The sequence below is a fragment of the Paroedura picta genome, chromosome 2 (genome assembly GCF_049243985.1).
Source record: "Paroedura picta isolate Pp20150507F chromosome 2, Ppicta_v3.0, whole genome shotgun sequence".
Classification (NCBI taxonomy): Eukaryota; Metazoa; Chordata; class Lepidosauria; order Squamata; family Gekkonidae; genus Paroedura; species Paroedura picta.
The window spans coordinates 80,529,286-80,650,409 of NC_135370.1; the positions used below are offsets into that span (position 1 = coordinate 80,529,286).

Sequence of the window (121,124 nt, forward strand, 5' to 3'; positions counted from 1 at the left end):
AGCTTTACTAAAATCAAAGTAAACGACATCAACCGAATTTCCACCATCCAGAAAACCTGTTACTTGGTCAAAAAAGGAAACCAGGTTGGTCTGACAGGACCTGTTGGAGACAAATCCATGTTGACTTCCTTGGATCACCAAATTGTCCTCCAGATGTTCGTAGATCGCTCCCTTTAATATCTGCTCCATTATCTTCCCCACAACAGAGGTCAGACTCACTGGCCTGTAGTTTCCCGGGTCATCCTTCTTCCTTTTTTAGAAGATCGGAATAACATTTGCTCTCTTTCAGTCCTCCGGGACATCTCCAGTCCTTAAAGAGATCCTGAAGATGATGGACAAGGGTTCTGCAAATTCTCCGGAAAGTTCTTTGAGCACTCTTGGGTGCATTTCATCCAGCCCAGGGGATTTGAACTCATCCAGTACAGCTAAATGCCTCTCAACAACCTTTCTATCCATGTCAACCTGCCACCCAGACACTATCCTTTGGCTACTGCCATCTCTAAATGTGTCTAAACCCTTTGACCTGTGGGAAAAAACAGATGTAAAATAGGCACTAAGCCTTTCTGCTTTCTCTGCATCTTCCTTTAGAGTTTGTCCATCCACACCCAACAGTGGGCCTATTGCCTCCTTTACTTTACATTTGCTCCTCACATAATTGAAAAATCTTTTCTTGTTACAATGGGCTTTCCTGGCCTATCTTAGCTCACTCTCAGCTTTGGCCTGATGATCAATCTACAGTGCCTAGTAACCTGTAGGTACTCTTCTTTAGAGCTCTGTCCTTCCCTCCATTTCCTGAACATTTCCCTTTTCTTTCTTAGTTCCTCTTGAAGTTCTCTGTTCATCCAAATAGGCTTTAAGAGCTCCTGCAGTGTTTTCTTCTTTCTGGGATAGTCATTGATAGAGCATGCAATAGCTCTTGTTTGAGTAGCACCCACCCTTCACATGCTCCCTTCCGTTCCAGCGTTCTTGTCCATGGTATGACACTCATCATGTCTCTGAGTTTATTAAAGTTTGCCCTACAAAATCCAACATCCGTGTCTGGCTACAAGCTTCCTTGCCTCCCCATCTCAAAAGGAATTCTATGAGGACGTGGTCACTTCCCCCTAGGGTCCTCACCTCCTTCACCTCATCCGCCAACTCTTGCCTGTTGGTCAGTATTAAGTCCAGTATGGATGAACCTCTTATGGGTTCATCTACAGTTTGAAAAATGAAATTGTCAGCCAGGCAGGTCAGAAAGTTGCATGACTGAGGACGCTTCGCAGAGTTTGTTTCCAAGCACACATCTGGGAAATTGAAGTCACCCATGATGACAAGGTCCTGCCGCTTGGATATTTTCTCAAGCTGCTGACATAGTGCAGTATCCACATCCTCTCATTGGTCAGGCGGTCAGTAGCAGACACCAACCACCACACTGCTTGTTTTCCCCTCGCTTATTTTTAACCCAGATGCTTTCCACTGTAGATATACTCTCCTTCACTAGAATTTCCTGACAGGTAAGCCCTTTCCTCACATACAGTGCCACTCCTCCACCTCTTCGATCTATTCATATCCATCCACTATTACATTCCAGTCATGAGAATCATTCCACCGTTTCTGTGATGCCTACTAGATAATACCTTTCCATCAGCATAAGAAGTTCCAGCTCTTCCTTCTTATTGCCCATGTTTCAGGTGTTAGTATAAAGGCATTTGAATCCTTTTACTTTTGGTTCCCTATGAGCTGGCCTTGGCGGTTGGGTTGCCCCCAATCGGTCTCCTTCCTTGCACACCCTATGTTGATCGTCTCCTTCCCCTTGTGGCTTCGATAAGTGCAGTCCATCAGGCGCTAGTAGGCCTTCTTCAAGAAAGCCTATCCCATGGTCCCAGAAACCAAATCCCTCCTGTTGGCACCAACTACACAGCCACTGATTCACCTCCATTATCTTCCTCTCCCGACGCATTCCTCTTCCCTTGACAGGCAAGATTGAAGAGAATACCACTTGTGCCCCCATTTGCTTGAGCTTCCTCCCCAGATCTTGATAGTCTTTTTTAATAGGAGCGATGGTATAGGTGCCTGCTCATTTAATAGGAGCGATGGTATAAGCGCCTGCTCATTTCACCCTCATTCCCTCCCCCCTCTCCCTGGGACGGGAACGTCTTTTTAAAAATGTCTGAAATCCTGGAGCAACAAATAGGCGGACAAACGGGCAGGTGATGCCAGAAATAATTTTTCCACAACATTGTAGCACAAATCTCTCTCTAAAGCCCCCCCCCCCTAAAAAAAAAATCAGGAGCAGGATCAATTTTTTAAATTATCAAGACTCTTGATTCAGTAAGGGGTAGTGTTCAAAAAGCACTATGCATCTATGATTAGATACATAGGCATAGCAACAGAGAAGTATGCATTTTTAAAAACTTAGCGGCCATTGCGGGATCCTTAAAGCATGAAGAAAGGGGATTGGCTGCCTGGCTTGATTGACCAGAAACCGTGTTGCTCTCTTCCGCCATTTCAAGCAAGTGATATGTACGGTGAAAAGCGTGAAAAGGCGGCAAAGAAGAACAGGACATCAAAAAGGTGAGGAGGGGCCAAGAGGCATGATTATATTTAGCATTACGCCATTAAGCTGGTGTAATGCTATGTTTACAGATGTGCGGAAATCCCTGAGTACAGTCAGTAATAAAGCTTATTAAGAGGAATTATGCAAGTATCTTCTGTGGAGAATTAAGAAACTTAAGCAGTCCAAATAATATTGGGTGCACAGTAATAATCTCCAGCATGAGAAAACCCATGCTAAGTGCCAAATACCATAAAACATATTTTGCACACACACACTGTGCAAAGTGCTTAACTTGAAAAGCAATGGGAGGCAAGTGTACAGCATCAACTAAGAAGGTAAAGCAGGAAATATAGCTGTTTGTACATGCAGATCTGAGAAGGGCTGGATTCTCTAGGCAGGAATGAAGCATACAGATAGCCAATAATCTACAAAAATAATCCAAAAAATACTTAGATATAATTAAGAGCTTTGTGGCTAAAAAAAAGCACCCAGACAGATTGTAGTTCCTTACAAGACAAGAGGCTAGTCATAATTTTATCTTTAAGCTTGGAAAGGAATGGATGAGGAGGCCTGGGGTTGGCATGCCACCTGCATGGCTAAAAGTGATGATGGTCTAGAGTCCTGGCAACATTTCCAAGAATAAGTCTCCAGACAGGGAGAATGTAAGTTTACAGACAGTATGAATACCTAACTACACAAGCCATTTCTGCCACTTCTAGCCTTTCTGGCCTTTAAGGAATTTCCTCGTTCAATTTCAATTACTCACCTTAGCCTATGAACAGTATCTGTATTTCTGATATGTGTACATGAAGTTGCTTTCTGGTGAAACTTTGTGCAAAAGCTTGCCATGAGACATTAACACTGAGATGTTTTAAGAACAATTTCTGATTTTGGTTTACAAAAGGTGAACTGGAGGGGAGCAGGAGACATGATGCCTTGAAAGAGATTGTTTTAATTTATCCATATTTGTTCCTTCTCCTGCTATGTTTTTTTTTAATTGCAAAAAGAATGCACTGCTTCAAGTCTACCTTTATATTCTGTTGGTGAGTTAATTTGTATATCCCTGTTTTCTGGTGGGAATGGACTGGCTTGTTTAAGGTAACTGGGCAGTCATCACTAGTTGGAAGCCCAAGCTCCTAGAACAGGCATGTTTTCCCAAAAGTGCAGACTATGATGTTTCCTCACATGGCCTCCCTGGCTCTTGTCTACCCTAATTTGTGCTGGTCATTCTGTGGTAGAAACTTGATCCCGGTGCCCAGAAGCCAAACTTGGAGTGGAACCGCTGTACAGAGAGAGAGCAGCCTTCAGTCTTCCTCTCTGTGTTGGTTTACCAACATGAAATGTCCCTGGAGAACAACAGTTTGCCCTGTTGGGAGGTGAACATGTACTGATGGGCTGACTAAAACCTGGGAATTAAGTTCCAGAATCGCAACCATGGAAATTCCCAGTACATGTCTGGAAGAGAGCACCCAGGGGAGGAGGGAAGATGAGGACAATGTATTGAATAGTTATGCCCTTAGATACCTCATGGAATTGGGATTCAATGTCCAAATTAAATTTTGGACTCTGTTTGTGAAGAATGCTTAGGTAAATATTGTTGCATCATTTAAAAAATGCCTCAAGCAGATAAATTACTTAATTAATCCAAAGAGGTTAATTAAAGAGATTAATCTAAAGAAAAGGAAACAACATGAAATGTTGATAGACAGCAAAAAGGAATGCTGATCTTGTAAAGACACTATGCTAAAAGAAGAAGAGTTGGTTCTTATATGTCGCTTTTCTCTACCCAAAGGAGTCTTAAAGCAGCTTACAGTCGCCTTCCCTTTTCTCTCCCCACAACTGACACCCTGTGAGGGGGTGAGGCTGAGAGAGCCCTGATATCACTGCTTGGTCAGAACAGCATTATCAACGCCATGACAAGCCCATAGTCACCCAGCTGGCTGCATGTGGGGGAGTGCAGGATTGAACCCGGCATGCCAGATTAGAAGTCTGCATTCCTAACCACTACACCAGACTGGCTAGTAGTTGGCAGTGATGCTTGGACACTTGTCAATTTGGCTCATGTCCTGTTCTTCTCATTTTTGTAATAGAGCAATCAGAAGCTCATCCATTTCTGATACTATCAGACTTGAATCAAATTTTTTCTAATACTCGAGATCACAACAAAACAGCAAACAAAACAGTGGAACAAATTCATTTCAACTGCAAAAATTGTCCATAAGGTAAATTTTAAATGAAATGGATGAGAAGAATTGAACTGTAAATATGAGTTTTTGTCAATTGATTTTTAAAAATTATTTAACTTCAAGGACCTATTTTCATCATTGTAGATAATAGTGTCTAAAAAAGTAATCTTTTCCAAATTTAGCTGAAAAGTGAATTTGATTTGTTCATGTATAAGAAGAAGAAGAAGAGTTGGTTCTTATATGCCTCTTTTCTCTACCCAAAGGAGGCTCAAGGCAGTTTACAGTCGCCTTGCCTTTCTTCTCCCCACAACAGACACCCTGTGAGGTGGGAGAGGATGAGAGAGCCCTGATATCACTACTCAGTCAGAACAGTTTTATCAGTGCTGTGGCGAGCCCAAGGTCACCCAGCTGGCTGCATGTGGGGGAGTGCAGAATCGGACCCAACTTGCCAGATTAGAAGTCCACACTCCTAACCACTACACCAAACTGGCTCTCCAGTTGCAAAAACTATTAACAAAACAGCAGACAAATTAAGTGACCAGGTATGCTGCCCTAGCTGACCACACCCAGTAGCAGCTGTCTCGGAGAAGCCTGGATGGCAAGCCCAGCCGGAGCAAAGTCAGAGTTCAGTCCAAGTCACCAGGAGTTAAACAGGTACAGTGCAGAGCAAGGCAAAGAATAGTTAAACAGTCCCAAGGTCAAAGTTCAGAGAATCCAGTAGTCAAACAAAGCCAGTTCACTTTATCAATGCCGTAGTTAAGAGCGAAGCCAGGGGTCAGTTGCCAGAGATCAATCAGACGTTCACAGGAGCAGAGCCGGTCTGGAGGGGTAGTCACATAGCTTGCATCCACGCTGAAGGCTGCTGCTGCTTCTCCTAAAAGCAGCCCAGCTAATTAGCTGCACTCACTCAGTCCTCCCCAGGAATGATTCCAGCTGGGCCCCATCAATTCTCGCAGCGTGCCTTCGGTGTTTTGCCAACCCCACCCTACTGCTTTGTTTGAGTCACTCCAGTCCATCTAAATCTGATTCAGACTCCTGCTGTGGCAGTGTCCGCTATCTCTCATATGCTGGGCCTGGCTGACTTGAGCAGCCCTCCCCAGCATCCCTGTCAGAATCCCGTTTCTTCATCCTCTTCAGCCAGAGCTGCCTCAGCTGCCGGCTCCAATTGCTCTGGCAACTCCTGGGAGATGGGAGGTGGCAGCGGGGGCGTGACACCAACTAATACAAAGAGGATATCCTGAATATGTCATCAGAAATGCCAAGGAGAGGACATTATCTACCACCAGGGCAGAATTATTTAGGAAGAAAACAAATAACAGGGAACCAATCAATTTACATTTTCTTTGCAATTTACACCATTGACAACTGAGATACACAAGGTCATATGTACACATTGGCATTTACTGCACAACATACCTGGTTGTGTGGATCAACCTATAATAGGTTTTCATAAAACTGCTTCCTTAAGGAACATTCTGATAAGAGCTGATTCTTTGAAACTATTGCCTACCAGTACACAGTATAGAGGTCTTTTCAAATGTGGTAGGTGCATTGCGTGTAAGTTCTGTTTGGTGATTAATGCATTTGAAAGACTAGAAATAAATTATAGACTCCAATTAGAACATTTCAGTACGTGCTCAACAAAACAAGTTTTGGATGCAATTATTTGTGGATGTAATAAAACATATGTAGGAATTAGTGAGAGGACTGTGAAGGCCAGAATCTGTGAAAGCAGGTCTAAAATCAAGCACAAATAACTAGATTCACCCTTAGACTCACATTTTCTAGATGCAGGTCATACAGAGGATTACTTCAAATTTCTGGTTCTTAAAGTATTTCAACATAACATATCTAATAATGTGGACATGAAGAGTGTTTTCTTACAAGAGGCAGCTATGATTTCCAGGCTTCAAATGCTGGGTCCCCATGATCTTAACACATCTTTTGATGTATCATGTTTTATTAAGGTTGTTTGGAGTAGGAGATGTCAGAGCCAATATGTGCATACTAAGAAAATGATTTATATTTTTTGTACATTTGAATTTCATGCCATCCTTTATGAACATAATGTAACTGATCTGGCCATGTATGATAAGAATAGATTGTTGAGTTTGCTATATGACTTTAAGATTTTTGTAATTAGGATGGTGCACTTTAAGTTTTCTTTGCCAATCTCCCTGAAAGATACTACAAAATAGCTCAGTTATATTAACACAGGTGCATGCTGGTAAATATTCCTTTTGTGGAACAACTCAGAACATTAGGTAATTGGAGGGTATTGCTTTCCTGGTTTTTGTGTCCCATCTTTTTGTATTTGTCTCTACCTATCTGTTTGTAATTGTTACATTGTATGTTTTAGACGTTGTCTGAAGAAGAATTCGAAACAGAGACCCACTCTGGAAACTCTGTCTTCCAAGGTTTATCAGAATAAACGAAAGAAGACATTTTACACAAGCTGATCACTATTTTGAGACAGGATGCTGGTACAGATTGTCTGACCCAGCAAAGCTCTTCTTATATTTTAAAATTTACACTCAATTCATGGGTTAAATATGTTGGGCTTCACTATCATTTGAACTATGGTAATAATATAGAGTAATCTTAGTTTCTGCATTTTTCCTGACATCCTTTTAATGTCAGCAGATTCCTCTGCAATCTTTTTTACTTACATAGACAAAACACACTTTAATTATCCAGGCCCAATTTACTTAATAATTGTACTTATTTAGTCCTGTGGCTGGAGACAAGACAGTACTGAAAGTGGTTATAACAGTCACCATTTCCTATTGCGTGTGTGTTTATTACACTTTCCTCTGGTACACAGTTTTGAAGTTTTGTAACTTGAAAAACCCTGTTAGACATGATAGCAGGACAAAAGAAATATTGTGTAGGACAAGAAAAACCTTGTACTGTGCAAGAACAACAATGCCTTTCTAACACACCTTCAATGCTCTCAAAAACCCAACAACTATTGTTTGTCTCTTGATTTAAATTAAGAATTTGCAAAAGGCAGTTGGTGGTTGGACCTAGGAAGCCCCTGTATTGCTAATCAGTCCAGCCCTTTTCTAGTATTTTCAGCACCCTTGGGATGTGTGTGTGTGTGTTTGTTTGTTCCACGACAGTGTTCCTTCATTATCACAGCATCATTCAATAAAGGCTTCTGCCTGATGTCTATCCCTACTCCCACAGCACCGTGTCCTAGTCCTTATTGGACGTTGTACATATGCACTGCCAAAACAAACCCCACCCCCAATAAAAAGCAATGGTAATTTTTTTTCAGGAAATGAACAAGACAGATAAGGACAAGCACAAGGTCTTGTTGAGCAATTTCCAGTAAAAGAAAATACTTAGAAGGGATGGGAAGTGGAAAGGGTCCTAAAGCAGCAGAAGATAAAATGATTGACTGAGCAGGGAGATCCCAGCCATGAAAAAAAAGATCCCTGATTCCTCTTACATATAATAACAATGACAATAATAATAATACTTTATTTTTTGAGCCTATCTTTTTCAAATTTGGCTCAGGGTGGGTAACAAAACAATAAAATATACACGATGATACATTTTCCATAATTAAAATAATTAGTATATATATTTAAGATTAAAACTATGAAAAACTACCTTCTAAAAATCATTGGGGGGCTAATTTATATTTAACAGATTAATAATTTATGAGTAGTTTTTTTGGGCAGGGAGGCCAGCATTTCTCCCATGTTAATTTGCTGTCCCTAACCATAGGCCTGGTGGAACAGCTCTATCTTACAGGCCTTCCAGAAATGCTAAAGGTCCAAAAGGGCCCTGATCTCACCAGGGAGAGCATGAGGTCAGGAATGAAAAGGCCCTGGCCAGTTTTCCTTCTTTCAGAATGGGGACCCTGAACAAGTGCTAATTGTTTTTGGGGGGTATAGTGGAAGATTGGAATGTAAAAGCAGTGCAGACAGGAATGTAAACTGTAAGCCCATAAAGCTGCGAATTAATGATTTACAAGTGTTGCAGTTCACAATCACCCATCCAGAGATGCTGCCTTCCACCATTGTGGCAAACAGTGTGAGGTAGTCTCCCAGAGGGAGAGGGAAGGGAGGGGGTTTGATCCTTCTTCCTCCTTCTTTCAAGGCTCTTCCTAACATGAGCCCCAGCTGGCAGGAAGGTGGGGTCAGGGACTTCTGCTGCTTTCCCTCTTCGTTCTGAATTGCTGGGGAATCCCCCCTCTTCCTTTCTACCAGGCTGTCCTTGGAGCTGGGAGCAGATGGCCTGGGAAGGCAGGCTTTTCCTTCCCAGGGTCTGCTCGGGTGATAATTGTGGCCAGAGAGACTTCTTGGAATACCTACAGTACCCTCATCTATGTCCTTGGTTTCTACAGCCTCTACCCACCCTGCAGCATGTGCAAGGCTGTGACTATTGATCTAGTTCCTTCATACTTTCTTGTGGGCTGCCAACATTTCCCTTCTGCTTGTCTTACCCTCAAAGTTGTGGATGAAATGAGTCATGCCTGGTGGATTCCCACAAATGTTGGTGCCTTCAACAGAATTACTGACATCTCCTCTCCATGGGTAGATAAGTGGGATTTGTCCTGGCTGAGCCTGAAAATTTGAGCTTTGTCAGGATGGGGTTTAGAGTCATTCTGAGCCCCTCTCATGACACATGGAATTACTTCCAACCCCAGACAACAAGCAATCTTATTTGAAGCAGCAGGTGCAGCAACTGCAGTTATGGAGCACAGCCTTGCTATGCAAGGAGAAATACAAGCCCTGTAATCCTCAGAAGAACAACGGATCACATGGCTTAAAACTTCAGTTTTTAACAATAACCGCAGGGTTTTTGTTTTTTTCTGAGGTGGAGGGGAGATATCCTGAAAATCTCATTGCCAGATGGCTTCCCCAGTTTATGATCCTAGAAGATCTTGCCATCAAGCATGCATACAGGTTACATTCTCCCTAGGGTTGTCAATCTCCAGATTTTGGCTGGACATCTCCCGCTAAACAACATATTTCCAAGTAACAGTGAGCAGTTCGCTTGGAGAAAACGGCCACTTTGGAAGGTGGCCATGTATGGCATTATGCCACTAAGTCCCTCCTGAACCCTTCCCTCCCCAGGCTCCACACCCAAAATCTCCAGATAGACCTGGAAACCTTAGTTCTCACCCTGAAAAACAAGAATCTTGTCCACAAGATCTGATTGCTAAACGTATGCACCACAAAATTAAAGACTTTGGCTGAAGCCCAAAAGTGGAGCTCTTATCACCTATGAGGTCTATTTAAATCACTGATGTAGTATATGTTCATGTTAGTGGTGATCTAGTACCCAAATGGCAGATGCATTCTCCTCCTGGGGCGAGAGCATCTTGCTGGGTGAGATTCCACCATCGGATCAAGGGAGGCAGGAACTTAACAGTTCTTCTTCCGGTCCCTAGGTGGCACTCACCCGGCCCCTTCAGTTCGGTTTCTGCCTCGGAGGGAGAGCAGGGAGCTGGAAGATCTACGTAGATTTTCACCTCAAATCCTACCTTTACCTTCATTCCTATTCCTTTCCTAACTTTTCCTCGTGTGTGGCTACCTCCTCGACAGTCTCCGTTTGTGTGTTTGTCTTTCCTCTTAAACCCCGCCCCACCCTGTTGGTATTTTGACTCTGGGAAAAGGCCGTTAAAGGCAAAAACTTCCCAGCGAAGCTCCATTGCCGGCTCCGCTCAAACACGATGGCAGGAGACCTCTTATCGGAAGGGGAGTTAGAGGCGGCGATGGAATCCACGGAGCAGGAGCCGAGGAAGCTGGAGGGAGCGCCGAAGGCCGTCCCTAAACCAGCCAGCGAGGAGCCAGGCCGCCAAGCGGCAAAACGCCGCAAGAAGTCCGACACGCGGGAAAGAAGCAGGGAGAGGACGCGCAGCAGCCATTTTGAAGAAGATCAGGCGGGCGGCTCCGCGGCGGCAACTCGGTCCACGCTTACTCGCGAGGAGACCGGGGTCGAGGAGGAAGGAGAGGAGAGCCGATCCAGGAGTACAGTAAGGCCCAGTGGGCAACATTTATTATCAAAAGAATTAATTGCCTGTATTTCAGAGGTAGTCCAAACCCAGTTAGTAAAAAGGGAGAGGGCCTGGAGGGCACAGATGGCGCAGGCAGGCCTCCCCTGACTCAGAGAGGGAGGAATGTGGGGACTCGGTTGAACAAAGACCCTCCTGGCCCACAAAAGCAGCACGCAAAAGACCCCATTGGTGTCCTGACAGGGAGGATTCCCATCTACAGCAGATGATTCCTCAGTAAAGGAAGAGGGGGAGTTTTTATCTGATGAAGAAGTGATTGAAATTATGGAATTACCTGAGGTATCCAAAGATTCTTCAAACCAGAAGACTATCAATATTTGTTGTCTAAATGTCTTAATGCATTGGACTTAAAATGGAAACAGGGGCCGAAGGATCCAGCGGATCAGGACCCTAGAAGGCCTTATGGCAATAAAGAATATTTTCCCCCAGAGGAAGATGTTCCCAGAAACTTTCCACTGCCCTTATTTTTTGAGAAAAAATTCAGAGCGGAATGGGAAAAGCCCATGGCAAACAGGCAGTTACCAGCGTATGCCAAAAAGCTGTATACCATGCCTGATTACGCAGAAGAAATATTAAGGACCCCTATTGTGGATGCCCCGGTAGTAGGGCTGCAATCCTATGGTCTTCTCTCGGAAGATGGTCAGGGATCTGTAAGAGATGTAATGGATAGGAAGGCGGACTTTGCCTTACGTAAAACTCATGAAACCTTAGCAATGTCTCTAAGAGCATCTTCAATAGCTTCAATTGTATCCAGAGCCACGATCATGTGGGTCAAGAAGCTGATTCAACTGTTGCCGGAACCAGATAAGAGAGTGGCAGAAGGAATGAATAGAGTACTAAAAGCAGCTTGTTTTTCAGCAGACGCCACCTTGGACGCATCCATCTTCAACGCCAGAGCCATGGCCACAGCGGCAGCAGCGAGAAGGACACTGTGGCTGAGAGCATGGCAGGCAGAAACAAAAGCGAAATCAATCGTCACTGCTTATCCATTTCATGGATCGAAACTTTTCGGAGAGTCTTTGGACAAGGTCCTGGTGGAGACACGTGATAAAAAGCGCGTAATGGCAAGGAGCTTGTGGAGAACGGATAGAAGGTACTCCCAACCCGCAGGTAACTCCTTTCGTTCCTTCGGCTCATACAACAAACAAAGACAAGACAGGAGATCTAGCTGGGCCAATGCCAGACAGAACTTCAGGGGTGGCTACTCTAACAGATTCCAGAGAGGAAACCCTCCTCCAAAGCAGGAAAGAGACGGAAAACCTCATAAGGCGTGACTCCATCATTCCGGTGGGAGGAAGACTAGCCCTGTTCTTGGATCAGTGGACAAGATACCAGGCAGACAGCTGGTCATTGGAAATAATAGATCAGGGTTACGCCATAGAATTCTTCAAGTTCTCACCAAATCACTTCATTCAGTCACCCTGCCCAAGATCAAAGCCAAAGCTGGAAAGAACTCAAGCCGCCATACAACACCTGATCGACATCAGGGCAATAGAACCCGTACCTCACGGAGAGGAAAGGACGGGAGTGTACTCGGTATTCTTCACAGTACCCAAATCCAACGGGGACTGGCGAACAGTGTTAGATCTAAAGTTCCTGAATCGCTTCATCAAGCTTCGCCACTTCAGGATGGAAACCCTCAAATCCATTTCGGAAGCGATACAAAAAGGAGAGTACCTTACATCATTAGACCTCACGGAAGCGTACCTGCATATTCCGATCCTGAACGGACACAAGAAGTTCCTCAGGTTCTGCGTGGGTCAGCACCACTATCAGTACAGAGCTTTACCGTTTGGTCTCTCAACGGCACCCAGAGTTTTCTCGAAGCTGTTAATCGCCCCGGTAGCCTATTTACGGAAGCAAGGAATTCACCTGCATCCATATTTCGACAACCTGTTACTGAGGGCTCAGTCCCTCCAACAAGCCAACAGCCACACCGCAATCGCGTTGCAAATCCTTCAAGACTTCGGGTTCATCGTGAAACTTCAGAAGAGCTCGCTAATCCCGTCTCAGTCCCTTCAGCATCTGGGGGTACTGATAGATACAGTGGCATCCAGACTCTTCATGACAGAAAAGAAAGTACAAAAAAACAGGGAATTGGCAAATCAGATAATAAAAGGAAGAACGTCGTCCCTAATGACTAGCAAGTATGATAGGCATCTTGGTGTCGAACTTGTGCACAGTGGAATGGGGAAGACTGCATTCTAGCCAGCTTCAGAGCTTGTTGCGTCCATTCCAACACCAGATTTCGATGAAACTGGACAAGAAATTAAAGGTACCACAAGCCGTAAAAACCAGCTTGGCCTGGTGGACCAAGAAGATCAACCTGTCGAAAGGAAAGCTATTCGGCCCCAGGCTGGAAAAACAACTGTTCACGGATGCCAGTCTGAGGGGTTGGAGGGCCATGCTGGAGAGCCATTCAGCCCAGGGAAGATGGTCCTCAGAGGAATCGACACTTCCAATAAATGTCCTGGAAATGAAGGTGGTCTTCAGGGCTCTACAACACTTCCAATGTCGAATAAAAAACACTCATGTGTTGGTAAGAACGGACAACATGGCAATGAAGGCCTACCTAAACAACCAAGGCGGATCCAGGTCCTCAGACCTTCACAGGGGAGCCATGAAGACCTTGTGTTGGGCGGAGGCCAACCTGTTGTCGATAAGGGCAGAATACATAAAGGGAAAAGAAAACGTCCAAGCAGACTGGCTGAGCAGAGCGATGGTATCTGCAGCGGAATGGCGTCTGAAGCCGGAAATCTTCGCCTGGATAACATCAATCTTCAGTCAGCCAAAGCTGGACCTGTTTGCAACAGCGGACAACAGCCAGATGCCCTGGTTCTTTTCCCGGTACTTCCATCCTTCAGCGGAGAAGACGGATGCACTGTTGGCCCATTGGCCAAAGGGCTTGCTTTACGCCTTCCCGCCGTTCCCGGTGATCGCACGCCTGCTTGCGAGGGTAAAAGAGCTCAAGGCGGAGGTGATACTAATAGCTCCGAGATGGCCTCGTCAACCGTGGTTTTCAACCTGGTGTGCATGTCAGTGCGGGACCCGCTGCAGATTCCAGTACAGCCGGACATGCTCCAACAAGGTCCTATTTGGCATCCGGATCCGGAATGGCTCCAACTGACCGCCTGGAGGTTGAGCGGGGCCACCTGATGACGGAAGGCTACAGTACGGAAGTGGTTGAGACGATTATGGCATCCAGGCGCCAGTCGACCAACAGGATCTACAATGCCTCGTGGAAGGCATTCGTTCGCTGGTGCCAGCGGAAGGTGGATCACCTGTCTCCAAGACTACAAAATGTGTTGCAGATGGTCTGGCACAAAGTTGAAGGTGGCTACTCTTCGGCGACAAGTGGCAGCCTTAGTATCTGTCCTTCCAAATTTTAAAGGCAAGCCGATTTCTAAGCATCCTCATATCATCCGTTTCCTCAAAGGGGCCACCCAAATCCAGGGTCCAATTGCCCATAGATTCCCCACTTGGAATCTGAATAAAGTTTTAATGGGAATGACGAGACACCCCTTTGAGCCAATAATGGACATTTCATTGAAACATCTGAGGATGAAGACAATCTTCCTTACAGCAGTGACTTCAGCCAGAAGGATATCAGAACTGGCAGCTCTATTGGTCAGGAAAGAACTCTGCATCTTTCACAAGGATAAAGTAGTATTAAGAACGGATCCAGCCTTCAAACTGCTGTCCAACTTTCATCTTAACCAAGATTTGGTCCTACCGTCTTTTTGCCCAAACCCGGTCCATCCGTTGGAGATATCTTGGCACACTCTGGATGTGCGGCGCTCTTTAAAGGCTTATGTAATCAGAACAGAGAAGATGAGAAGGTCTGATTCGTTATTTGTGTCTATTGCAGCCCCAAACCAGGGCTCGAAGCTGTCCAGTAGGGCTATCGGTAGTTGCCTCAGAGCGGCCATTGCCGAAGCATACTTGGCTCAGAAGTTGACGCCACCACCTGGTATTACAGCTCATTCAGTAAGGAGCACGGCAACGTCAGCGGCCTTGTTTGGTAGAGCATCATTTCTCGAAATTTGCAGAGCAGCAACATGGGCCAACGCCTCGACATTCATTCGCCATTACAAGATAGATGCTTACGGCTCAGCGGAAGCAGCGTTTGGGCGAAGAGTGCTGCAAAACGTAATCAATACAGATGATGATGGCCCACCCTGAATTTACGGACTGCTATGGGAGGTCCCAACAAGATGTCCTCGCCCCAGGAGGAGAATGACCATTGAATACATACCGAGAAAGGTCCTTCTCGGCTGGGGTATAAGAGGACATCTTGATCCCTCCCTTCCATCGTCAAGTTAAAAAGAAAAGATACTTAGCCGCAGGGCATCTGGAAGTTGTCCCAGAGCAGAGTTATCTACATGTCATAATGTGTTTTTCTTCCGTATTGTTGGTTGTTATGTGTCTCTAGTTCTTCTTCTGTTAGGAGGTTCCTAGGTTATAAGTTGTGGTTATGAATGCCTGAGATGCGAACAGCTATGGCAGTGGCCGAACTGAAGGGGCCGGGTGAGTGCTACCTAGGGACCGGAAGAAGAACTGTTAAGTTCCTGCCTCCCTTGATCCGACAGTGGAATCTCACCCAACAAGATGTCCTCTTATACCCCAGGAGAGAAGGACCTTTCTCGGTATGTATTCAATGGTTATTTTTGTTGAGTATGCACCTGAGGAACGTGGGGTTAGTTTGGACCTGATTTCAGGAAGGATGATGGATATTTCAAATAAATGTAATACATTTCAAACCAAGGATATTTGAATGTATTACATTTCCTTGACTTGCTGGAGTGGGTTCCAAAAATTATACTGACAACAAACATAAACTGGCTGTAGTAGCCTCATCTGTTACTCCACACTAGGGTTGCCAGCTCCCCTGGTATAGGTAGGGGATCTCCTTCCACCAGTCCCCCGCCCACTGCTGCTGACTGGCAGGGGGGACTTCCCAGGACAGGGAGGGAGGCCCAGTCACATCACCCCCAGCATGCACCAGATTGTACATGCTGGTGCACCACCAGCATGCACCAGCATGTTGGCGATGCTGCAGTGACCCTATGGTATTTGGGCAAAAACTCTTATGTTAGAAGCCATCTTTACCGTAGAGGTTTGTCCATATTCCAGACAGTCATAGCAATAGAGCATTTATCATGTCACCAGCAACACAGCTTGGGCCTCTCTCATGTTCCAGTTCCACACTGACCTGGCAGTCTATTTACATTAAGTAAGTAGAAATGCAGAATGGAATTATGAAGGAGTATGAAATTATGACATTCTGGAATTATGAATGCTTCCTTAGAAGTCTGATAGTACCTGAAAATCCCAGTGCTAAATCCTTTGAGGAGCTGACCCCCAAACCATCAGAAATTGTACAGTGCTTTAAATTTAATGGTTTCTTGCATTCATCTGGATTGTCAGTGGCTGTTTTTGGTAGCAAAACTACACCACCTCTCAGAATAATGTGATTTTGAAGGGACTTTCAATGCTGTGCTGAGGGGACAGTGTCATCAATGAACACAGAATCAGAGTTGGAAGTTTACGTCAAGGGTCATCTAGTCCAACCCACTGCACAATGCAGGAACTCACATCTATTTATTTTATTTATTTATTTATTTAGATTTATATACCGCCCTCCCCGAAGGCTCATCTACCTGCTTATCATCTACCTGCTTATCCACAGTGACCTCATTTTCATGATGAAAAGTTTCAGAGACACATATAGTTCATGGCCAGACCAGATATTAGTATCAAGTCGGGTGGCAAAATTTTGTTTTTCGGAGAGGTGTATGTCTGCTTATTATGTTTGAATGTGATAACCATTATGAATGGTAGCTTAAGGTTTTTTGATGTCATCAAGATGAATGAAGTCCATTTTCCCTACCTTTTAAAATTTGGACTCTAACTTGTGAACCAAGTGTTCAATTTCAAATTTTAAAGCACTGTTGGAAAGTTAATAAATTCCCCTATAAATAAGTTACATCAATAATATTTATATTGATTACCTGGCATCGGAGAGCCTTTATTTACCATTTCTTATCTGGTCTACAGGCCAAGTGGGTTGCTAGATCCTAATTGCACTGAAAATCCACCTTGCATAAAATATTCCTGTATGTCTGGATGTTCCAGAGGAAACAAATGCTACCTGACATCCTTATCATCCATTGTTCCTCTTAATATTTGTGAAACAGCCTGGGGGGGGGGTGGAACGTGTCTGGGGTGTCCGAGCTGGAATAGGGCCAATCAGGGTGCGACCACCCTGATTAGCCCTGCACCTACAGCTCCTGCCCTTCCTCCCTGGATGCTAGCCACTTTGTGTTCAGACATGTCTTGCTGCCGGAGCCAATGCATGAGAGAGAGACACAGAGACACAGAGGGCCCTGCCAAACCGCACATGAGCCCTGATTCCCTTCTATGGCTCCTGCTGCGAGGGAGAAAGAGAGAGAGAGAGATCTGCACCTATTGGTATCCCCTGGGTCCTAGCGCCCATTGCATTCCTGGTTGCAATGGGCTTTCTTGCTAGTTAAAATACAGAAGTATGTTTCTGAAGAAGTTGAGTGGCATGATAGGTCAGTTCTGCAGTAAGAAGATAACACATCCAGATTGCCATCTGACTAGAATTTAAAAAATGAGACTAATGTCCAAGCTTCAGTTAACCTGGTGATAAATACTGGAATAGCAGGTGTTGGATATGACAGAAATTGGGAAATCTAGCCAAGATCTGTCATAGAAAAATATACAGGAAAAGCACAACTGGAAGTGGTTATAGGATCTCTGTGGTTATAGGATCAGAGAAGTCACTTATAACTGCTTATGCCCTAAAAGTACAGGACTACAGTTTGAGGCAGTAAAAATGGTATGAATATACATAGGGCAACAAATCCCACTTCTATCAATGGAGAAGTGATGTGTGCAAACTTGAAATTATGCTTATCTTTAATAGTGGCTAAAAGAAAGGGCCCTAGTCTTAAGGGTTGCGTCTGGATAGGTGTATTATATGTCCCATTTAAGGGAACTGCAGAAGTTAACACCAAAAACTGGAGCAGAAGCAATTCGATCCCTACACTCAGCTCTTTGTCACTTTGCTTCTGTCCTCCCCCCCTTTTTTCTTCTTCTCAGGTCTATTGGACACCCCCCCCCCTAATTAAAAAAAATACTTTATTGGTATTTGGATCTGGGATTTTTTAGGAATCCCAAAAAAGTTTTGGTTCAGTAGACCTGAACTGATAAATATTGGGCAGCGAGGGGAGAATGCACACCCCTAATCCTATTCTGCTCCCTAAATTGGGACTCAAAGTTGCTAAGAACATAATTCTCCCCTCCTCTATTTTCCCATCACAACAACTCTGTGAGGTAGGCCACGCCCAGGGATACCCAGAAAATTTCCATGGTTGAAGCCGGGATTCAAATCTGGGCCAGCCACCAGCGTGCTAGTTTACTGTTTTATCCACAGCATATTAGTGCTGCAGTGGGAGGAAGAAGGCAAGAAAGGATGCCCCTTGGGTGTATGCCACTTAAGTCTTTAGAACTCCATGGCTGGGTACATGCTGTTATCTCCCAATGAGTTATAACAATCTATTTCCATCTATTTATTAGACTGCTAATAATACTGGATTCCAGTACTGATGTTAAGAATGCCTTTGAAAATTATTTTTATTCTAGATTTGCCTCTTAGCAGCCCCTTTACATGTAGGTTACATGTATATTATCATTTCATAAAAATAATTTTATTTTTCTAGTCCATCCTTTCTGGTTGGCTCATTTTAATGGTATCACAGCATCGTCATATACAATACATTATACATCATCTTCCTTAATCTCTGATCTGATGAAAAATCAAAGTTTCACTTTTATAAAAAACTATACAGTACTGTTCACTTCCTCCAGTACAGGGGTGGAGGCTGGAGCTATAGTGTCTTCCAGGGTTCCCTTCTTCACTGGCAGGACGTCACATGGCCCATGAGGGAGGTTCACTTCTACCCAGCTCCTCTTGCCTGCTTGCCTCCTCTCCCTTTTGCAGCTCAGGGAATGTTCAAGCCCTTCCTCTTCTACCCTTTGTGGATCCAATGTTAAAAGTTTTCTGGAAGAGGGACATCCTTGGCTTCTTCTCCTTCCGCTCCGAGGCCTCGAGAGTGTCAGGAACTAGAACCAATGAGGCATCCCCTTGAGTCTAACTACATCCTGCCCGATCCCCCCTGCCATCCATATTGCTTCCAGGCTTAGTGAAGCTGGGACTGTCTGTTCCCATTTCCACTCCATCAGGTGCTCTCCCTGTCCCTTGATGTCTTCCTTGCTACTGCCGCCTATGGCTGCTCTGCCACCACGGTGTGCTTCAGCCTCATTGGCTGCACTGGGCTCTGGTAAGGCCCTTCTTGCTGTGGTTGTCCCTGAGATGCCTCTGAAATGAGTTGGTAAGTGTGGGACAGGGGGCTAATTACAGACAAGAAACTAGATTGTTAGCAATGCATACTCGTGGATCAAATATATGGCGATTCCTGCACGTTCACAGTCCTTTCTAAATAGCAAACTTTTTTTTAAAGGCAGTTCATCTTCCACGTTACAGATAGATTTATCGTATTTGCCACCAGAACTACCTCCAGGTATTAAAGTATAATATTGGAAGTTACTCATCTATATCTTGTCACATATATAATACTCATGTATGCAGAGTCTGTGTGAAGCAGTAACTTTAAAAATAAAACCACCTTCTTGTGAGCTTCCAAGCTAACAAGTTCAGTAGTTTTCACGCTTTAGGGCTGTTGGTATCAAGCCAAGCTGACTTGTTCAAGGGAAGGAAACAAATGCTTCTTTGCAGGAAGGTGTATTTTGACAACCCTGAAAGAAGCAGTCATGAGACCCATCATGAAGAACGCATCCCTCTATCCCATCCCACCACCCTCCACACATAAAAATCTACCCAAGAACCAGGATTTCTTGAGGGGAAGAAATAACGCAGCAGTAGCATATGACAAGTAGGCCCTTTGAGCTCTTTTTCAGGCATTATAAGTACACATACCAGGAGCACTTAACACCCACAATGCTCCAAAATACACATTTCATCTGCTCTCATTTGATGTTGAACCAGGATCATTTTTGTGTGGTTGGGGGGGGGGGGGCATAGTGGTTGGTGGCTACAGAACTTCCAGCAGTTTTGGCAGAGATGGATTATCTACCATGTCAGTCATCCATTGAATGAACACCCTCAGGTCAGCAGCCAGACTGCAGGGCAAGACTGTGCATTGCTAACGGGAATTACCACATTGAAAAAGCAGGTCATTTCCTGCACTGTTTATGCACTGTTAGGTGGAAATAGCCAACTTTAAGGTCAATGATTGCAAACTAAGCCTCCCTCTCTAAAAGTGAAAGGAATGCCAATAAAGTAATCATGCAAAACATATAAAAATTTCTATTGGATGTTGATAGTAAATGGCAGAAAATGTTTGTAAAATTCTAGACAAAAGTTTTGAAATACGTTCAAAGTTTTGAGGATCAGTATTAAGAAGTAGTTTAGATTTCTCATGAAACCTTTCTGCCAAAGAAAATTTAATAAAAATGATGTATTGGTAGCAATACCAAGAGTCTAATGGGGATTGTTGGATATGTGGGGCTACCAATGCCAATTTTATACACATTTGATGGGAGTGTAGCAGCTAAGAGCAGCTGTTTGCTATAAAGGGCTCAAAGCCACTTAAACCCCTGCTGTCTGCTTCCTGCTGCTTTTTGCAGGGGTTTAAACACTTTAAATGGCTCATAAACCAATATGAACCAGTTCAGTTTGGCTGAACCATGAACCGAACTGTGGCTGATCCCTGTTTAGCTGTTCTCATTAGCTGCTCTATCAGACAGAGGTCCTTCATAGGAGATACTACAGCAGTCTCCAATAGCTTCATCTGGAGAAGGATCTGATGGTGTGATGAATCTGAGCTCTGATGGAACCAAACCATTGTCTGAGTCCAAAGCACATGGTTCTGCCTGCAAAGGAGGGGGAACAACCACACACTACATCAAAGGTCTAGATTGGGGCACAACTTCTAGAGCTGGAATCAATGTTGAAAGAGGGTAGAAAGAACCCTGTTGATCCCAAGACATGTTCTGTTGCCAAATTTTGGATTTCAGAGCAATAATGCCTGTGGCAGTCTCTAGTAGTATGGAACCAATGATGCTGGTGGCTCCACCAAAGTAAATTTCACTTCTTAGCCATTGGTGGAAGGTCCTTGGAGGAAGGGGTCAGAAGTTGGAACTTCTTCCACTCCATTATCTGACAATGAGGGGACCACTTACCCTTCCTGGAGAGGTTGTTCCATAACAGTGCGCCTGCCTTGGAAATGACTCCCAAGCAAGCCGCTTTAATTGGTGGACAGTCAGGAGGACATCTCCCTGTGATCTCATTTCTTGAGCAAGAACAAATGCAAGACAGTCCTTCAGATCCTCTGTTTCTAAGCATGTAGAGCTTCAGAGGACAAACCATCACCTTGAATTGGCTTGGAAATGGACTGGCAGCCAGTGTAATGGCTGAACTATTGGGGACATATGGTCTTGATATAGTCAAGCTGCAGCATTCTGAACTAGCTGTATCTTCCAAACATTCTTCAACAGTATCTCCAAATATAGCACCTTTCAATAGTCCTGTCTAACTGTAACTAATGCATGGATCACTGTAGATAGATCTGACTGACCCAAGAACAGATGCAATTGATATACCAGCCAAAGTTGACCAAATGCTTTCCAATAGCCACCTGGTTTTCTAACATAACCACTGTGTCAAGCAGCACTCTCAGATTGCAAATCTGGCTTTTCTAGGAGAGTATAACACCATTTGAGATGGGAGATCTGAAATCCCTGGACCACCTTTGTCTGCCTTTGTTTAGCAACCCTGGACTTCCTTGGTGGGTCTCTTGTCCAAGTACTAACCAGGGCCAATCCTATGTAGTTTCGTAGATCAGGCTAGCCTGGGCTATCTGGATCAGGACACTTATAAGTTAGTATATTAAGCTATAGTAATTGGTATATATTTGGGATTTAAAATATAGAAGGGCCAATTTAAGCACTTCCGCCATTGTAATGCCATTGACGTCACTGTGTATAAGAAGGATGTAAGATCCATGAATAGAAGGAAAGAAGATTTTATCAAATTACTCAAAAATTTCATTTGAAAAAAATGTACTTAGGGGGAAAATCACCCCCTCCCCCACAATTCTCCATCCTGCTTCCAGAGGCCCCAGCTCACGTTTGTTGAAGTTCATGATGGAAAGGATGGGCAATCAACAACAACAACAACAGATGAATGGAGGGAATGAGATGCTGAAAATCTACACAGAACTTTCCCCCCTTAAACTCACCATCAAGAAAATGTGAAATGGCAAGCTTGTTCTTGTAGCTGAACAAAACATCTAACGGATGTTCCCCCAGATAACCTACAGCTTTCATGCTATTGCTAACTCTCCGCCAGTCCTGTTTTTCTGCTTTAAACTGTTCCTCTCCTCACTCCCAAAGTTTTTCTCCACATTGAGGAAAAAGATTGCAAACATGTGAGATGCTCTCATATATGAAAGACTGAAGAAGTGCCTCCGTCCTCATTCATCTCTTGCATTTAGACAGACCAAATTTTATGAATGGCACAGTAGAACTAGCACAAAAGGAAAAAAATTTTTTTTTTCAGAATGTCCCAGTTTCATGAATACCTGTCCTTAGCATGTTTCATTAATATTCCTCCTTAGCATGTTAACTGTTCCAGTCTGGGATGTATTTTCATGGCTAATGATGGAATAATTCTTCAAGAGTTTCTTCTTATCCATGTATATATGCATCATACCAGGCTTGTCCAGAATCCTTCAGAGAGCTGCAAGACAACGAACAGGAATCTGACTAAGCAAAAACAGAGAACGGTGTACTTGGGCTCATACATTAAAAGTAATTTTCTCTCCTTGCTACTTGTCTTACTTGATCAACATATAATCAGATATTTAAAACTAGTTCTCTGCTTTTCATATTACACACATTACTTTTTCCCCTTGATTCTTCTTTCTCCAGTCAAGAACTTTCTTAATGCCTAAGATCGCTCCATCCATGATTATAACAAGTACTCCTGCCCACTCTGTCATTTCAGTTTTTCTTAAGAGAAATAACAATAAATTTCTATACTGCCCCTTCCCATATGGACTTGGGGTGGCTCACAACATATCAATGTATATGTGAAGTTACAATTTCTACCATAATGTGAAATCACTTTACAATTACAATGGTGTGATTGCGCCTGCCATTGGCCCTGCCGATGGTCTGTCCGGAGGAAGGGGCCAATCGGCACCCTTCCTCATCCCGGACAGAGCCCGCCCTAACTCCTCCCCCTAAGCCCTTACGGCTTTATTTAGTCCACGGCGCCTGCGGCGCTGTGGGCGGGGTTAGAATATTATGGGTTATGGAAAGGTAAAAGCAAACTATACCAGTTGGCACTAAATGGCAAGATAGAATGATAATGCAGAAGAGAGATGCTGTCTTATGTTTAAAGTCCCAAAGCTACCTTCTCAGCATAGAAGCACAAACCTGTAGAACAAGTATGCTGTGTGTGGGTTTACATGTGCGAAGATGCTAATAAATTGTTGAGAGAAGCTTCTTTCCTGAGTGATTCTTTTGATAGCACCTTCAGTGTTTTTAAAGAAATTACTCCTTAAAAATAAAGTAACAACAGAATTGCATATTGTGTTGTTTACAGTTCTTACTAGGGACGTTTTATTGGAGTGAGCTGCTCAGCATGTCAAGAAAATTGGTGGAGGGGATGCCACATCACTATAAGTGTGTATAGGTATTATCTCTTTGAATGGGATGCCTCTCTTTGACTGTTTACACACTGGGAACTTCACTGCCCCAGCTCCCATACAGGAACACAAAACGGGGGCAGATGAGGTGCACTGGGCCAAATGTTCCCCCGTATGGGTGCAGGAAGAGGTGGGGCAACCTGCCACAACTAAAACTCCAGCCTGCAGCCCAGCATGAAACCTCCAGTACGTAAACCAGGAGTAGTCAAACTGCGGCCCTCCAGATGTCCATGGACTACAATTCCCAGGAGCCCCTGCCAGTGAATGCAGGCAGGGGCTCCTGGGAATTGTAGTCTATGGACATCTGGAGGGCCGCAGTTTGACTACCCCGACGTAAACGGTCTTTGTCTTAACCTGGGAGCTGCCCTCTGACCCCACCTCTCTCCTTTTGTCCTCTCACTTTCTCCACCTGATCTTCCATGGAGACACGTCCTGCAAGGCTGTCCTGTAGACAAAATGCTCTCATGCTCCCACAAATGAAGCTGGACAAGCTGGCCATTTGTGATAAGGAAAGTACTCTTTCAATTAGGCTTCTTTCTTTCCTTTCCACTGTAACCTGAATGTGACCTGGATCTACTTGAATAAATATAAATTTATCTTTTTGCAATATACTTCTTGGGAAATTTACTGTACTTACTGTCACGAATGTAGTAACAGAAGAAAATAATTACTGATAAACTAGAAAAAGGAGCATAAATACTTTTTTATTTAGAAAAAACTCTGAATGAGATTACTAAAATGCTGAACTTGGGCATGAATAACAGACAAACTTTGGATTTCTTCAAAACAACAGCTTCTGCATGAAGCATTAGAATAACCCCTATTTAAATAGCATCTATATTACGCTCTGCCACTGCCAAGTGGCTGGTGATCCCTGACCCCAAACAAGCGTGTCGGTCCTCAATGAGGGCCAGGGCTTTTTCCATCCTGGCCCCCACCTGGTGGAACAAGCTCCCTGAAGAGATCAGAGCCCTGCCCGAACTCCCACAGTTCTGCAGGGCCTGCAAAAGGGAGCCTGAAACCGACCACAGGTCCCCCTCAGACATCCCCTCCATGGCCTGAACCAGTCTGACCTCTCTAGGAGTTTTAGCTAAATTCCTGTTCTTATTATATTGTTGTTGTTGGGATCACTGAAGTTGTGTTGCTTAGAACTGTTGGATTGTTATTGTTGTGTTTGACTATGTTGTATGTTAATTTGGTCCATTTATGGTGTATGATGTGATGTTGTATGTAAACTGGCCTGAGCCATATGGAAGGGCAGTAGAGAAATCAAATAAATAAATAAATAAAATCTCACCAGTTGTGGGTTCAATAGATTTGGCATTCTGTAAAGTTGTACTATAATTTTTTGCCATAGGTGAAATTTAGGCCTTTAACATCAAAAGCCTTTAATTTCAAAAGCAATAAAGGCTTTGTAATTTGGCACCTTATTATCCAGAATATTCTGGCTTTAACCAGAGTGCAAAATCTTCTCTTCCTTTGCAATTATTGTGCTTTCATGTCTGTACATGCCCTACTCCTGGCTCTGCAGCCAGCCAGCTGAATGCCTTTGGCCAGTACTGGATTCTGACAGTTGGTGCTACCAGGTGACATCATTGTTAAATATGCCTCCTTCCCCTCACCCTGCCTCGAGGTGTCTGGATCCAGGTCTCCTGGTGAGTTTCAAGACAGCTTGCCAGCCAGCTCCATAGAATGACGGTGTGGCTTGGGGAAGGGAGGGACTCTAACCATGATGTTAAGAGGGGGTGGGGGGCTGGTTGCTGCAGATTCATCTGGGGAGACAGGATAGAGCAATCCATGTCTGTATTTGGGACATACGATAATCAGTAATCCTAATTCCTCTTGCGTGCCAAAGAATGGTGTAGTGGCTAAAGAGCAACAGCCTGTAATCTGGAGAACCAGGTTTGGTTTCCCACTCCTCCACATGCACCTAGCTGGGTGACCTCAGGCCAGTGACAGTGCTCTTACAGCTGTTCTCACAGAGCAATTCTCTTAGAGCTCTCTCAGGCCCACCTACCTCACAGGATGTCTGCTGTGGGGCGAGGAAGGGAAAGTGATTGTAAGCTGCTATGAGACTCCTTCAGGTTGCAATATATAGATGCAGTAGCCAATATCTCCAACACAACTGTTTATTAACTCCACACTCAGAACTACCAACAACAGTAGAACAGAACACAACCCTTATATAGGCCTAGTTCCCACCCAAACTAGACCACTCCTGGGGAAACAAAACCAAAAGCTATTGGAAGCCATGAACTACTGACCTTTAATGAAATACAACAGTGGTCCCCAACCCCTGGTCCGGGGACCGGTACCAGTCTGTGGATCAGTCAGTACCAGGCTGCTGTTCCTCCTCGCCCCCCCCCCCCAGCTGCTGCTTCGGGGACTGCTCTGCCACTCTGCCACCAGCTCACCTTTGGTGCTCTCTGGCGGCTGCCATGGCTGGGGTTCCCCCTCGGGCAGCGGGAATTCAGGGGAGCTAGCGGGAAAGCAAGTGGAGCAGGGGCTCAGGCGGTGGCAGCAACGTCCCTTGGCAAAAGAAAATCCCCCCCCCCCCGGGCCTCAGTAAAATTGTCAAGCATTGACCAGTCCCCGGTGATAAAAAGGTTGGGGACCATTGAGCTACAAGGTAGTGAAAAGCAGGCATAAAAAAGCTCTTCTTTGTCTTCTAACAAAGCATTTACTGTAAGATACATCAAAGACATGCATACTATAATCCCTATCAGATTTCATTCAGGATTAGAAAAAGATAATAACCAAGGAAGTGGGGGAGAGGGAGATGCAGTGAATGGATGTGTGTGAGAGCCAGTTTGCTGTAGCGGTTAGGAGTGTGGACTTCTAATCTGGTATGCCAGGTTCGATTCTGCCAGCTGGGTGACCTTGGGCTTACCACGGCACTGTTCTGACCGAGCAGTGATATCAGGGCTCTCTCAGCCTCACCCACCTCACAGGGTGTCGGCTGTGGGGAGAGGAAAGGGAAGGTGAATGTAACCCACTTTGAGACTCCTTTGGATAAAAAAAAGCGGCATATAAGAACCAACTCTTCTTCTTCTAGTTGTGTCAGTTTATCTGCATCTACAATCATCAGGCGTGTTGAAGAACTAGGAGAAGAGCTGCGTATGTCACTGGTTGTGAAAGCAAAAAGTTTTGATTTGTTTTCTTTGGCATTAGATGAGAGCAATGACATTATAGACACTGCTCAACTACTAATTATTATCAGGAGATAGATTCCAACTTCAGAATTACAGAAGAATTATGTGCAGCGCAGAGTTTGAAAAGCATCACAACTACAGAATACAAATTCTTGGTGTGTAAATCAGTAGAAAATCTTGGTCTGAGTTGGGATAAATTGTAAAGCATCACAATTGATGGTGCAAGAAATATGATGGAGAGTAAAACTGGTGTAGTTGCAAAAATCAATGAAGTGAAAATTAAACAGTATACTTCCCATGCAATTTCACTGCATCATCCATCAGCAAGCCTGATTCTTCAATGGGAAAGTATGATGCATATTGCTGTATCCAGGCATCATGGCCTTGCTCATCAGCAATTTCAAGATAATAGAATTATAGAATAATAGAGTTGGAAGGGATATCATGGGTCATCTAGTCCAACCCCCTGCACTATGCAGGACAATCACATCCCAATCGCTCATCTACTGTAACCTGCCACCTCCTTGAGCCTTCACAGAATCAGCCTCTCTGTCAGATGGCTATCTAGCCTCTGTTTAAAAATTTCCAAGGATGGAGAACCCACCACCTCCCGAGGGAGCCTGTTCCACTGAGAAACCACTCTAACTGTCAGGAACTTCTTCCGGATGTTTAGACAGAATTTATTTTGAATTAATTTCATCCCATTGGTTCTGGTCCGTCCCTCCGGGGCAAGAGAGAACAACTCTACTCCATCCTCTATATGGCAGCCTTTAAAATACTTGATCATGATTATCAAATACCCTCTCAGTCGTCTCCTCTCCAGGCCAAGCTCCCCCAACCTTTCTTCATATGTCTTGGTCTCCAAACCCCTCACCATCATTCTTGCCCTCCTCTGGACATGCTCCAGTTTGTCTACATCCCTCTTCAACTGGGGTGCCCAAAACGGAGTACAGTACTCCAAGTGAGGCCAAACGAGAGCAGAGTACAGTGGTACCATCACCTCTCGTGATCTGGAAATGATACTCCATTTGATACAGCCCAAAATCCCATTTGTCTTTTTAGCCACTGAGTCACACTGTTGACTCATGTTCAATGTATGGTCTAATAAGACTCCTAGATCTTTTTTGCACATACAACTGCCAAGATAAGTCTCCCCCATCCTATATTGGTGTATTTGGTTTTTCCTACCTAAATGCAGAACTTTACATTTGTCCTTATTGAACTTCATTTTATTCAGTTTAGGCCACTTCTCGAGCCTATCAAGATCATCCTGTATTCTGATTTTGTTTTCAGTTGTGTTTGCTACCCCTCCCAGTATAGTATCTTCTGCAAATTTAATAAGTATCCCTCTAAATCAGGGGTCCTCAAACTTTTTAAACAGGGGGTCAGTTCATTGTCCCTCAGACCACTGGAGGGCCGGAGTATAGTTTAAAAAAAACTATGAACAAATTCCAACTTTGTGCTCCAGAGGAGCTATTACTATCCCAGTGCCAGCTAGTGACAAGACCTGCTCAACTTGCCCGCTCTGACAAAATGTGAGCTCCTCCACCCCCCAATGCACTGGCTGCTACACTGTCAGGCAGTGAGCTAAATTTGGGAGATCTGCCTACCATGATTAGTCCTGTCATGGACTTGCAAACTGCTCTGAACTGAGCAGCCCCTCAATGTCCCCAGAAGCGGAGTGGGGGGGGGGGGAGAGATTTCCATGAGCCTAATTTTCATGGATCCAAGCCAGCTGCCCTCCCAACTGCTGCCCAAGAAGAGCCACTTCCCAACTCACCCTCTCCTGGCCGCCAAGCGTGCCTGTCCTGAGTTGTTCCATGCTCCTGAGCCAGCACCCATTGTGCTTGATAGCCTGTTGTGCTTGATAGCCTGTTGTATGAATTAGGGTGGGGTGGCAAAAACCCCGTAAGCTGACTGGCTCAAAGGGCAATACTCTGCTCTTCCCCTGAGAGGACCACCTCAGCCTCAAATCCCTCCCCCCCCCCCCCGTCTCTGCACAGCTGAAAGAAAAGGGGAGGGCAGCAGGCCCACTTCTGCACTTAACCCTTTATGTCAATTGAGCCTGTCGGGTGGGGTGGGGTGGGGGGAGAAACCGCGAGTCTCAGTTCTGCGGAGCCAAGCCAGCCACACTCATGGTGGCTGGCCCTGGCTGGGCTGCAACAACCCTCACCTGCTACCCACTGCCATGAGCCCACATCTCTGAAAGAGCTCTGCACTGTGGGCTAGCAACACCGTCGCACTTGCATTCTGCCGGCACTAACATGGCTGGGCACAACGCACGGGCACTGCCTGAAAGGGGGAGGAGTGGGGCCCAAGCCCTGTGAGCCCCACCATCTCTGAGGCCGCTGCTCTGCTCTGAGGGAGCCTCTGGCTCCAGCCCCCCCCCCCCCCGTGGGCCATCAATCCCCACCAACAGCCAGGCCCGGAGGGGGGGGGGATGGCCTCCTACCTGACCTCTGCCACCACAGAGAGCAAGCTGCTCTCCATGGCATCCTGGGCAAGAGGTCTGGGACCCGCACACATGGTGCCTTATATAGGCTCCTGGCTCACCCTGATGGGTCTGGCTCAACCTGATGCCGTGCGAGCTGCGAAAGTCATCCACTGCAAAGCAGGACAGGCAGCGGCAACAAAAACACCCGGTGGGCCAGATAAATGTCCTCGGCGGGCCGTATGTGGCCCCCGGGCTGCAGTTTGAGGACCCCTGCTCTAAATCCTCATCCAAATCATTTATAAATATGTTTAACAACACAGGCCCCAGGACAGATCCCTGGGGAACTCCACTTGTCACTCTTCTCCAAGAGGATGCTGAACAAGTACCCGTTGGGTACGGTCTGTCAACCAGTTATCGATCCACCTGACAGAATTACTACATAAAGGTTTTCTTTTCCTCACAATTGAAAATTCCAAAGGCATATGGTCACTACTACCAAGTGTGCCCACTACTTGTACCTCCTCTACCAGTTCTTCCCTATTTATAAGAATCAAGTCTAAAATAGCAGAGCCCCTGGCTCCCCTCCCTACTTTCTAGGAAATGAAGCTGTCGGCAAGACAAGTTAAGAAATTAACGGAGTTTGTATTTTTAGCAGAGTTGGTCTTCCAACTGATATCTGGGTAATTGAAGTCACCCATGACCACTGTTGCCCCGCTTTTTGAAAATGGTGTAATTTGGCCTAGCAGAATCTCATTCAAGTCCTCTGACTGGTTTAGTGATTTATAGCAGACCCCCATGATCCAGAAATCCAAACCTTTCCCCACGACACCAGTGATGTAGCCAGTCAATTACTTGCATGATTTTTCTCTCAAATGTTTTTCTCTGAGATGTTCTCTCAGAGATAGATGCAGAATATGGGGATGTATTGTACCATGCAGATGTTTAGCATCGGCAAAGTCCTCAGTAGGTTTGTGCACTTCGGCAGCTGTTCAAGCCCGAAGCGGCCAGTGCTGCAGCGTGTGGGGGGGGGGGGCTGTGCCAGCACACCAGTTGGCGCAGGCATGCAGGCACAGAGCTCTGCCCCTGTGTGCACCATGCTGCCCCCCCCCCCCCCCCCCGCTGCAGTGCTGGCTGTTTCGGGCTTGAATGGCTGCTGAAGCGCTGAGGCATTTTTTCAGTCTTCACCATGAAATTGATTTCTTTCTTAAGGAGAAAATGGGTTACAAATCCAGGGGTTCCGAAAGAGGGTGTCCAATCTATCCAATGAAGAGTCCATCCCATTGGATAGTATGGAGCGGATGGGTGCACCCTCTTTCAGAACCCCCGGACATGGACCCTGTGGTCCAATCACAGTGAATTTGGACAGCAGTTAGGGAAGAGCCTCCTGGAGCTACCCTGAAGGTTTGGAGGTTGGAACTGGAACCCCCATCCCCCCAGGCCCCGAGAACTGCAGGAATGCCGGAATTCCCATTAAAGTCAATGATGCAAGCTAATGCGGTACCCATGTGCCAAAAGGTTGGGGACCCCTGCTTTAAACAATGGGTTGGGCCAGCCTGCTTTTTGACATATAACAGTTCATCTTAATATGGCTGCCACACTTACCGCACAATATCTGCAAAGGCAGTAAGCAGTGGTTTACACTGGTATGCAATGCCATGCTTGGCACAAAGGGATTTCACCAGAGGAGCCACTTTCCAGAAGTTGTGTCGAGGCATTGTTGGGAAAAGGCTGTAGAGAGAGGAAAAGACGTAGTTTCATGTCACATCACACTATGAAGCTACACAAACAAATATTGTTACCCTTGATGGCCTTACTGGTGTTCAATCTGGAAGTTCAGGTGTCCAGTAAACCAGTCATTGAAAAAGGATTGATCCACATTGCAGGTTGCTTGGAGCTGTGGAAAAATAAGACAGAATTAGGAGCAATGCATGCCATATATTTGGTTTCTACTGTGGGGAAATGACAGCTCACTTTCTAGGTAATCAATGTAAAATTTCTAGTTCATGAAAAATATTGTATAAATTGCAATCATTTACTGCATACAGGTTAGCTTAATCTTGCCTCTCCAGGTACTATAAGGCACCAACAAAATTACTTTGTAGCAGGGAAAGTTTATCTGGAAATTAAGGTAAGGCAGGACACACTTTGATAAATGCTTTGGAGAAGACAAAAGCCCTCCTTGGGCTACAGCACAGGTAATATTGTCTCTGGGGCCCACAGTGAAAACTGAAGGTATTGGGAGGGAGGAATATAATACTTTTAAAATGTAGAGCCATGACAAGAAGACAGAAAATTACAGCATGGACTAATGAAAGCAATGGGCTCCAGATACTTAGGTTCTAGTAAGCTAGAAAGTTTTTTGAGCACGGTGCCCAGTAATTAAGCACAGACTTGCAATAAGGAAGGAAAGAGATTGTTCTGCCCCCTCTGATTCTCAGAAATCGTTTCCATCACTATAGGATGGGTGGCAGTTGTCTTGGCAGCAGTACGTGTGAAAAGGATCTGTGGGTCTTAGTAGACCAGACAATGAACATGAGTCAGCAGTGTGACTTGGTAGCTAAAAAGGCAAACGGGATTTGTATTAAAAGAAGTATAGTGTCCAGATCATGCAAGGTGATGTAACCACTTTACGCCGCTCTGGTAAGACCTCAGCTGGAGTACTGTGTTCAGTTTTGGGCACCACAACTGAAGAAAGGTGTAGAGAAACTGTCCAGAGGAGGGCTACGAAGATGGTGAGGGGTTTGGAGACCAAGTTGTATGAGGAAAGGTTGAGGGAGCGTGGTCTGTTTAGCCTGGAGAGAAGATGACTAAGAGGTGTTATGATAACCATCTTCAAACACTTGAAGGGCTGCCATATAGAAGATAGAACAGAGTTGTTTTCTGTTGCCCCAGAGGGTTGGAACAGAACCAATGGGTTGAAATTAATTGAAAATAATTTTCTGCTAAACATCTGGAAGAAGTTCCTTACAGTAAGAGCAGTTCCTCAGTGGAACAGGCTTTCTCAGGTGGTGGTGGGTTCTACTTTGGAAGTTTTAAAGCAAAAGCTAGATAGTCATCTGACAGAAATGCTAATTTTATGAACTTAGGCAGATTGTGAGTGGGTGGGCAGGAAAGGATGTGCCAGTGTTTTTCTCTTGTGGCCCTTCCTTGCATTCTCAGGGAATTGCTGATCACCACTGTGGTGAACTTGCTGATCGCCACTGTAGGTTACTTTCCTCCAGGCCGGGCTGGATTCTGGAGTTTTTTGGTGGTGGGGAGATCATTTGGGCATGAAATTGGGGCACTGTGGAAAGGCAGGTAGTTATGAGTTCCTGCATGGTGCAGGCGGTTGGACTAGATGACCCTGGAGGTTCCTTCAAACTGTATGATTCTATGGTTCATTTGTGACAGCTTTGAGATTCCTTTCTGAACAGCAGTAGTAGCTACAATAAATCTCAGATATTAAAATTTCGAGCCACCAGAAAGAGTCTTACTTGTGTAGACACCCAGTCTTTATTTTCATCGTAGTCAATGTGCATTGGGATGTGATTCATTTGTGACACCCATGTAAAACAGCAGATCTCAAGAAATCTGTAGAGCCAAATACATACATACATACATACATATTATTATTATTATTATTATTATTGTTATTGTTATTGTTATATAGTCCACCTTCCTCCTGGGACTCAAGGTGGATTACATGATAAAATCCAATAGAATCCCCATTCCCATTAAACTCGAAAATCTCAAAATGGCTCAGAAGACCCTCCTACCACCCCACAGTCATCAAGCAGATGGTTTGCCTGATAGTACAGCTTAGCCTGAGGTGGGCCCATTGATCTTAAGAAACCCGGCCTCAACTGAAGACCTGGCAGAAGAGCTCTATTTAACAGGCCCTGCGGAACTTTGATAACTCTGTCAGGGCCCTCAGCTTTCTTGGGAGCTCATTCCACTAGGTTGGGGCCAGGACTGAAAAGGCCCTGACCCAGGTTGAGGCCAGGCGTATCTCTCTGGGGGCCAGAGACCATCAATCAATTAGTGCCTGCGTAGCAAAGAGCCCTGTGGGGGGCATAAGCAGACAAGTGGTCCCTCAGATAGGCAGGGCCACACTGAAGATAGCCTTGAAGGTCAAAAACAAAACCTTGAACTTGATCTGGGCCAAGACTGGTAACCCATTCAGCTGTCTCAGTACAGGCTGGATATAGGTCCTCCAAGATGAGCCAGCGAGGACCCTAGCAGCTGCATTCTGCACCAGCTGTAATTTACAGGTCAAGGACAAGGGTAGGCCAGCATAGAGCAAGTTACAGAAGTCCAGTCTGGAGGTGACCGTTGCATGGATCACTGTAGTCCAAAGGCAGGTAGCAGGTTCGCCTGTGCGTGCTACTCCTGTGACTTGTGCCTCCATTGATAGGGAGGTGTCCAGGATCACCCCCAAATCCCTTGCTGTGGGTGAGATGTTGAGTTGAGCCTCTGCAAAGGTGGGTAGGTATGCTTCCTGCCCTGTTCAGGACCTGCACAAGACCTCCATTTTGGAGGAGTTGAGTTTCAGGCATTTCTGCTTTAACCATCCAGCTACAGCTTCCAAACGTCTGGCAAATGTAAATATATTACAAACTCTACATTTCTGATTATTGCCTTGTTTGGTGTGTTAAATTAATAAAACCTCATAACCCTTAATTAAAAACCACACATTACATAGGAGACATGTTAAAGTTCATGCTATAATACCTAAACGCATAAGGTGGCAATGTGTCCTTTTGCTCATTTATGTACCTCACAAACATGTCAGAAATTGTCATATGCCAAAGAAATAGAGCTGTTCCACAAGATCAGGACCCAGAGAGACCATCAAAAAGTGCTATCAACCACCCAAACCTATGTGTGGCTGGAAATTGAGGAAGACCTACTTTGAGAACTCTGGGCCATTCCGCACAACGGGCAATGTCGCTAACGCACATAGCCGTTTCTATCGAAAAAAAGGCTCTCCCACTAGCGCTGTTATTGTAACGCACAAATTTCCAGTCTTGCTGAAATTGCAACAAAGGAGGCTATATTTTTCCGCGCTTCCTCCTGCCTCTGGCCGTCAATCAAACAGAACAGCCAATTAATTGTTGTGTTCGTGCTTCCCTTTAAAAACTGTTTTTTAAAAACCCGAAAACACCTGTAGCAACGCATATTTGTCCAGAAAGACCTTTTTGCTGGCGTAGGAGCTGGTACTTAATCGTTTACACGCACTTAAAGCTTAACCCCCCCCCCCAGTGCAATTTCTGGCCAAAATTACGGGCAGTGTTGAACAGGGGGCTGTATTGTGTTTGGAAACTTTACAGACAATTGCTTGTGGAAGGATTTCAGTCAAAGAAGCATCGCTTATTCGTTGCTTTTGCCAGTTTAAGGGGGGGAAATGGCGATTGCGATGCCGGAAGCTTGGGTGTGAGAGGTTAGGGAGGGACATGCTTGCTACCGCTATATTGAGAACGCACATGTCTTTTTTGGATGTGTTGGAGGTTGTTCTCAAGAGTCTAGCAATTTTTAGGGGGAATCCACTTTTGTATTTTGGATTCCCCAAAAAGCGCTACAACAAAGCGATTTTTGCGGGAGTGTTACGGGAGTGTTGCAGATTGTGTACGACATCATGCGTAATGTTAAAAAAATAGTGTTACACAATGGTAAGACTGCAGCAACATTGACGCTGTGCGGAATGGCCCTCTGAATCCCCCTCCCCCTGTTTAACCTGTTATTGGGGTAACTGAGACAACTACTTTTAGGTCTTCAAGATTGTGTACTGTTATGTTGTTACCTGCCCTGTAGTATTTATATTGCTATCAATCTCTTTTCTGCTTACTTATTTCAGTTTTGAGGAAATTTTAAAAGACTTAGCATTGCAAGTTACACAGCTCACTGCAGAAGCTTTTGCAAATATTTTTAACATAATGGATTACCCTGCCAGTTGTAGTTTCAACATTATATGTGTGAAATAACTTCCCTCCAGTATCATAATTTACCTGCATTGCAAAACACTGAAATGGCTCACTTTAAGTAGTATGTTGTATAAACAACCCAAACCTATGTGACACATAATAATTGGTGTTATATTGCTACTCTGCTGACACAATGCATAACTGAAGAGTTTAACCTAAAACAAATAGAAGGCTTCAATGATTGGACTGTAAGCTAAATATGAGTAGACGGTGTGATGCAGCGGTAAAGAAGGCAGGTGCAGTCTTGGGCTGTATCAACAGAGGCACCACATCAAAATGGCAAGATGTCATATCCCCTCTGTATGCTGCATTGGTCAGACTGCACGTAGAATGCAGGTCTGGAGGCCTTACTTCAAAAAAGATGTGGACAAAATTGATATGGTGCAAAAGAGAGTGACGAAGATGATCAAGCCCTGGGGACCAAGCCTTGTGAGGAAAGGCTGGGGAACTTGGGAATGTTCAGCCTGGAGAAGTAAAGGTTCAGAGGGGACATGATTGCTCTCTTTAAGTATTTGAAAGGGCATCACTTGGAGAAAGGCAGGGGGCAGTTCCTGTTGGTAGCAGTGGATAGGACCTGCAATAATGGGTTTAAAAACTATGTGTAGAATGGTACTGGCTGGATATCAGGAAAATATTTTCAGAGTAATTCAGCAGTAGAATTGGCTGCCTAAGAAGGCAGTGAGCTCCCTTTCACTGGGGGCCTTTAAGCAGTGACTGGACAGTTACTTATCGTGGACTTGGCCTAGATAGCTCCTTCCAACTCTATGATTCTAGGATTCTAAGTCAAATCCATTCAAAGTATCTTATAACTGGTAACAAATATAAATTCTCAATGGTAAAATATGTATAAGGTTCCTTCACAATGAAAGATATTAATGTTACCTTGACAGCCAGTAGAAAGCCATAAAACACTTAAATCCTATTATGGGTATATACATGAAACAAATTCGGAAGTAGTAGGTTGTCAACAAGGTTAGTTCCTGTCAAAGATAAGGGGGGAAAAGATAATCTTGATAAAGCTATGCAACAGATCTCTACACATGATAATTCACAAAGTAGCTCCCCCCCTAGTATTTCGAGTAGAGGCATTCAAAAGAGAGAGGTATTGAATGTGGGGGGGGGGAACTATTTCCTGATATTCTTAAATCCTAATATCAGTTTGGTATTCAAATTGAATAAATATTCAAGAATGTGAAATTTTTCCACCTCAATTATCACCAATGGTGACCATTATAGTCAGTAGGCTGTAATAGATAACTGATCCAGAAATATCTTGGGCTTGTGGAGGCTGTTTTTTTTTTTAAGTAGAGGCATCAAATTTGCAGCATAGCTGCTGGTGCCTTTCTTAAAACAAGATTGGTCCCCATATTCAATAGTTTCCAGTGTAGGGGGGGAGGAAGGCATTTAAACTTTAATGCATAATGCAGTTTCTTTAAAATTTAAATGCCTTTTGCAAGCTGTGTTCAGTTTTGGGCACCACAATTGAAGAAGAATGTAGAGCAACTGGAGCATGACTGGAGGAGAGCAATTAAAATGGTTGGCGGTATGGAGATCAAGATGTATGAGGAAAGGCTGAAGGAGTTCGATCTAATTAGCCTGAGGAAAAGACAACTAAGAGCTGATATGATAGCCATTTTCAAGTACATTATTTATTTTAATTTTTTTATTTATAATTGAATTTATTATATATCATTGTTCCCAGCAAGCTGGCAAATATTTCATAAATATTTCATAAAATACAATATATCCTAAAAACATCATAAAATACAACCCTACCTCATAATTCTCAAAAATCACTTGATAGGCTGTCACTTAGAGCAGTGGTCCGCAACCTTTTCCAGGTTGCAGCCCATTGTCAAGGGGTAGGGGGAGAGGGGGACTTGGGCCCCGCGCATGCTCGCATGCACGAAACTGCAACGCGGCAGGTCCGTGCATGCGCGTTTGCGCAGCTGGCATGCCAGCGTCCGTACTTCCCTCTCCCCCAGCAAGAAGCTTGCCGGGCCACAAGCTAATCGGCCGCTTCTCGCTGCAGGGGGGGTGGGGAGAGGGAGCCGTGGATTGGGGGTTGAGGACCACTGACTTAGAGGATGGAACAGAGTTGTTCATGTTGCCCTAGAGAGTAGGACCAGAACCAATGGGATGAAATTAATTCAAAAGAATTTTCAGCTAAACATCTGGAAGAAGTTCCTGACAGAGCACAGGCTTCCTTGGAAAGTGATAGGTTCTCCCGCTTTGGCAGTTTTTAAGGTCAGGCTAGATAGCCATCTGACAGAAATGCTGGTTCTGTGAACTTTGCCAAATAATACATTAGTGGACAGAAGGGATTGTGTCTGAGCTTAGCTCTTGCATGCTCAGGGAACTGCTGATTGCCACTTTGGGGTCTGGAGGTGAATTTCCAGACTGGCCAAGGATTCTGTTTTTTTTTTAATGTGGCATACATATTCTAGCATGCCCCCTGAAACAGCTATAACCCCAGGTAGCGCGCTAGATGAGGCCTGGGCAGCATGGAGGCCTGGCAGCCCAGTGCTGGCCCCTCCCAAGGCCTGGGCAGTTGCAGGGCAGTTCAGAGGCCTGGCAACCCAATGCTGGCCCTGCCCGAGTCCTGGGTGGTTGTAGGGCACCGTGCTGGCCTGGTGGCTGTGGGACAGTCACAGGGCAGCATGGAGGCCGCCTGGGCCAGCGCTGCTACATAGGTGAGTCTGGGGAGGAGGTGGGAGGGAGGAGAGAGACTGGGTATGTGTCTGTGGAAGGGGCGAGGGACCAAGAAGGAGGTCAAGTAAAGCAAGAGGTAAGGTGGCTGAGGGCAAGGGGTAATGGTGGGGGAAAGAATTTGTGTGTGTGTGTGTGTGTGTGTGTGTGTGAGAGAGAGAGAGAGAGAGAGAGAAGGAGAGGAGAGGAGAGGAGAGGAGAGGAGAGGAGAGGAGAGGAGAGGAGAGGAGAGGAGAGGAGAGGAGAGGAGAGGAGAGGAGAGGAGAGGAGAGACCAAGGAGCCCATAAGCAGCTGGGCTGTCACTGACCGAGAAGTAATATCAGGGCTCTCTTTGCCTCACCTACCTCTCAGGGTGTCTGTTGTGGGGAGAAGAAAGGGAAGGCAATTGTAAGCCGCTTTAAGACTCCTTCTGATTGAGAAAAAGTGGTATATAAGAACCAACACTTCTTCTTCTATTATTCTATGATTCTAAGCTATGGCAGTGATGCAAGTGAACTCCAAAGGCACTTAAAAGCACTTGTTGTCAGTGTTTAAATATGCAAAGAGATGTCCAACACCAAGCTGCTTAAACCAACAAAACAGTTTTATTTGTTTCTCTTCTACTAACTGTCTAACTGTTCTGTTGTCTTCATTCAGTCTGTTATGGAGGAAACATGCAGGAAGTTTCCAAAGTTTCCAGCTGAGCCAATCAGGTCACATGAGGAGAATATCTGAAAAATATCAGGAAGTTTCTATTCTAACTACGCTAAATATACATTTCCTCCAATGCCTTTGTATGATATTCTTCATATCCCTTTGAATTATGCACACTGTAGAGTTTGCATATTCCAACACGGCCCGCAGTTCCTTTAAATGCCGAGTTCACTTCAAAGGCATTTAATGAAACTCTGAGAGCCCTTTAAATGCACTTCAACTGTAGCTATTCAGCAGTCCTGAAAAACCCTGAATATTTTTGAGATTTTTCAAGCTCGGCCATTTCAGATAGCCAAAAAATAGCAACAACAAAAAAGTAAATCATTTTTCAGAGCTTTCCCCCCCACTCTGATTAGCCAAATGTACACCCCATGCTCACCAGCCATTCTTTTCTCTTGATTGAGAAGTAGAATACAGAGAACTGAAAGAAGGGAAGCATTATACCTGGACCTGAAACTGTTGGAAAAACAACAACAAAAGTCATGCAGAATAGGTACCAAACATATGTACAGCATAACATTTTCCCTTCCATTCTCCTCTTGCCAAAGCAAGATGGATTTTTCAAAAAGGATCACTCTTTTTCTCACTTTATCATAATTGCCTTTCCTTTAACACTTCCGTCCTCTCTTTTGTCAGCCTTTCACCAGTCATTAAGATCAAATACCTGTCTGTTTTCCCTCCTATGATGATGCTTTGAGTTAACAGGTATTTAATACATCTCTTTTAATCCCTTGTCCCCCTGCTGTTTGACTCTTCTCACTTCATCCCTTCATATTATGTGTGTGGCTTGCAGCTGCAGATATCTAAATTTACAGAAACTGTTTACCAAGAAATTCAACTTCGGTACATATTCTGCTTTTTTGGCTGTGGAGGGCTGGATCTCCTGTTTATACTTTGAACTGCTGTGTGGAGATGAACAGTTCACCCCATTGTTTTGCTCTGGAGTAACTGCATTGGGGTGTGCTGCAGTTTATCTTAATCAGGAGTAGACAGGCTGGAACTGTGACGCCAGAGCCTCAGCTGTGGTCTCAAATAGTGCAGTTTTGGAAGGCTCCCAAACCACAAAAATTCATTCCTGACTAGAAATGGGTATAAACCAGAATATTCCAGCTTGGTTTGGTGTGTTCTCAAGCCCAACCAAATCAAAAGGCCACAACCCAACCAGACAAAAGGTATGGGAAATGTTTGGAGGAACTGGAACACGAACCTGCAAAATTTTTGAGAACCTTAGATGCCCACCCCAACTCCTGACACTTAACATATTTACAGGGCACCAAGTTTCATTGTAATACTGGGGTAGGTTGTTGTTCTCCAGTCATTACAGTTTTTACAAGCTAGGCTCCAGCAATATGTGGACCGAGAACTTCCAGAAGTACGGGCAGGATTTTGAAGAGGCAGAAGAACTAGAGATCAAATTGCCAACATATGATGGATCAAGGAGAAAACTAGGGAATTCCAGAAGAACATCTACTTCTTCTTCATTGACTATGCTAAAGCCTTTGATTGTGTGGAGCACAACAAATTGTGGCATGTTCTTAAAGAGATGGGAATACCAGAGCATCTTATTTGTCTCTTGAGAAACTTATATGCAGGTCAAGAAGCAACAGTGAGAACTGAACATGGAATCACTGATTGGTTCAAAATTGAGAAAGGAGTTCAGCAAGTCTGTATACTGTCGCCTTGCCTATTTAACTTGTATGCGGAGCACAACATGAGGAAGGCAGGATTAGAGGACTCACAAATTGGGATCAAGATTGCAGGGAGAAATATCAACAACCTCAGATATGCAGATGATACCACTCTAATGGCAGAAAGTGAAGAGGAACTAAAGAGCCTGTTGATGCGGGTGAAGGAGGAGAGTGCAAAAGTTGGCTTGAAACTCAACATCAAGAAAACAAAGATCATGGCATCCGGCCCTATCAATTTCTGGCAAATAGATGGGGAAGAAATGGAGATATTGACAGATTTTATTTTCCTGGGCTCCAAGATCACTGCAGATGGGGACTGCAGCAAAGAAATTAAAAGACGCTTGCTCCTGGGGAGGAAAGCTATGGCAAATCTAGACGGCATCCTAAAAAGCAGAGACATCACCCTGCCAACAAAAGTGTGTTTAGTCAAGGCTATGGTATTCCCAGTTGCAATGTATGGTTGCGAAAGTTGGACTATAAGGAAGGCCGAGCGTCAAAGAATTGAGGCTTTTGAACTCTGGTGCTGGAGAAGACTCTTGCGAGTCCTTTGGACTGCAGGGTGAACAAACCAGTCAGTCCTAGAGGAGATCAGCCCTGACTGCTCCTTAGAAGGCCAGATCCTGAAGATGAAACTCAAATACTTTGGCCACCTCATGAGAAGGAAGGACTCCCTGGAGAAGAGCCTAATGCTGGGAGCGATTGAGGGCAAAAGAAGAAGGGGACGACAGAGAATGAGGTGGCTGGATGGAGTCACTGAAGCAGTAAGTGCAAACTTAAGTGGACTCCGGGGAATGGTAGAGGGCAGGAAGGCCTGGAGGATCATTGTCCATGGGATCGCAATGGGTCGGACACGGCTTCGCACCTAACAACAACAACAGGTTGTTGGAGAAGTGATGTGGAGCTGACAGATGGGGTAGGTTGATGGATAAGGAGAGTGGAGAAAAGAGGTTAGATTGTTGGGGAAGAGAGAAGGAAGCAAATGAAGGGTGTGGGTATACACCCTCTCCACAAGTTTCTTGTAGTTCCCCATTTGTATATCTCATACAAATATAAGTCGAGCCCTGCAGGATCACAACAACAGTTTATTTAGTCCCACATCCTGTTTCACATAGTGGCCAACAAGTTTGTCTGGATGGTCAACATCAGGCCATCCCCTGGTGTTGCCTCCTGGCTCTGGGATTTAGAGGAATTCAAGGAAGGGAAAGAGAAAATAGCATAGGATGTGGAGGTTCTCACTTGTAAATTTTAATAGCCAAGTCAGCCAAGCCCAAAAATAATTACCCAGTGATTGGAGCTATGAATGGCCAAACCGCGCAAGACAGATTTTTCTGCAAATCTGAAAAATGCCCCAGATTTGCAGAATAATATGAAGTATATAAAAAAAATCATTGGGGAGTTTAAAAAAACAAACAGACAAACAATTTAAAAACACACGTAGCTTTAAAAAACTGATACCCTCCGTAGTCATGATTAGGCTGCCAAAACATTCTAGGATTGGTTTCTTTGAGCAAAAGGCTGGAAGAAGGGGTAGTATGCTTTCCAGGTTTGTTTTGGCCTTTTGGCTAGGGCTGCCAGCTCCAAATTGAGATGTTTCTGGAGATTTTGGAATCTGAGGAAGCAAGGGGCCTCAGTCAGATAGATTCCACCTTCCAAAGCATCCTTTTTCTCCTGGGGGGGCAGATCTCTGTCATCTGGAAAAGAGTTGCAATTCTGGAAGATCTCCAGGCACTATCTGAAAGTTGGTACCCTAAGCCTGGCAGCAACCACCAAGTGACTGGGAATCACCTGATTTGCATGACTCAACTAGTCTTGGTTGCTTGTTACTGTTCAGTAGAAGCCACCCCAGGAAAGCCAGTGTGGTATAGCAGCTAGAGATTCAGAGTATTGTTTAGACGCCCCAGGTTCCAATTCCCATCTTGCTGGAAGCTCTTTAGGTGCTTTTTGGCCAGTCGCATACTTTCAGTCCAACCTACCTTGTGAGAATAATCTGCTTTTGTTTTACTTCCTTTGGCCTTGAATTTCTGCTGGCTTAGGATGCTATAATGTGTATACATACCCTTGTGTCCCTTAGGAGGTATTCTCATGATTAAGCTAACAGTAGAATAATCTGTACACTCTCCTGGTAGTAAGTCCCACTGAGTAGAGTGCGATTCTGTGTAAACCTGCTTTAGATTTCTCTAAGTGATGAATGAAAGGAAACTCTGGTATTTTTGAACTGCAGGGATACTTACTGAAAAAGTACTTGTGCTGATGGTTGTAAGGCATGAACTTCTTTTTCTGCATCCCAAGCTTTGAAGAAAGAGATACCAGCAATTCAGTCAGGCTACAGAGATCAAATATATTCTCCACCCCTTTTTTCTCTGGATAAAACCAGTAATACTACTAAGAATATTCTCAGAACATACATATCACTCACTTGGGATATCCTCAAGCTACATATTTGGCTAATGCAATTGAAATCCTAATCATTTATTTATTTGATTTCTATGACTGTCCCTCTCAACATAGCCATCTTGGAGAGGTTTACAACAATTAATGAGAAAACATTAAAAACAGCAACATGACCGGATCATGACCATCTAAAAGAAGGTTCAGCAAATGTTTCAGCTGGCATGAATACACTTGTCATGACAAGGATAGAATCCATAGGGAATTTAAAGAACATTGCATGAGGAGAAATTTAATTATGGTATGGGAACAAATACAGACAAAGACTTGAACCATCTGCACCATTATGGCTGTCACCAGAAGAAATGCTTAGGAGGTCAGGAAAAAGCAGTAAATCAGATTGGCTTACATATAAAGATTTGATTTATACAGAAGGGGGGAACTTTATATTATGATCTAGAGAAGAACTTCAGGGAAAATTGATTGATTGGTTTTCATATCATCAGATCAATGACCTATTTAAGGTCCATGAAAAAAAGGGATTTGCCCCTCAGAAAGAAATACTAGGTAAAGAGGGCTGAGAGATTTCTAAACTGTATAAATATCTACTTGAGTGGTCCATGGAAGAAGAGAGAGTTAAGGAAGTGATGATTCAATGGGCTAAGGACATAGGTCACTCAATTAACTTAGTTACTTGGGAAACAGTGTGGATGCGAGATATGAGATTTACTCCTTGTTGGGGAAGGCACTGGCAAACGACCCCGTATTGAGTCTGCCATGAAAACGCTAGAGGGCGTCACTCCAAGAGTCAGACATGACTCGGTGCTTGCACAAGGGATACCTTTACCTTATGTAATAGGAAAAACCAATATACATTGATATACCGATGGTACCTTACCCCAGCAAAGATTACGAAGTGGAATTTTAAAAATGCAAGACAAGTGTTGGAAATGTAAGTTTGAAAAGGGGGATTACTATCATATGTGGTGGGGTTGTAAAAAGGCAAGAAAATATTGGAGTGGAATACTTGAGGAATTTTTTAAAATTATGAATTGTGATTTGGAGAAAATGGAATTATTTTTATTGAGCTTTGTAGAGGAGGATATACCTAGAGATAGGAAGTCCTTCCTTCTTTATGCTGTATCAGCAGCAAGACTGGTGTAAGCAGCTAAATGTTCAGAAACTGCTACCACAGAAGACTGGATAAGGAAGATGTTGAGCTTTGTGGATTCAGCCAGATTAACGCCACTATTAAAGGACAAAAACTCGGAGAAATATTATGAACAGTGGACACCTTTCTGGAGCTACATGAAGAAAAATTTTCCAGACTTTGCATAATTTTACAAAACATAAAGAAAATGAAGCATTAGATAATTCTAATTAATTTCTCTTAGCACAGGAGGAAGGTGAGCTGGGTGGGAAGTCAAATTGTAGGTTGTGATTATGATGTCTGTGTTATTTCTGTATGTGTTTTATGTTGTGTGTGGGTTTTTTTCAGCGGTGATGTTGTTATTTGTAGATGTATATAAGCATCAAAGGACAGGAAGGCCTGGAGGCCTGGAGGATCATTGTCCATGGGGTTGCGATGGGTCGGACACGACTTCGCACATAACAACAACAATATAAGCATAATAAAATGTTTTAATTTTTTTTTAACACAGCAACATGGCTGGATCATGACCATCTAAAAACACAGGTTCCTGGCTGATGGTTAGAAGAGTGGGTGAATGATTAGGAAGGCTTGTCTCCAGATGCCTATTTTGCTTATTTATTACATTTGTAATCTGCCTTCTTTTGAACTTGTCCATTGGGTTTTCATGGCAAAGATACTGGAGTGGTTTGCCATTTCCTTCTCCGACAGGGGACGGCAGAGAATGAGGTGGCTGGATGGAGTAACCTAACAACAACAACAATCTTAGAGTCCGATCTACCATTTCTGCCTTAAAGATCAGCTGAGGGCAATTTTGTCAAGAAACTGGGATGTATTTTAGAATCATAGAGTTGGAAAGGGCCATACAGGCCATCTAGTCCAACCCCCTGCTCAACGCAGGATCAGCCCTAAGCATCCTAAAGCCTTTTGTCTTACAGTCTCTCACTGAGACCCAAGGCAGATTACACAGCAAAAAAGCTAAACTAGCCGTTATTTTTTAGAAGAAGAAGAGTTGGTTCTTACATGCCACTTTTCTCTACCCGAGGGAGTCTCAAAGTGGCTTACATTCGCCTTCCCTTTCCTCTCCTCACTCACACCCTGTGAAGCAGATGAGGCTGAGAGAGCCCTGATAGTATTGCTCGGTCAGCACAGCTTTATCAGTGTTGTGGTGAGCCCAAGGTCACCCAACTGATTGCATGTGGGGGAGGAGCAGGGAATCAAACCTGGCTCGCCAGATTAGAAGTCCGCGTTCCTAACCACTGCACCAAGCTGGCTACACTTACACTTCATCATCGTACCTGCAGCCATAGCGCAACTGTAAGTCCCCTAGCAACTCCTGTATAAAAAGTACAGATACATGCAGTTCTGACTGGGACTACACTATAGGAGGAGGAGCTCCTGCGTTCCCCCTGCATCATTTTAGGCAATAGAAATAGGCAGGCACTATTTGCTCCATTAGGAGGTTGCAAACTCACTTCAAAATTTCACTTTGGACAAAATACGTCTGTCTCTGAGATTTGGATGTTGATTCCCAGTTCAGAAAGACATGATAACATTCTGTACTTGAAAGTGAGAACGGAATCTGTTTCGGCTTATTTCTTTATAGTACTAAATGGCTGAGGAGCCACATTTTATTCACTGCCATCACTGGGCTTACAAGAGCCTTTTGTATCTTTTTCCATTGCAGAAGCTCAACAATGGCTTCCCAGCAACTAGTACTTAAAAGCACACAAATCTTTCCATTGTGTCTCAGTGTTCTGGCCATCCATTGAATAGCAGCAAGAGACATCTCATTCTCCCTGAAGCCAAAATTTTCAGTCCTGAAATAAGGGCTCAGGGCTGCAGACAGGCGACCGGAGGGTAATGAGAGGGTTTCCACACAACTAATTTAGGTGATTCAGATTCAGGTGGTAGAGGGGAGAAGTAAAATATATATATATATATATATATTCAAATGAATAAAGCTGTACCAAAAAAAGGATAAAATATTATTTTAACAGATTTTGAAAGACCAATAATGGAGGAGGTTGCATCTGGTTACTGTGATGGCTGATTAATGAGGGCATCTGCAGGCTGGGAAAGATTAAACCAACACTTGTAACAATGGTTGGCTCATATAATTTGTCTAATGCTGATGAAATAGTTTGTCCTCAGTTCCTTCCATCTGCCCTTCTTAGTATATCTTCAACAATATATTACAATACAAATGCTGCAAATGTACCTCTGCAGCCAGTTTCTTCCCCAAAACAAACAAAATGGGGTGCATGTTGAGATCGGGATCTTTACGAAAGCAGTTGGGCTTGGCATGATGCTGGAAATGCAGGTTATTCCACCACTTTGCTGCTAATCCCTGTAGGAAAACAGAACATATGACTGAGAACAGAGCATAATTCAAGCCGAAGCACTATAAAAGAAGAAGTCATCTTTTTTCGTTAAAACAAAGGATACCTACTTTCATCATGCACATTATAACTCCATGTAGCATGTGATTCCATCTTGATTTGCTAAAGACAGAAAGGTGTCCTAAATCATGCTGGAACCAGTTCATTTGGCACTGTAAGAAGAAAGGGGTAATTATAGAAAGATGTTCACAGTGTACAGTGCATACAGAATGGCAGTAAAGGTCATGCAATTTACATGTATTAAGGCAATCACCATGCCCTGTTATGTTTTCTATTCAAGGATCCCTTTCCAAACTGATGAAACTAGATTCAGAAGACATCATTTAAAGACAATACTTTTCGCAAAACAAAGCCACAACCGAGATTTCCACCACTCCACAAATACCTACTTCACAATTCTAATTGCCTTGCTCCCATTGTCATTCCTTTTGCTCCCATGTGCCCTGGGACTGTTGCCTAAAATGGCCATTACAGCAGTTCCAGCCTTTAGCATCCCCAAGGCCAGGCCAATGCACAGAAGGCAAGGGGTGCTTTTGGCAGACAGGGTATCCCTTACACTGCCTTCCTAGGATGTGGACACCATGTTGATATGGTAGTTATCCTATCCCTGCAGCTGCAGCAGGTCACTTGGCGGGGAGGGAATGCTAGCATGGCAGAGAACTCTGGTGCATGGTGGATTGACAGTAGGTCCCACTCATTGTGCACCATGTGTGCACTCCAGCCCAAGGATACCTCAGGGTGCTGAACCTCAGAAGGAGGTCTGGATGGAAGGGTGTCTCCAATGTTTTTGATTTGGGGGTTGATTCCCCACTCCTCCAAATGCAGTGGAGTGGGGGTTTGATTCCCCACTCCTCCGCGTGCAGCCAGCTGGGTGACCTTGGGGTCGTCACAGCACAGAGCTGTTCTGACTGAGCAGCGATATCAGGGCTCTCTCAGCTTCATCTACCTCACAGGGTGTCTGTTGTGGGGAGAGGAATGGGGTGTTTGGAAACCACTTCAAGACACCTGGTAGAGAAAAGCAGCATATAAAAGCCAGCACCTTTTCTTCTACTGGCCAGAGCAGTAGGCTTGCAAACCTGTCCTCCAAGAAACAAGAGTACTCTGCCATCATCATGTTCCCAACTCCACAGCCGGAATGCTCCTTGGATACCCCAGGAACTTTGCACCAGGAGCCAACATATTCACCCAGGAGGCCATTCCTTCTGCTACTGGAGGAAGCGAGGAAGTGGAGCAGCAGAGAAGACACCCATGGAGCCTAGGCTCCTGAGGTGGTGGCCAAGGGAGGTGAGATAACTCCAAAGGAAAGGGGTGAAGCAGAGGTGCAAGCAATGCATGACTACTTGGCCTGACTCACCTGTCTTGTTGTCCCCCATTCTAGAATCCTTTCCCCTGACATTTGCAGCTGATGCTGTAGACTACATTTATGCCCTTGACCTCCACAAAATTAACAGTGGTGGCTTCTGTGGTCCTGTGGCTATTGGGCATCTTGGAGTACCCTGGGCCATTAGCGGAGGGTGATGCAGTGGGGGCACTCAGCATGTTTGAATGGCAGCAGTGCTGAGTTGCAACCAAAACAAGAACTTGTGTTGACTCAACTCTTCAAACATGAAATAAAGTTCATGCAGGAAAGCTTATGAAATGGTATCTTCTTTTATTCTATTTAGACCTTGTAAATAGGTGTTCACCATAAGTGATTTCCTATGTGGAACAATTAATCATACAAGACCTTATCTGATGAAGAATATGAAACAGAGCCTGAGTCTGGAAACTGTCCATCGCCTATTTGCAAGGTCTAACTTCATTTCATACTTTTTCATATGCAGCAATCTGTATTATCATGTTTCTCAAGTCTGCTGTTGTATGCCTCTTAAATCACTTATACTCTTATCTCAACCTGGGAAGGTACCTGCACCCCTCCCCTGGTAAAGGAAAGACTTACTCCATCTTCATTATGCACTTCCTGGCCACACGTGTCACCTGAGGCTGGCAGAAGCTAGTAAGCAACTCACCCAAATGACTTGCTATTGCTCCACTTGGCCAACCCTTGTTTGGGTAATTTGCTGCTGCATGACTCGCTATTACATGACTTTCACACCTTGGCTGGAGATTTTCTGGGGACATGCCAAAGTGTTGCAAAAGGGAATGAATGAAGGAAAGCTGAAGAGTGAGGTGTGTGTGTGTGCATATGTGTCTTAAGCAATTTCAAGTCGCTTCTGACTTATAACAACCCTATGAATTTATGACCTCCCAAATGTTCTCCAACAGGAAGGGTAGATAATGTAGATTGGTTGATGAGTAGGCAGGACAGAAGGGAGCAGGAAAAGGGGAGAGGTTATGGGTGCTGCCAGGAGAATTGAAAGAGGAAATGATATGGAGAGGAGACTAGTGGGAAATGAGATGTCCCCCCACAAGTCCTTGAAACCCCCTTCCCCAACTGTTAAACCATAATATGTGAAGCTAGTAGTGCCATCCTAAGAAAACCTTGAGAGAAGGCCCACTAAATGAACAGGATTCTGAATAGATCTGTGGCAGGATTCCGAGTAGATCTGCTTATGGTTACTCACTTAGGATGAAGTTGTCAGATTACAATGAGACTTAATTCTGAGTAAACATGCATGGTATTACACTGTACAGTTCCAGGATCTCCCACCAGTCTCTGAAAGAGAGCTTATAGCCCCAGCACTTTATTTGAGTGGTTGACATCAGTATTATGTCTGCGGGCATCCTTCACAGGCACAAACAAGAACATCTGCCAAGTATACTCTGCTTGTTTATTTTGCCTTTTTGATTATGGCTGTTTATGCACTGCCTTTCCCTTCACTTTTACCCCTCATTCTCCTCAGAAGTATTTTTCTCTTCTACATGCCAACTTACATTCACTTCACAGAAGGGTCAGGCTTTCATTTTGCTTCTGCACAGATTTAGCTCCCTTCAAGGCTCAGTTCATTTCCTATTGTTGTATGTCTGTTTCTTTTAAAAGTTCCATTGTCCTGCTTTCCCCTCCTTTCTTCGCTCCAAAGGCAAAGGAAATAAACAACCAGAAACATCTTCATTGGATTTCTCTCTTCCCCCGCCAGGAGGCCACACCTCCACTACTGATATTGTGCCGCTATCTCTGCTCAATGGTCAGTTTCAGGTAGGGGGTGCTTTTTGAAATTGTAAGGAGAGAGTATTAAAGCTCCTTTCACTTCCAGGTTTCCATTTTAGTGGATATTTTTTCTGGCTTCTAAGCTGCAGTACTGCCTGTATTTTTTTATAAGCCACTCTTAAATCTCGCAAGAATTGGGGTTCAGTGTTAATGCTATAGGCAAACCTTTCCTTGTGGATACCCTCCTGCCATTTCTCCCGCTTCTTCTTTCCATGTGCATCACACAGCTCTGTGTGTGCATGTGCGTACCACTCTCAAGGGTGCTGTCTGTTCTTTCCCCCCCTTCCCCACCCATATTGCCAATTTCTTTATTAAAAATTAAGGGGACTCTGCAGTCTGATTCCTTTTTTAAAAAGCATTCTAGCAAGGCATTACGTTGCTTTTTTTTTAATGGGAGAAAAATTTATATACTGCTCTAGAAATAAGTATATGCTGTTTAGCTCAATCAGTAAGATGTTAGGATCAAAAGCTTGAGAATTCTAATCTAGCTCTGGGTGTTAAAAAATTGGCCATGCCCATTTTACATTTTTTGTTTTTGAAAAGTTCATGTTTTGAAAATGGCTTCACCGTGTTTTTAAAAAAGAGCAAAAAATGAAAATGGCCAATTTTTTTTTTAAGTTAACACCCAGAGTTAGATTAAAACTCACAAGCTTTTGGTCCTCAGAGTGACTAAGCTAAACAGTCTGTGTTCCAGTAAAATGGCAACCTTGAGTGAAAGAAACTTTAAGACTCTCTTCTTACAATTTCAAAAGGCACCCCCTGCCTGAAACTGACCAATGAGCAGAGAACAACCAGTGGCACAAAGGCAGAAAGAGACTCAGAAATCTGTTTTTTCTCATTAGCATGCAGAATAATATTCTGCAATTGGAAGAGAAAAATTGGAGACAGTAGAAATATGCAGTACAGGAACAGGATGTGACCTGGATGAGAATTAAAAGGATATTGACTTCAATTCAGGGATAATCAGAATCAAGCTGTGATGCAAAAAGGGCCTATGTCATGGTAGGGACAGGTGCTCAAACTCTGGATCAGCTTGGCCATGGATAGTCTGACTGAGTGAGAAGTGAAATAAAAAGGCCCTAAATAAACCTCAGAAATGAGGCCCTAGTCTTAGAGAAACTTATTTCAGATTAATCCATGTAACACTAATGTACGGATTCATGTAAAAACCAGCAAAGGGTCAGCTTTTCATTTCTTAATTTAAACAGCTGCTCAGCAATGTCATAATGCAAACTGCTCTGGAATTGTTGTCATGTGGCAACAGGCAACATTTGTAAAAGGTCAAACCTGCAGGACAACAAATGCAAATTGCATGGTCCCATGGACCTTAGTCTAAATTTGTGAAATTCTTTGAATTTTTGAAAGTATATTGAAAATAAGGCTAAATTTCAGGAGTGTACCATGCTTTCAGTACTATACCTGAGCAGTAGTAAATAGTGTAACACCTATGAAGAATGGTACTAAAGATGATCCAAAGTACCAGAAGGTCAACCAGGTACCAACATCCAGTAGCACAATATGAAGGAAAACCAGGAAGAAGAAGAGACTGCTGGGCTTTAGGAGTCCCATCTTCTCGACAGTGGATCGCAGCTTCCGGAAGTCGTCTATGATTAATTGCTGTGAAAAAACACAAAGACATTCTCACTTTTGAGTCAGTTACTTTTTATTGGCATAAAACATATACAAATACAGCTAAAACGCTTAAAAGACGCAGCTAGACAATAAGATGAACCATGGGATTACATAACAGAATGAAACAGAATGATAAAATAAGCCATAAAATACAAGATGGACAACATTTTATAGGCACATCTTATTTCAGAAGAAGAGAAGAGCCTAATGGTGGGAGCGATTGAGAGCAAAAGAAGAAGGGGATGACAGAAAATGAGGTGGCTGGGTGGAGTCACTGAAGCAGTTGGTGCAAACTTAAATGGACTCCGGGGAATGGTAGAGGACAGGAAGGCCTGGAGGATCATTGTCCATTGAGTTGCGATGGGTTGGGCATCACTTTGCACCCAACAACAACAACAAATCTTATTTAAGACTCTGGCAGGGTCTCTGTCGGAGAGCAGGAATTGCAAGTTTGACTTTCTTACTCTTGTTTCACATGTTTCATTTGACAGGAAAAAAACAACAGGCAGTTAAAAGGACTTCTGAGACAGTCATTCAGGTTGGGATTTTTAAGAGGATAATTTCAGATTATCATCATTGGGTTACAGTTTTGCTCAGCCTTAACACTTGCCACAATTTATGCAGTATGAAGTACTGCACCATGGCATTGCCTTTACTGGCAACTCTGGGGATCTGATCACCACAACATTTGATGAAACTCCTGGTTTTCTGTATCTACACATTGTCATTGACATGCATCATTAAGAAGAAGCCAAAAACATTTTGGGATTATCTAGCCATAGTACAGGGCTAACAATGAATTCCAGAGTTTATGCAACTAATTACCTAGCTCCTTCTCATCAAGAACTGATAAGTGAAGATCAGATTGCTTATCCCTTATTGCTCTGCATTTAGTAGTTATCTCTGTATTTGCAGTAATGAGTGTTGTAGCTACACTTGATGTGAAAATCTCTAAAACTAGATACATTTCTGAAGGGGATGGGATTTTCATGCAATGATGAGTTTTATTGTTATGGTTTCTCCCCTTAAAATTCTGGGATAATGGTGTTCTCTAATAGTTTAGAGGTCTAATGCTTCTCATAGAACTGTATTTCCACACAAACTTGGAAATGCCTCTTTAGCCAATTTAAAATGGCAATTTATGCTTAGTCTGGAGAATTCAAAAGCTGCACATTATTTACAAAATTTATATCCCACTTTTCTACCTGCACAAGGGCCACCAAGGCAGATAATAAACTCATATTTTAAAACCATTAAAATCAAGTCCCCCAAAACACACATAATTAAAACAGAGTTAAAATACCAACAATACATAAAAAAACAGTGTAAGAATTATTTAGCAAGGTGGGATCACTCAGGAAATGCCAACTGTAACAAGAAAAATTTTCAACTCACTGGTGGAAGATGGCAACAGAAGGGGACAACTGAGAAGACCCTCTGCCAGGTTGCCATCTGCCTAATTTCAGAAGGCAAGGGCAATTGAACTGTGCTTCCAAAGTACTGGTTGGGTAGTTTCATAATGGAGCAGGCATGTTCACATATGCTGGTCCCAAATCATAAAATCATTTGTCATGAGGGCTGGATCTGACATAAATGTCACTTTGTCAGGCCAGGCCAGACCTCCCATAAAATGGAAAACTGGGTACTGAAAATATTTTACCACTGATCGTGACCCACACCCCTCCTCAACACCTAACTAATCACCCTTTCCTTCATATGCATGAAAATTTTGGTACAGTACAGAGAGCTATTGCCTGACAATCAGGGTGCAACAACCAGAGACTCATATGACTGAAACATGCTATACTGCATTCTGTTGCCACAGGTTCAGCAGCCAAAGACAGGTAGCCAAGTGGCATCAAGGGGAATCCAATGAGCCCTGCCTTAAAGAAACTGCTGTTGTTCACAAGCTCTGGGGAAGGGAGGAAAGGAGGAAGAGGCAACCACCTCTGTCAAAATTCCATATTCAGCAACAAGCTTGAACCACAAGGGGAACTGTGAACCACAAAAAAGCTTCAAGTGCCATCAATCTTCATATATGTCGTCTCAACTTTAATTGCCTCTTCCAGACTTTATATTTCATGCCAGCTCCAATAGCATTATGCATGCACCCAGAATATTACTCCTTATGTGCAAGTACACAGACACACATCCAACAGCTACCTCTAACATGTGCAAACCTAATGGACTTTTCTGAATGCCTGTTCCCATCCTTGACCTTTGTTTCAGCCCCTCCCCACACCCACACCCTCCAATTCAGTCTTATACACAAGGAAGCTTTGAAGAGAAGAAGAGAGAAGAGCTGTTTCTTTTACCACCACTTCTGAAGAAGTATCAAAGCAACTTACAGTTGCCTACCTTCCTCTCTTCACAACAGATACCCTGTGAGATAGGTGAGGCTGAGAGAGCTCTGAGAGGACGGTGCCTGGCCCAAGGTCACCCACCTGGCTGTATGTAGAGGAGTAGGGAATCAAACTCAATTCTCCAGATTGCCCCTCTACATCAAACTGGCTCTCAGACCAATGAAAGAGAACTCTAATGAAATATTTTCTATTTTGGGATGAATGAATTGCTTTTTAGAATGCGGTTCTACTCACTTAAAATCTGTAGTATGAAAATTTTATGTAAAACATTTTATGGCATTAAAAGGTAAAGGTATCCTCTGTGCAAGCACTGGGTCATGTCTGACCCTTGGGGTGATGCCCTCTAGCGTTTTCATGGCAGACTCAATACGGGGTGGTTTGCCAGTGCCTTCCCCAGTCATTACCGTTTATCCCCCAGCAAGCTGGGTACTCATTTTACCGACCTCGGGAGGATGGAAGGCTGAGATAATGATAGATAATGATAATTCCTTTTTAAGTACATGTTCCTTTTAAAGTACATGTTTATTGTTTAAATGTGGCTGATCTGGTTCACAGAAAACTGGCTATAATATTGCCTGGAGTGCCAAAAGGTATAAAGGGTTGAGCTTCAGACAGCTCTGCTTGAGCCATCCCATCACAGCTTCCAGACATCTGGCTAAAGCTTCTGGGGGTGAATCAGGGTAGCCATCCATCAGGAGGAAGAGCTGGGTGTCATCTGCATGTTAATAGCTCCCCAGTCCAAACCTCCCCATTAGCTGGGCAAGACGGTGTATAAAGATGTTAGATAAAATTGGAGAGAGGACTGCTCAGTGTGGAACTCCGCATCTGAGTTGGCAGTGTTTTGATTGTCTCTCTCCAATTCAGTCAGTCAGAGTTTATTATGGTCACTGACCAATTTAAGAAAAAAACAGATTACTTAAAACTCAGTCATACAATAAAATCTGGGTTACAACAGTAAGATTAGTACAAACAATATTAGTAATTTGATACATTTACATAAAATATATCACCAAATGTTTAAGATTTATTAAATTAGGCACAATCCCAATTGTGTTCTGATTCGACAGACCAGCCATCCATACCTGCAAACTTCCCTGTCAGCTTTTGATTTTTATCAGCTAATATGATTGAAAGAAGGGTCCTTCTACTTTGACCAGGATAAGAAGCAAGGATGGGATTAATAAGAGCTTCACTGATCTGTAACCGCTCCTGCGGAGCAGTATAAATAAAGCACTAAGGGAAAGTTGGGAAGAGAAAGGGGTGGGCTCCGTCTGTGATAAAAATTCGGAGAGGCGAATCAGGAGTCGCAAAGCGGCTCCGTCCCTGGACTCTAGCCTCTTTACTCTCAGACGCCTCAGTGCCTGGGGCCAGCAGCAGGTAAGGGAAGAGGCCCCTGGGCAAAGGGTCGTGGTGGAGGGCTTGCTAACGAGGGCCTCTTGGCCTGCTAGGCTGGGCCTGCTGACTGCTCGTTAAGGACTGCTAAAGAGCTCTGTTCCGGCCCTGCTAACGAGCTGCCCAGCCCCCAGCCGCCCCACTTGATCTGGCTGCGAGCTGCAGCCCAAGGCCACTTTAAGCTGCCTGGCCAGGGGCCAGGCGAGGGGGCCCTTTCAAGGCCTGTTCTGAGGAATGGGCTTTGAAGCTAGTATGTATATAACTCCCAACAGGACCCAGGAGCCCAGCCTGTTTCACATCAGCTTCAGAATATGGCTTTTATTTTAATACTAGTAAAAAAGCCCATTGTATATTCTAAATACAATGGGCGCTAGGAGGCTGGGGCAGAGTAAAAGATTCCTTACTTACAGAGAGGCTTGAGCGGCGGCGGCTTGATGGCGGAGGCAGCGGCGAAGGCGAAGGCGGGGGTTTGAGCGGCCCCCCAAGGCTCTCCGAAGGCTTCCCCCAAGGCTCTCACCCGCCCCCCAAGGCTCTCCGAAGCCTTCTCTCGGCCGGTGGAGCGGCTTCGCGAGGCCGCTCCGGCAGCCGGGAGAAGGCGGCGCGGCCGCCCGCTGACCTGTGGCTGTGCAGGTGAAGCAGGCAATGGTGTGCAGGTGAAGCAGGCAATGGGGAGCCGCGCTTCGCGCGGCTCCCCATTGCCTGCTTCGGGCGGGATGGAAACTTCGAGGGGCCAATCAGGAGCCGCTTCGCGGCTCCTGATTGGCCCCTCCGAGTTTTTATCCCGGACCGGTCCCGTCCTAACTCCTCCCCACTACCCCTTACTCTTTTATTCAGTCCGTGGCGCCCGCGGCGCCACGGGCTGTGTACAGATAGAGTTGGTTGTAATTATAGAGAAGAACAAAGGCTTCACTGGCTGGCTGAGCCACAAGCAGGTACTTAGAATAAGTTACAATCCAACCTAGAGCAAAGGGAATCCTTCACAGGCTAACAATAAAGATGACAAACGTCTTCTGTCTCTAGGATCTTTGTGACTAGGGACATATGACGTTTGTTGTTTTTGTTGTTAGCCTGTGAAGGATTTCCTTTGCTCTTGGTTGGACAGTAAGCTGCGGGCCCTGCAAGAGCTTCCTGAAAAAGCCCTGGCTCTGGTCGAGGCCAGGTGAATGTCAGCCAGCAAATTCATACCTGCAGAGTGGAGTGCCTTATAGGGGGCATAAGCAGATGAGCAGTCCTGCAGATAAGTAGGGCCCAAGCTGTATATAGCCTTAAAGCCCTTAGAAAGTTATGTGGATCATGCAGAGGGGCATCTTGTGACATTTTTACTGGGAGACAGGATTAAGTCAGTTTCAAGTGATATAGCAAAATATTGCTTACTTACTTAACTTACTACTGCTGCGAGATCAGAAGAAATGACAATATCCAAGGGTTGGTTCTATGGTAAACCACAAAATCTAGGAGCAATGGAAGTCCTCAAGTGGCTACAGAAGGTTGTTTAGGGCTTCCACTTCTTCTATGGCAGTGGTTCTCAACCTTCCTAACGCTGCAACCCTTTAATACAGTTACTCACATTGTGGTGACCTCCAACCATAAAATTATGTATATGTTCTTTCACAGAAATTAAAGTGAAACTGACCAATGGCGTGAAGATCCATTGTTCATGATTGTATATCAACTGTTTTTTTCCCCGGGGTTTCTCAGTTCAGTTCTTCCTCTTGTCCCACCATGCCGATCTCGCTTTTTTCTGCTGCTCCAGACAGACGAACTCTCTATCTTGATCTACCCCGCAAGGCTGTTGTGTGGATGATGCTCCCCTCCCAGCCAAGCTGCTTGCCCTGCCATGACCCAAGTGAAAAGGGTCATCTGATCCCCAAAGGGGTCCCAACTGCCAGGTTGAGAACCATTGTTCTATGGTATTTCATACAAACTGTGAAAAAATGATTAATGGCTAAAGGTCAGAGTGAGATAGGCTGCTGTTGACTGAAATCTGAGTGGATTTTCCTCCTTCAGAAAAATCTGAAATGGATTTTGACTGTTATTCTTAATTTAGTGAAACATAACTAGATAGCAATTTCTACTACCTTAAATAATTAGCACCAGAAAATTAGCATATGGAACATACTCGCAGTGTAGATTATAGTAGGAAGAAAAGGTAGAGGTTAGTTACATGAGATAGCAAATTTAAAACTTCAATTTTGGTAGGAAGATGTGACTTAGGTTGGGGAAGAACTGGATGTGACATCAATATGTTACATCAAAAAACATATTACATCGGTGCTGACCTCTGCCGCTGAACTCTGCCCTCCCTGGGCACCATGCCCAAACCTCTAAGAATTTCGCAAGCCAGATCTGGTAACACTAAGACCAATTCCGCATGAGGAATCTGCCCCTGGAGAGCGTCTGGTTGCTGGCGGGTTTTAGTGCTGCTTCCACATAACATCATCAGCAACCCAAGGCTGTCCAAGGACTGGTTCAAGTTTTGGCCAGACTGGCCTCGAGATGAGGGTAATCGCCAAAACTGGATATGCCGCCTAATATCACGCTTCACATCAGGGAGCAACCAGCGGCAAACCTGTATGGAGGAAGAAACACGCGATAGTCCCTGCAGCATTTTGCCCATACCCGGTCTCATACCCACCCTCCCCTCTCCATTTCCTGCTCAATAATATATATATATATATATTTTTAATGGTGCAGTTTGTGATTGACAAGCTGAGGAGTGATGGGAGAGACATTTGACTTGTTTTCCCTTGCTACCTCTTTGACCGTTTATGCACTGGGAACTTCATTGCCCCAGCTTCCATGCAGGAACACAAATTGGGGGCGGATGAGGTGCACCGAGCCAAATGCTCCCCCATGTGGGTGCAGAAAGAGGTGGGGCAACCTGCCACAACTAAACCTCCAGCCTGTAGCCCAGCAAGAAACCTCCAGTGCGTAAACGGACTTTGGGAGGCAAAAAGTTGTGATAAGGTGGCAGAAAACCGCAGGAGGGGTTTCCCATCAGGAAGCTTGCAAATATGCGGCTTATAACCACACATTTGCAAGCAGGAGGCAGCATGAGTTTTGCGCCTCCGTGTGGAATGGGTCTAAGGATAGATGAGTTGACACTTTTAGAAATCCTAGAACACTCTGTTGTCAACAGAACATAAATCATTGTACAGTTTTGTACAGAATCAATAAATGTAAGTCTGGTCTTTCCCACTTCTCTGATATCAAACTACATTTTCCCCTTGAAATCTTGCGAAAAACTCACATTTTTGCTCGGCTCAGAGTCAGGTTGATCTGGTGCCAGCTCCCCAATCAGCAATGGCTTCAAGTACTTATTCACTTGATTTTTATCAAGGTGGAATGCTGTGAATGCATCCTAGGAAGGGGGAAAAGTCACAAAATTAAACACAATAATATCCAAATATATGCAGAAGACAAGGATGAAATTTTACGTCAGACAGATAGACTTTCAACTTGCTTATAAAAAGACATACAAGTTTTTTATACTCATCTTAGTTACAGGATTAATGGACCATCATTTGTGCAACCAATCTACAAACAATGTGAACTCCAGTGATGTGATGGAGTAAGGGGTGAAATAATATTTTCTTAATTATTGTTGTGTAAAGAGAAGTGGTGTACCAGACTGTTTCATTACAGAAGGCCCAGAAACTTGTTCTTGACTGTATTTTGAAATGTTACCAAGGCTGATATGTTCTATTCTCAAGGCCGGATACAATTGTTTATATTAACAAGAGAACTTTTTAAACCTTTTCCCGGTGACTTAGCATAATGGCAATAGGGTGGTCCTGTGGATGTGCAAAGGGGTGGACCCAAAAAGCATCATCTTTCCCACCTTCAATGGAATGTTATAAAGTCTCATGTGATCCTTTTTTCGACACACAGGCTCTTTTGGGACCAACCCCCCTGTGTCATTTTGTTCATCTGCAGTTGAATAAAATCATAAAAGGTTTTCCAGTCTAGTGGTCATTCTATTTGGGTACTGAACACTAGGCAAATGATCCCAAAATGCCCAGACCAGGCCCTGGGCCATCAGATGGGACCTCTGTTATGGCACTAGGGCTCTAGAAATCCTTCCTCAAAAAACCTTGCTAGATACTAAATAGGTAATTTTCATTTATTCGTTCATTCGTTCATTCATTCCATTTGTCTACTGCCCCTCTCGGACTTGCCATCTCAGGATGGTGAACATCACAATGTAACATTTACAAATTATTAAAATATAAAACCATCAATTAATTTAAAATTATTAAATCCTTCCAAATCTACAAAAATAGTTGTCAGCACCAATAGGTATTTATTTCATTCTGGCGTTGTCGTTATACAGCGGGGGGGGGGAAAGAGGGAGGTGAGAGGCTTGGCTGATGGTTAGTGATTCCCAGTTGGCCTCAACCATAAGCCCAGTGGAAGAGCTCCATCTTGCAGTCTCTGCAGAACTTAGCTAGTTCCAACAGGGTCCTGATCTCCCTGGGGAGCTCATTCCACCAGGCAGGGAATAGTTGAGGCCAATTGGACTTATTTAGGACTGGGAATCTTCAGCTGGTTGGCATTACTAGAATGAAGTGCACTCTGGGGGACATATATAGGCATTAAGCACCCTCTGGCTCAGCTGGGCTGTTGAGTTTTGGGCTGGGCTGTCATCAATATGCTTATGACATCCCACTATATCTCCGCATGGACGGCCGCCCACACTCCCCCCTGGAACCATTTGCCAGATGTTTGGAAGCAGTGACCGAGCAGAGTCATCTGAAACTCAACCCCTCCAAGACAGAGGTCCTGTGGGTGGGAGGTAGGGGGGCGGGACAGAAAGCGTGCTTACCCACCCTGGCAGGGATGCAAATTATGACCGTGATGCAGGCCAGAAATTTGGGAGTGACCATTAATGCCTCACTATCCATGGAGGCACAGGTCAAGAGTAGCTTGCCAGGCATTTTTCCATCTTTGCCAGGCTCAGTTACTAGCACCCTACCTGTTCCCTGAACACCTGGCCACAGTGATCCATGTGACAGTCATCTCCAGAATAAATTTCTGTTACTCGCTCTATGTGGGGCTGCCCTTGTCCTTGATCTGGAAATTGCGGCTGGTACAAAATGCGGCTGCTAGGGTCCTCACAGGAACATTTAGGAATGGGCTGCGTAAGGAGGTGGTGAGCTCCCCCTCACTGGCAGTCTTCAAGCAAAGGTTGGGTACACAGTTTTCTTGGATGTTTTAGGATGCTTTGGGCTGATCCTGGGCTGAGCAGGGGGTTGGACTAGATGGCCTGTAGGGCCCCTTCCAACTCTATGATTCTATGACCATGGAGGGCCCATATCCAGCCTGTGCAAATCCAGAAAGGCATAATATATGCTTTTCAGGATACTCCCTTAGCTAGCTTGCTTAAACATATCATAAACAGACATTGGCATAAGCTTACAGATTTACCAAGATATAATAATTGACTGTTCATTGCATTTAAGAAAACCAGATGTCTTTGAGGTATATTAATTCGGTCTGATTTTTACTAGAACCAGCCAAATATGAACAGTCCATCTGGACACCACAAATGTGGTGTTTAGTGTGTCCCTTTTGTTTGGAGATGGAAAAGTGTGTACATCCTGAAAGGTTTTATACAATGTTTATTTTATTTTACAAACTGAATTACTAAAAGGAAAATATAGATTATTAAATTATATGCCAGCTACTAAATTATATGTCTGATGGATCGATAACTAGTTGACAGATGGTAGCCAAAGGGTACTTGTTAATGGTTCAGAATCCTCTGGCAGAAAAGTGGAGTTCCCCAGAGATCTGTCCTGGGGCCTCTATTGTTCAACACATCTATCTACCTTCAACATCCTTTAAGGCGTAAGTGGGTGGAGGCTGGGCGGGGCCAGTCCGGGTGAGGGGCCAATTGGAAGGTGCAAAGCGCCTTCGGATTGGCCCCTCACCCGGATAGACAGCAGCTCTGGCCAGTCGGGTGAGGGGCCAATCGGAAGGCACAAAGCGCCTTCCAGTTGGCCACTCACCACCACAAGTCGGGGCCTCGTCAGGGAGCCAGCCCCTCAGCTGGGAGGGAGGTGGCTGGCAGTGGGTTCCCTGCGTGCCTCCGAGCAGGCCCGCCACATTGGAGATGTGCCGGCCCTGCTTGGAGGCCTGCAGGGAAGCCGTGGCCTCAGCGGGTAGGAGGGCCAGTGGGGGTGGCATGTCGTAGACGCCGTGGGCCTGCTTGGAGGCCCACAGGGAAGCCAGGACCTCGGCAGGAAGAGAGGCGGGCGGTGGTCCTTAGGCTTTGCTCTAGTTTATAAATTATTTGGATGAGGAATTAAAGGGAGGTACTTATTACATTTGTAGACGATATTAAACTGGGAGGGGTAGCAAACACAACAGGAGGCAGAATCAAGATACAGGATGATGAAGAAGAGTTGGTTCTTATATGCCGCTTTACCCAAAGGAGTCTCAAAGCAGCTTACAGTTGCCTTCCCTTTCCTCTCCCCACAACAGACACCCTATGAGGTAGGTGAAGTTGAAAGAGCCCTGATATTACTGCTCGGTCAGAACACTTTATCAGTGCTGTGGTTAGCCCAAGGTCACCCAGTTGGCTGCATGTGGGGGAACGTGGAATCAAACCTGGCTCACCAGATTAGAAGTCCACAGGAAAAAAATGTTTCACAGTCAAGAGTAGTTCAGCAGTGGAATAGGCTGCCTAAGGAGGTGGTGAGCTCCCCCTCACTTGCAGTCTTCAAGCAAAGGTTGGATACACACTTTTCTTGGATGCTCTAGGATGCTTAGGGCTGATCCTGTGTAGAGCAGGGGGTTGGACCAGATGGCCTGCATGGCCCCTTCCAACTCTAGGATTCTATGATTCCTAACCACTACACCAAGCTGGCTCTCATTTTGATAGGGTCGAGAACTGGGTTAGACATAATAAAATGGAATTCAATAGGGACAAATGTAAAGTTCTAGGAAGGAAAAACCATATACATCAATATAGAATGGGGGAGACTTGTCTTGGCAGTGGTATGTGCAAAAAGGATCTAGGAGTCTTAGTAGACCATACATTGAACATGAGTCAGCAGTGTGACTCGGTGGCTAAAAAGGTAAATGAGATTTTGGGCTGTATCACTCGGAGTATCATGTCCAGATCAGGGGAGGTGATGGTACCGCTTTACTCTGCTCTGGTTCGGCCTCACTTGGAGTACTGTGTTCAGTTTTGGGCACCATAGTTGAAGAGGGATGTCAACAAACTGGAGTGTGTCCAGAGGTAGGGTTTGGAGACCAAGACATATTTGGAAAGGTTGGAGGTGCTTGGACTGTTTAGCTTGGAGAGGAGGCGACTTCTTCAAGTATTTAAAAGGCTGCCATATTGAGGATGGAGCAGAGTTGTTCTCTCTTGTCCCAGAGGGATGGAGCAAAACCAATGGGATGAAATTAATGCAAAAGAAATTCCGTCTAAACATCCGGAAGAAGTTCCTGACAGAGAAGTTTCTCACTGGAACAGGCTTCCTCAGGAAGTGGTGGGTTTGGAAATTTTTAAACAGAGGCTGGATAGCCATCTGACAGAGACGGAAGTGGTGGTTCCGATCGACCTCAACCAAATGCCTGGGGGAGGAGCTCCCTTTTGCAAGCCCCGAGTTCCATCAGGGCCCTGATCTCCTCTGGGAGCTCATTCCACCAGGTGGGGGCTAGGATAGAGTAAGCTCTGGCCCTGGTTGAGGTTAAGCGGGTTTCCGTGGGGACCACCAGGAGGTTGGAGGTGATGGAGTGCATGGCTCTTTGAGGTGTATAGGCAGAGAGGTGATTCCTCAGGTATACTGGACCCAGACCATGTGTGGCCTCAAAGGTTATAACCCAAACCTTAAGCCTGATACGGAATTCGACTGGAAGCCAGCATAGCTGCTGGAAGATGGGCTGGATATGGGACCTCTGAGGTGTTGCTGAGAGGACCATGGCAGCTGCATTCTGGACTAGTTGTAGTGTCTGGATCAAAGCCCACATAGAGTAAGTTGCAGAAGTCCAGTCTAGAGGTGACCATCATGTGGATCACTGTGGCTAGGTGTTCCAGGGCTAAGTAGGGCACTAGTAGTTACCTTGGCAAAGATGGTAAAATGCTAGCCATGCTACCATCTTGATCTGAGCCTCCATTGAGAGGATCAAGAATCACTCCCAGGTTCCTGGCAGAGTGGGCCACTGATAGCTTCCCTCCATCCAGGTTGGGTAGGCACGCTTCTTTGCTTGGACCTTTCCTGCCCAGCCACAGGACCTCTGTCTTTGAAGGGCTGAGCTTCAGACGACTCTGCTTAAGCACCCCATCACTGCTTCCAGACAGCTGGCTAATGTTTCTGTGGGAAAGTCAGGACAGCCATCCATCAGGAGGAAGAGCTGGGTGTCATCAGCTTCCCCATACCTTTGAGCCAAAGGCCAATATATACAGTATACGCCGGCAAATACAGTAGTTTAAATTCTATGAAGAAGAATAGATCATAGCAAAGGACTAGACCATCAGCAAATACTAAGTTGAAAAAACAACCACTGATGAAAATGCCACTTTGAAAACGGTTTAAATCTGGAGGCCGTTTTGGTTGTGTTATGACAATTAAAAGAAGAGATAAGACATTTCTATTTGTATTTATTATTAAAAGGTTTAAATGTTAATTATAGCCTAGGGCAGGTTCTTTCTTCTGTTATCCTCTGAATTCCCAGCTATTATTTTAAAGGGGGGCGGGAGAAATTATTTTGTGCAAACATAAAGGGAAGATAACCATGTTATGCTTTCTCAACAAAAAGGTGCTGATAATTACTTTTTAATAAAAGAAAATTGAAAGCTGGGAATTCAGAGAAGGGGCTAGGTCTTGGCAACATATCATTCTAAAGAACTAGCAATTAGGTTTTTTTTGATGACACAGAGGAAAAAGGGAGCTGATGCAAGAAAAAAAATGTATGAGAAACAGCTGTGTGGATGCTCCACTGGCAGTGTGAATGCCTGTGGATTTATGGCAGCAAGAAACCTTACATAAGAAACAGTGATGTGTGAAAAAAGAATGTGTGAGCTACAAAAACCAGAGAGGACGTGGACGAAGTGGGCAATTACAGTGGGGTTTCAGTGGTAGGGAACATTGCATGACAAGCCGACCATGCAGTCTCCTCATGCTAAGGCTCCAGCATCCTTGCATCAGCGACTGGCAGATCCCAGGCTCCCTTTTTGGTCCCCAAAGCGCCCGTCTAACGGTTCGAGGCAGCGCCAGCTTGAAGAGCACAAGCGGCGCTCCAAAGAGTCCCAGGAGCCCTCTGGCCCCCTTCCCTTCGCCCGGGGCCCAGAGTGCGGGCATGGCTGGACCCCCCGCCCACAAGCCCCGGGGGTCCCGGCGCCCCCTTCCCCTTCCCCTTCCCCTTCCGCCGGGCAGGACGTCCGAGCGAAGAGCAGCCAGCCGGCCCTCGCACCCCGCTCACCGTGGCGTCCTGGCCGGCATAATGCCGGATCACGCGGGCTCCTCCCGGGTGCCGCTTGTAGAAGTGGCTGACATCGTAGACCTTCCTGTCGATCACCAGCCAGTGCTCCTCGTAAGGCGCGATCCGCCCCGTGCGCAGCGCCACCTCCTCCCAAGTGAAGACGCGGCGGGAGCAGCTCCCGCCACCCGCAGCCTCCTTCTCCAGGACCCTCGCCTCGCCCGTCAGCTGCGGAGGAGCCATGCCCGCTGCCTCCTACAATCCCTCGACCACGCTGCTCGCTTAAAACCGCTCATCGAAGAAGGATTTTATTGCCGCGCTAAAAAGGCAACGCGCGTCCCCGTAGGCGAGCCTCGTCCTCTTGGGCGCCCAATTGGCTGCTCGTCATCGAGGCCCTGCTTTCGGAAGATTCCATCCTCTACCGCGCGTCCCCCGAGGGCGCGCGCCCGGAGGCACAGCTTGGCTTTCGAGACAAGGATCTCATTTCCATTCTCTCGAGAGTTTCGGGAGGCGTGCTGTAATGTTGGTCTTCTGCCCATAATGAGGAATTAACCACTTCTGTGTGAGTCACCCAAGTTACCTGGATGTTGCTGCAGGGCCTGGCTGAAATAAGCCCTTTCTCAAATCCCAAAATAGACCCTCCCCCACCCAGTTTAATGACATTAGTGATGGCTAAATTTGGCAAAACTCTAGTCATTGCTCAGCGACAGCCACTGAGAGCATCCATTTCTTAAACCTGCATGTTGGGTTTTTTAAACCCACAATGCATTTTTTAAAACAGATTTTAGACTTCTGTAAACCTGTGGGCACTTTTAAATTTGTTGAAAGATCTGTCTTTGCCAGTTTCCAATTAAGTATCCTCAGATTTAGCAGACATGGCTCTTAGTATACACATGACAATGATGGAAAGATTTGAAAGCAATCTGTGACGGTGAGTTCCAGTTATGAATATGGGAAGTACTTTTTATGTCTGTTCTGGAGCTATTGTCCATTATATTGATTGGTGCCACTAGCATTTATGTACTGAATTCATTTATGCCCTGCTTTTCTCCCTCAATGGAAACCCAAAGTTGCTTACATCATTCCTCACCATTTTTTAACAACCCTGCGAGGTAAATTAGGCTGAGAGTATGACTGGCTCAGCATCACCTAGAGCGTTTCCATGGCATGAGTAGGGATTTGAATCTGGGTCTCCCAGATTCTAGTCCAACCCTCTGAACCCCTGCACCACATTGTGGAATAAAGGGGGAAAGTTCTTTCTTCATTAATTACATAATATAATGAATCTCATCTTGCCCTGCTAAAGTAATTTTTGTCTAAATTAGGCAGTCTGGTGTTTACAAATACCATAAACCCAATGGCAAAAATAAAAAAGAATGATATGATCCTGCAAACTGCTGAGTCGTACTGTGTTCTGTTGTCCTGATGCACCTCCCTCCCTCCCTCCCTCTCTCAGGCTAGATAGATATAATTTTAGTAGAGGCATTAATCTGTGGGGATATATCCTAATTTCTTGTAAGGTGCCGTTACCTGCTATCAGACAGGTTTTGCAGGTTTTTGAAGCACTGCAAAGTCCTGGGGAATTTGTCAACTAATATAACAGAGGCAAATAACAGTTCATCATGCCAAAAGCTTTCTGAGACACTTCCTTGGATATCATTCTATTCAGCTGAAAAGCAATTAGGATGTTTCTGTAAAAAATGGTTTCTCTCCTGAGAAGTATTCATTGTGTGAGAAACACATATTCATTGTTTTTGTGGCTTATTGTTATCAAACTGCTGCCATGTGTAATACACGTCTGCATTGACTACCTGATGAACCACCATCAATGGAATTGAGCCTTGTCTGATCTGAATGGTTAGGTAAGCATGCATTCTAAAACTGCATCAGTGAGACCATGACTCACTTTCCAGTTCAGTACAAAGCTATACCCAATAGTTCAAGTGTAAAGAAATCCTTCTCCCCAGCTTTCATTCCTATGCTTCTGGTTCTGGCTTAAGGAACACTTCTGATCTAGGCAGTGACCCACCCAAATAAATGATCTGCTAATAAAATGGTCTAGCTCCCCTGCTAAGACTCCAGCATCATACAACTTTCTGATCTCCCTGGCTGACAGTTTCATTTATCTAATGGTGGAATGACCTACAAAAGGCTCGATCATAATACTGACTAACAGGCAACGGCTGGTGGATGAAGTGAAGGAGGTGGAGTGACCATGTCATCCTAGAATTTCTTATAAGGTAGGGGCCAAGTAAGTTTGTTGTATATATATATCACCCTTCCCTTGCAGCTCAGGGGGATTTACAGAGAACATGGAAATCAAAATACAGACACAACATGTTCCGTAATAGCATCTGATAATGACAACAGTGGTAACAGTGAAAACAATAACATCTGGTGATAATTATACCTTTACTAACTGAAACATTAACAAGTCAACTGTAACCCCATAGGATTGTTACTGCAGGATTACCCTTTGATTTGTTTAATGACCGTGCCTGTGTGGAAAGAGTTCTGGGGCAATAGATGTTGCTGATACAGTTCAGTTGACTTCAACCAAATCCCTGGTGGAAGAGCTCTATTTTGCAGGCCCTGCATAACTGTGCTAGCTTAGACAGGGCCTGGACCTCTGCTGGGAGTGAGTTCCATCAGGTGGGGGCCAGGGCGGAGAAGGATCTGGCCTTATTTGAGGTCAGACATGCTTCCTTGAGGCCAGGGATCATCAGTCAGTTGGAGGTGGCAGTGTAGAGCTCTTTGTGGGGTATAGACAGAGAGGTGATCCGTCAAATACACTGTGTATGGTCTTAAAGGTGATTACTGGGACTTTAAGCCTGATCTGGGATTCAACTGGTAACCAGTGCAGCTGTTGGGACACAGGTTGGATGTGAGTCCTGTGAGGACTCTGGCTGCTGCACTTTGAACCAGCTGTAGTTTTTGGATCAGGGATAAGGGTAGGCGTGTGTAGAGAGTTGCAGAAATCCAGTCTAGAAGTAATTGTTGCATGGATTACTGTGGCTAGGTGTACCGGGGCCAAGTAGGGCGCTACTAGTTTGGCTTGTTCAAGATGGTAGAATGTCAGCTGCACTACTCTTGTGATCTGTTCCTCCATTGAGAGGGAGGCATCCCAAGTTCCTGGCAAAGTGAACCACTGACAGTTACACCCCGTCCAGTTTGGGCAACTGCACTCTCTCACTGGGACCCTTTCTGCTGAGCCACAGGACCTCCATCTTTGAAGGGTTGAGCTTCAGACAACTCTGCTTGAGCCTCTTACCACTGCTTCAAGACATCTGGCTAAAGATCTGGGTGTCATCAGCATATTGATGTTAGAGTTCTATAGGGCAGACGTAAAACTCAGGGACATGATGAGAGTCATTCTGTGGACAAGAGTGCTGGAAGAGAAAGGTACAAGTGAATGGTAGGCTCTCCTTAAACATGAGCTATTGCATATTCAAGCTGAATATTGCATATTCAAACTGAAACATGGCAGGGGATCCAAGAAACCTATTTGAATGGCTGTGTCTGTTGTGAGGAGAGGAAAGGGAAGGTGATTGTAAGCAGTTTTGAGGCTCTTTTGGGTAAACAAAAGCAGCATATAAGAACCAACTCATGAATAGAGAACTGCAGGAGGAGCTAAGGAAGAAAAAGGAAAGTTCAAGAAATGGAGGGAAGGACATACTTCTAAAGAAGAGTATCTGCAGGTTACAAGGCACAGTAAGTCAGCCATTAGAAATGTCAAAGCTGGGAATGAGCTAAAATTGGCCAGGGAAGCTTCAACAAGAAAAACTTCAGATATGTAAGGAGCAAACATAAGCTAAATGAGGCAATAGGCCTGCTGTTGGGTAAAGATGGAGAAACTCTGACAGGACAGAGAAAAAACAGAAAGGTTCAGTGCCTATTTTGCCTCTGTTTTTCCCCAGAATAAGAGTATGGACACATCTAGAGAGATGGTGTCTGGGTGGCAGGTTGACATAAAGAGGTTATTGAGATGCACCTGGCTGTACTGGATGAGTTCAAATCCCCTGGGCCAGATGGTATGTATCTGATAATGCTCAAAGAACTTTCTGGAGGGCATGCTGTACCTTTGTCCATCATCTTCAGGACCTCTTGGAGATTGGAGATGTGCCAGAAGACTAGAGGACAGCAAATATCTCAATCTTCAAAAAAGGGAGGAGAGATGACACAGGAAACTATAGGCCAGTGAGTTTGATCTTTGTTGTGGGGAAGATAATGGAGCAGATATGAAAGGGGGTGATCTGCAAACATCTGAAGGACAACTTGGTGATCCAGAGAAGTCAGCACAGATTTGTCTCCAATGGGTCTTGTCAAGCCATCCTGATTTCCTTCTTTGACTGGGTGACAGGCGTACTAGATTGTAGAAAATCAGTTGATGTTACTTACCTGGATATCAGTAAGGCTTTTGGCAAAGTTCCCCATGATATTCTGAATGGCAAATTGGAGGACCACAGACTGGATTTTTTTGATAGTTAGAAAACCTCACCCAAAGCGTAATTGTCAGTTGTGTTTCATCAGATTGGAATGAGGTGATCAGTGGGGTGCCACAGGGCTTGGTACTGGGTCTGGTACTTTTCAACATTTTTATCAATGATCTAGATGAGAGGGTGTACTCATTAAATTTGCAGATTACACCAAATTGGGAGGAGTAGCAAACACCCCAGAAATATAGAGTTCAACAAGATCTGAACATGCTGGAAAAGTGGGCAAATGAAAACAAGATGCAACTCAATAAGGATAATTGCAGAGTTCTACATCTTGGTCACAAAAATGAGAAGCATGCATATTGGATGGAGGATACATTTCTGGGTAGCAGTGTGTGTGATTGAGATCTTGGGGTACTTGTGGACTGTAAGCTAAATAGGAGCAGATAGTGTGATGCAGTGGTTAAAAAGGTGATTGTAGTCTTGGACTGTATCAACAGAGGCATCACATCAAAATCACAATATGTCATAGTTCCACAGTATACTGCATTGGTCAGACTGCACCTGGAGTACAGTGTGCAGTACTGGAGACCTCACTTCAAAAAGGATGTGGACAAAATTGGGAGGGTTCAGAGTAGAGGTGGTTGGACTAGATGACCCTTTAGATCCCTTCCAGCTCTATAATTCTATGAGAGCAACAAGGATGATCCAGGGCCTGAGACCAAATCCTATGAGGAAATACTGAGGGAATTGGGAATGTCAGCCTGGAGAAGAACTTGAGAGGGGATATGATTGCTCTCTTTAGGTATCTGAAAAGTTGTCACTTGGAGGAGGGCAGGGAGTGGTTCCTGTTGGCAGTAGATGATAGGACCTGTAGTAATGGTTTTAAGTTATGTGTAGAATAATACTAGCTAGATATCAGGAAAAATATTTTCACAGTCAAAGCAGTTCAGCAATGGAACTGGTTGCCTAAGGAGGTGGTGGTGAGCTCCTTAAAACAAGGGATGGGATAAGGTGAAGGAAGATGGGCCAGGATTCTGGGTTTTTGTAACAATATCTCCACATGCGAAGAAGCTGTGGTTGGAGATAGTTACTGCACTGAACGGGGATTTTGGTGGACAAATTGTAATTTGCAGGTTGGTTGTCACCAATATACTGCAATAACAAACTCTATGTATTCTTATCCACATCTCTTGGTGATGTAGCAGTTGTCTTGAATAGCTGCCTGGCTGCTATGATTAAATGGCTAAAAGTGAACAAAACCCATGCGGAAATGAGCATAGAAGTAAGATGTGAGAGCCAGTCAATCAGTCAACTGATCATTTACTGTTTCCCTTGTAGAGAAAGATACTAGGCCTGTATAGTATAGTTACCATGTGTCACGAAAACAGTGGGAAGGTCCCGACTTCTTGCCAAAGGTCCCGCATCCTGGACCATTGCCGGAATGTTCCACGGCATCCGCCGCCGCAACCACTGTCGCCCCACTCGGGAGGTGACGGTGAGCTGGGGAGGGAGGAGGGCACAGCCAGGGTGCCGCCGCACTGCCACCATGGTGCTTGGAAGGTGATGGTGAGCCGGGAAGGGAGGGAAGGGAGGGGGGCACTGCCACCGCTATGCCATATAACATTCCTTAAAGCAACTAAAAAACCCATCCCCCATTGGCTGCCATTCTCGGGTAGATATTACATAATTATATAGTTGGACATTGAAGAATATCGGAGAAAGGGCCCAAGGTCTCTCCATAGCGTGGCGTCAACCCAAAGCCTGGTGGAAGAGCTCTGATTTACAGATTCTGCTGAACTGCCTGTAGTTCTTTCAAGGGCTCATTCTATTAGGCGGGTGGCTTTGATTAAAAATCTCTTAGCTTTCTTTCAGCAGCTGAATCTCAGACAGCCCAACAGGTAGCCTGTTTGTTCGCTTGTTATCCCCTTGCTCCGTTATTTCAAGACTTTATTATTTTAAATTTCATTCTTCATACTGTGAGATCATCTGGTTATGGTTCCAAACATGTTATAATCAATTTCCAACTATTTGTTAGATTGCTACATAACAATATTGAATCATATTTGATTCTTGCATCTGATGTTAAGATTATTTTATAGTTGAAAGGTTGGCCCTTAGCAGTCCCCTTACATGTATGGGACAAAATTGCTAAATAATGTATTAAATGTTTTGTTATATGTTTTGTTAAAATAGTGGATTTCACAAATATTGTCCCCCTAAAACTGCAATTTGCAGATAAATCTTATTTGAACTTAAAAATAATTCTTTAATTATTATTATTCTTTAATTTATATCCCACCTCCCCGCGGAGGCTCGATATAAAAAAACTATGTATGTGATTATCCAATTGTTCTTGATCCATATCAGTGCATCACATGTATGGAAGTATCTGGCTCTTTGTAGTATTTTCTAAACAGCAAGCTTTAAAAAAATCATTTTCCAGGTTTCATATATTTGCCAGTGACATAACTTACTCACTCACTCACATCATTCCTCTATATAGAAGAAGAAGAGTTGGTTCTTATAAGCCGGTTTTCTCTACCCGAAGGAGTCTCAAAGTGGCTTACCTTTGCCTTCCCTTTCCTCTCCCCACAACAGACACTCTGTGAGGGGGTGAGGCAGAGAGAGCCCTTGTATCACTGCTCGGTCAGAACAGTTTTATCAGTGCTGTGGCGAGCCCAAGGTCACCCAGCTGGCTGCATGTGGGGGAGTGCAGAATCGAACCCAGTTTGCTAGATTAGAAGTCTGCACTCCTAACCACTGTACTCCTAACCACTACACCAAACAGTCATCCGACTGAACTTAGAAGAGCATAACTCAGCTTCCGGTTGCACTGTTATTTATTTACTTCATTTACACCCTGTCTTTCCCCCCAATGGAGACCAAAAGTACCTTTTGTTATTATTCCCTCCCCTGTTTTATCCTCACAACAACAAAACAAAACAGGATAGTCATTATATCTCAGTTGTTGTGGAACTGACAGATGAAGCTGACTTCTTAAATTCATTTCAATTCAGTGAAGCCCCAAACAGTGTATATAATTCAGTTCCCATAAAATATGGAGCTCACAGTCACAAATCATAGTGGCCAAGAACCACTATCCCTGGGAATAGTATGTGCAACATTTTATAGGTTGGTGTAAATGCGGATTTTTGCTTTTAATGGTATCTTTGCTTATAGTTTTTAATCCTAATTATGTGTCTTTATTAAGTAGACCTCTTAAGCTGTTAGGTTTAAATGGCTAATAGCCATTTCAAAGATCCCTTCCATTTAACTTCCATTAAGGAAGTGGGGGTGTAGTGAAATAGCAGAATATGACAAAATAAAGCAAAAAAAAAATCAGCATTTATTTGGGACAGCTATACTGGTAGATGAAACAGATTATAAAATCTGTATTTGATTTAAAAATGCAGGTATTTTTCAGTAATTTTTGCACACACTTCTCAAGAGATTTTAATAAGCTGGCATAGGCATATTCATTCACTCCTGCAAGTCAGATTTATGAGCTAGAGCTCTAGAGTTCAGGATTATCCAGGCTGTGTTATGAAGCAATTTGGCACTGAGTGAGAGTCCTCCTTTCTGGGTTAGACCCTGCTGCCTGGGGAATATGACAACCCTATTTATCATCAAATCCTAAGGAAAATATTTTAAAAATAAAATTTAACATCTAGCTTGGACTTGTAGTACTAATAAATGTGGCATTTTTGTATTGCTTCGATTTAATTCTTTTAAATGAACTAGCATAGACCTGAGACGATATTATTATTATTATTATTATTATTATTATTATTATTATTATTATTTAGATTTAGATTTAGATTTATTACTCTCCTCTCCCCGGAGGCTCCTGGTGGAATGAGCTCCCAGAGGAGATTAGGGCCCTGATGGAGCTAAAACAGTTTCACAGAGCCTGCAAAAAAGAGCTCTTCCGCCAGGCATTTGGTTGAGACCAGACCTAACCAACAACATCTGCAGGGCTCCTGCTTCATCCCTCCCAGAAATCCATCAATGCATTCTGCTCCTGGACCTGTTTGTACCATATACTGTTTGTAATGTTGTACAATTATCATTTTTTATAATTATTAGTTAGTAACATTAATGTTATAGTTATTTATATGTACGGACTGTTTCTTATATAGTTTCTAAGTACTATGTAAACTGCCCTGAGCCTTTGGGGAGGGCGGTATAGAAATAAACAAACAAACAAACAAACAAATACTATGTGATGGCTCACTATTTAGGACTTTTGTCATGGAAACCATAATTAAGAGGTTAGCAGAGTTGGTGTTATCAAGCTACAAACAAATTTAAATAATTGAGCTGGGTGAGATTTTCCTGATGAAATACTGATGGGCTGGTGGTAAAGAAAATGATTGCAACCTTCTGATTGATCATATAGTTATTAGAGATTGGCTATAATTCTACATCCTGTCCTGGTTCAAGTCTTTGGTTCTGACCAGGCAGAGAAAACGGCCTGTTCTTCTCTGGAATGTAGTTTCTGATAAGATCTCCCACAAGACCAAAGTTTATCTTATAGCTGAGATAGTCCTCATCAAGGTTAAAGAAATGGAAGAAGAGTGAGTCACTACCGTTTGTGTAAACAATTGGGCAGGAGGGGGAGATAATGGAAGCAGTTTTTTCAGAACCTGTCCGCAACTTTTCGGGGGGCTAGCTTGGTGGCTGCAGGGCGGTCCTGTCAGATGTCCGAATGGGGTGGAATCTCCAGGCTATTGTCTTGACCTGCCTCCAATGGAAAGTTTTTTAATCTCATGTAATTGTATTGTTCTCCACACAGATTTGGGAACTCTTCTGTGTCTATATTTCTTCTGCAGTAAAAATATAAAAAGGTTTTTCTGTCAGTGTAATTCATTGGGGATGGGCAAAGGAACCCTGATTTGGCCATTTGGCTATCAATAGGACAGAGAAAAAAGTCTTTGCTGCCATCACTGCCACCTCATTGCCCTGAAAATGGGCTCTCTGGCCCATTATGCACGGGCCAGAATGCCTGCGCTGGCGGTGGCAGGGCTTCCCTGATAATGCACACTGCTGCCACCACCAGCGCAGACGTGTCCCAGCCCAGGCCCTCAGAAGACCTGCGTTAACGAAACATGGGTTCTTACAGAGTCCCAGGACTCCCGAGGGCACAGGTGAGGGCCAAGCCGCCCATGCCCCATGCATAATTGTAGGAGCCGACAGGGGTGACCCTCCACCATGGTGGGAGAGCAGCATGCTGCTCCCCACCATCCTGCAGGTGGGGGCCCCCTGCCGCCAATTGCCCCCCCTAGCTGCTGCTGCCACTTACCTGTGCTCCCAGTAGTTCCGGCCCCGCGTTGCCTGCGCAGGACTGTTGCGTCAGGACAGCTGGCGGAGCTCCACTGCAACGGCACAGCCACCGCCGTGCATAATGGGTCTATGATGTGCTCTCTCCGATACATTCTAAGTGCCGCTGTTTATCTTTCAGTCCATTTCATATCACCCAATTCCCTGACAAACTAACAAGGTGGGGCCTCACAGAGTATGGGAGCTGACACCAAGAAGTGGCTCTGAAGGGAAGAAGAAGAGTTATTTTTTATACCCTGCTTTTCCCTGGAGGAATCTCAATGAGGCTTATAATCATGTTCCTTTCCAGATCAGAATCCTGTGAAGTAGGTGGGGCTGAGAGAACTCTAAGAGAATTGTGACTAGCCCAATGTCACCCAGCTGGCTACATGTGGAAGAGTGGGGAATCAAACCCAGTTCTCCAGATTAGAGGTCGCCACTCTTAACTATAATTAATACATTTAAAGTACCTTAAAACAACACTAGTTATGGGATTTATAGATTAGAGACAGGGGAATGCCTATGTATTCGTTTTCTTTGCCTTCCTCAGGCTGTTGCTGTGTAGGGTATATGTGTGGACTTTCCCCTTTTAACATTTTTTTTAATAATTTAAATACTGGTAGTTGTTCTTTGTACTACATAGACCTCTAGTATTTGAATACACTATTTAGAAATAGTGCTCAGGGCTTGTCAGTCACAGTAAGCCACACAGCACAGCGGTTCTCTTGTGTATAAAATTTTCTTTCCCCCGAGTCCTGAAATTAATTTTTTTAAAGGCATTTCTGCAGTGTTATGTGGTAAAGTCACAACACATAAGCATTTTTAATGTTGTGGAGAAACGCCGGAACGATACAGCATTCCTCCCCCTTTTTGGGATATGTGGTGTTTTGGTCTCTATTTATGTGTGGGTAGAATTGTGAGAGGCTGGAAATGGTAACTGGACCCTGAAGAGTGATTTTGTGGAAATAGTGGGCTTAAAACAAAGTGCACAGATGCCTGGCTGATTGGGAGAGGGTTGCTTCATAACATGTTCCCCTCTCTTTCCTCATTCATTCCCCACTGCCAGAAAACACAAACTGGATGTGTTTCACCCGCATAATCCCCAAAAAACTGTGAACACTTTACAAAATATTTTATTTTATCTTTGACAAAATAGCTTTGCAGTCCCTCAGCAACGTGGACTGTGCCAATTAAAAAAAAAGTTCTTGAAGTAGGAAATGGAGAGGGAAGGGCAAGTGTGAGGGTGGGACAAGGCTACAGAGACTATAGAGCCTTTCCCACTCCACATGGTCTTGCCCCTGGTTTCTCTCTGATGAGAAGTGAGATAACAAGTAGCAAATCCAGTTTTGGCAATTTCCCTCATCCAAAAGCAAATCTGGCCAAAACTTGAGCCAGCCCCTGGACAGACTCTGGATGCAGACATCATGTCTAAAACCCACCAGCAACAAAAGGCTGTCCAGAGGCAGATTCCTCGTGTGGATACGGTCCAGTAATTTATCCCAATAGTAATGTAGAAGAGAAACTTGGTGGGTAATGATGAAAGAGTACCAATGAGCAATGAGGTGGCAGTGATGGCAGCAAAGAGTACCAATGGAAAGAGTACCAATGGAGAAAGGATTTTCAGGGGCCAGGAGTGTGGGAAGTTTCTGGGTGCAGGCTTGGTGCAGTCGTTGTTGTCTAGATGCCTCATAAGGCTGGTACTGAGCAGTAGTTGTGGGTCATTTTGCCACTCTTGATCTGATGTATGTCTTGATTAGGAGAGAATCATGGCAAAGGGCATTGGACAGATCATTATCTGGTGGGCTTTAAACTTAAGAGGGGCAGACTTCACTCTTGTATAATTTAGATGCTGGCTTCCAGTGGATTTCTAGGCTCCAAAATACTGCATTTGACCTTTGAGATCCTAAACAGTTCTGTGTCCAGGATACATCAAAGGCTGTCTTCTTCCATATTGACCTGGAAGTCCACTGGAAGTCCAGCTTGAATCCATACAAAAATAGCCTAAGGAAACACACTGTCCTTGTGCTGACTCTCACTCCTAAGAAATTCTGGCTTAGGTTTTGCACAGTGTTCAAAGGAATGTTGTAAATCTGAGCAAAGACATATGTGCATAAGGGATCTTTGACAAAGTGTCCAGGTTTGGATTCTGAGAGTCCGCATAGAATGGAATCAAAAATAAAATTTTCTGTAGAGAATAATATAAGGATAGAGAATTATTTAACTTAACCTGTCAAAATAGTATAAAGCACTCAGATCAAGAAGACAGGAACCTACAAGGCTTTACAGTGGAGAGGAAGTCCCATTCCCATCCGTGTTCCCTTCTCTTGCTCCAACTTTACTTTGTCTCTACTTCCTTCCTCATGTACTTTTTCCTCCCCGGCAATTTACCAGCTCAATCCTTCATCCTCTCCATTAGCTTCCTTCATCCTTCCCAGCTATATTTTTTCCATTCCTGTCCACATGCACTCTCTATTCATTTTTCAAATCCCCTCCCGTTGTTTGCAGTTTATCTTCCATGTCTTCTTGCCACTTCTGTTTCCCCGCCAACTGATCTCCTCCTGTTTTTTTGGCCTATTTGGTGATGTGTGTGTGAGAGATACCATTTGTGACTTAATGTGCTGTTTCCACCATGACATTGGTATACTTTGCATCCCCCCCCTGAATTTCTAGAAACAAGTAGTTTAGTTTTGGGTGAACTTGTATTGTAACATGAGAGGAACCTGAAGGGGTGTTTTTTCCCATTAGTAAGGATCAAATTATCTAGAAAGGAGCACCTAGGGCTGTGCAGGATGTGGCCCTTGATTGACTCTCTCTTTGGTGGGTACTGGAATGTGTGCCAGAGGAGCTGCCCTGCTTCACATGACTCACTCAATTTTGATATCAGCTTAATTCAAGCTCCACCAATCAAGTCTTCTCCCCGCAACAGATACCCTGTGAGGTAGATAAGACTGAGAGCGCTCTGAGAAGGACACCCAGATGGCTGCAAGTGGAGAAGTGGAGAAGTGCTGAGAGGCATAACTAATAGACTGATACTGGGCAAGGACTCAGCAGAAAGCCTGCACAGCTATTTTCCTCTTATTAAAATGATGAAGTTAGGTCTTAACTTACTTTCACAGCTTTCTGGTCAGAATTTCACAGCTTTTCTGTAGAGAAAAGCTGATACTAGCATAAAGGGAGATCCAAATGGAGGTTTGATAGCAAACTAGTTTGCAGAACCCTATGGCAAAAAGTAAATACCAACTATAGAGCTTATCTTGCCTACTGGCTATAACCTCATGCAAAAATGTACCAAGCACATTCAGGCAAAGTAGTTCACATCTTTTGCTGCTAACAGTTTCACCTACTAAAATTACTACCTCTAGGTACTAGCAGTTATTAAGTGGTGCATTTGCAAAGGAGCCTGATCCTCAAAACAGCTTGGTATATTTTTCCTAAGAAAGGAGAAAGAGAAATATATATATTATTTTCAAGTCATTGGGAAGAGAACAACAGAATAAAAAGGTAATCATATCCAGAAAACAGTGTTGTACTTACATGTAACCATTGTTCATCGATTTGTCACTTTGCAGGTACACATGGAAACTGCAGTCACAGACCATCCATTGAAAGACTTTTAAGCTGAGATTGGAGGAACCCCTCCCAGCTGGAGACATTGGGGCTGTTTTCCACCTAAGGGCCATATGCTCCAGGGAGGGGCTCTGCACAGTTCTCCTAAGCCACCACTCTGAGCCAGCCTTGGAAATAGTCCTTTTAATTTTATTATTATTACTATTAATTAGCTCACAGCAAGATAGGGATGTGTCCCTGCACAGTGACAACTACATGTAAATGCAACACTGTTTTTATCTTTGCTTACTTATGCAGTCCCACATGTGAGACTACCAAGCTGACATACCCAGAGGTGGGGTGAGCAAGTCACTGAAACAATGAGAACTGCTGTTCTCACTGATGTTTCTTTTCCTATGTTGCTATCCTTATCCATGGTTCCTCTATATATTTGTGGAACAGCCGGGGGGGGGGGGGGGTGGAAGGTGTCTGGCTGTCCAAGTTAGAATAGGGCCAATCAGGGTGCAGTCAGCAAAGCTGCAGGGTGCAGCCCCTGCAGCTCCCGCCCTCCATCCCTGGACTCTAGCCTCTTTGCTCTCAAACGCCACTCAGTGCCTGGAGCCAGCAGCAGGGAATGGGAGAGGGCATTGGGCAAAGGGTTGTGGTGGAGGGCCTGCTAACGAGGGCTCCTGGCCTGCTAGGCTGCGCCTGCTAACAAGGGCCTTTGCTCTCAAACACCACTCGGTGCCTGGAGCCAGCAGGAGGGAATGGGAGAGGGCATTGGGCAAAGGGTTGTGGTGGAGGGCCTGCTAACGAGGGCTCCTGGCCTGCTAAGCAGGGCCTGCTAATGAGGGCCTCTTGGCCTGCTAGGCTGGCCCTGCTAAAGAGGGCCTCTTGGCCTCCTAGGCTGGGCTGCTAACGAGGGCCTGCTGCCTGCTAAGGAGCTCTGTCCTGGGCCTGCAAATGAGCTGGCCAGCCCCCCCCCCCCGCCTGCCCCACTTGATTCGGCTGCGAGTTGCAGCCCAAAGCCACCTTAAGCTGCTTGGCTGGGGCAGGAATGGGCTTTGAAGCTAGTCTACAGAATAATGTTTGTTGGACATGTCTGCAGATAACCAAGTAGCAGCTTCTCACACCTCCATCAGTGGAATGCCTCTTCAGAAGGTGGCCCAAATTGACTGAGATCAAGTTGAATGTGCAGTTGTTCTACAGGCATGGCACATCTGCCTCTTTATAGGTTGTCTTGATTGTGGACACTATCCATCTGGATAAAGTTTCAGCGGATGCAATCTTTCCCTTAGAATGGCCCATGAAACTGCAGCATCCTCCTAAATTCTCTGATTCTTTTCAAATAAAACAACAATCGACATTTAATGTGTATAGTCCTTTTTCTGCTGCAGATGATGGTTAAGGAAAATTGGTGGGTAGTGAGATATCCTGATTAAGGTGAAATTGGAGACCACTTTGCGCAAGAATTTTAAACGATCTAAGCACCACGCTCTGATTGTAGAATTTAATAAAGGGATAGTCAGCCCTGAATGATGCTATCTCATTAACTGTCCTTGACTACTAAGAAAGCAGTTTTAAAGGAGATATTGTCCACCATACAAGTGGCTAGAGGTTCAAAAGGTGGTTGCATCAGGGAAGTTGGGACTAAAGACCATGACCATTGCAGTACAATTGGAGTCATATTAAGATATATAAGAAATTTCTTTGACATCTCATTTAAAAGATACTCATTTAAAAGAGAATGCAGAGCCTCTTGTGGCGCAGAGTGGTAAGGCAGCCGTCTGAAAGCTTTGCCCATGAGGCTGGGAGTTCGATCCCAGCAGCCGGCTCAAGGTTGACTCAGCCTTCCATCCTTCCGAGGTCGGTAAAATGAGTACCCAGCTTGCTGGGGGATTAAACGGTAATGACTGTGGAAGGCACTGGCAAACCACCCTGTATTGAGTCTGCCATGAAAACGCTGGAGGGCGTCACTCCAAGGGTCAGACATGACCCGGTGCTTGCACAGGGGATACCTTTACCTTTACTGGAGAATGCAAGGCCAAAATAATTGCTATGTGTACTTTAATCAGAGTTGAAAAGTCTGGTTTGTTTTTATGATCATAGGTATAGGGCAGGTACAGTGGGCTATGCGTGTTCTGAAACAAAAAAGAGGGGCTTTGGAATTTATGCTTGTTACAAAATAGTCTATCTTGTGAAACACCCAGTGTGGAAGATGGGACATTGATTATGAAGGCTACTGCATTCCTTCTGAGAAATTCTTGACCAGAGTAGTATGGTCATCTGAATTAAATTCACCCATTCCTGTCCATTTTAGTTCACTAATTCCTAAAATGTCGATGTTTAGTCTTGTCATCTCTCGTTTGACCACGTCCAGCTTGCCTTGGTGCTACTCGTACTAGCCGTGTGCTCATCCCCAGTAGCATATTGGACACCTTCTGACCTGAGTGGCTCATCTTCTGGCGTCACATTGTTTTGCCCTTTAAACCTGTCCATAGAGTTTTCATGGCAAAAATACTGGAGTGGTTTGCCATTTCCTTCTCCAGTGGATCACCTTTTGTCAGAGCTCTCAGCTATGACCTGTCCATCTTGGGTGTCCCTGCACGGCATAGCCCATAGCTTCATTGAGCTACGCAAGCCCCTTTGCCACGACAAGGCAGCGATCCTTGAAAGGTCTAATTTGATATTTTTATCTATTTAAGTATTATATTTTAACTACTGTTTCATATTGAATGTTGTAAACCACTCTGAGCAGCTTGCTGGGAGGCTGGGATAAAAACCAAATAAATAACTCAATAGTTCCAGTTTGGAAGCCAAGAGAAGCTATGTAGATGCAGCCTGTTAATTAAAACAAGATTTAATACCTTTTTATCAGAACCCCACACACCATCACAAAGCAGTGAGTGAACTTTCAGCTTCTCTAGAACTATTCCAATTTTCAGAGTCCAAGAACTCCAAACATGCTTTACTGCTTTGTGATACATTTAACTGGGCCTAGAAAACTGTACTACACTGCTGTTTTTTCCTGATATTTTTCCAGTAAACCAACACGGCAATTTACAACATGCCAAAGTTGTGCATTTAGATGTCAATGTTAAAGTTTCATTTGAGAGTGTTTGTTGTATTTGGTGTGCTATCAAGGATTATCTTTGAACACTGACTTCCCAAATCCTGCCTTGTATTTGAACTTTTGCATTATAACCCATTATTTGTCATTACCTGTTAGATATAATCATCCTTTCAGGTTAAACTGCTGAGCTATAATAAAATAGTCTAGTGGAATGCTAGCACTTTATCACTGTCTCTGATCTTGGTTTCCTGTAATATAGGAATTCATAAGGAAAATTTGCATTTTGGTTCTAATACATGTGAATCATAAACACATAAGTTGTGTGTTTTGCTGAATAAGGTGTTTCTACTAGTTCTTGTCTCTGTCTTGTCAACGAAGTACAAGTTCATTTGAAGTCTGTGAAATGAATTACAATAAACTGAGAGCTATCTCAGATTAGGAATGTTGGTGAATTTAGATAAAAATGGTGGTACTCATGTCTGGGAGGCTAAATCCATGGCAAATGTGGTACAGTATTCCGTACTTTGGATATACATATCTAGAAATGACTCCAGAGGCACCTTAGAAGCTAATAAAATTTATTTCCACATAAACTTTGATTAGTCAGAAGTTTCTACATTAGATGCACTAAACTGTACACCCACTAGGTTAATGTTTTTATATTTAGAGGTTAATGTTTGTATATTTAGAGTAGAAAGGCAGCTGCAAGAGAAGATGTTAGAAAGAGAACAATATAAAACAAGATCCAATTCCAAGAGTTATCTGTTTATCTGTTTACTCAGAATGGGCCACTATTAGCTATTGGCAGGTAAGAGGGCACCTTTGGTAAAGAAGACGGGACTCCACTTTTCATTGGCGTACAGCTCACTCCGCCAGGAACCTAGGACGCCTCCCTCACAATGGAGGCTCAGATCACAAAGGTAGTGCGGCTGGCATTCTACCATCTCCGCCAAGCCAAACTACTAGCACCCTACCTGGCCCCGGAACCCCTAGCCACAGTGATCCATGTGACGGTCACCTCTAGACTGGACTTTTGTAACTCGCTCTACGCAGGCCTGCCCTTAGCCCTGACCCGGAAACTACAACTAGTTCAAAATGCAGCAGCCAGGATCCTCACGGCAACACCGTGGAGGTCCCATATCCGGCCTATTCTCCATCAGCTGCAATGGTTACCAGTTGAATTCCGGATCAGACTAAAGGTTCTGGTAATTACCTTCAAGGCCATACACGGTCAGGGCCCAAGACAATACATAATCTACAGCGACCAAGGGCCCCTGCTCCCCCCACCCCCCCCCTCAGAATTCAATCAATAAGCCACCCCCCTCAGAATCCCATCAACAAGCCTGGACCTGTTTGTATTACGATTGTTTACTGTTATACTGTATTGTGTTTGTTTGCAATTGTTGGTTATCGATGTACATGTTCTACAGACTGTTTTATGTATGGTTCTCTGTTATAATGTAAACCGCCCTTAGCCTCCGGGGAGGGCGGTATAGAAGTATGATAAATAAATAAATAAATAAATTTAAAATGGCCACAGCTTTATTCAACACCCAAAACAGAGGGTTGGAGGCAACAAGGGAATGAAGCTGACCTACGCAGTCCGCTGACTGCGGTCCCCAATGCCAAAGCATAAGGAGCCCATCAAATTTCCCCGCTGAGAATACGGGTCTCCCCTTGTGCATTGGCCTATTCCAGGGAGATGATCTGTGGTGGAGGGCCAAAGGGCGCAAACCTCTTTGGTTACCTCTCAGATCATCTGGTCATGAACGAGCTACCCAAGCCTACCCTGCAGGGTCTGCTTGCGGCTCATTACCACCACCTCTTTAATGAGGCCCCATTCCCCGCGGGGAGGCCGATCGCACACCGGCTCCCCTCCAACAGCTTCACTCTCTTGTGCCAACATATGCTGTGACAAAACATAATCAAACAGTTCCAACAAAATATATAATAAAAGGGAGGGCGGGTGGGTCGCTTGCCCCGGCGGCTGGCAAAGAGGCGGGAAGGAGACAGACGACGTCCTAAATGGACTCTTCAGCCCCGCCTCCTGCCGCGTGCGCCACTGATGCAGCACGCCACCAGGGGCTCGCGCTGTGGCCGCCGGAGCCGTCGCTCCTTTCCCGGCTCTCTACCCCCGCCAAAAGCCGCACGGGTGAGTCCGTGCTGCCCATTGTTAGACAGACAAAACACAATTGACATAAAATCTACTACAAGGTAACCATAAATGGAAGATAAATCTGTAACTTCTTATTATATCTGCCTATTTTGCATTATATTTTATATTAAATAAAAGAGGATTATCTGATAACAGCTGGTACTCACCCACTCTGAGTGAACTGACAACTCTTTTGGTGGAAATTGTTTTGAACCAGCCCTTTTTCTGTAATACCTCCATCTCTTAAGAACACATCAATGCATCTGATGAAGTAAACTCTAATGCATGACAGTTTGTTCTGGGATAGATTATGTTAGTGTCTAAGGTACCAATGGATTCCTATTTTATTCTGTTGTTGTGGACTGCTGCAGCTACACATATGGAATTATGTAGGGTGCATGCAGGGAAGCAGCACAACATGAGGATTACAGGTCACTTGTATCTCAGACTGTCCAAATAAAAATCCTTGTTAAACCTTTGTAATGCTCTGTCCATGACAACTCCCATGACAAAAGGACTTTATCCCTGCACAGAACACCAACTAGAATGTATGACTATTTTTGTGGGGGGATGAGCTATTAACAAAGATAGCGCTATGGTTATCATAGTGGTTATGAAATCCTGTGGCTTATCAGACAGCAAAGCTTCAGCATTGATGTTGAAATCCAGTGGCTCTGTTAACCTGAGACTTTCCAACATCAAAACAGATCTGCTCAGACCACCGAGGAAGGCAGACAGTGGTGGACAGCATGCCCACAAAACTGATAGTCTGTTTTGAAATTCCAGCACCAAACATTGACCCATCAAAGCAGAAACTGTTGAACAGTTAAGGGATGTAGAATTATTATAGACTAGTAATCAAGCCCATTGCAGTTCGAAATGCAATGGGCGCTAGCAGCGAGAGTGGTTTGGGGGGGGACTACCTGCAGTCTTTGGGCGGGCTTTGAAAGGGGTAACGGACACGCTCCCACCCCCCCACCCCCTCTCTCAGAACCCCCCCCGAAAAGCGGCGCCGCGGTCCTCCCTCCCAAGGCGAGTCAGAACCCCAGGTCCACTCACCGCCCTCGCGCTGGTCCTGGCTGGTCTCTGCTGTTTGTCTTCGGCCATCGCACTTGCTGGTTCATGGGGCTCCGTTGGGTGGTGGGGCCTCCCCCGAGCAGCGGTTCTTTTCCCCTTCCCAGCCCTGGACGGACTTCCCTCCCGCATTGCTTCATCCACCCACAGGTGGACTAAGAAGCGCGCAGCACGGGCTAGCCCATTGCAGGCAGCCGCTGTAGCGAGACTGTTGTTTTGGCGCAGGGGAGTGACGTCAACCTGTCATGGCTGCCCCCGTGCGACTCCCACGTGGGCCAGTCATCCAGGAAGCGGCGGCGGCTGAGCCTGGTGCGTCAGCGGAGGTCGGTGTCTTCGCAGGGGGAGGTTTCGGTGGGTTCCAGCGCGGCTTGACGGATGTTTTAGTCTCACTTCGGCGGCAGGTTTTTTTTTTTTTTGCTAGGAGGAGTCCGGGAGTCCCCCCAGGCGGCGGCCCGAGCGGCGGGTCTCTTTTTTTGTTTTTTTTGGGAGTCCGGGAGTCCCCCCAGGCGGCGGCCCGAGCGGCGGGTCTCTTTTTTTGTTTTTTTTGGAGTCCGGGAGTCCCCCCAGGCGGTGGCCCGAGCGGCGGGTCTCTGTTTTTGTTTTTTTTTAGTCCGGGAGTTCCCCCAGGCGGCGGCCCGAGCGGCGGGTCTTTTTTTTTCTTCGAGGAATCCGTGGGTTCCCCCAGGCGGCGGCCTGACACGGCGAGAGGCGCGAAGCGCCTCTCACCGCGTCAGGCCGCCATGGGCTCCCTCAGGCAGTGGCCTGACGTGGCGAGAGGCGCTTCGCGCCTCTCGCCGCGTCAGGCCGGGAGCAACTGCGACCCTTCCTCATCCCGGACTCATCCCGCCCCAGGACCCCTTACTGTTTTATTTAGTCCGTGGCGCCCGCGGCGCCACGGGCGGTTTCCAGATTAAGATGACTCATGCCACAGAATCTAGATTACTGTTTTACGGAGAATCCTTATTGGCAAAATTGTGCCAACTCAGTGCCTTCTTCTTTGTCATACCAGGTCCCAATAAAAAATAGAATCATAGATGGTAAATTGTCCTTCCTATCCAGTCTCAAACACTGGATTACAGCAGTCACTACTCCAACACTGATTTTTGACCTGCTGGCAGGCTGACATAACATCCAGGTTTTCTTTTACTGGGAAACTAAAGGAGACAGCAAGCCATTAACTATCTTGGTATTCTCCTTCATGTGCCATTTTCAGATATATACATTAAGGATCCTGGGCTGAACCAGAACCAAAATGTAATAACTTGACAGAGTGGGACAGCCATAAACATTCAAATAAGAAGCAAATAGATAAAGGGACTGCTTAGCCAGAAAGGAAGAAAAAATGAGGGCAAATCCTGCAAGTGAGGGAGGGAAATGGGTGGTTGGCATAATTGGTGGCAGCCTTGTGATATGAAAATAAAATCCATAACTAGTTTGTCCCATCTCAAAAATACAAACTAATGTAAGAAAATATTTTTAAAATGTGAGAGGAATTACTACAGAATTCCTGTCAGAAATGGTATCACCACACACATTCAGAGAGGCACAAGGAAATAGTCCGGGAGAAGAAACAACAGCGGATAAAAATATTAGTCAGGAGGTAGAAATTATGAAAATAAAAACTGACCTGGTGAAAATAGAAGCTGAGAGGGGAAAAGGCAGAACTGAAAAAGAAAAGGCCAGCACTGAGGCAGGGAAACTTAGTAGACATGAACAAGAAATGTATAATAAGATAATGAAGGAAATACAGTTAAGGGCAGAACTGCCGCTTCCTCGAATACATAGTGAAAGTACAACAGAGAAACAAAAGAAATTTCCACGTCATCAAAAAGGAGATGATGGAGAGGCATTTTTATTTCATTTTGAATGAATTTGTCAACACTATGGTTCCAGATGAGGGCAGAATGATTCATATGGACTAACCACTGATCTAAACAGAAAAGTTTTAGAGAAATTAAAAGAAAACAGGGCAAAACTTATCCAGAGAAAGGTTATCATTTGGACAGAGCCTTAACCAGATGGGTTGAGGGAAGCAAAGTATAGACACTTGAAGAACTGAAGCAATTAATAGGCTTAGATCATGCAACTTAGATGGTACCTGAGGAATAAAAAAAATTAAAACTGTGGATGAAGCTACCACTTTATTCGTCAAAACAGAAGGGGGCTTGGGAGGATCTCTTCCTACCCCACATCACGAAATATAAAGTATATGGCAGCTCAAAGATAACAGAGCTATCTAAAACCAACCCTATACAGAGTGGCAAGGCAGCAGCAATAAAAGGAGAGAGTGTGTGTTTTAACTGCCAAGAAGAGGGATACATAAAACTTTGTTTTTTAAAAATTTAATTTAATTTTTATTATTAGTAAGAAAGAAGAAAAGAATGATACATTACATATAGAAAAAAACAGAAATACAGAAGTACAGGAAATCTCTCCAACAAAAATTTGGGAGTATTGATTCAAATGGGTAGCCATGATGGTCTGAAGTAGCACAATAAAATCAGAATCCAGTAGCACCTTTAAGGCCAACAAAGATTTATTCAGGGTGTGAGCTTTCGAGTGTAAGCACTTTTCCTCAGACTAAATCACGCCTTGAATAAATCTTTATTGGTGTTAAAGGTGTTACTGGACTCTGATTTTTTGGGGAGTATTGATTTGCCATTGTTCACCTTTAAATCTGTTTACTGAGAAAATCCAGATAATAATGCCATTGTTCTTGGACTTCTTGCGTTGATCTTCAATTCACCTGGGTAGTTAGTTTGACCATTTTTGTGAGATCTGCGAGCTTGTCCATTCAGGCTGATATCAAAGGTGAAATTGACAGTTTCCATTATCTTGTCAGAGTTATTCTAGCTGCGGTCATAGCATTACAAAAAAAAGTCTCTGCTTAACTGGTCAACTTTTCTGGATAAAAGCTCAACAACATATTCTTTTAAAGGAAACTTAAACTGCAGTATCTCTGAAAAAAGCCTATTTTTTCATTATATTTCCAACAAATACCTTTATACTCTTTTGCAATTTTACTCTTTTCTTTTCATTTTACAAAACATTGAAGGCAAACCGCATTTACAAGGGAAAATATAGAAGTTGCTATTGAAATATGAAACCAAAACTGAGCAGGTTAAGCATACAAGCATTGTATAATGAAATGGATTAAAAATTGCATTTAAATATTTCTCTGGATCAATGGGAAAGTTCATGGTGATTTAAAGCAAGTTCTACCATAGAGTTATGCCCAAAGCCAGAGACTCAACCCCTCCCCATGTCTTAATGTTGTCAGCACTCCATGGCAACCTTCCCTACTACTAGAATACTCCCTCTTCTTAACTGCTGGCAGTATCAAAGAATCTGGGCAACCCTATTGGCAGAACATCTAAAGGATTCTTGGGCAAATGGATAATCAGGGTGTGGGGATAATTCATGATGAAATGCAAAAGGTATTGAAAATTAGATTAGCAATGGATCCCACATATATGTTGCTACATCCAGTCCCAAACAGTATCAAAATGTATAGTTAACTTGTATGGTAACTGCTGCCTGTTTATATGCATCAAGATGGGAAAAAGAATCTTTACCAGATCATGCAGAGCGATTAAATAACTTGATGGAATATGGTTCAATGGAAAAACGTATGTATTTGATGCAAACAGATCAATATCAGATTTTAATAGAAACTGGAATCCAATATTAGGCTATATTTGATATCATGAAAGAAATAATTGATTTATTTGAAGTACTAGCCTTGAAAGGGCCCCCTCCCCTGGGCCCCAGCCAGGCATCTTAAGGTGGCTTTGGGCCGCAGCTTGCAGCGGGATCAAGTGGGGCGGGCAGGGGACTGGCTAGCTCATTAGCAGGCGCAGGACAGAGGCCATTAGCAGGCCAAGAGGCCCTCGTTAGCAAGCCCTCCACCGCAACCCTTTGTCCCAGGCCTTCTCCCCTTACCTGCTGCTGGCTCCAGACACTGAGGTGTGTATGAGAGCAAATGGCTAGAGTCCAGGGACAGGGTGGGAACTGCAGGGTCAGGGCAAAGCTGGCTGCACCGTGATTGGCCCTATTCCAACTTGGACAGCCAGACATGTCCCACCCCCCAGGCTGTTTCACAAATATATAGAGGAATATGGATATGAATAAGGATATGTAAACAATGGAAATATGAACTCAGGGGAACAATAGGTCACTGGAATAATATATGACATATTGTGACATATCAACTAAATATTCATAGTTCTGTACATGAAACATGTAGTGTCGTTTTTGTTTCTATACTCTCTATTGTATTTTTTAAATAAATCAAACATGTAATAATAAAAAAGAATGTCCTTGTGTCTCACCTGTTAGGTTCGTCCCCAAAGAGGATAAAGTGGTAAGATTTTTTGTTGTCTATTAAAAGTTGAATAGGCTATTCAAAGTTATAGTCCTTGATGTATATCCTATGCCAAGGGTGCACAAATTACTGGAAACAACTGGTGCTGCTCTTTTTATTTCCACTTTGGATTTAACATTGTGCATATAAGAAGGAAGGAAAATGCCATTGCTGATGCACTCTCCAGAACCACCTAGGGGTACATGTTGATAAAACATTGTGAAACAGCCTGGGGGGTGGGACATGTGCATATATATAGTGGTAGAAGAAATTTGACTCTCTCTCTCTCTCTCTCTCTCTCTCTCTCTGTGTGTGTGTATATATATGTATATATATATGTATATATATATGTATATATATATGTATATATATGTGTATATATATATATATATATATATATATATATATATATATATATATATATATATATATATATATATATATATATATATACACACACACACACTGTCTGAGGAAGCTTTACAAATAGCTGAGGAGAGAAGGGAAGTGAAAGGCAAGGGAGAAAGAGAGAAATACACCCAACTGAATGCTGAATTCCAGAGAATAGCTAGAAGAGATAAGAATGCCTTCTTAAATGAACAGTGCAAATAAATGGAAGAAAACAATAGAATACGGAGGACCAGAGATCTCTTCAAAAAATTGGAGATATGAAGAGAACGTTTCATGCAAAGATGAGTATGATAAAGGACCAAAATGCTAAGGACCTAATAGAAGCAAAAGACATTTAAAGAATGTGGCATAATTATACAGAAGAACTATACAGAAGAACTATTCAAGAGTGAGCTTAACATCCCTGATAACCACGAGGAGGTAGTCACTGACCTGGAGCCAGATATCCTGGAATGTGAAGTCAAATGGGCCTTATGAAGTCTGAGCCACAGTAAAGCTACTGGAGGTGACAGCATCAAAACATTGACATAACCCTTCCTGCCCACCCACTCACAATCTGCCTAAGTTCATAAAATCAGCATTTCTGTCAGATGACTATCTACCTTTTCCTGAAAAACTTCCAAAGGAGAACTCACCGCCACCCAAGGAAGCTTGTTCCACTGAGGAACATCTCTTACTGTAAGGAACTTCTTCCAGATGTTTAGCTGAAAATTCTTTTGAATTAAATTCAACCTACTGGTTCTGGTCTGATCCTCTGTGGCAATGGAAAACAACTCTGTTCCATCTTCTATATGACAACCCTTCAAGTATTTGAAGATGGTTATCATATCACCTCTATTCCTTCTATTCCTTCATCTAAATCATTTATAAATATGTCGAACAACACAGGGCCCAGAACAGATCCCTGAGGCACCCCATTCATCACTCCTCTCTAAGAAGATGATGAACCATTTACAAGTACCCATTGGGTGTGATCTTTTAACCAGTTCCCCATCCACATAACAGTTGTTGTAGCCCAGCTCGTGGTAGGTAACAACATAAAAACTCACAACAATAAAATCCCATTAAAACCCCCAAAAAACATTACAAAACATCACACGGTGGCAAAATCACTTACTCCTCATGCTGGTACAACTGCTCCTGGGGCAGCAGGGGTCTATGTCAGTGAAACCTCTCACACATATTCTGGCAGATGGCATGTTCTAAGCTGGGAGGTCACCAGATCTTCCTACACTGGCCTCAACCATAGACCCAGAGGAAGAGCTCCATCTTAAAGGCCCTACAGAAAGCTGATAGCTTCCATAGGGCCCGCAGCTCTTCGGGGAGCTCATTCTACCAAGTAGGGACCAGGACCAAAAAGGTCCTGACCCTGGTCAAGGCCAGGTGAGCTTCCCTGAGGCCAGGAATGACCAAAAAGGTTGAACCCACAGAGTGCAAGGCCCTCCGGTGGGCATAGGGCAACAGGCAGTCCCTCAGATATATAGGTCCCAGATCACAAAGGGCCTCAAAGGTCAAAAACAGAACCTTGAACTGGATCCGGACTACAACCATCAATCAATGCAGCTGCCTCAGCACAGGCTGGATTTGACCTCTCCACAATGCTCCTGTGAGGACTCTAGCAGCAGCATTTTGCACCAGTTGCAATTTCTGGGCCAGGGACAAGGCTAGGCCCACGTAGAGAGAGTTGCAGAAGTCTAGTCTGTAGGTGATCATCACATGGATCACCATAGCTAGTTGCTCAGGTTGGGCAAGATGAAAATGCCTGGTGGGCTACTTTTCTGACTTGTGCCTCCATAGTCAGTGAGGCAACCATTGTCACTCCTAAATCCCTGGCCTTGGGTGTGGTAGTCAGTTGCATCCCAGTCAAGACAGGTAAGCGTGCTTCCTGTTCTGACCTCCTCCTACCCAGTCATAGGACCTCCATCTTAGAGGGGTTGAGTTTCAGGCAACCCTGCTCAAGCCATCCAGCCACTGCTTCCAAACATCTGGCAAATTGTTCTGGGGGAAAGTCCAAGTGGCTGTCCATAAGGAGATAGAGCTGGGTGTCATCTGCATATTGATGACAGCCCAGCCCAAAGCTCTGCACCAGCTGGGCCAGAGGGTGCATTAAAATGTTGAAAAGAGTGGGAGAGAGCACCACGCCGTGCAGAACTCCAGAAGGGATACTACAGGAATGTGATAGCTCATTCCCCACTTCCACCCTCTGGGTCTGGATCTGGAGAAAGGAGCATAACCATCCAGGGTCTGTACCCCATATTTCCATCCCATTGAGGCAATGGACCAGTAACTCACAGTTGACCACATCAAAGGCAGCCCACAGATCTAACATAACAAGCACAGCCAACCAGCCCTGATCCAGCTGGCGCTGGAGATCATTCGTCACGGCAACCAGCCTCATCTGTTTAGCCCCGTGGCCAGGATGGAAGCCAGACTGGTTTAGATCAAGAGCCGGAGTTTCTTCCAAGAATGGCATAAGCTGGTCCACCATGGCCCTTTCAGCTACCTTACCCAGAAACACCAGATGCCAGACAGGGTGGTAGCTTGCGGGGTCCTGCAGTCACAGCAATGAGTTTTTGAGGAGCAGAAGAACCACTGCCCCCTTAAGCAGCTCAAGGAACTCCTTGGTGGACAGGGAGAGATGAATAATATCCCTGAGGTGACCTCCGATCCACTGGCCACCCCCTTTGAGGAGCCAAGACAGGCAGGGATCAAGAGGAAATGTGGTTGCCCTCACCAACCCTAGCAGCTTGTCCACTTTGGATAATGAGAACCACCTGAATCTATCAAATGTCACCTTGACAGATGGCCAACAGGCCTCCAGTTCCCTTTCTGTATCAACCATGGTGGGAAGGTCACGATGGAGTGACAGGACTTTATCCACAAAATAGATCACTAATGCCTCACAGCTCAGATCCAATTTACTAATGTTTTGGTGCCCCTCCTCGAGGGCAGTCAGAGACCACACTACCCTAAACAATTGTGCCAGGTGAGAGCTTGCAGATGCAATTTTTGCAGCAATGAAAACTCGCTTTGCAAATTTCACCGCCAACTCATACACCCTCATAAGCAAAGAATAAGATGTTCTTGTTGCCTTTTCATGTGTTTCCCCCCACACTTGCTCTAGTCATCTCACTTCCTCTCCTTAAAGTCCCTGGTATACCAGGGAGCCTACTTGGTGTGAGGGTGGAGAAGACATCTAGAGGTGATCTCATCTATGGCAGCCATCAGACAGAACTGCCAGTACACCACCAGCGCCGAGTCACTAGGAGGCATCAGGTCCTGCATAGCATTCTGGAAACCAATTGTCTCCACAGACAGGCTAAAATACACCCATCGCCCAAAGAAGAGACAGGTGGAAACTTAAGCTGGGCCTGCAGGGTGTAGTGGTCTGACCATGATATGGCTGATGCTGCATCAAGAAACACCTTTATCCTGGCACCGAATATCAAGTCAAAGTTGTGGCCAGCTGATGGATGGGCCCAGCAACAAATTGCGCCATGGATGACACCAAATCCACACCATGTCCTGAAGATGGTGCATCCATATAGACATTGAAGTCCCTCAGGACTATAAGCCTGGGGAACTGCAATGCTCAAGTGGCCATCACCTCCAGCAGGCTTGGGAGGGCATCTGTGGGGCATTGGGTGGATGGTATACCAGCCAGAAGGCCAAGCACTTGACTGAGTCCTAACAAATACTGGTACACTCCGGGAGAGCACTGTAGGAGGAAGCTTCCTATACTACAATTGTCCCCCCTACCATGGATCCGAAATTGACGCAGGGCCGAGAATCCAGGTGAGGCTAGTTATTTCAGGGCCACTGTTTCGCCTTCCTGCACCCAGGTCTCAGTCATACAAGCAGGCTCCACCCTTGACTCTATAGAAGCTCACTTCAGTCCCCCTTGGTTTCCCAACAGAAAAACAGAGTCCACAATCCTGGATTGGAGAAAAGAGGGCCATTCCGCATGACTTAACTGTAGCAGAAGTCTTACCTTTAGGAAACGCTACAAATTCAATGTCCCACATGATGTTGCACACAATCTGCAACACTCCTGCAACACTTCCACAAAAAGGGCTTTGTTGTAGCGCTTTTCGGGGAATTGGGAAAAGTGGATCCCCCCTGAAAAAATCGCTACACTTCTACGCACAAGCTGCAAGCTGCAACAGCGAGACATGTGCATTCTCAATGTAGCGGTAGAAAGAAAGTCCCTCCCCCGCTCTCGCCCCCAAACTTCCGGAGAAGCAATCGCCATTTTTTTTCCTTAGACCTGCGAAAGCAACGAATGAGCGAGGCTTCACTGGCTAAAGTCCCTCCACAGAAGTGATTTAAAGTAAAACAAAGCTCCCTAAGTTCCCAAGCACAACACAGTCCCCTATTCGGCACTACCCATAATTTTGGCCACAAATTGCGCCCGTGGGGGGGGTTTCTACTTGAGGAGCATGTAAACGATTAATCGCCAGCTCCTATGCCAGCAGAAAGGTCTTTCCGATGCAACAATTGAACGCATATTCATTGCAACGGGTGTGTTTGGTTTAAAAAAAAACAATTCTTAAAGGGAAAGGGGCTTTTCGGGAGCATGAACACAACAGCCCATTGGCTGTTCCATTTGATTGATGGCCAGGGGCAGGAAGAAGCGCAGAAAAAAATCGCTTCTTTTGTTGCGATTCCAGCGAGACCGGAAATATGTGGGGAATGAATGAAACGCTACTGGAACTTCTATATTCCACTAAAAATAAAGGTATGCGGAATGATGAAATTCCACTATTTAATATAGCGTTTCTGCATTCTGTAAACAATTGGCAACATTGGTCCTTGTGCGGCTGGTTCCTCCAGCCACCACTAGATAGGGCTGGAGAACAGTCTCCACACTCACTCCAATGAAGATTTTCTCTAACAGGGTCAACAAGGGGAAAGCTACATCTCCCCTCTCTAGGCAGCCACCTGACCAGGATAGTTTGTCCATGGGGCCTCCTGGATCTTCCTGCTCTTCACACCAGGCAGGAGCTCTCCCCTACCCTCACCATTGTGCCTGCCACCACCACACCTCCTGTTAGACATGAGTTCCACAGGCTCCCACCACATACTCTTTGTTTCCAGCTCGCACCTCCATGCCCAGACTGCACCCTGCCACCATGTAGTTTGGTGACTGAAGTCTGCTAGGGAAGCAAATGGGGCTCCGCTCAGCTTCCATGGCCCACGTTGATGGTCAAAATCATCTCTGCTGCTGCAGGCTCCCTAGACCTCAATCAGTGGTCGATGTCATCTCTACCCATCCTTTTAGAGATGGGGGGGAGGTAATCCTAGGGAGACCCAATCGCTTGGAGGAAGGGATGGGGGGCAGGGGAATCTTGTGTGGGTGTCCATTGCTGCACACCAATCTCCATACAGGTACCCACGTCCTCTGCGGATCCCACCGCCTTGCCTCTCATGCTAGTTTCCTCACCCAGTCAGATGTTGCTCCATGGTTGCTCCAAATGCAAGTCTGAGGATCTCACTGGGCTGCAGGCCTTCAGCTCCATCCCCTTCTTACCCCCCTCCTTTCCTCCTCTCCAGCTGCGCTTACTCTGCTCCGTTTGGACCCAGACAGGTGGGAGGATGTTCTCAGTCCTAAAGCCCCAATAAAATTTGGGGCAGAGTGTACCCTGGTGCCAAAGCACCCCTAAAATCCCTGAGGTGGATGAAGTAAAAGCCCCGGTGTCCTGTCTTGCCAGTATGTTTTTGCAACTAATAAGATCCATACTGAATTTTACCAGTGTGTCAATAAGAATATATTGTGGAATCTTATCAAATGCCTTACTGAAATCAAGGTAAACTATATCCACAGCATTCCTCTGATCTAGCAAGGTAGTAACTTTCTCAAAAAAAGGTAGATAAGGTTAGTCTGACATGACTTGTTCTTGAGGAAGCCATGTTGACTCTTAGTAATTACAGCCATCTGCTCTAGCTGACTGACTGCTTGATGATTTGTTCTAAATTTTACCAACTATAGATGTCAAGCTGACGGTAGTTACTGGGTCCTCCTTTTCCCTCTTTTTGAAGATGGGAACAACATTTGCCTGCCTCCAATCTTCTGGCACTTCACCAATTCTCCAAGAATTGTCAAAAATAATGGGCAAAGGCTCAGAAATTACATCTTTACATACACTTGGACGCAATTCATCCGGCCCAGAGAACTTGGTTTCATTTAAAGAAACTAGGTATTTATGGAATACCCCACAGTGATCCTAGGACACAATTCCCATCCCTCATCATGTGAAATTATTTTGCCACATTGAGCACGATTCTCCTCAGAAGAAAAGACTGAGAAGAAGGGGGAACGGAACGATTCATCCCTCTCTTCATCACCTGTTACAATGTCGCTTTCTTGTCCCTGCAATGGTCCTTTTCTTTTTCTTACTTTGAATATAACTAAATACCCCAACCCCATCTGTGTTGTTTTTTAGCATTTCTTATTAGCCTAAGCTCATGCTGAGCTTTAGCTTTTCTAAGAATCTCTGTACAACCATTGTTTTTGTTTATATTCCACATTGGTTATAAGGTCCTTCTCCCATTTCCTAAGTAAGTATTCAAGGTATAAACTTCCATGTACAAGCACATTTAAATACAGTGAAATATAATTTCAATGCTTAATGGTAATGGAAAGTCTGTTTCAGTGCATCTTGGTTTTTATTTTTTTAAGAATTCAAATAGTAAAGATAAAGAAAAATATTTTGGAAAAAGAATTAAATAACATTTTTAATCTCATTTTCTGTGTGATAAACCACTCCATCAGATTTCATTTGGGAAATAGATTTCTCATGGGATTCTTTCCATAGCCTGTAGGCTAACCATTTTTCTGGTTTATATGCAGACTCAAAGTTCTTTTGTTTAAAAAAAGAAACATTTTTTCTCATGTCTTCTGTGTCTAATAGATCTCTTTTGAGCCTTAAAGCTTAAAATGTCTCTAAATTGACTTAGAGTGAAACCTTTGATGTTGGTCTTCCAAATTATCTAGTTGTTCTAATATAGTGTTCAAATCTGGCTTTTTTCTTCTTCTTTAAAGTCAAATAATATCCAGTTAGTTTTCCTCTCATGAAAGCCTTGATTGTTCTCCATATTGTTACGCTCTTAATACCAGGTGTAGTATTAATCTGAAAAAACTCTTGAAGCTCTGCTTGACATTTCTCCAATCATTCATTGGGTAATCAGCTAAACAGCTGATCGCGCATAGAGTGAGTTCCCCATTCTAATGACTTGGGTTGTGCTTGGCTGCCAACATGGGCCCAACAGCCCAACACATCCCACCAAATAGCAGATTGTGTGGAGAGTGAGCTCCCTGCATACCCCATCAAACAGTTGGTCATGAAGCTAGTGAGCTCCCTGAATGAGCTCCCTGACTGGAAGTCTGCTGGGCTGTCTTGCAGCAGCCATTTCAGCACACTTTCCCCTTCCCTTCGTATGAAAACAAGGGAAGTGAACCAGCATGTTGAAATGGGTTGCAGCCATTTTAGGCTGACAACAGGGCATATGCACCTGTCATCTGTCAGCCTAAAATGGCTGCCACCTGAACCCAGAGTGGAACTGGACAAAAGTACGTGAAAGGCATCTTCCCCAGACTTCAGAGAGCACAAACTAGGGCAATTTTGTGCTATTGTTTTTTGGCTCATACCGCAGTTCTTGTCCATCCGTAGTCCTTGCACATCCCCACTTGACTGTGGGCCTTCTTTTCTTCCACTGAAATGCTGCTTCCATGGCTCTCTATCTTTAAGACTGGTAGCTATAGCCTTTCCCAAAATTGCTATTGCTCCAGTCTTCCCTGATTTCTTCTTAGTTAGCCTGATGGGTGTTGTCAGTGCATTTATAGGTATGCTTTGCCTTTTATTTATATTTATTTATTCATACTTTGATTTATAGACCTCCCCTCACAGTCTAGTTGTCTTGGGATGGTATACAACAATAAAGTTAAAAGTCTTTAAATTAGCTGATGCCTGTATCAGTCTGTATGGTGTATAAGGCAAATCAACTAGGCTGTGGGAACTCAGGGGGAGGAGGGGAGGGAGGCAATGTAATCTGCTTTCATGGTTGGCCTCAACCAAAGTCCCAGAGGACTTTGCAGGCCCTGTGAAATTTAGGAAGTTCCATCAGGGCCATGATGTCTTTGGAGAATTCATTCCACCCAGCAGGAGCCAGGGCTGAAAAAACCGTGGCTTTGGTTGAGGCCAAGCAAATTTCTTTAGGGCCAGGGAACCTCAACTGATTAGTGTTACTAGATGGAAACATTAACTGGGGAACATATTCAGAGAGGCAGTCCTTCGGATACACAGGTCCCAGACTGTGTAAGGCTGGTGATCTGTGTTATTATCAAAATATCCCCAGTCAGAATTAGGAATGATAAAAGGCCAGCCCATAAAGATCTGATACCCCCCCCCCCCCGGCAGAGAAGAAGAAGAAAGATCTGAATTGGAAGTCCCCAGTAGCCGACCATCGGCGCTTGGGGTCCCCCTGCAATCGGGTTTCTAGTTAGCTCTATGGGATTTGAATTGTCACCACCATTAGGGTTTTTTTAAATGAGTGTTTTAATGGGGACAAATGTTGTATATTTTATTGGGGATTTTAGTATGATCCACCATGAGCCAGCTTGCTGAGAGTGGTGGGTTATAAATCAAAACATGAATAAATAAAAAAATATTATTATGCATTTTGTTATGTCTTCTGTCTCACTTTTGTAGCAAAAGTAGAAAATTTATTAGAAATTTGCTGACAGTCACAAACATGGCTTACGTGAGGTTGTGACATGATTGCCTTCCTCCCTGAACACAAGATGGATTACATCTGCCCCAAGTGTAAGATGGTAAGACTTTTGGAGGAAAGGATTAGGGGCTTAGAAGAGAAGATTATTACTCTGACAGAAATTAAGAAAGGGGAGATCATGTACAGGAGCTGTGCAACTCTGAATAAAGAGGATATAACCAGTCCTGAAAAGAATATGGGGATTGACCTCAATACGGAGCTTCTGCAGGCAGTTAGGAAAAAGACTCAAAGGAGTAGAGCAAGATGGTTCTTGGGGCCTTTGGTGCTCCAGAATAGATTTCAGGCCCTTGCAGAGGACGAGCAAGTGTCAACGAGGGAAGAGGTCCCAAAGCAAAGCCTAAGACAGAGTGAAGAGGCCAAAGGGATAGAAGGAAATGGTGTTGAGGGGAAAAAAAGGAGAGTACTGGTAATTGGAGACTCCCTACTAAGAGGAACGGATCGTCATGTGGCTGGGCCCAAGCCCCTAACCCGAGAGGTGTGTTTGCCAGGGTTGAAAATTAAAGACATTTCAGAACAGCTGCCCAAACTCCTCAAATCTACGGATCGCTACCCATTTGTGATGGTCTATGTGGGAATGAATGACATGTCCGTGAATACCATCGCTCCTGTTAAAACAGACTATCAAGATCTAGGGAGGAAGCTCAAGCAAATGGGGGCACAAGTGGTATTCTCTTCAATCTTGCCTGTCAAGGGAAGAGGAATGCATCGGGAGAGGAAGATAATGGAGGTGAATCAGTGGCTGCATAGATGGTGCCGGCAGGAGGGGTTTGGTTTCTGGGACCATGGGATAGGCTTTCTTGAAGAAGGCCTACTAGCACCTGATGGACTGCACTTGTCAAAGTTGGGGAAGAATGTCTTTGGCAGGAACCTGGGTAGATTCATCAGGAGAGCTTTAAACTGAAGCCACAAGGGGAAGGAGATGATCAACATGAGGAGTGTAAGGAGGGAGACCGATCGGGAGCAGCCCAACCAGGAAGGCCAGCTCATAGGGAACCAAAAGTAAAAGGATTCAGATGCCTTTATACTAATGCCCAAAGCATGAGCAATAAGAAGAAAGAGCTGGAACTTCTCATGCTGATGGAAAGGTATGATCTAGTAGGCATCATAGAAACTTGGTGGAATGATTCTCATGACTGGAATGTAATAGTGGATGGAACAGAATAGATTGAAGAGGTGGAGGAGTGGCACTGTATGTGAGGAAAGGGCTTACCTGTCAGGAAATTCTAGTGAAGGAGCATATCTCCAGTGGAAAGCATCTGGGTTAAAATAAGCGAGGGGAAAAACAAACAGTGTGGTGGTTGGTGTCTGCTACCGACCGCCCGACCAACGAGAGGATGTGGATGCTGCACTTTGTGACCAGCTTGGGAAAATATCCAAGCGGCAGGATCATGTAATTATGGGTGACTTCAGTTTCCCAGATGTGTGCTGAGAAACAAACACTGCGAAGCGTCCTCAGTCATGCAACATTCTGACCTGCCTGGCTGACAATTTCATTTATCAAATGGTAGATGAACCCACAAGAGGTTCAGCCATACTGGACTTAATACTGACCAACAGGCCAGAGTTGGTTGATGGGGTGAAGGAGGTGGGGACCCTAGGGGGAAGTGACCATGTCCTCATAGAATTCCTTTTGAGGTGGGGGGGGGGGCAAGGAAGCTTGTAGCCAGATGTGAATGTTGGATTTTCGTAGGGCAAACTTTAATAAACTCAGACATGATGAGTGTCATACCATGGCCGAGAATGCTGGAAGGGAAGGGAACATGTAAAGGCTGGGCACTATTCAAACAAGAGCTATTGCATGCTCAATCCATGACTATCCCAGAAAGATGAAAACACTGCAGGAGCTCTAAGAAGCCTATTTCGATGAACAGAGAACTTCAAGCGGAACTAAGAAAGAAAAGGGAAATGTTCAGAATATGGAGGGAAGGACAGAGCTCTAAAGAAGAGTACCTGCAGGTTACTAGGGACTGTAGATCAATAATCAGAAAGGCCAAAGCTGAGAGTGAGCTAAGATTGGTCAGGGAAGCCCATTGTAACAAGAAAAGATTTTTCAGTTATGTGAGGAGCAAACATAAAGTAAAGGAGGCAATAGGCCCACTGTTGGTTGCAGATGGACAAACTCTAACGCAGGATGCAGAGAAAGCAGAAAGGCTCAGCACCTATTTTACATCTGTTTTTCTCCACAGGTCAAAGAGTTTAGGCACATCTAGAGAAGACACCAAGGGATAGTGTCTGGGTGGCAGGTTGACATGGACAGAGAGGTTGTCGAGAGGCATTTAGCTGTACTGGATGAGTTCAAATCCCCTGGGCCGGATGAAATGCACCTGAGAGTGCTCAAAGAACTTTCCAGAGAACTTGCATGTCCATCATCTTCGAGACCTCTTTAAGGAGTGGAGATGTCCCAGAGGAATGGAAGAGAGCCAACGTTATTCCAATCTTCAAAAAAGGGAGGAAGGATGACCCAGGAAACTACAGACCAGTGAGTCTGACCTCTGTTGTGGGGAAGATAATGGAGCAGATATTAAAGGGAGCGATCTGCAAACATCTGGAGGACAATTTCGTGATCCAAGGAAGTCAGCATGGATTTGTCACCAATAGGACCTGTCAGACCAACCTGGCTTCCTTTTTTGACCGAGTAGCAGGTTTGCTGGATCATGGAAATTCGGTTGATGTCATTTACTTGGATTTTAGTAAAGCTTTTGATAAGGTTCCCCATGTTGTTCTGATGGTTAAATTGAAGGACTGCAATCTGGATTTTCAGATAGTTAGGTGGATAGGGAATTGGTTAGAGAACCGCACTCAAAGAGTTGTTGTCAATGGTGTTTCATCAGACTGGAGGGAGGTGAGTAGCGGGGTATCTCAGGGCTCGGTGCTCAGCCTGGTACTTTTTAACATATTTATTAGTGATCTAGATGAGGGGGTGGAGGACTACTCATCAAGTTTGCAGATGACACCAAATTGGGAGGACTAGCAAATACTCCGGAAGATAGAGACAGAGTTCAACGAGATCTGAACACAATGGAAAAATGGGCAGATGTTAACAAGATGCAATTAATAAAAATAAGTGTAAAGTTCTGAATCTGGGTCAGAAAAATGAAAAGCATGCCTACTGGATCGGGGATATGCTTCTAGGTCTGTGTTCACACAGTCTGTGTGTGAACGAGATCTTGGGGTACTTGTGGATTGTAAGCTAAACATGAGCAGGCAGTGTGATGCAGTGGTAAAAAAAGGCAAATGCCATATTGGCCTGTATCAACAGGGGCATCACATCAAAATCAAAATCACAAGATGTCATAGTCCCATTGTATACGGCACTGGTCAGACCACAGCTGGAGTACCATGGGCAGTTCTGGAGGCCTCACTTCAAGAAGGACGTAGATAAAATCGAATTGGTACAGAGGAGAGTGACGAAGATGATTTGGGGCCAAGGGACCAAGCCCTATGAAGATAGGTTGAGGGACTTGGGAATGTTCAGCCTGGAGAAAAGGAGGTTGAGAGGGGGCATGATAGCCCTCTTTAAGTATTTGAAAGGTTGTCACTTGGAGGAGGGCAGGATGCTGTTTCCGTGGGCTGCAGAGGAAAGGATGTGCAGTAATGGGTTTAAGCGATAAGTACAATGATATAGGCTAAATATCAGGAAAAAAAATTTCACAGTCAGAGTAGTTCAGCAGTGGAATAGGCTGCCTAAGGAGGTGGTGAGCTCCCCCTCACTGGTAGTCTTCAAGCAAAGGTTGGATACACACTTTTCTTGGATGCTTTAGGATGCTTTGGGCTGATCCTGCGTTGAGCAGGAGGTTGGACTAGATGGCCTGTATAGCCCCTTCCAACTCTGTGATTCTGTGTTTCTGTGTTCTAGAAATTACAAATAACTCCAGAATAGAAAACCTATGGGGAAAACTTTTATGACTAATTGAAATGAAACACCTAAACTAGCGGTCCCCAACCTTCTGGTCGGGGACCGCCTCCGGGGGTGGGGGAGAGCCAGCAGCCTGGCTTCCGCAGTTGCTCATAAACGTGCATGCCCAATTGCTGTGCATGCACGTTTTGGCCACCAGGTGGTGCTAACACGCATGCGCAGAGTTGCAGCACATGTGCGGTTTAGCCCCCAGGGGGCGCAAACGCGCATGCGTGGCAGTTCCGCACATGCGCATTTGCATAGCTGCCGCGCCGGCTGCCATGCCGGCCTCTTTCCCCCCCTCTCGCTGCAGGGGGGGGGAGGCAGGCGCGGCTGCTGGTGGCCCGGTATGATGGCCTTTGCGGCCCAGTAACGGGCTGCAGACCGGGGGTTGGGGACCCCTGACCTAGACCACAGCTACAGATCAATACATTTTGATTCATTGTGTGGTTTGCCCACATGGAATAATTCTTTTTTTAATAGTATAGTGATAGTAGAAACGAAGAGGATTTGGATTTGTTTTCACAAACATTTGGGAAATATACTGCACTTTGGAAATAGAATGCAAGATCATCTTCTGCAATATGTATTTAATGTACCATAAATACGTATTGTTGAACTGGATGGCCCAAGCTTTCCCTCTCTTGTGCAATCTCAGAAGCTAAGCAGGTTCAGCTCCTGTTAGTATTTACTGTAGATGGGAGACCAACAAGAAAGTCCAGTGTTGCTATGCAGAGCCAGGGAATGGCAAACTATCGCTGTGAGTCTCTTGTCTTTAAAGACCTACAGGGTCTTTCTACTTGACAGCTGTTTCCAGCTCCAATTATGCATTTTATTCTTTACTAGCCGTAAAGCCCGCTGCATGCCAATTTGCAGCGGGCGCTAGCAGGAGGAAGGTTGGGGGGGAGCTAGGGCCGTAGAGGTGCAGAGAGGCCTCCCGGCCACTTGCCTACCTCCACCTAGGAGGCCTCCCTCCTTCCCCCCAAGGCCATTGCAGGGAGCCAGCTCCCTGCTGCAGCACCAGTTGTTACCAGTCTGCTTCCAGATCAAGTCTAAGGTTCTGGTTTTAAACTTTAAGTCTGTACGCGGCCTGGGTCTCGCTTATCTGTGGGACCGCTTATCTGTTTATGCCCCCTGCAGGGCTCTTCGCTCTGCAGGTATGAATTTACTGGTGGTCCCAGGTCCCCAAGACATATGCCTGGCCTCAAGCAGGGCCAGGGCCTTTTCAGCCTGGCCCCAACCTTGTGGAACAAGCTTCCGGAGGAGCTACGGGGCCTGCGGGATTTGTCAGCTTTCCCCAGGGCTTGCAAGACAGAGCTCTTCTGCCAGGCATATGGTTGAGGCCAGGGCGACTCCCGACGCTGTTAGCAGTGGATCTCTAGCCAAAACCAACTAAGTCCCTCACTCCGAGATACAGAGTAATAGACCTTGCTGGACAGGGGGAGGAGAGTGGGTTATATATTTATTCTCCACCATCGTGATATTGTGTTTTAATTACATTTTAATGGGTTTTTATGGGATTTTATTGTTCTTATGAATCTCTGTAAACCGCCGCAAGACTTTTGAGAGCGGCGGTAAATAAATATAAAGATAAATAAATAAATTAAATAAATAAAATTGACAGGTAAGTGTGGGGTAGGAAACGAAGCCTTCCCCTCCTGTCCCGCCCTGGAACTTACCCATGGCACTATCAGTGGCCAGGGCTGGATAAGTGGGCCATGGGCATGGCCTATCCAAGGCAGGGCCCAACCAGGACACTCACAGCGTGTCCCAATTGGGACCTGCCTTGGACATGCCACGCCCAGTCTCCACCCACCCACCTCTTAGGCTGTTATTTTAACAGTGAAGTGCTGTTAAAGATGCTTTAACTTTTGTACTGCTGTTTGTATATTAATATTTTGACTGTTGTTTGTATGGTTTAGTCAGAATTTAAAAACAAATCAAGAAGCTGCCATTAAATGCCAAAAACACAGACAAACTGAAACTATTAGGAATGTGAATGCAATCCATCAGGCTTCAGAGGGTTTTTTGAGGTGAGGTGGTACTTGTAAATTTTAAGCACCTCGTAAATCATTACAAAATTCCACTAACTACAGCTCCTATGATATCTTCTGTATGCTCAGGGATTACATGTTAGAAAGCTTTGATTCTCCCACATGCTTGGTAGTGTTCTAAGTAATGAGAAAGTGCACAACCCTGCCAAAGCAACAGGGTATTAAAGTACTTAACTTGGTCTGGATTAATGCCCGTGATATTCTTGTAATTTCTTGCTGTTCTAACTAGTCTTGTGATCTCACCTGCTCATTTGAATGCCTTCCAGCTCCCACATAGTTCCCAGGAAAAAACTGAATGTTGCAATAATAAAAGAGCTTCTGGTCTAAGGACAAAATGGGTATGCATGATATGCACCTGCTGCTTTAGGCATATCAAAGCCTTTGATAATAACTTGTTTTTATTTGCAGGATTGTAGCTATTCTATCCTGAAGCACAGAAACCAGTTCAGGAATATAATGGGTGCTCAAATCTTGATACAATGCAAGTCCTTTGCTGGGAAAAAATGTTAAGAAGATATTGTATTCTTCCATAGTGAACTTCTACAGAGACAAATATCCGCACCATAATTTGTTGTGGTTAGGCTAGTGGTTAGTACAACCTTGTTATCTTTATCTGTTTGGAAAAAGGAAATACATCAGCTCTGATTTTTAAGGCTGCCTCTTTCCCTGTAGTCTAATTTCAGTGCTATTTAAAGCATTATTGCAAACAAAGAGTTTTATAAGCTTTGGGAAATATCAGTATATGCTGTAGAATTGAATATTTAATACTATTCCAAAGAACACATCTCAGCACAAGAAGACCTCTACTGGATCAGACTAATGGTGGTTTATTCCAGGATTTTATTTCACATAGCAGCCAACCAGCATCCTTGGAATGAGGTGGGAAAGAAAAGTAGAACTGGATATCATCCACATAATATTGACACCACAGCCTAGACCTCCTGATGGCTTGTCTCAACAGCTTCACATAGATATGAATAGCATTGGAGATGATAAAACCTTGTGGAACCCCACAGGTCAATGGCTGTGGGGCAGTCTAAGAATCCCCAACACTATTCTCTAAGAACAGACCCCCAGATAGGATTTGAACCATCATTACAAGGTGTCCCCCAGACTTAGTGCTGAGAGGTGGCTAAGTAGAATATTATGGTTGATAGTATCAAAGGCCCCTGAGAGATCCAGAAGAACTAGCGGGGTCACATTCCCCCTGCCTAGTTCTCAGTAGAGGTCATCAACCAAGGCAATTCTTCATATGTTGGATAATGTCCTTCCAATGTACTTTAGAAGTAGATTTTCCTGTTCTGTACAGGAAAATCCAGCTGCAAAAGCACATTATCCAGCATCTGCAGAATGGGCCATCAAATTCTGAAACAAACAACGTGAGTCTTCAACTGGCCCAATAGTTTGTTCTTGCAACCAGTTGAAGTATATCTTTGGATCTGCAGACTATCCTTACCATAGTTCTCCCTAATATTTGTGAAACCCTCTGTAGGCGGAGCACTGTCTGGGACACATCCGGTGTCTGGACTGTGCTTCTGCCCACATGGGCCAATCCAGACCAGATTGGGCTGGCCCCTGGAGCAGCTGCCTTCAGAAGCTGGCTGTGCACCATGCGCCTACCGTTGCTGACAGAAATTGCCTAGCTGTGGATACCACCACTGCTCCAGTTCACTGGCTTCACTGCTGGCCCGACGTGCCCACCAAAGGCCATGCCTTCCGTCTGGCACTGTGTGGCTTAACCCAGACCCTATGGAGCCCACTCCCTCAACCTGGACATGAGGCACACTCATCGCTCCTCCCGCTACCTGCTGGGGCCGGAGAAGAGGTGGTGGAGAGCCACCGCAGCACATGCAGTGCCTGTGGCAGGAAGCCCCACTCCAGAGCTGGAGTGCCCAACCACCACAGAAGTCGCAACGGCGCCAGCCAGCCACTGCTGGAGCCCTGCCAGGAGCGTCATGGCCCTGATGCGGAGGGCCGGGACAGCCAGCAGTGCACAGCCGATGGACACAGTGGCATCCTTCCCCCACCCTGAACCATGACTCCCACCCCCGAGCCACAGCCCACTGGCCCTACCACATTCCCCAGAGAGAAGTACGTTAGAGGCCAGGAAGTCCACCACATGCCTCCTGGGCCTTGTCACTCCACCTGCACACCAACTCCCCCCACCCCACTACCTCGCTAGCACCCACTGCATTCCTAACCACAGCAGGCTTCTTTACTAGTGTATGTATAAATGTGTTTAGTGTAAATAAATATACAGAGTAACTCTACACAGCCCCATACTTTTGTGCCTTTCTTTTAGCCACAGTTACCAGAATTAATTCTACTAGTATTTATCAGCCTAATCTGAGACACTGGCTTCCCAATTTTGCTCCATAGTCCATTGTGCTACTGTACCTAAAGGAAATATGATGTTTCAAAGGCCCAACAGTCTTCTTGAGGCAATGATTGCATGTCGGTACATCCCACTCGTGGTTAACAGCTATGTTTCCTCTCTCTTGTCAGGCTTAGTGATGCCAGTCATGTTACAAGACATTTGTCTTCAAATGAAATTTTTCAAAGCCTGGAAGTAATGCCGACTCTGTGATATTTATAGCTTGTCTTGCCAAATGCCAAAATATAATCCTCTAATTTCATCTATTTCCTTGAAAGTGTGGTTGTTGTCATACCACTGTGGACATGTTCCTTTGCTGAACAGGAAATGAACCAAAAACTAGGTCCCTGCCCTAAGGAACTTCCACACTAAGCTTAGACAATAAGAGTTAGAAGAGAGGCAAGAGGCCAGTTTAATAGTAGTAGAGTGCAACTTGGACAGGTCTACTAAGAATCCTATTCAAGACTACTCACTGGTGCCTGGGAAACTGTTCTTAGGATTTCAGGGTTAATCCTAAAATGTGCTTTACTGGGTAATTTTATATATAAAACATTGCTGTTTTAGAAATCAATTTAAAAACAAAAATAACAGTAACTGCAAGAAACTAACAATCATGCTCCTTATTGGAGCATCTTCTGTTTCTGGAACTACTAGTCACCAAAAATCCAGTTACAAAATATGCAGTCATGATGATACTGAGGGTGAATTATGTATAAAGGGCTTTTTATCTTCCTGTTTTAATCCTGAATTGTTCTTGTACCTAGGCTAAGAATTTTAATGAACAAATCCAAGAAAGGGAATTATTATTATTATTAGATTTATTACCTGCTACTCCTACACAAGCTACTCCTACCCGCCTCGAGCCTCCTGGGGGGGGGAGGCGGGATATAAATTAAAGGATAATAATAATAGTAATAATAATAAAAAGCTGGCTCGTGGCAGCTTACATACAAAGTGCAAACAGTACAACTGCCATTTAAAACCTCCATTAAACTCGCATAAAATTAGAGAAACTGGAGAATTCGGTTTGATTCCCCACTCCTCCTCCATAGGCAGGCAGTTGGGTGTCCTTGGGCCAATCACAGTTCTCTCAAAACTCTCTCAGCCTCATTTACCTCACAGAGCATCTGTTGTGGGGAGAGGAAGGGTTGGCAATTGTAAGCTGCTTTTAGACTACTTTGGGTAGTAAAAGCAGGGTACAAAAAACAGCTCTTCTTCTAACAACTGTTAGTTGGGCAAATGAACAAGTTGTTCAGAAGCATAGGTTTGCTCCTAATAAACAACTAGTTGCATTTGACCTGAAAAACAATCCTCTGCCTAAATTATACACTTCAGAAGAGGAATATGGAATGAAGGGGCACCATTTTAAAAAACGCACAGACAAAACCCTTTTGGAACAGGGAAGGGAGCAAAGCATTATGGGAGGCTGCCTCCATCCAAAGGTAGAAAACATGGCAGATTATAGCCTGGAAAAAGAGGGGAGGAAAGCCCAAATGTGGAAAGCTGAGTGCTAACTGACATCATCCAATGGAAGTCCAAAGCAAGCTTAAAATGAGATATGTCTCCTAATTCAGAAACAGTCCAAGTGGAGACAGTATCCTGTCCTGATACTTCTAATTGCTGCTGCAGCCTCTGTTTACTGTCCCAGACCCCCACTCTCCTGTTGCATTGGTGCACAATTGCTGACATGAGGAGAATCCTGTCAGAACCTCATAGTCCAACAGCCCCTTACCGCTCTTCATAGACCAGAAGTGGCTCACAACTGAGGGGCAACTCAACAGTTCCTCACATCCAGCAGGGGGCATATAAGGCTGGTTCTCCAGAAGCTGCACTGGCTCCCAGTCATATTTAAAGGGTTCTCCCCTCTAGCTTTCTCACTCCCAGGCAGCTTAAAGTCGGTTCTCCACTGCCTGGGAAAGCTCTGTGGTGGGGAGACATTTAAATGGCACACCAAACCACCAATCTGTAAAACTCCGAGCCTCACCGACCCAAGACGTTGTAGTTAGGGGTGGTATATAAATCAAATAAATACATAAAATAAAAATCCAGATCCAGTTCAAGGTCCTGGTATTAATCATAGAATCATAAGGTTGGAAGGAGCCATAGAGGCCATCTAGTCCAACCACCCGCACAATGCAGGATTAGCCCAAAGCATCAAAGAAAAGTGTGTATCCAACCTTTGCTTCAAGACTGCCAGTGAGCGGGAGTTCACCACCTCCTTAGGCAGCCTATTCCACTGCTGAACAACTCTGACGGTGAAATTTTTTTTCCTGACATCTAGCCTATATCGTTGTACTTATAGTTTAAACCCATTACTGCATGTCCTTTCCTCTGCAGCCAACAGAAACAGCATCCTGCCCTCCTCCAAGTGACAGCCTTTCAAATACTTAAAGAGGGCTATCATGCCCCCTCTCAAACTCCTTTTCTCCAGGCTGAACATTCCCAAGTCCCTCAACCTATCTTCATAGGGCTTGGTCTCTTGGCCCCAGATCATCCTCGTCGCTCTCCTCTGTACCCTTTCAATTTTATCCACGTCCTTCTTGAAGTGGGGCCTCCAGAACTGCCCACAGTACTCCAGGTGTGGTCTGACCAGTGCCATATACAATGGGACTATGACATCTTGTGATTTTGATGTGATGCGCCTGTTGATACAACCCAAAATGGCATTTGCCTTTTTTACCACTGCATCACACTGCCTGCTCATGTTTAGCTTACAATCCGTAAGTACCCCCAAGGTCTCATTCACACACAGAAGTGTATCCCCCATCCAGTAGGCATGGTTTTCATTTTTCTGACCCAGATTCAGAACTTTACACTTTATTAAATTGCATCTTGTTCTCATTTGCCCATTTTCCCATTGTGTTCAGATCTCGAACTCTGTCTCTATCTTCTGGAGTATTTGCCAGTCCTCCCAATTTGGTGTCATCTGCAAACTTGATGAGTAGTCCCTCCACCCCCTCATCTAGATCATTAATAAATATGTTAAAAAGTACCGGGCCAAGCACCGAGCCCTGAGGTACCCCGCTACTCACCTCCCTCCAATCTGATGAAACACCACTGACAACAACTCTTTGAGTGCGGTTCTCTAACCAATTCCCTCTCCATCTAACTATCTGAAAATCCAGATTGCAGTCCTTCAGTTTATCCATCAGAACATCATGGGGAACCTTATCAAAAGCTTTACTAAAATCCAAGTAAACAACATCAACCGAATTTCCATGATCCAGCAAACCTGCTACTCGGTCAAAAAAGGAAACGAGGTTGGTCTGACAGGACCTGTTGGAGACAAATCCATGCTGACTTCTTTGGATCACGAAATTGTCCTCCAGATGTTTGCAGATCACTCCCTTTAATATCTGCTTCATTATCCTCCCCACAACAGAGGTCAGACTCACAGACAAACAAAAAAGTTTCCCTTTTTTGAAGATTGGAATGACATTTGCTCTCTTCCAGTCCTCCGGGACATCTCCAGTCTTTAAAGTGGTCCCGAAGATGATGGACAAGGGTTGTGCAAGTTCTCTGGGAAGTTCTTTGAGCACTCTCGGGTGCATTTCATCCGGCCCAGGGGATTTGAACTCATCCAGTGCAGCTAAATGCCTCTCAACAACCTCTCTGTCCATGTCAACCTGCCACCCAGACACTATCCTTTGGCTACTGCCATCTCTAGATGTGCCTAAACCCTTTGAACTGTGGGGAAAAACAGATGTAAGATAGGCGCTGAGCCTTTCTGCTTTCTCTGCATCCTCCGTTAGAGTTTGTCCATCTGCACCCAGTACTGGGCCTATTGCCTCCTTTACTTTACGTTTGCTCCTTACTGAACTGAAAACTGAAAAAAATTTTCTTGTTACAATGGGCTTCCCTGGCCAATCTTAGCTCACTCTCAGCTTTGGCCTTTGATGATTGATGATGTGGCCTTCAAGGCCATACGTGGTCTGGACCCTGTGCATCTGAGGAACGACTGCACTGAATACGTCCGTTGGAGTGTACTTTGATCAACCAGTGCCAACCAGCTGGAGGTCCCCAGCCCCAGAGAAGGATGCTTGGCTTCAACCCTGGCTTTTGCTTAGTGGAATGAGTTCCCCTGGGAGATCAGGGCCTGACAGAACTTGCAGAGTAGGGCCTGCAAGACAGAACTCTTCCACCAAGCCTACAGTTGAGGCCAGCAGAAATACAATCAAAATATATTATCTGGGCCTCCGCCCCCCCCCCCCTTACTCCTTATGGGGCCAGTGTTTTTAAGCTATTTTATATTGTTGAATTTTTTAACCATGCTTCTATTGAATATTAATGCATGTTGCTTTTATACAAATTTGTTTGTACCATGTACACTGCTCCAAGATGACTTTGTTTTGAGAGGCGGTGTAGAAACTCAAAAATAAATAAACCGTGAGCTTAAAAAAAAGAAAGTCCATTAACAGGCTGAAGAGGGAGGGAAAAAAATGAAGCTCAGCTCCACTATGGCCAAGATGAAACTTAGCTCTTCCCCCTTCCAATTGCTTGCAGGCCGAACTTCCATGAGGAGGTTCTGTCTGTAGCCACTCCACCACAATATCTTTAAGCTGAAGCAAAGGAAAAAGCCCTAGAAAAGCACAGCATCACGTGGAAGCTTGCCAAAAAGTCATGGCATGCTGTCATCCCCCTGAGGAATGATCCTGCGTGGAAGCAACTGTAGTTTGGAAAAGCTGAAACATTTTCCCCAGAGCAAACTATGTCTGTAACTGGGGATTCTTTCCATAAAGTCTTGCAGTTCCAAATTATCTTTCCATCTCATCCAGCATCCCATAGACATGTCTGATTTAATTCATCTTTCATCATATGACCAAGTGTGATTGTGGAGCTTTTCCATCTCCACGTCAGTCACAAAGGTTCTGCTGCATATTTCTTCCTTGCCTCCCCCAACCAGATATTGCTGTATTAATAGCAAAGGAGACCCCCAGCATGTGTAGTGCTGGAAAAACTACAATGTGCTTATTCCAAGTGCACTTATCTTCAATACTACCACTGTTTCTGATTCTCCTGTCCAGGCTGAAATCCAGCATAGGATCCTGACCAAACACACCAGAAATGCTAAAAGCCGGAATGCTGATTTTGTTTATTATTGATATACTAGCATAAAAGCCTGATTAGAATGGGCTTTGAAAGGGTCCTCCCCGTGAGCTTCCCAGCTGCTTTCCAGGCCACCGGGAAGCACCGGGAGATGGGAGGAGTGGAGAGTGGGGGAGAGGGAGAGGGAGCACTTCCCGGGGGCCTGGCAAGCACAGCCGGAGCCTCTGCAAGGCCCCGGGTGTGCTTGCCAGGCCCTCAGGAAGCGCCCCCTCTCCCCCAGGCCCCCCTACCGCGGCCGGATGTCTTTCCGGGGGCCTGGCAAGCACGCCTGGGGCCTCCGTGAGGCCCCAGGCGTGCTTTCCAGGGCTTTGGGAAATGCTGCCTCAGCCCCCCCATGGCCAGATGGCTTCCCGGGGGCCTGGAAAACACATCCAGGGCCTCTGTGAGGCCCTGAGTGTGCTTTCCAGGCCTTTGGGAAGCACTCCCTCCCCCCCGCACAGCCGGATGGCTTCCTGGGGGCTTGGAAAGTACACCTGGGTGTGCGTTCCAGGCCTTTGCGAAGAGCTCCCTCTCACCCCCCACCCACAGCTGGGCCTCTCACCTGGGGCCCTGCAAGTGGAGTGGTGGAGTGACAGACTGTGAGGCAAGGGTGAGGGAGGGTGGGAGCTGTAGGGGCAGGGCCAATCAGGCTGCACCCTGATTGGCCCTGGAGAGGCTGGACCGTTCGTCCCCCAAGGCTATTTCACAATTATTGAAGCACCAAATGGATATGAGATTTTTACTTGTTTTTATTATCCCTGTTCCAGCCAAATCCAAAATGGTCCAAAAAATTTCCGGTGTCCATGTTGCACCTGTTAGTTAGTTAGTTCTCTTCCAGGACTAATAAAAGCTGGAGGGAGGTGGAGAGAGAGGTTCTACTGGAAAATGTTTGAGTGAAATTCTTTTATACCCTCCAAATCACATCTGCATTATAATTGGTTTTTGGCCTTTAAAAATGTATGAGGATATCAGATTAGAGCCTATTCCCTGCTCACCCACTAAGGGGAGGAAAGGGCTTCTTGAAGAGCCACTTCCAGTTGACAGGAAGGCATATGTACAGAACCCCACCCCCAGTATTTTGGGATTTGGCCTGAATTAGTTTCGCCAAATATGAAAAACCCAAATCACTAATCACTGATTTGGCTAAGTTGATCGAGCTAAATCCCAAAAGTACCTTTTCCCCCCCAGTGCACATACCTACCTTCAGCCTTCCTAAGCAGTGGAAAGCCAGCTCTTCATCCCTGCTGCCTCATAAGGTGGGGGACATTTAAAGGGCATGCCAAGTAGCTGATCCTGATAGATCAGTTGTTTAGCACAGTGGTCTGTGAGCTTCGGCAGCGGGCTGTGGCTCCCTCTCCCTGCCCCCCCTCGCAGCGAGAAGCTCACCAGGCCATGAGCAAATCGGCCACTGAAGCGAGCAAATCCACCTCCCAAGGAAGCCTGTTCCAATGAGGAACCATTCTAGCTGTCAAGAACTTGTTCCGGATGTTTAGCCAAAAATTATTTTGATTAATTTAATCCCATTGATTCTGATACACCAATCCCTATTGTCAGGCTATATTTCAAAATGGTGTTAAATCCTATATCAGGCATTTGGTTGAAGTCAACTGGAACCAACAACATCCACTGGACCCCTGAATCTCCCTCCCAGGAATCCATGCACATGAATTGAACAAACATGGGCCTGTTTGATTGTTATTCTGTTAAATTGTTATTCTCTTGTTATTGTTATCACATTTACTGTTATTTTTGATATAAAGAAAACTGAGTTTGTTGTATAGTTCTTCAACTTTACATGTGGACCGCCCTGAGTCTTAGGAGAGGGTGGTGTACAAACGATAATAAATAAATGAACATAGGGATAGGCACTTTCAAGGATTCCTGATTCAGTATCACCTAGATCAACCAAATCACTGATTTGGTGTATCAATTCCGGTTTGGCTGATCCAAGAAATTTGAACTGATTTGGCAGAAACAGCTGCCAAGCAGCTGTTCCTGCTGTGAACAAAGGCAGCTCTGGGGATCAGCTGTTTGGCAATTCTGGAGGCATTTAAAGGGACCTGATATATGTACAACAGTTCTGCCTTCATAATGTGTTTATATTGGCCTTTTATGCTAGGCAGCTACTATGCCAGAGTAGCTGTATAACTATATACATCTGGCAGCAACATTATAATAGCAACACTACAGCTGCTTACCAGGGTCTTTAAATGTCTCCCTGCAGATCCCTCAGAGACTAGAGAGAGCAGGTTCTGCCCAGCCTGGGAGTAGTCTAGGAGGAAGCATTTAAATAAGTTCAGCTGTTTGGCAGGCTCTTCCCCCAACCATCCAAAGAACTGTTTGATGGGCTATTTCTCAGTCAGCTGAATCACAATTCGGGCTTCTCTGATTCAGCTGATTTAAACGGATGTGATGTCTGATTCGACTTGGATAAGCTCCAAAATTACGCAAATCAGCATTGATTTGAGTATTTTCAGGCATAACCAAGCAACATCACTCATCATTAATGCCTTCGGTACCCAATTATCTTGACTGTTGGGTAGGAGGCATTCCAAGAACATTATAGAAATGCTACTGGTATTGCTGGTTTAGCTTTCATTTTTGCAGCTATTGTAGTGTTTCTGATTTTGCTGCCAGAAGCATGTAGTTATCAGGGGCAATTTGTCCATGTAGCACATGCCATGGGCCTTGTGCTTTCAGGAGCCCCACATAGTGATTCTATGATAGTACCTTCTCCCCTTGGATCAGGGCTATAGGCTCTCTCCTTCCCTCTTTTCCTTCTTTAAGCACACTCAGTGACACCCCTTTCCACTGTGGCAGGCCCCTCTGTACCCAGTTTGGCTGTTCCCACTGTAATTGCACTTTGCTAGGTCCCCAAGCATCCTTAAACTCGCTCCTTAAACCACTCCTGATAGTTATACTGGTGTAAGCTCTGACATAGTATTTGCCTGACATAGATGAATGATGCTCACCATGGCCAAGAAAAACGCATCGTGAAGGTAGAATGATTGTACATAAATCATTAAATTACTAGGACAGAGATAGAGATAGACCTAAGCACTTTCAACCCACATAACAAAGTGATAAGCTGCTTAACAATAAGTAACGATAATTACTGTTTGCAGGAACTTACAAGTGATCTGGTAGCTATGGAATATTCATGAAACTGTATTCTCTGGGATATTCTCTGTAGATATCTATAGAAACTGGGACAAAGCCTGTTCCAACAACTTTAAAAAGGCAAATTTCTATGACTGATAACTACCACTGGTCTGACTTGACTTTATTCCTTAAATTGTCCTGATTTGCTCCAGCAAATATCAAGAAAAACACATAGGAGATTTTTACATTACCATTCTAAAACAGATGTTATTAATTGTTGACCTGATTTCAACTAAGGTGAAACAAAGGGATTTCATGTAACAAATTTCCTTTTATTAATTAATTGTGTGTGTAGTGCTGTGATCATTTCAAACAGTGCAACTTCCCCCCAGTCCTTTTCACCATTTGATCTTCCTTGAAGTTTATTTTTAACATTCTAAGTTGTGCACTATAGGGCTAAACCAATATAGCACTTCAGCGCTATAGTGGCACCATTGAGATGCCCTGATTACATTGAGATACAGTGAGCTTGGCTGTTGTTACCTGGAAACAAGTGGCCTGACAAAAAAAATCCTGTCCCTTTAACAGAGGTTCAGTGTGTAGGTAACTGAGGCTCAGCTGAAGGTAAATAACATCATCTAGTAAATAACATCACACTCTGGCATTCTATGTAAAGCTTTGGTATCCTCTGTAAACTAGAATTCATTGTGGGGAACCGTGCCAATTAGGCTGGAATACAAATGTACTGAGTTGGGTAGAAGAAATCTACCTTCCTTGAGAATAGCATCACACTTTTACTATCATTCCATGCATTGCTGTTTGTACCACTGTAATCCTCAGGTGGCACAAATTTTAGGACAAGTCATGTCTCACCCTCCCAATTCATTGTTGTTGTTGTTGTTAGGTGCAAAGTCATGTCCAACCCATCGCGACCCCATGGACAATGATCCTCCAGGCCTTCCTGTCCTCTACCATTCCCCAGAGTCGATTTAAGTTTGCACCGACTGCTTCAGGGACTCCATCCAGCCACCTCATTCTCTGTCGTCCCCTTCTTCTTTTACCCTCAATCTCCTAATTCATGTCAGGGTATAAATGGATCTCGCTTAGCAGCCTCCAGCTATTAAAGAATTGAAGCTCAGGATTTACCTCTCTCCCCCATAACCAAGAAATCGACCCTATTGCACATACACCACTACTCCTGGAGATGGCTTATTTTGGCGTTTTCAGCTCTGCTTTCCATTGTTGAACAAAGGTGAGTCTGAATGCCCTCAAACCCCAGCTGGGTACAAGGCATAATTTTGCTTATGTCTTGATTCTTGTGTAGCTTTGATCTCTCTGGAAGACAGCAGAGACAATTTAATGAATTGATGATAATTGGACGAGTAATTAGAAAAAAAGCAGGCTTGCAAACCCCATTTGTGATACATGAATGATAATTTAGATAGAAGTCATAAAGCAGCATTTATGTGATGTGAACTGAAAACCTGAAGGGCTTTTCTATGTCGTTTTTAATAACTCGCAGGAACTCCCATGAGAAGTAACAGATAGGCAAATAGATGCAGGCTTGCCACTACATGCCAGGAGAGACAGGCTTTTTTTTTTTTTAATGATGCACACGCAATAACACACTCACATGGCTCATGGCCAATACTTAACAAGAAGTGACTGGATATAGTTAAAACTTTTTTCAAACCATCATAGCTTACAAGCTTTCTAATAAACACAGAGTCATTTTCTCTGCCTGAACCTACAGACTTCTACCTCAAGAATCAATTTGCAAAGTAAGTCGTCTCCATGTCATCTCAGTCGAAGATGACTTTTTGTATTTCTGAACTCATATTCTGAACTCTATCCCCTTCATGACTGGGAGAGGCTGAAGTGGGATGGATGTCTTTTCCTTATAAAATGTCACAAAGAGAGTCATCTTTTTGTCTAGTTCATGGGGTTGGCTAGTTTGTTTATTTTTCTAAAAATCTGAAATTAATTGACTGTGTATCATAACATGGTACTTTCAGTACAGTCCTTTCTCCCTTCTTTAAAAGCCGAGAACAAGGGATGTCATTCTCTGGAGGTTTGGAACTGGGCCCTCTTTGTAGTTCTTTCGTCATGCATACAGTCATTCTAAATATATAGCTATCACAAAGTGTTATGTGTTGCATATGATTACATGTTCCTTAACAATAAGGTACAGAATTTCACCTGGAAGTGAAATTCCACCATTTCCAGCAGCAGTTGGGTAAGAAGTGTGAAAAGGCAGCGGACTAGAGCAAGACAGCAAAAAGGTGAGGAGTGGCCGGGAGGTGCGATAATATTTAGCGCTACGCCATTCAGCTGGCATAACGCTATTTTTACCGATGTGCAGAAATGCCCTCTGTGTAGCAATGCACAACCCTACTATCTAAAAAATAATTCAAGGCAACTACAATTCTAGATGTTAAATAAACAGGGAAGTGGAGATCCGTATCTAACAATAAAACCCTCTAGTTAGCTTTTGACTACTTTCATTTAAGAGATGACAGATTAATATAGACATTGTATGTATAATTACCACCCATCCACCCCTTGCCAAATAGAAATGGGTGGTTTGCTTTTTTACTGTAAAATCTTGGCTGTTTTAGTGAAAATGACTGCAAGAACACTTAAAAAAATCATGTTTTCACTCTTAGGAAGCTTTCACACATGCTAAATAATGCAGTTTCAATCCACTCCAGAAATAATTTTCAAGTGAATTTTGCCAGTTCACATAGTAAAATCCATTTGCAAACTGCATTGGAAGGGGATTGAAAATGTGATTAGTGTGTGTGAAAACACCTTTAGTAAAGTGATGTATCCTGTGTAATTTAAAGACTTCTGCCAAGTCTGTTCTTTGCAGTTTAGATTAGGCTGCTTCAAGGTGGGTGTGCAAAAGTCTGTCTCCACAGTGGAAGCAACTTCCAAGTGGCTTAGGAATGGCCTCCACCCCCCTACCATGGCTGCACTGCACTGGGCCCACTCTCTCCCCTGGATAAGTTTGACGACTGCAAGGGGATAGTTTGAACTGGCCCCTGCAGAACCTGCCAGACAGCTGATGCTGAGGACACTGGGATTTCCATTGCATCAGATGAAGTCGTCTGGAGAGATGTTTAAAGATCTTGTTAAACAGCTGATTCTGAGGATCAGTTGTTTGGCAGGATCTTTAAACTTCTCACCAGCAAATCCCATCTGATGCTTCAGAGAGCTGGTTCTCTACAGCCTCAGCTTTTTGCAGTCTGCTACCCCTGAGGCTTAGCTGTTCAGTGGTGTCTAAATGTCTCTCCAGCAGCAGTTTGGGAAACCTGAATCAACCCAAATCAAATGCTGAATCAATTTGGGCTCAGTGATGTGGCTCCTGAATCAAGCAGGAGAATCAAAGTTCAGCTTAAAAATACTGGAAAATCAGTGCTGATTTGGGGGGTTGTCTAAGCTGAAATGCACATCCCTAAATGTTCTAGTGTCAAACTGTCGGGTATATTTTGTGTAAAAGTAGAAATAACAATTGCAATAAAAATAGCAGAGAATATATAAATGATACCAGACAAGGCCATATTAAAGTATAAAAAGACTATTTTACTAGAGCTATCATGATAGCGAAAACTGGGTAGATAAAACAAGAAAAATACAGCTTCCTATAGCTCATTACAGGAGCTCTGCACCTAAGCTGTTACATGGTGAAAATTCAAAGTGGATCTCCCCTCTTTGTTCAAAAACAGTTCAGAGAACAAAGGCAGGAAGGGAACTGCTTCTCTTCCGGTCATTATTGCTTACATACACATACACAATTTGGGAAACCATTTTGTAAGGCTTTGAGTGCATTGTAAATCAGTGGTCCCCAACCCGCAGGCCGGGGACCGGTACCGGTCCATGGATCCATCGGTACCGGGCCGCGGCTCCTCCTCGTCCTCCTCCCCGGCTGCTGCTTTGGGGGCTGCTCTGCCATTCTGCCGCCGGCTCACCTTTGTTGCTCTCAAGCAGCCACCATGGCTGGGGCTCCCCCTCAGCATGGCACTGCGCAGCTGCTGCTGGCAGCGCCCCCCAGCGGACAGCAGGAAGTCAGGGGTGCCAGCGGGAAAGCAAGCAGAGCAGGGGCTCAGGCGGCGACGACGTCCTTCAGCAAAAGACTACCCCCACCCCCACCCCCCAGGCCTCAGTAAAATTGTCAAGCATTGACCGGTCCCCCGTGATGAAAAGGTTGGGGACCACTGTTGTAAATGACAGAGGATTCAGAATATTTATATTAAAATTTACAAAGAAGAAGGACAACATATGCCAGATAGCTTTTTGTCTAATTATATGAACCTTTTCTGCACATGGAATTTGGCCCTGCTCAGCACTTTTCTGGTTGCGGGGCTAATTCCCGCTTCCAAATGATGTTAGTGTCAGAGCCAGCAGAGGGCAGTCCTGTGCCCAGCGTAACACAGGCCCTCAGTCAGCCCACAGCAAGGGAACTTGTGTGTGTGTGTGTGTGTGTTATGACTGGCTGCAGACTTAAGCCCTGTTCACATACATCTTGCCTGTACATTTGTTGTAAGAAAGAGTCTGTGACTTCATTTTGTTAATTAAACTGGGGACAGGTACCTGGATTAATGTGGGGTTTCAATCACACATTCAATTGTGCACATGCATTGGTTGTAACAACTGAACTATTCAATGCACATACAAAAAGCAATCAAGTATACACTGTACATAGACTACATGTGCATGTCTGTAACTTGTGAACGGGGCTTTTTGTGTAGCTTTAAATTGAGATGCAAATTTCTTGGAATTGGGATTTACCAGGGTTTTTCCCCATAACAGCCCTTTCTAGGAGTTGTATTAACTCCTCTGCCCCAGAATGTAGTTTTTTGCATTATGGCATCTAAGTATAATCTATTCGTTCCTTGGATATTTTAGATATCCCACTGTTGCATATCCCAACAGGACACAGGTCATTAACACATTTTTAACATGATCTACCTATGTGCTACCTATCCCCCCCCCAGTCTTTGTGGTGCATGTGAAAACTATTAAACTTTTCCTCCAACAATTTTATTGACGCATTTGGTGCATATTATAAGGGTAAGGTGCCATCTGCTGCATATGTTAGCTATAACTTCATTTTTCTTAATTATGTTGCAAGGATGTTTAATTGTGCATTTAAAACTGTTAAAGGTACATCCAGTATTATATCCAATTTGCTCATCTTAATGAAACTTAGAACAATACATTTGCAACTAATGGTAAAGGTATTATGTCATTAAATGTGCAGTTGAGTTTCATTCAAGATTTCAAACTTGTACTTAATAATTAGTTGAGAGACAGTTTCACTGAAGATAAACATCCTCTAGCCAAAAAGATAAACATTTACTCGTTCCATCCTGTCTTTCTGTGACACCTTTCAAACTAGAGATATTACTTGGAGCACAGTCATATTGTTAGTTTTGCCCTTGATCTACTTAGCTCAATATAATGAGTTCCAATAGTTAAGAGTGCCTTTCTCCTTTCTTTTATAGATACAATTTAAAAAACTACCCACATGTTCCAGCAGAGTCCAGTCACAGCATTTGAAATAACTGACTAATTTCCAACTTAATCAGAGGAAGGCTTTTCAGAAGAGAACTAAGCAAAGGTAAAGGTATCCCCTGTGCAAGCACTGGGTCATGTCTGACCCTTGGGGTGACGCCCTCTAGCGTTTTTATGGCAGACTCAATACGGGGTGGTTTGCCAATGCCTTCCTCAGTCATTACCGTTTACCCCCCAGCAAGCTGGGTACTCATTCTACCGACCTCAGAAGGATGGCAGGCTGAGTCAACCTTGAGCCGGCTGCTGGGATTGAACTCCCAGCCTCATGGGCAGACAGCTTCAGACAGCATTTCTGCTGCCTTACCACCCTGCACCACAAGAGGCTCTTGTGGATGGAAGGACGGAAGGCTGAGTCAACCTAGAGCCGACTGCTGAGATCGAACTCCCAGCCTCATGGTCAGAGCTTCAGACAGCATGTCGCCGCCTTACCAGCCTGCACCACAAAAGGCTCTCTTTGTTCTATATGGAGCAACAAAAGATTTCATAGAACGCATAGAATGCAAAAATAGTATTGTTTTATATATATATATATATATATATATATATATATATATATATATATATATATTAATTTGAACCTAAGTACAATTTGCCAGGTACCCCCAGATGTCCCTCCAAAAGTGGGACAATCTGGTCACCTTAAATTTAGGCCATCTGGAGTGGTATGCCTGACTGGTTCTATTGGTAATGTCTGGATCATGTCAACAGAGATAACAGAGATTCGGCTGATTCGGACCGATTCAGAGCTGTCTGAATCGATTCGGGGCCAATGCAAGTCAATGGAGGCCATTGACTTGCATTGGAAAGCCTCCCGAATCGTTTCGGACGATTTGGGGCCAATGCAAGTCAATGGCTCCATTGACTTGCATTGGAAATCCTTCCCCGGGTGCTGGGGGGGAGGGGGTGTAAGTTGCACCCCTGAAACTTCTTGGGGAGCTCAGGGAGGGTCTTCCCTGAGATCCCTGAAAGTTTCAAGAAGATTGGACCAAGGGGTCCAATCCTAGGAGCTCCCAAAGAGGGTGCCCCTATCCGCTCAATTGGTTACAATGGAGTGTCAGGTTCTTTAGTTTGAACATGTTTTCCCATAGACTTCTATGGGGAATGTTCCTTGGGAGCCCCCAGAATGGGACCCCTTGGTGCAATCTTCCTGAAACTTGCAGGAGACTTAGGGAAGACCCCCCCCTGACCTCCCCTGCAAGTTTCAAGAAGATTGGACCAAGGGGTCCCATCCTAGGGGCTCTCAAATGCGTGGGGAAAAAATTATTTCAGAACAAGGAAATTGGCAATTTACTTGCTGAAATCATTTTTTTCTCACACTTTTGGGAGCCCCTAGAATGGGATCTCTTGGTCCAATCTTCTTGAAACTTGAAATATCTGGATTCTCATCAGATACCAGCCCTACCTTCAAAACCAACTCTAAAGGCCGACCTAAGGCAGGATTGTGTTGCCTTGTGAATCTGGCATCTACTCTTAAAGTAACGTATTTAAAGGCAACTCCTCCCTATGCCCAAGCAATTTTATTTAGAAGAAGAAGAAGAAGAGTTAGTTCTTATATGCCGCTTTTCCCTACCCGAAGGAGTCTCAAAGCGGCTTACAGTCGCCTTCCCATTCCTCTCCCCATAACAGACACCCTGTGGGGTGGGTGAGGCTGAGAGAGCCCTGATATCACTGCCCGGTCAGAACAGTTTTATCAGTGCTGGGGCGAGCCCAAGGTCACCCAGCTGGCTGCATGTGGGGGAGCGCAGAATCGAACCC

General features: G+C 44.6%; 1 protein-coding gene and 1 long non-coding RNA gene across 2 annotated transcripts; both read right to left on the bottom strand.

Annotated features, from left to right (window-relative positions):
- Positions 1 to 6,028: 6,028 nt before the first annotated feature.
- LOC143829783 (acyl-CoA (8-3)-desaturase-like) lies at positions 6,029 to 64,603 on the bottom strand. Its single transcript, XM_077321184.1, has 12 exons — positions 64,116 to 64,603; positions 57,934 to 58,044; positions 50,716 to 50,913; positions 46,199 to 46,300; positions 45,968 to 46,096; positions 42,440 to 42,497; positions 38,900 to 38,976; positions 36,000 to 36,097; positions 32,631 to 32,727; positions 30,972 to 31,051; positions 30,760 to 30,885; positions 6,029 to 22,598 (listed from the first exon to the last, which is right to left on the bottom strand). The coding sequence occupies exons 1-12, from the start codon at positions 64,353 to 64,355 to the stop codon at positions 22,547 to 22,549; spliced, it is 1,368 nt and encodes a 455-aa protein (XP_077177299.1). The 5' UTR covers positions 64,356 to 64,603; the 3' UTR covers positions 6,029 to 22,546.
- A 1,715-nt stretch (positions 64,604 to 66,318) lies between these two features.
- Positions 66,319 to 81,728, bottom strand: LOC143829782 (uncharacterized). The gene is made up of 3 exons (XR_013228229.1): positions 78,550 to 81,728; positions 77,227 to 77,301; positions 66,319 to 67,501 (listed from the first exon to the last, which is right to left on the bottom strand). It is a non-coding gene; the product is annotated as an uncharacterized LOC143829782 (long non-coding RNA).
- Positions 81,729 to 121,124: the final 39,396 nt, after the last annotated feature.

Coding starts and splice junctions, on each gene's coding strand:
- LOC143829783 (XM_077321184.1), bottom strand. CDS start 64,355: ATGGCTCCTCCGCAGCTGACGGGCGAGGCGAGGGTCCTGGAGAAGGAG. Junction 58,045..64,115: donor ATGCCGGCCAGGACGCCACG/GTGAGCGGGGTG, acceptor CCCCCTTCCTAG/GATGCATTCACAGCATTCCA. Junction 46,301..50,715: donor CACTATTTACTACTGCTCAG/GTATAGTACTGA, acceptor TTCTTCTTACAG/TGCCAAATGAACTGGTTCCA.